The sequence below is a fragment of the Phascolarctos cinereus genome, unplaced genomic scaffold (genome assembly GCF_003287225.1).
Source record: "Phascolarctos cinereus isolate Bilbo 61053 unplaced genomic scaffold, phaCin_HiC Scaffold_2;HRSCAF=192, whole genome shotgun sequence".
Classification (NCBI taxonomy): domain Eukaryota; kingdom Metazoa; phylum Chordata; class Mammalia; order Diprotodontia; family Phascolarctidae; genus Phascolarctos; species Phascolarctos cinereus.
Genome location: NW_027555625.1, coordinates 222,124,287 through 222,267,684, shown reverse-complemented (window position 1 = coordinate 222,267,684; position 143,398 = coordinate 222,124,287). Strand labels below are relative to the sequence as shown.

General features: G+C 38.8%; 1 protein-coding gene across 1 annotated transcript; it reads left to right on the top strand.

Annotated features, from left to right (window-relative positions):
* The first annotated feature begins 52,569 nt into the window (after positions 1–52,569).
* Positions 52,570–142,946, top strand: RAB10 (RAB10, member RAS oncogene family). The gene is made up of 6 exons (XM_020983924.2): positions 52,570–53,268; positions 114,787–114,847; positions 127,048–127,186; positions 136,195–136,284; positions 138,022–138,123; positions 140,351–142,946. The coding sequence occupies exons 1-6, from the start codon at positions 53,142–53,144 to the stop codon at positions 140,432–140,434; spliced, it is 603 nt and encodes a 200-aa protein (XP_020839583.1). The 5' UTR covers positions 52,570–53,141; the 3' UTR covers positions 140,435–142,946.
* The last annotated feature ends 452 nt before the right edge of the window (positions 142,947–143,398 follow it).

Below are 143,398 nucleotides of genomic sequence, written 5' to 3'. Positions count from 1 at the left end.
CTGCATTTTGGCTAGAGGAAAAAATCTCGCTATCATTCAAGATTAAAGAGAGCAGGTGTCTAAAAGATTTGGTGTAGTTGAATGAAAAAACTATACGAAAACAAAAAAGCAACAACAAGTCTTTTTAAAAAGGAAATAAACTTGTATAACATCTTCACTACTGCCTCTGAATTTCATCATTCTGTTTTGTGATTGAAGTGATTTCCTTCTTCCACTCTGCTTTTTTCAGGCTCGTTAACTCACAGCATCCCAAAATAATAGTACTTACATTCATTGATGAGGACAATACATAGGTAGAAAATGAAAGATTTTTCAGTCTTTCTATAATGATTTGTTTTGATCATGAGTGACAGTGTAACAACTATATTTAGACCAAGAACACCTCAGCCCCTGATGACCTATACAAGGAAATTGAAGATGTATTCCTTTAAAGATTAACCCCTTGGTCTCCCAATGGGAATAGAATGTTATCAATTGTCCATAGTAGATGCTGGGATATTGATGTCATATATGACAAATATATCCCTCTGGCCCAGGTCTCATCTGATAGATTCCTCAAGTAACTCCATGCTGCCTGGGTTGGAAAATATCTGCATCCAGGAACTAGGTATCAGGCACCAAGAACCCTCATTCTCCAAGGTGCTCTCCAATGAGCAGTGCTGTGTCTGTGTTGTACTGTAGGCAAAATGAAACTGTACTGAAAGCATCCATTAAGGGGAGAAGGTGATCCCCTATCCCGTAGGCAATAGGGAGCCACTGAAGGTTTTTGAGCAGGGATGCTATGATCAGACCTCTGGCACAATCAGATTATTTTGGCAGCTGTGTATTAGATTTATTGGAGAGAGGAATCAACATTCCACATTAAAGGTGACATAGGCTTGAACTAGGGTGGTAGCAATAATAATGAAGAGGACAGGACAGATGGGAAAGAAATTATGGAAATAGAAACAACAGGACTTTCCAACTATATTAGTACGTGGTAGATGAGGGAAAGTGAAGAGTCAAAGATAACTGAGGTTTTGACTCTGGGTGACTAGAAAAATGGTGGTATCACTAACAGAAATAAGGAGATTAGGAGAAGGGGAAGATTTAAGGGCAAAGATGATATATTATATTTTTGACCTGCTGAGTTTGAGGTACAAATGGGACATTCAGGCAGAAACATTCCTCTACCAGTAAGAAATGTGAAACTGGAGCTCAGGAGAGAGATCAGAGCTGAATATATATAGACTTCAAAGACATCTGCATAGAGATGATAAATAAAACCACGAGTACGTGAGCTTGACTAAGAACAGAGTGTAGGAAAAAAAGCACTGAGGGTGGCGTCTTGGGGAATACTCATGCTTAGTGAGTAGGAAGTAGAAGATAAGCTGCAATGTAGAATCATGGAAAGAACATCAGATTAAAAAGAGAGAGAGAGAGAGAGAGAGAGAGAGAGAGAGAGAGAGAGAGAGAGAGAGAGAGAGAGGAGAGAGAGAGAGAGGACTTCAGTTCAGATTCCTGCTCTGGCACATACCAGCTGTGGATCTTGACCAATTTATGCACCCTTCTGGGCTTCTATCACCTAATCTATAAAATGAGAGATTGAACTAGTGATCCCAATTTCACCTGTAAAGTCTATTATTGATGAAACAGGGAAAGATGCTGAGGAAAAAAAAGGGACAGACAGGAGAAGAATAAGAACAAAGTAGTATCTTGAAAGATATTACAAGGAATACAATGTGCTTAAGAATGTCAAATGCTGCTAAGAGATCAAGGAGGATGACTCTGAAAGGGCTAGGGATTTAGCTGTTAAGTCACTGAGCTCAGAGACAAGAGACTCAGTAGAACACCCAGGGCAGAAACAAGATTGCAAAGCCATGACAAAGAGAGTAGTAAGTAATGAGTAGGTAATGGGAGAAACGAGTTTAAAATGATCTTTCTCAAAGTTCAGCAGGGGGGAAATATCCAATCTTCTTCATATTCATCTAGTTTCAAGATCAGAAAGCTCTTTGAAGCTGCTCTCCTTCTTCAGCTGTCCTCAGCCTGTACCCTGCGTTCCATGCCTTCCTGGCTGTCTGAGAAAAACCTGATCTCTCATCCTCTGACTGAAGTGCCCCTCCTAGTTACTGTTACAAGGTCATAGGATCATAGATTTAGAGCTAGAAAAGACCTTGGAGATTATCTAGTCCAGGCCTCTGATTTCACAGATGAGGACACTGAGGCCCAGAGAAGTCAAGTGACTTAACCAAAGTTACACAGATAGTAAGTGGGAGATCAGAGATTGGAACCCACCTTCCTTCATCTATAAAATGAGATGATTGGACAAGGTAATCTCTGAAGTCTCTTGTAGGGGTAAATCTGTGATCTATGACCTGAATTCAGGTCCCAGATAAACCAACTATTTGTTAGCTATGTGACCTTTAGCAAGCACCTCAACCTCTCTGAATCTCTGGTTCCTCATATGTAAACTAGACACTACCTTGGGATGGGGAGAGGGGAAATTGTTGGGAAGCTCAAAAGAGATGATGAATATGAAAGTGCTTGGTAACTGTAAGGTACAAAATAATAGCAAAGCCTTAGTATTACTAAGATCCCAGTGTAGGAGAGGCTGGGGTAGAGTTTCCCTTTCAGGTTTACCCAGTCCTGCCTCATTGCTCTCCTTCCTTAATTCCTGCAGTTCTCATAGCTCATATCACATTCTTCAGCACTTAACCCTAAACTATCTTTCAAAAGCTCCACCAAGGTAGGAACTTGTGGGAAAACTTTGTTGCTTTGTTTGACCCTGGCCCCACAAAGCTGAGAGAGCGGACTTGTGGCTCGGATAGAGAGCGGATTTGTTCAATGCTCAGCTCAGTATATCTAGGTTATACTGACTCAAAAAGAACCTTCCAGGGAGTAGATCGATGCAAGGAACACAAGGAGTTTCTCTCATCATACATCTCAAATAACCTACAGGCTTTACCAGGCAACTGCCTGTGTGCCGGCCATTCAGCTCTTGTTCCCTTGCTCCTTTGTTTGAATTCTATATAATGTATTAATAGTGGCTTGGGGGAGCAAGTCACCTATTTCAGATCTCCCCTCTGCCAGATAATTTAAAAAACTTTTCTCTAAAACATTTTTCAGTTCTGGGTTTGCTCTCAAAGGACAAATTGCATTGAAGACTTCTTCTGCATCCTCCATAGCACTTCTTAAACGTGGGTCATGACCCCATATGGGGTCAAATCAGATTTGTTCTGTGAAGTTTGAATTCAATCGAAAGGCCACACTTGAAGACCTAGAGGGCCACATGTGACCTCGAGGCTGAAGGTCCTCCACCCCTGCCCCAGAACCTTGTACAATTACATGGTTAGGTGATCAATAAATACTTATTTGAAAGATAAATTTGGTGACACAATATTTCAACCCAAAGGACTACATTTCTTTTTTTTTTTTTGGTGAGGCAATTGGAGTTAAGTGACTTGCCAGAGTCACACAGCTAGTGAGTATTATGTGTCTGAGGCCATATTTGAACTCAGGTCTTCCTGAATCCAGAGCCGGTGCTCTTTCCACTTCACCACCTAGCTGCCCCAGGACTATATTTCTAATGGTGGAATTTCAGGCACAATGGCAGAAAGGGGATCAAGATGTTTTTGAGGTAAAGGGAACTCTTCCCTTTGGAACCTCATTTCCACAATAATCACAGAATTTCAATGAATCAAAGAACAAGAAATTATTAAGTGTCTTCTCTGTATTAAGCACTGGGCTAGACACTAGGGAGACAAATCAAATAGTCCCTGACCTCAAGGAGTTTACATTCTTTTGGGGATACAACATAGAAGTTGATACAAAATATAGCCAAAGTTGGAAAGATCTTTATGACTATTAATACAACACATCCCCAAAAAGGAGTCCTCTCCACTACATACCAGACAACTAGCCATCTAACTTTTGCTTGAAAAATATCCAGTGAGAGGGATCCTATCACGTCTTGGAGCAGCCCTTTCCACTTTTAAGAAGTCCTTTCCTGATAGCTAGACTAAATGCACCTCTATTACTTCCACCCATTGCTTCTGGTTTTGTCCTCTGTGGCCAAACAAAACAAATATAATTCTTCTTCCACAGTCCCTTCCCTGGAGACAGCTATTATGATCCTCTCTAAGCCTTTTCTGCTCTGGGTTAAATATCCCCAGTTTATTTAACTGATCCTCAGATGACATGGATTCAAGTCTTTTGACCATCCTGCTTGTCCAACTTCCAGACATGCTATGCTCCAGCTTATCAATCATCTTTTTAAATGGTAACACTGGGAACTGAACTTTTTTTTGGGGGGGGGACAGTTGGGGTTACATGACTTGCCCAGGGTCACACAGTTATTAAGTGTCAAGTGTTTGGTCTGAGGCCGGATTTGAACTCAGATCCTCCCGACTTCAGGGCCGGTGCTTTATCCACTGCACCACTTACCTGGTCTAGAACTGAAATTTTGATCTCATTTTTTTAGCCTCCTCTCCTTTGAACAGGCAGTTAGGTGGTGCAGTGGATAGAGTGCCAGGACTAGAGTCAGGAAGACTCGTCTTCGTGAATTAAGAGCTGGCCTCAGACACTTAATAGGTATGTGTTCCTGGGCAAGTCACTTAACCCTGTTGGTATCAGTTTCCTCATCTGTAAAATGAGCTAGAGAAGGAAATGGCAAAGCACTTCGGCATCCTTGCCAAGAAAACCCCAAATGGGGTCATGAAGGGTCAGACGTGACTGAAGACTCCTAAACAACAATAACAAAAGTAAAAACGGTCGAAAAAAAGTAGAAATGAGAGGTAGAAAGTTCCCAATCACTAGTTGGATGACTAAATGTTATGGAATGTTGTAAGATTTCTGTTCAGATATGGGTTGGAGTAGCTACCCTTTGAAGTCCCTCAGAACTCTGAAATTCTGATCTTTAGAGCTGGCCTTGAAGGTATACAGATAGGGACTGGACCAGAGTTTCCCAAAGTGGGTGATACCACCCCTGGGGGATGCTGGAGCAATTGGGGGGGTGGTAGTAGCCTCAGGGGCAATTGGGGGGTGTTGAATAAAAATAAGGGGGCAATGGAAGCATAGGGAAAGAAGAGAACAGAAGAAAATTTTGAAAAACCATTCATACATTTTTCATCTGTTGTGTAAAAGTTAGTTGTAGTGATTACATTATTTTCAAAATAAACACACAAAATGCAAGTTGTAACCCATCAGAGGTCAGGTCCGCCAATAGGTCTTAACAAGCAAGTGTTGGCATTGTTGGGAAGTCCAGCATGCAGCAGCAGGAATGTGTGCATGTAATGACTTTTGTTTACAATATAATACTACATGGTCACATGATGTGATATTGCATCATCAAAATTTTAATGCAGGAAAACCCCCACAAATCCACAATAAATTATTAAATTTTAGATGCCTCATTTTTAAAAAATATATTTTGTTTTTTTGAAATGATGCAAATTTCAAAAAAAACGTTAAAGGGTTAAAGAAAGTAGATTTCCAGGGGGGCACTAAGGCGGTACAGGGGCAGCGAGGTGGTGCAGTGGATAGAGCTCACGCCTTGGAGTCAGGAGGACCTGAGTTCAAATTTGACTTTAGATACTTGACACTTACTAGCTGTGTGACCCTGGACAAATCACTAAACCCCATTGCCTAGCCCCCCCCCCCAAAAAAAAATAAAGGAAGAAAAAAGAAAAGGAGGCGGTAGGCTAAATAAGTTTGGGAACCTGTGGACTGGACCATTATTATAGAGAACTCTCAGGTGAGGAAATTCTACTAATGCAAGTCAGTACCCTCCCTTCAACTTTGAGTCTCAGAGAGTTGCTAGAGGACTGAGAGAGTGAGACCATGTCTCTATCCACTCTGCTTCAGCAACCTTAAATCAACATGAAATAATAGAAAGAACCCTGGCCTTGGATTCAGAAGACTTGGGTTCAAATTCCACATCTAAGTAAGTAGTCCCTTGTCCTCTCTCAATCTCAATTTCTCTACCTGTAAATACTTGCATTTCCTACTTCACAGGGGATTAAATATGAAAATGCTTTGTAACTGTAAGGAGCCATATGTAAGGGATTAGAATCACAATGATTCCTCTTCCAGGAAATATGGGGTAGGGTTTTCCTTTCAGGTTTGCCCAGTCCTGCCTGTTGTGAGGAAATAAGCTGAGGTTGCAACAAGAGTGCCTTTCATAGGATCGTAGGGATAGAGCTGAAAGGTGTCTTAGAGGTTAGTTAGTCTAACCCAGGGGTGGGGAACCTGAGGCCTGGAGGCCCCATGTGGCCCTCTAGGTCCTCAAGAGCAGCCCTTTGACTGAATCCAAACTTCACAGAACAAATCCTCTTAATAAAAGGATTTGTTCTGTAAAACTCGGACTCAGTGAAAAGGCCACACCTCTACACCTTCAGCCTCCATTTCCAGATCTTCTATTTCAACCTTAATCCACTATAATCTGGCCTCTATCTCTATTCATTTGAGTATCAGATTCAGTCAAAGGGCCGCACTTGAGGACCTAGAAGGCCACTTAGGCCTGGAGGCCTCAAGTTCCCCACCCCTGCTCTAACCCCTTCATTTTACAGATGAGGAAACTGCGTACCCCAGTCTTGCTTATGACTATTCAGGGAGGACTAGCACCCCTGGCATGAGGACATGCCAAACCCTTTTCAGGGCTGCTCAGCCACCTTTCGTATCCACCTACCACCCTGCTCTCACCTGTGCTCCAAGAAGCTATAGCATGATCAGCGACCACACCCTGGTAAACTGTCTCCGCAGATGGGCTAAACCAGGGTGAGGGTAATCGACAGCCCTCAGACCCGTCAGTGAGTGTCTACCCCAAGCATGTGAAGACTTCCCCCTGCAAAATGGGTGGATGAGAACAATTTGTTCCAATGGCCAAGAATGTGTCTGAAGCAGGTTCTGTGGAAAGCTTAGAGCTTGGTCAGACATGAAAGATGCCAAGGTCATTCACTGCATTCTGGGCCATTACCAGTCATCTTGACTTTTGTCCTGCCACTGGACTTTGATGACTCTGGAACAGAGTGAGGCTGATGACTCTGTACAACTCTGTCTCACTTCAATCCAATTCACAGGAAAGTTAAGATATCACTGATCCTCTTCAAAAATGAAGGATCACCAATAACACGGTCACTCAAGTAGTAAGTCACCAAGGCAGAATCTGTTGTTAATTTTAGAAGAAAACTGATTTTTTACTTCTGTTGTTGTACGAACAGATTAGATTCTAAGGTTTAAAGGGACAAAGGGTCTTTATGTCTCTGAGAGTTGATGTACAAAAGGCGAGGGTGGGGGGAAGGGAAGGAAGAGTGAGCACAAGGAACTGGAGTTATTGTCCAAGCTCATAGGAGTATAACTCCAATTAAGCCTGGACAACACATGGGAAAAGAAACCCCGTGTTAAAAAAGAAAAAAGGACTTGAGATGCATCAGTGCATACCCCATCCTATGAGGTACCAACTAGTAACCTAATGTCCCCTCCTGCTGTCTGCAATAAGAGGAGGTAACATTTAGAGAACGTTTACATTGCTGCTGAGCTAGCAGCTAGGTGGTACAGTGAAAAGAGTGCTGGCCCTGGAGTTAGGAAGACCTGAGTTCAAATCCAGCCTCAGACACTTACTAGCTGTGTGACTCTGGGCAAGGTATTTAACCTCTATCTGCTTCCATTATAAAATGGGGATCATAACAGAGTTGTTATGAAGATCGAGATAATATCTGTACAGCACTTAGCACAGTACCTGGCACATGGCAGGTACATAATAAATGCTTATTCCCCTTTTCTTCTCCCTTTAACCACTAATTCTCCCAGCCCTATGCCAAAAACGAAAACAAAGAAACCTGTCAGGTCCAAATGTGTGGAAGAGACAGAATTTGAACCAAAATTTGACTCAAAAATTAGTGATCCTTTCATTGTACCATGCTGCCTCCAGGTACAGGAAGCTGAAAGTAGACTGAAATGGGGGTGATGGTCATTGGGACTAAAGTTACATAATTGAGATAACCAGAAGTTTGCTCACCAATTCTGCATCCTGACTAGGGTTCCACCTTGTCCTCAATTTGGCAGATGCCCTGTTGGCCTTGGAGTAGGGAGAGACAAAGGAATATGAAGCTCTTGCTTTCTTAAGTCTAAGAGGTGGCAAGTAGGCCTCTGAGGACATCTGAGTCAAACTGTCTGCTCAACAATGAGTCCCACCCACCATCTTTCTTGTTTTTCTACGTCTTTGTCTGGATATCACAGATCTAAGGATAGAAACACTCATAGTTTCTGTGCACCATCTTTTTCCACTGAGTGTAAGCAGAAATATTACACCTGGGGCAATTTAATTGGGGGCAGGGTCAGTGGTGCTGAAGAGGACATTTCCACAACAAGTACCATAACTCTGGCAATACCTCCCTTTTACCTCCCTGACTCATGTCTGAGAGTCTGACTCATGACCATGATATGTTTGTTGAAGGAAGGTAGACCTTGAAGGAGGGGCATTATGCTGATGGGACCTTGGAGGTGCCCTCCCAGGGGTCATCAGGTCACTGAATGTGATGAGTTAATAAAGGATCATAGAGGTAGAAATGGCTTCTTAGTCCAACCCTCTGATTTTATAGAGGAAAAAACTGAGGCCAGATAACTGAAGAGACTTCCCCAGTATCACACAGGGAGCCATTGTTGGCAGTATAAATTGAATCCAGAGCCTCCATTTTCTTTTGTACTATTCTGGCTCTCCCCATTGGGTTGTCCCCTTAGGTCTTTGAGATGAAATGTGGGGACTGAGACACCCTTACTCTAGAGGAGAAATGCACTCCTTCCCAATTTGATGCCCTAAGGCAACGGCCAGGTTATATCCTGTTATTTACAGTTTTGCTCATCCAGCATGCATGCCAAAGGGAATCAGAATCACAGAATGGCAGAGCTGGAAGGAACCTCAGAGATCTAGTCGAATCCCCCAGCCCCTTTTCTGACGGATAAGAAAGGTCACACCAGCATTAAGAGACAGAACAGGGACTCAAATCCAAGACTTAGGTCTGTACTCCCCCTCTTTACCACATAGTTTCTTCACACTCAGGCAAGAGAGTGTGGATTGATCTTGCCCATTCCTGGTAAAACAGCTCATAGCATCTGGTCTTTTTGATGATGGGTCAATAGAGTCATATTTCTTCAGAAAGAGAGCACATTACTGATGATGGTAAGTGTTTGCCTGCATTTTGATGACTAAAGATTTTCTTCCAGCATCGAATATTAAAACTGCTTTTGAAAAGCCAAATATTAAGTCCCTTGACAATAAGACAGCAAGTTTTTGGGATCATGACCTGGAAATAGTTATGTTTTGTCTTGATGAAAAAGTAAATGTGTTTGTTTTGGAGAAGTGGAGAGTGTTGATTGGCATGGGTGGCTGAGTGTAGTGGCATAAACCTGTAATCCCTACTATTGGGGAAGATGAGGAGGGGGGGATGTCTTGAGCTAGGGAGTTCTGAGCTGCAGCTGGCCTGAAACTGATCAGGTGTCCTCATTAAGTCTGGCATCACTATGGTGAGCGATAGTGGGGAGGAGAAAAAGAGGAGAGAACTGGCCACAACAGGAAGAACAAAAAAAAATTGGCATGAGTGGAACTGCTCCCATGCTGCAGTGGACCAGTTTGCAGGGCATTGGCCAATTAAGGGGTGGTAGAGATTTTTAAATTGCTCTTTTTTTTTTTTTGTCAGGCAGCATCATCCATGAAACTCTGTCCAGAAGGAAAACTGGAAGACAGATTTGGAGTATACAGAGAGCTACAGAGAATATGATAGTAACTAAGTAGAGGCAAGGTTCAGGGAAACCTCAGATGGAGCTCCACACTTGGGCTTTAGTTATTTTAGTGGCTTAATTCTCACACCAAGTATCTCATTGTTTGTGGGCTGTTCTTATATGTAAGCAGCATAGTTGTTGTTTTAGTTATTTTTCAGTCATGTCCAACTCTTTGTGACCCCATTTGGGGTTTTCTTGGTAGAGATATAGAATGGCTTGCCATTTCCTTCTTCAGGTCATTTTAGAGATGAGGACACTGAGGCAAACAGGGTTAAGTGACCTGCCCAGGGTCATAAGTGCCCGAGGCCAGATTTGAACGCAGGAAAATGAGTCTTCCTGACTGTAGGCCTGGCACTGGATCCACAGCACCATGTAGCTGCCCAAGTAACACTGCCAGTTACCAACAATGCAGCCAAGTCCTCTACACTTGTCCTAGTGATGGGCTCATACAATGATCCCCACAGGATGTTTTTCCCAAGCCACAGGTCCAGGGCTTATATGGGAGTATGGAGGTTAATTCCCATGTATACTTATTCCTTTGACCCATAGCTTTCCCAAGAATTAAAATCGTCTTCAGTAATATTGGGAGTCAAAATCATAGATCTAGAGGCCTCAGCTGCCATGTAGTCCAACACCCTAATTTTACAGATGAGGAAATTGAGGCCGAGGAAGTTTAAGTGACTTGCTCATGGTAAGGATCAGTGGTAGAATTTGATTTCAGGTCCTCTGACTCCAAAGTCAATGCTGTTTTCACTGAATTACAATGCCTCCTTTGCCATAATCTTCTCTTGACAGCCATCACTGGAGGGTATCACGGAATCTGGAGTGAGCCCAGGATCCTTGCCATTGGACTTACTGAATGATTCCTTTTCAGAGTGTTGACTGGTATGAAGGTTCTGAACTGAAAGCCAAATCCAGTTGCCTGGTCACCAGCCTTCAGGAAATCACTTGGGGTCCAGTAGCAATCAGTGGTGCAGTTATATGTAGGCTTGGCAGTCTCTGGAGTGGATTAAATGCTCCTTAGCATCTTCTAACTCTCCCAAGTGGCAGTGGACTGCTGAAATGGTTGGTGGTATGAGGTATTAGCATCGGAAATAAACAAGAGGAGAGCCCATAATTGAAAGCAAACAAAGCTGTCTGTGAATGTAGGAATGAATGGGATTTTAAAACTAGGATTCAGTAGCAATAAGTGTGTCAGTTAGACTGATAATAAGGAAGCAATGGGTGTTCGGTTAGTTCCCCCATCTGACTTCCCCTACTTTAATCTGTGGCCTCCAGGTAATTTCAGAATGGGACAGATGCTGGCGCTCTCATTAAGATTATCTGAAGCAGTAATGTATAAGTCATTTCACCTTGCCATTTGAGGACTTTTCTAATCTGGCATTACTTTCTATTCCTTTTGTTGTTGTTCAGTCTTGTTCAACTCTTCGTGACCCCCTTTAGGGTTTTCTTGGCAAATATAGTGGAGCGGCTTGCCATTTCCTTCTCCAGCTCATTTTACAGATGAGAAAACTGAGGCAAACAGGATTAAGTGACTTGCCCAGGGTCACATAGCTAGTAAGTGTCTGAGCCCAGATTTGAACTCAGGAAGATGAGTCTTTCTGATTTCAGGCCCAGTGCTCTATTCGCTTCTCCATCTAACGGCTCTTTCTATTCCTACATCTATCTAAAAGTAATCCCTTCTACCTATTCTATGCTTCAGTAATATCGGACAATTTGCTGTCCCATCTCCATGTTTTTGCTCATCATTCATTATGCCTAGAATTTCCCCATTCCAAGCCTATTCCTTTAACCATAGGGTCCTTTATATATTAGGTGCCTAATTTATAATTGTTTAATGCATTGAATTAAATTGAATTCATTTAATTTAAGAAGGTAGCATGGTACTCCAGAAAAATCATAGACTTGGAAGTCAGAGGTCCTGGCTTTAAATACTGGGCAGCAAGCAGTAAGCCGAGTGGACAGGGCAAGAGATCACATCTGGGGAAGCAGGGATATACACCCAAGGTTTAAATATCAGTGAGTCAGAAGCTGGCAACAAGCTGGCAAGAATCAATTAACCAATAAGTGCAGGTACTATGTTGTTATTGTTCGTTCTTACAGTTTGAAGAGGGCCATTGACATCTTGGGGTAATGTCTTGACTTGAGCCTCACCCTATCTTTCTGATTCATCAAAGTCCAGTGGCAAGACAAAAGTCAAGACAACTGGCAATGACCCCAGGATGCAATGGATGATTTGGTTGTGTTCCATGTCTGACCAAGCTCTGCAGAGCCCGCTTCAGCCGCCTTCAAGGCCTTTGGAACAAATTGTTCTCAACTGCCCATTCTACCAGAGGGAGTCTTCACATACTTGGGGTAGACATCTCCCTAACTCACTGATCGGTTTGAGGCCTTTTGGTTACCCCCAAACTTAGCCTGTAGTAAAAGGTGGTTTTACTGGGGTATGAACTACAGCTTCTTGGAGTCACAGGTGAGAGCCAGGTGACAGGTGAACGCCAAAGGTGGATGCAGCCCTGAGAAGGGCTTAGTGAGTCTTCACACCAGAGGTGTAGAGATGGACATAGCTCAGTGGTAGAGCATTTGACTGCAGATCAAGAGGTTTCCGGTTCATATCCAGGTGATATGAACAGAGAGACTGCTTATATGCTGCTAGGCAAGACAACACATGCACAGATAAGTAAATACACACTATGTAAAAAGTAAAAACAAGGTAATTTAGGATGGTAGTGGTGGGGGGGCACTAGCAGCTGGGAGCATCAAGAAAGGCCTCATGAAGGAATTGATGCTTGGGCTGGACTTGGTAGGGAGTTAGGACTGCTAGGTGGCGAAGTGGTTAGAATGGCTGGCCTGGAGTCAGAAAGACCTGAGTTGAAATCTAACCTCAGACACTTAGTAGCTGTGTGATCCTAAGCGAGTCACACAACTCTCAGTTTCCTTATCTGTAAAATGGGCTAGAGAAGGAAATGGCAAACCACTCTAGTATCTTTGCCAAGAAAACCCCAAAATGGGGTCACAAAGAATCAAACACACCTGAATAACAACAATAACAACGGATTCTAGGGGATGGAGGCAAGGAGAGGGTGCATCTTTGGCTTGGGGGGCGGGGGGAACAGCCATTTCAAAGGAACAGAGATGGGAATGGAATATTTTGTATGAGTAGTAATAAGTCCATTTGGCTACAGCATACAGTACATGAAGAGTCCTGGAAAGGTAGGCTGGAGCCTTTGTGGAGAGTTTAAATGCCAAGCAGAGGAATTTGGATTTTATCCTAGAGGCAATAGGTGGCCACTGGAGTTTTTCAGGGGGGTGGGGGCGGGGGTGGAGTTTTACATGATAAGACCTAGTGCTTTAGGAACATCACTTTGGCAACTAATTGGAGTATACAAATCAGAAGTATATAACACTTGTGGGTGAAAATTCTATTTAACTGTGAGAAAAATTATATACTTAGAGTTTTAGGTACAAGCCTATCAGAAACAATTTTTATTAGTATAGATTCAATCAATTCTAAATATTTCTGCTGAGAGAGAGAGGGAGAGGGAGAGAGGTCCAAATGTAGGCAGTTTCCCTTACATTGCTAAAACCTCTCTAACAAACGATTTTGAAGTTATAATTTAAAATATTTTCAAACAGATAAAATTTCATAGTCAAGATTAAGCAAAGGTTCAGAGCTAAAATAACAGACTCAATAACAGTTAAATACTGATAAGGCTGCTCATTCAGATTAATGCAAGGGCTTGAGACCAGGGTACTGAGAAAGAAGTTTTCATATTTCTAAAAAAGGAGTGTGGAGGAGCACTTAGTTTGCTTCTACATGTGAGAGGGCCGACTCCGGGATATCCAAAGTCCATGCAACTAGTAGCTGGGAAATCCGTAGGAATTCTAGGAGAAGAGTAAATCATTCATTCATTCAATAAATGTTTATCAAGTGTCTACTGTATGCTAAGGGCCATAGGCAATGAAAAAATGAATGACGCGGTTAGGCAAAATAATCAACACACTGACACTGTCAGAGAATACAAGGGTTTGTTATCGTCATGAATGCATGGGTTTGTTGTTGTTGTTTTACTTCTAATCCATCACCTTTTCCCTGCCCTCACAGAGCTTCTGTTCAAATTGAGGGCATTAGATACATTAATCAATGCTTTTTAGTCCGTGCATATGACACAGTCCATATATCTCTGCTTTTTTTTTTTTTGTATGTGTAACACAGACCACCCCGGTGCCGGCTACCTGAATGCTAGGTAGGTTATATTTCACCCCACCCCCAGGCCTCTCCATTACCCTTAAGGGTATTTGAGGAGTCGAGGCTCTCACACATGGCTTCAGCCCCCACCTGTATAGCACAGTCCTAGTTCCAAATACCTCCTCTGATTCATGCTTTGGTGAAGGGCTGACTGGCTGCATCATCCTGTTTGCAGTCATAGCTCTAAGGTCATCGTGGCTCCAACTTCCGGGTACTAAGAAGAACACCTCTAGTACCTGAAACTGAAGAGGACTAACAACACAGAACAGAAACAAACATTCCCAGCCCGTTTACTGGAATCAGGGTAAAAGAGAGGGTTTTAGGAAAAGAAACTGAACCTCTCTCCAATTCAGTTCACTGTAAGTGAATTAGTATTTTCACCCTCTAGACAAAACAGAAAAGATAATGTGATTGGGGAAAAAGTGAATGGCTCTCAATCTTGAATTTTTTTTTTTAGGTGAGGCAATTGGGGTTAAGTAATTTGCTCAGGGGTCACACAGCCAGCGTCAAGTGTCTTGAGGCCGAATTTGAAACTCAGGGTCTCCCAACTCCAGGGCTGGTGCTCTTTCTACTTCACCACCTAGCTGCCCCAGTCTTGACTGTTTTAAGGACAAAGTCAGCCAATTTTTAAAGGAAGCTACTCACCCACGTGGTAGGTTACATAGCTGGCTCCATGTTAGGGAAACTGAACTTGTTCAAAGGGCTCCTCAAGCATATCTCCATGTTAGGAGAACTGGGCATGCCTACAGAAGCCTGGGTTACATATGTTTGTCCTTATTATCATTACCTTATTTCTTTAATACTTTGATAAAGCTATAATCTCATCAATGTAGGTATTCCTTCCACTGATGCAATTTGCAATCCATCCACGCCTTCTCTGGCTGTGGGAATCTTGTTTATGTCCTCCCAGGGTCCATCCAAAGTGCTGGGGGCCTGCCTCTATATTTCTTGTCCACTGGTGATTTCTCACTCTCCACACATGGCTGGCCCACCTTCTTTTCCGATCATTTATGTCTCATGTGTTTTCACTTCATGAGTGATTTCCAGAGTGGGTGTCTTGGCCCCTCACCCCCATAAATGGTCAACCAATCAAAAGATGGGAAAATAGGTCATCTCCTTCTTTCCCCATTATAGTTGATTATGGGGCACATCTCCAACACAATCATACTACCTCCTTCACCCATGTGACCCAATACTTCCCAAATCTGACACTTTCTGTCTCTGGCCTCCAGTAGCTGTACAAGTTCCCGAACTTTCTCTTTTCCCATCGGCCCTCAATTGCACGGCAATTATAACCTACTCTGAACTTGGACACCCACACTAGCAACTGCACTGAAAAATAACTTCCCTACACAAATGTAGCCACACTCTATCCCCCTCCTCCATCACCTCCTAGTTGTGTCAGACTTCCCTTGGTTGTATGGATTCTGCATTCAGGGGCAGTGGCCAAAAATAAACACTCTATCCTGCTTTCCTCTTTTCACTTATGGTAGGACAGAATAACATATGGAATGAGAAGGCACAAATTGGTTGTGAGCTGCATCACAGATCTCATCATATTACTTTTCACTCTAAACTGAACCCTCCTTAGAACTTTCCTATTTCTTCTGAGGACATCATCATCCTTCTAGACACCGAGATCTGAAATCTTAGTGTCATCCTTTACTCCTCACTCTCATTTACTCACTCACCCCACATATCAAATTAGTTGCCAGCAGCTGGTAATAGAGGTAGCTAGGTTGCATAGTGAACAGAGCACTGGTCTGTAGTCCAGAAGACCTGAGTTTAAATCTAGCCTTAGATACTTAATAGCTATGTGACCCTGGAGAAGTTACTTAACCTCTGTCTGCCTCTGTTTTCTAAACTCTAAAATGGGAGTAATAATAGACCCTAACTCCCAGTGTTGTTGTGAGGTTCAAATGAGATAACATTTCTTAGCACAGTGCTGGCACATAGTAGGTTCTTGTTCTCTTCCTTTCTTGAAATCTCATCATTGCCACCTTCACAATATCTCTCATATATGTTCCATTCTCTCTACTCATATAGCCACCATGAAAGTTAAGGCCTCTGCCATCTCTCCTTTGGACTAATGAAATAGTCTCCTAATCATCTCTTTGCCTCAGATCTTTCCCCTCTCCAACCTCTGCTTCACACAGCTACCAAAGCAATTTTCCTAAAACAGGTCTGACCATGTTACCCTCCCCCCCCATTTCAGTTAACCCCAGTGGTGTTCTAGTAATTCTAAGATCAAATATTATTTCTTCTTTATCTCATCCTTTTTAAAAATGTATTTTTGTCTACATTTTATAATTTTCATAAGTATTAGCATAGCAGTAGTACAATTAGTGCAGTAGTACATATTTAGTGTATAAATAAATATGCAAATATTGGTGGAGGTGCTCAAACATTTTTATCAATCAGTATTTGGAGACCATGGCTCTACACTGCTTCTCTTGCACAACTGTCAGCTGGTCACTTGTTGTAGCTTACTCATGCCTTTCATACATAGAACCATTGACTTCTGGATAACTTCAGTTCTTCACAGATTGTGGCATGCCATGACTCAGAATCATATGGCATCCCTGGAAGAATACTGTTTAAAAAAAAAAAGATGGGCCTTTGTTTCAGGGAAAAATTGGGGCTCATTAGGTAAGGAAATTCCCCAAAGATAATCCAGCATTGTTATTGCTGTTGTTATCATTATTATTTAAAAATGTCAACCAGTTCAAACATATATTCTTTCTCTAAATTTTTTATTATTACTAACTGAATAACATAAATAAATGCAAATGAGTAAAATAGGAAATAAAACCACAAATTTCACTACAAAGTGAGAGCTATTTTTACATTTTGGTGAAAGAGAAAAAGAGGTTAACAAAATGAGAAATTTCACGCCTGTATGTTTTCTTTTGGCTGTATGTAATGAGGACTGCACAACATCACAAAACTGAAATTGATTATATTTTAACAAGAAATGACTTATCAATGTGGCAATTCTTTCTAAATCAGCCGTCCCTGTGCAGTTATATTGACTGGCTAGAGTAAAGGTAAAAATTAGCATGAAATTAGAAGAAAGGATGGAGGTGAAGAAAAAAAAAGACACTAAATACAATTTTTTAAACTCCAATCTGACTTAAACGACTGTTGACTCTGAAAATAGGAGATGGATAAAAGTAAAGATATTGACTCTAACCATCACCATTTCCTAGAAAATTTAACCACTGTAAAACAACCATAACAAGGAAGACTGAAGAGCCCAGGTTGAGCCCAGCTTAACCAGGAAGCACTTAATCTTTCTGCCAAAGGGCTGTTTGCAAAACATTTTGGAAGAGGATAAGTCACAAAGCAGTGAAAAGCAGCAGGGGAAGCCAAAGGTTTATTATGAGACACCAAATCCAGATTAGCTCCAGATATGCAATGCCTAAGCCCAGACATTGTCCTGGGATCTTAATGTTACCTTTGTTCTAGCACTGAAGATGTCTCCTTACTAAAGTGTGAATTCTTTGCCTTGTCTTAAATTCTTTTTGTCCCATTGATACATCTTTAGTGATGATTGGTTGTTGATAATTAATTTACAGGGAGCTCCCAAATTACCACTGGAGTTGGCTTTTAAAAAGGGGCACTGAGTTGGCAAAGAGTTGGACATTGAGGGGATGCCCATCAATTGGGGAATGGCAGAACAAGTTGTTATGATGGTGATGGAATACTGTTGTGATGTAAGAAATGAAGAGATGGGTGGCTTCAGAAAAACCTGGGAAAACATGAAATGATGCAATGAGGAGTAAGCAGACCTAGGAGAACACCGTACACAATAACAACAATATTGTAATAATGATCAACTATGAATGACTTAGCTACTCTGATCAACACAGTGATCCACGAATATCCCAAGGACTTGTGATGAAACAAATGCTACCTACCTCCAGAGAGAGAACTGATGAATTCTGAGGGCAGATTGAAGCATATTTTCTTTCACATTTTTTTTGCTTTTTAATTTTTGCAACATGGCTAATAGAGAAATATGACTTGGTATGTATAACGAGTATTATATTTCTTGCCTTCTCACTGGGTGAGGGAGGGATCAGAGAGAGAATTTGGAACTGAAAATAATTTTAAATTAAATTAAATTAAAAATACAAGGAGGCACAGAGAAAAGCTGAACACTGGAGAGCTGTAAAGAAACGAAAGAGAAGGATTGTACAGAGACTTAGTTCCCTAAAGAGAGGTCTGCACATCTTCATGGCCTCCCAGCAGAGGTGGTACTTAGCATGAATCCAGATGCCAAAAGACATAGGAGGCAGTGGAGAGGACAAGAGTTTTCTTGGTCTATCCATGTGCTTCAGGTATGTCAGCCAGCCATAGAAAAATAGCAGTAGCAAAATGATGGAGCAATTCTTAGGCCCATTTTGTTCATGGGCTAAGTCGCTGCTAAAGTCAAGAAACAGAAATGAACAGAGCCATGGTGTGTAGAAGCTAACTCTGACATTGACTGAGGACTTTCTCCTTGTTGGGGAAGGGGACCAACCTAGGGTATTACTATCAATTTGGAAGACTAAGGTGGCCCAAGTTAATAGAGTGATAGATATGGAGTCAAGAAGACTTATTAGCTGTGTGACCTTGGGCAAATCCCTTAACCTCTCTCAGTTTCAGTTTCCTCATTGATGGCCTCTAAGATGTCTTCCAACTCTAAAACTATGATCCTATGATCCTATATTATAGGTCTCTGAGAAGTGAAACTCATCAGAGGGGCAAGTTCTTTGACTCTAAACATCCCAAGTTCTTTCTCCTCATGGGGGCTCCACTCAGGGCAACGATAGAAGACTAGAAGACTGCATGGGAGGGGAAAGCCCACTAAAGGAAAGGAGAGTTGTCCTGTTTATAGGTTTGGATATGAATCCTTTGCATTTTTTTGTTGGGTTAAATAAAGCCTTTCCTGTATTACTGATATCTTGTTAATCAAAGACAGAATTGAGAGCCATTTTCCTTTTTTAAGAGTTCTAGACATGAGTCAAAATTCTGATACATCTTAGGGAAGCCTCAGGAGCTTGTGCCTGGGAGAATTTTTTTAGGACCCCTACTCCCCCAGATCAAAACCAGTCTATGTAAACCCCGAGTGTCAGTTCTGTGCCATGGATTATGGTTGAGATCATGACGATAACTAAACATGATATGAAACATATCTGTCAGCATTTCCATAGTGATGTTTGCATATTGATGACAGTGCACCACATTTGGACTCTACTACCTCAGTATCTGATATACTATGTGAAGAAATATAAATAATAATTTAAAAAAGAAAGTTGGGAAGAACAGATAGATTTGACCAAGTATACATGGAAGGAATCCATGCAGGAGGTGACACAATTTTGAAGGCACATACGTACAGAGTGATTTTCAGGATATTTCAAAAAGGATAAGATTACAAAGTAGTGGGAGGAAAATCACTAAAGGAATTATTGCCCCCTCCTTCACTTACCCCAAAAAGTGGCAAATGGGAAGAAGCAGGAAAGAATGAGCAATTACTGACAATATATATCCACTTTCACATCTCTATAAAGTTTATGAGGATGATCTATGCATTACTGTACTTATTTCTTATTTTGCTGATATATATTCATTTGACTATGTGCTGTGTTATATTTATGACATAGTAATTTCTTTTTGTCAATTGTCTTGTGCATATGCTAATGCTTATAGGTAAGCTGTATTTTTTATTATGGGTCAAAGAGTATACACATCTTTATAGCCCTTTGGGAATAGTTCTAAAATTTTCTCCAGAATGTTTGGACCAGTTCACAACTTCACCAGCAGTGCATTAGTGTCTCAATTTTTTGACATCCCACCAGCATTTGTCATTTTCCTTTTCTGTCATGTCAACCAATCTGATAGGTGTAAGGTGATACCTTAGAATTATTTTAATTCGCATTTTCCTGATCAATAGTGATTTAGAGTGTTTCTTTTCATATGGCTATCGATTACTTTGATTTCTTCTCTTGAAAACTGCCTGTTCATATCCTTTGGCCATTTATCAACTGGGGAATGGCTCTTATTTTTATAAATTTGACTCAGTTCCCTATATATTTGAGAAATAGGCCTTTATTAGAGAAAGTTTTATGCAAAATTTTTTCCCAGTTTCCTGCTTTCCTTCTAAATTTGGCTGCATTAGTTTTGTTTGTACAAAAATTTTTTAGTTTCATGTAATCCAAATTTTTAATTTTACTTCCCATGATCCCCTCTATCTTTCGTTTGGTCAAAAACTCTTACCTTATCCATAGATCTGACAAGTAACATTTTTCTAAGCTTCCCTAATTTGTTTATGATATTACCCTTTATGTCAAAATCATTTATCAATTTTGACCTTATTTTTGGTACATGGTGTGAGATGTTGCTCTATGCCTAATTTCTGCCAAACTTATTGCATTTACTGTTGTGAGCCCCTCCCAAAACCATTTTGAATCTCTAAGACCTGAGAAAGGCCTAAAACTGGATTGGCCAGTCAGGAGAGACATTTTGGCCACTCTGAGCTTAGCCTACCATAATGCCTTGCATTCTCTGGCATAACAGACATGCTTTGCTTTGCTCTCTGAGTGAACCCAAAATGCCCCTTCCTATGTCAGCAACTACAAGGCCAGATGAAGCTAATCAGAGGCATTCTTTTGTTTATGACTATCCAGGGCAGGATGCTCTGAACTGTATACTATCTTGAATAATGGGATTTTTTTTCTTATCTTGGTATTTTCTGGACACATGTTATGCTATGTTATGAGGTAGATAGATAGATAGTCACATTAATGATAAAAGAAACACAGACATCCTGGAACTATAATTTCTATTTTTTACATTTAAAAAAAAATTTTCACATTAGTCATGTTGTAAAGAAGTATTAGAACCAATGAGAGGAGCCACGAGAAAGAAGAAACCAAACAAAACAAAAGAAAAGAGCAAATAGCATGCTTCAATCTGCATTCAGATTCCATGGTTCTTTCTCTGGATGTGGAGAGCATTTTCCATCATGAGACCTTTGGAAATCTCTTAGATCCTTACATTGCTGAGAAGAGCCAAGTCTATCAATATTAGTCATCACGCAACGTGGCTGTTACTGTGTACAACGTTCTCCTGGTTCTGCTCACTTCACCTCACATCAGTTCATATAAGTCTTTCCAGATTTTTCTGAAGCCTGCTTGCTCATCATTTCTTATAGCACAATAGCATTCTATTACATTCATATACCACAACTTACTCAGCCATTCCCCAGTTGATGGGCATCCCTCAATTTCCAATTCTTGGCCACCACAAAAAGAGCTGCTATAAATATTTTTGTACATGTGGGTCCTTTTCCTATTTTCTTTGGGGAACAGACCTAGAAGTGGTATTGCTGGGTCAAATACTCACAGTTTTATAGCCCTTTGGACAAAGATGGAACTATAATTTCAATAGACACTTTGACACTTCTATCTTTCTGTATTTACAATCTATCCAATTAACAAATTCCTTTGTCATATTGTGGTTAACACATACGGAGACCATAATTTTGGCTGACATAGGAATTCTGAACCAGGAAGGGAGGGAGAGGTGAGAGGGAATTACTCCAAAGATATAAGGTCCCCTTTGTCTATCTGTCTTTGGGCTCGTTTCCACAATGAGCTCCCATGCTATGTCTATATGCATGTTCCTCCAGCTTTGGGAGAAATAAACATGCACATGCAGCCTAATTTTGTTTGGCTTTCTTAGAATGAACTCAGTAATTGTTGACACTGTTAAGACACATTTGTTTTATTTTGTTTTCAAGGGTACTATAGATTGATTACTCAGGATGCCAGGAAAGTCACTCTTGTTATTTTTAAATGCTGATGTTTGTGTTTATGCTACATAGTTCTAAGTCTCCAGCTTGTACTAGCTGATTTTTGCAAGAGACTTTTAAAAGTTTGCCCCAAGGAAGAAATGTAACCTGGCTCTTATTGAAGTGGAGTCAGGGAGAGGCAGCCTGGTGCTATGGAGACTCCTAAATGGTAGATAATGATGAAGCAATGCTGTGGACCATTGTGACAGGAAGAGTTGGTGCCAGAGCTTCTTGGAAGAACAACATATGTAGTCCAAACACTCTTCCAGAGAAACATGTAGAAAGACTTTGAAAGCTGCAGACCTGGAAGGGATGCCAATTCCTCAACATGTCCCTGACTTTCTGTTTGCCTCTCTTTCTGTTTACAGAGAGACAGAGACACAGAGAGAGAGAGACAGACAGAGAGAGACAGAGAGACAGAGAGAGAGACAAAGAGAGACGGAGACAGAGAGAGACAGAGAGAGAAAGGAAAGAAGGAAGGATGCAAGGAAGGTTTATTTTAGATGAGATTGGGACCTTTCTCTTGGTTGAAACTAAGATATCTTGCTCTCAGAATAAGAGATTATTCACTCCAATGAGTTTTCTGGTATATTAAAATTTGTAGAACTTCTCTCACTTCTATTTATTGTTTTGCTTGAATAAATTGGTTTACTCATTACATGTCATTTGTGATAGTCTTTTGTGCAACTAGCATTTGGTGGGAAGGAGTCAAATTGGTGAGTTGAAGCTAAAGGTTAGCAACCAAATAAGAGGCTTTTGTATCAAATCTGTTGAAAGCTAGACTACCAAGATTTAGCAGGACAGACATAGTTCTAGTCTGGTAACCCCTCTAGGAGACAGGTGAGAGAAAGAGCAAGCACCCAACTATGACTCCTCACCAGTTTCTCTCAAAATGGAAATTGCAATCTCCCTATGAGAGGAAAGGGCAGATTCCAGGTACATCTGTACATGCTACCTGACTGTGAACCACATTTAGAGCACTCGTGTGGATGTGTAAATTACACACACAAAAAGCATTTAACTCAGTAGAACAAAATATAGCCTCAAATGCATCCCCAAAAAGGTAACTCCCATTTAGTTGTTATGAACAAACAAAAGTCCATGACAGATACAACCACTGATACAAATTTATCCAGCTATTCTCTGGTTATTCATATCAAGCCAGGCATAAAACAAGGAGCAAAAATTGGGTTATATCTTGGCTCTGCTACTGGCTAGATGTATGACCTAGAGCAAATTACTTCACCTTTCTAAATCTTAGTTAACTTCTCTGTAAAATGGGAAAATATGACAGCCCACAGGGTTATTGTGGTGATCAAGTTGCTAATCCTTAAGGTATTGCAATAAACTGTAGAATAACAGAGGATCAAGCTTCATGTTGGTGACTGCAAAGATAATAAAGAAATTCATGTTGGGCACAAGTAGGCAGCCAATCTGGAAGTAGCTAAGGAGCTAGACATGCTCACATTTATCTAGCCTTTATCAAACCAAGTCAACAAGCATTTTTACATTTTTACCATGTACCAGGAACTACGCTAAGTACTGTGGATACAAAAAAAGGCAAATACAATTACTATCCTCAAGGAGCTCATATTCTTTTTTTTTTTTTGGCTAGGCAACAGGGTTAAGTGACTTGCCCAAGGTCACATAGCTAATGCGTGTTATGTGCCTGAGGCTGGATTTGAATTTGGGTCTTCCTGACTCCAGGGCCAGTGCCCTATCCACTGCGCCAGCTAGCTGCCCCATTGAGCTCATATTCTAATGGGGAAGATGATACGCAAAGAAAATGACATCTCAACTCCTAGTCTCAGAGCCAGGTTGATTACATCTCCTCCTCAAGGTGCTAGGACACCCTGAAGGTTTCAGGGACCTCTTTAACCACTTAGCATCAACTGACTTTTACAAAGGGATATTTAATTTGAATACATGCAAAGAACAAATGTACAAATATTTTTCCCACTACCTTGGGGGTATAATGCTCTTCACCATCCTGGTCTCTGGGTGGGGGTTAGATTGGTAACTTCAGTCGCCACTCAGCACTAGTCCTACCAAATTCATGTCCCAAAGGAAGTGTGGCTTCTGGGGAAGTCCTCTGTGTAGTTTGTGCCGGCATGAGTCTTGAAGGTCCTCCAAAAGCCATCCCTTGTTCCTCAGGACACTGGGCTAGTGCCAATACCCAGCCTGGATTGTAACTCCAGGATTCTAGTGGTTTGCTCTCTTGACCAAGTCATAGACTTCACTCATCATAACTAGAGTAGAAAAGAACAAGTAAATAAGGCCATATGGCCTTAATAGGGAAGACCTACTGGGATTTTACCTTTAAAGTATAGTTTCTCACTGGATAATATGGGTGAAGCAGTGACTGTGCTCTCCAGACCTTAATGCAACCAAGGGAGAGCCAAAGCTAATTCATGCCTTTTTGAAGATATCTTTATATTTGATCCTAGAGGTAATAGGGAGTCATCAAAAATTTGTTGAGTAGAAGGGTGACATGGTCAAATCTGTACTTTAGGAAGATCATTTTGTCTTTTTTTTTTTAATTTTTAGGCAAGTGGGGCTAAGTGACTTGCCCAAGGTTACACGGCTAGTAAGTGTCAAGTGTTTGGTCTGAGGCAGGATTTGAACTCAGGTCCTCCTGACTTCAGGGCCGGTGCTCTATCCACTGTGCCACCTAGCTGCCCCTAGGAAGATCATTTTGGCAGCAGAGTGGAGCATGGCCTAGAGTGGGGAGAAACCTGAGGTATAGCAGACCAACCAGAAGGCTATTGCAGTACTCCAGGTGTGAGTTAAGGGGTAACCTGTACCAGGTTGGTGGCTGTGTCAGAGGAAATAATGGGGCATATATACATATATACATACATACATACATACATACATACATACATACATATATATATACATATATATACATATACATATATACATACATATACATATATATGAAATTCTGTGAAAGAAGAGTTGACAGAACCTGGCAACAGATTGGATATGGAGGGGAGTGAAAGAGTGAAAAGTTGAAAGCCTGATTTGAAAGCCTGGTGACTGGGAGGACGATGGTGCCCTTGTAATAAGGAAGTTTAGAAGAAGGAAAAGTTTTGGTGAAAAGATAATGAATTTAAGATATCTACAAGACATCCAGTTTGAGATGTCCAATAAGTAATTGGAAATGCTATACTGGAGGTCAGAAGAGACATTAGGACTGGATAAAAAGATCTGAGAATTATTAGCAGAGAGATGAAAATTGTATCTATGAGGGCTAATGAGTTCATCAAGTGAAAGAGTATAGAGGGAGAACAGAAGGCCTAGGACAGAGCCTTAGGGGACACTCAAAGTTAGCTGGCTTCATCTGGATTAAGATTAAGAAAAGGAGCCAGAAAAGGAACTGTTTGCCATGTAGGAAGAGAATTCAGAGAGTGTAATGTCATTAAAACCTTGAGAGAAGAGAACATCAAGGAGGAGATGGTGGCTGATGGTATCAAATGCTGTAGAGAGGTCAAGAAGGATGAGAACTGAGAAAGCTCTATTAGATTTGGCAATTAAGAGATCATTCATAACTTTGGAGAAAGCAATTTCAGTGGAATGATGAAGTCAGAAGCCATATTGTTGTAAGTTTAAAAGACAGTGAGAGGAAAATAAGTGGAGGAAGTGATTGTAGACAGTTTTTTCAAGGAGTTTTGCCATTAACAGGAGAAGAAATATAGGATGAGAGCTAATGAGGATGATCAGATTAAGTGAGGATTTTTTAAGAATGAGGGAGACATGTTTGAAGGAGGCAGGGAGGTAGCCAACCAGCAGACAGCAGGGACTGAAGATTCACGAGAGAGGGGATGAAAGAAGCAGCAATCTGCTAGAGAAGATGGGATTGAATAAGATCACTTGTGCATATTGGTTCTTGTCCTTTGTTCTCAAAGAGGACCAAAATGACATCACTATGTTGGGATTAAGGCTGGTGGTCAAGCCTTGCAAGGAGAAAGGCCACATCTTCATGTAAAACATGGGTGAGGTAAGAAATAATGGGGAAAGACACTTGTGAGGGATGTGAGAGGAAAAGGAGGGAAGAAGAGGGAGCTCTCAGTGAATGTCCTCAATTTTTTCAATGAAGTATGAGGAAAGGTTTTTTTCAATGAAGTATGAGGAAAGGTTGTCAGCTGAGAGGATAGTATTAGGGAGTTTGAGGAGGGATGAAAATGTTTGGGAAAGTCATTTGTGGTAAATGAGATAGTTGATTAGGGTGGTGGAAAAGGCTTTTTTTTTTTTTCTGCAGTGAGGCTCAAGTTGAGATTATCCAACATTTGTAGTGGACCTGGTCAGCATGGTTTCATGATTTTCTCCAGATCCATTTGGTAGTATGTGAATAGGAACAAAGGCAGAAGAGGGTGGAAGTGATCCAAGTTTCTTGGCAAGGCATGCTAGGTAATGGAATAAGGTGGGAAGGGACTCAAGGATAGATGATAGCATATAATTGAATTGGTTCCCCAAGGAGTCAAGATAGGGAAGAGAGGACAGTGTAGCTAGATGATCTAGAAAAGACTTGAGGGTTGGAGGAATTGAAGGTAACAGTGAGGATGAAGAATAGGGCTAGGGATCAAAAGGCAGAGAGAAAGATGAAATGATACAAGATTATGATCAGACAAAAGAATTTCAGAGTTCATGAACATGCAGGTGGAATACTCATGAATGATGGTAATATTAAGAGTATGTCTATCTCTATGTGTAATTAAAGTGAAGTGGGGGAGCAGGTCATAGGAAATGAGTAAATCGAAGAAGTTAGAAGTTATTTGTATTTGAAGGAGTATCATTATCTATACTGAAGTCACCTAGCATAAAAGCAGGAGTTGGAAAGAAAAGACTATGAGTCAGGCACTGAACTCATGGAGGAAGGAAGAAGAAGGTTCTGGGGGATCTATAGATAATAGCTACCAAAATATTGATTGGATAACAAATGGATTGTATGAACCTCAAAAGAGAAAAGGTTACCAAGTGATGGTAGTAGAGAGAGAATCTGGAATTAGCAATGGGGTGCAAGGAGCATTCCATCTCTTCCACCATGACCAGTGAAAATACAATCAATACTGGAAAAGGTGGCCACGGATGCCACATGATCAGAAGGAAGCCAGATCTCAGTGAGTATCATCAGAACATGGAAGGAGTAGGAAAAGGATTAAGAAGAAAACAAGTTTGTTAGCTATGGAACAGGCATTCCATAGAGCACAGTGGAAGAGGTATGTAAATCTAGAGTAGGGTATGGAAGAGGTAAGTTTGCTGCCTTTGCTGCAACTTTCCTGTGCCTGTCTATACATCTTATACCCACAATTGTGAAATTATCTGAAGATTTCCTGGGAGTTACTCAGGGTAGAGGAGGATACATTCCTTTATCACAGGCTTCTTCTCCCAGCTCAAAGCTGTCGTGCCTCAACAGAATCCTGCCTGGCTGGCTTTCTTCCTGGCTTCTCTCTCTTTCAGGTTGAGTCTTTGCCCTTTTGCCTACTAGGACTCCTTCCTTACTATATTTGAGATGCCTAAGATCCAGAGTCCAATCCAGAGTCCCCCATCTGGATCCCAGTCAGACCTAGATTTTCTACTGTCCAGAGCCAATTATAGTGGGATAATAATAGAAGCTGACATTTACATAGGCTTCAAGGTTTACAAAGGGCTTTACCTCTATTATCTCATTTTCATTCTCACAACAGATTCTTAAATATAAAGTAGTAAGCATTAATACCACTTTACACACATAGAAACGGAGGTTCAGAAAGACTGTGACTTTATCTCCTTAACCTCTTAGTGAGGAACAAAGGTAGAAGTTAAATCCAGTTCATTGCTTTTCTCTTTCTACTTCATCAGGCTTCCTGTGTTCCTTTGGGCCCAGGGACATCAGGATCATTCTCACCCCCACTCCCATTTTTTGATCTAGACTATTATTTCATCTTTGTAGAAGACTGTCTGTGGAAACTAATTCCACTGATGTATATTAGCAATTCAGCCAAAACTTAGAACCTTAGAGCACTGCCTGGAGCACCAAGACAGTGATTAATCTGCCCTTCCTTATACAGCTAATGCTCAATTAGAAATAGGATTTGAACCTACATATTCCTAAATCTATTACAACATGTTGCTTCTCATCTTATAATCACAATTTTATTTTATTATGAAATTAACAATCATCAATAAACATTTCAACATACAAAGTACAAGAAAAAGGGGATGGCACATGAAATTGTGAGATTCTGTTGACAGTTGTTTTTAAAGTCTATATTAAATTTGATAGGCCGAAACAATTTTTTTCTGAGTCCTCTTCTGCATAATGTATAGGGACATAGACCAGACTTGTACTGGGTGAGGAAACTCTCTTTACCAATGTAGGTCAGCACATTTTCTGCAACTCCAAGTCTTACAGAGTTTGTTTAGAGCACTTAGAGTCACATAGCAGAATTTGAATCCAGCTCTTCTTGGGTTTAAAGTCAATTCTATTCCTTTAATAATAATAACAGTTGTCTCTGGTTCATGACAATAACTAAGGTAAATGATTAGCAAAAGTCATCTAACTGATATTAATACTTTCTACCCTATAGGGTGGGGCAATGTCTTGATTCACTTTGCTTGTTTCCAGAATGTAATTAGCTTTGGAATGGGACGTAAAAACAGGACTGGAGAATGGAAGTTCGGGAGCCAAAGCCTTCTAAAAACACCCAGAGAACAGCTGTCTTTGCGTAACCTGATTCTCTTGTGCCCTGAGTCAGCTTCCCTTTCCTCCTCCACCCTATATCAAGCTTGCCCTTTTAGAAATGGGATGAATTTGAGACACTGGATGAGCTCTGCTCATTCCTATTCCTTTTTCTGATCTTTCCCAGATGGAAATGGTCTCTCCCTCATATGATCTCATAGCACCTTCTACTCCTCTTGTGTTCTTGATATATTCTGTTTTAAGTGGGAGGAGAATTGGACCTGAGATTTCATTAGTAAAGGGAACTCCTAGTGAGAAAACTCCTAATAATAACAATAGGTAACATTTATATAGTGCCTATTATATGCCAGGAACTGTGACAAGCACTTCGTGATTATTTTCTCATTTGATGCCCACAACAACCCTGGGAGGTAGTTGTTGCTATTATCCTCATTTTACAAATGAAAAAACTGAGGTTAAGTGACTTGCCCAGAAGGACACTGCTAGTAAGTGTCGGAGGCTAGATTTGAACTTGGGTTTTCCTGACTCTAGTCAGGGTGGCTCTATCCTAGCTGCCCCAGCAAATTCTACCAAGGCAGATCAACATTTACTCTGCATTTTACAATGTTAATGAGTTACCTGGGGCACTGAGAGGTTAAGTGACTTACTTACAAGCCATTACATAGAATGTGTCAGAGAAAGGACTGGAACATAGGCCCTCTGATTCTCAATAAGCAATCAGCAGCAGGGCTTAACATATTTTTAAGTCTTCATACCTTATCATGCCTACTAAGTACAACATGGGATAGTGGTAAGAAGTGCTGTACTTGGAGACAGAAGAGACCTCCAAAATATCTTTGACATTTTGTACCTGTTTGATCTCAGGCAAGTCATATAACTTCCCTAAACCCATTTTCTCTATGAAATGAGAATAACAACACTTTCAATATCTACCTCCAAAGACAGTTATAAAGAAAGTGCTTTGTAAACATTAAAGTGTCATATAAACTGTTGAGTGATTTCTAGTAGATTTTAAACTCCTCAAGGGCAATGACTGTGTGTAATTCATCATCTTATCCCTGGGCTGAGCACAGTGCTCTGTACACAGCAGGTGCTTAATAAGTTTAATGAATGCAGTGTTTGCTGTCGGGGCTGACAAACACTTGTTACCTGTTCTTGAAGGGGTTCCAACCTTTGCTTTCTCAAACCTTGGTCTCTGAGTCTGGGGTTAGAGGAAGGGAAGCAACAAGCTGCTTTTGGATGGACCCTAGAATAGATAGTGATAGATTGTGTACCAATCATCTTTTTGAAAAGTCTCCAGAATAAAAAAAAGTCCCCCTCTTTCAACTGGTTCCAGACTGTGTTATGTAAAATGCAGAAACAAATATGAGTCTTTGTGTCTCCTAAGATTGTTATCTACAGCTGGAAGGGACCTCTGTCTTAGACCATCTAGTTCTATGTCTTCATTTTATAGAGGAGGAAATTGAGGCCCAGGAAAGTTAAGTGGAATACCCAAGGTCACACAGGTAGTGAGGGAGAGAGTCAGACTCTCTTTTGTTATAGTATCTAACACAGGAGCAGCTGGGAGACTGCAAGCCTGTCAGCCTGTTAGACTTTACCCAGAGCAGCCTGAAGTTGCTGGCCACTTCTGCTGCCATTTTTGGTGTTCCTAGCAGTGTGGCTTAGTGACTGGAGGGCCAGCATCAGGGTCAGAGAGACTTAGCTTTAGGCTCTTCCCCTGACACATGCTGACTCTCCAAGGCTGTAAGTTCCAGAGGAGTTGCTGATCTACTTCAGCTGAGGGAATTTCCACATGGGAAGTTCTTTATACTGATAAAATCACAAGTTTGGCGAAAAAAATTATAGGTGTCCCAGGGTGTAGCAAGGATGGGAATTTAGGGAGGTGTAGGAATGAAACTTTCCTTGCCAGAAGTTGGAAGCAAGCAGCCTAGCTATTGTGGAGTGTTTCTGTTTGGCTTGGGGAGGTGGCTGAGACCTTTGTAAACCTCTAGGGTCTGGGGAAGATCATGGTCAGATCCTGGGGTTTCCCTGAAAGCTTCTTCTCTGGGTGCGTCACCATCTGTCTCCCCAGGGAAGACAACACTCCAACAGTGTCAGTGTTCCCCCCAGCCCTTGGGCATCTTGTATGCTGTGGCTAAGCTTGGTACTGCCCCCACTGGGTGTGGTCAGCCTGAGCCCAAGCTGATACAGCTTTTCTGAGACAGCTGAGGGAGGGCTGCTTCACTGGCTTGGCATTCTTCTGAGACTCTGCCCAACTAGCTTTGGGAAGGGTTGGGGAACCTCACTATCTACCTATGGATTTCTCTCCTCTTCCTACCCCTGAAGTTGCCCTGCTTTAATCTCTCTGGATCAGGTGTTTTTATCCTGGGGACTGGGAACTTGCTTTTCTGGTAATACTTTGATAACTGTATTTCAACATAATTGGTTTCTTAGAAATCCTACGTATTTTATTTTATGCTTTTAAAAACATTATTCTGAGAAGTGGTCCATAGTCTTTACCAGACTCCAAAAGGGATCCATGACTCAGAAAGGTTTAAGAATCCCTGGGTTAGAAGGCCTGGCATTAATTTTATTCATGGAGCAGCTGCAGGAGTTTCAGGGGTCACTTCACAGGATCATAGGTTCATAGGCTTGGCTGGAAGGGACTTTAGAAACCATCTGGTCCACCCCCTCATTTCCCAATGAGAACACTGAGGCCAAGAGAGCTGATGTGACTTGTCCAAGGTCACACAACAGCAGAACTATCATCTGAACCCAGGTCCTCTGACTCCCAAGCCTGGTATTCATTTCACTGAGATGCCTCCCCTCTGAAGGTCCAAACGCCACTGTGATCATCCTTTCAGGGATGGAAGGGCTGCTCCTCCCTCTTTTTTTCCAGTATATTTGCAGGATGTACAATCCCTTGAGGTTCTTTTAGACCTCCATTAAAATTGCCTCCTCCCAACCAAGGATCATCCATTTGCCTTTTCCCATAGGTCCAACATTCCTACCTATGATTGGGGTAGGGGTGGAGGAGATGGGAGGGGGCAGTGTTAAACATCTCTAGAAATTCATCCTTAAAGAAAAACTGTTTGATTGAGATGGGCCCTTCTCAACCTCCCCATCATGGAAGCCAACTGACGTAGGTAAAGAGACAATGCAGTAATGAAATGGTAGCTGCTTGAAATTAAGACTGCCTTGGAGACCTGGAAGCACCAGTAGAAAGAAGTGAATTATCCTCATTAACGTGAATGACCATCAGGTTCATAACAGACAATAAGCATTTGGTATACCAGAAGCCTGGATCCTTCCAGGTTGATATGTCCAACTGGTAATATTCCTTTCACAATTTTTCCTCTTGGTAAAATATGTACCCAAGATAAAGAACTCCATCACAGATGCACTATCCTAAGTTTATTTTTTAAATTACATTTTTTCCCATCAGAAAGAAAAACAAACTTCCTGTTACTCTTCAGAAATGTAGAACCTAATGAATCAGTCTGAAAGTATTTGTTACCTACCATGTTCCTGTCACTGTGCTAGGCTCTGGAGAAGCAAAACAAACCAAGAAAAGGAAATAGTCTGGAACCTAGAGGAGATTATATTCTATTAGGGGGAAAATATACACATATGAGTAAGTGCAAAATATAAACAGACTAATGCCAGCCAGCTGGGTGTATGTGATAGGGCCTGGCAAGGGGAGGCACTAGCGCTGGGAAAGTGGGGAAGGTATCAGAACAGGCTTCAATGGGAGGCAGCACTTGGGCTGAGCTTTGAAGATGGTTCTGGGAACTAGCTGATGATGTCATTGCTCCCCCTTGCCCTTGGGCATTTTGTGTGACTGTACTGCTCCACTGGGTGGGGCCAGTCTGTTATTAGGCAGAATCTAGGATGATAAAGCCTTTCTGAGAGAGCCAAGGGCTACATCTCTGACACAGCATTATTCTGGGACTCTGCCCTACCAATTTAAGTTAATTCAACAAGCATTCGTTAAGGGCCTACTGCCTAACAAGTACTATGGATATGAAGACAAAACAAAATAATTTGATCCTCAAGGAGCTTATATACTATTGGGGAGATGTGACATCTATGCAGAGAAGGAATTGCAAAGTACAACCAAGTAGGTTAGAGGTTGGGTCTGGACCTATGATTTCATTGGTAAAGGAAACTCCCAAATGAGGAGACTCCCTCCCTTTACCAATGCAGATCAATGCCATCTCTGCAACTTACAGTCTAGGACAGTTACTGAGAATGCTAATGGGTTAAGTCGCCACCTCCTTCCCCTGGGAGGACATGAACCCAGGGACAAAGTATTTCTGAGAGGGAGAGAGAACTAACAACTATAGATGTTGACACTTGAACTGTGTTCTGAAGGGAGCTTGAGCATCTATAAAACAAAGAGGATAAAGGACTCGGTTCTAGAAATGGGGGGGCCATTTGGATAAAAGCAGGGAGACAGGAGACAGTCAGGTGTTTTAGAGGGAATAGTTAGGCCAGTTTGATGAGAATAGAGAGCATATGAATGAGAAACATATGAAAGAAGATAGAAAAGATAGATGGGAGTCATATTTTGGAGGACTGAGGATTTGGTGTTATCCTAGAAGTCTGAATAGAAGAATGACAGGATTATGCACATGGCAGCTGTGTGGAGGATGAAATTGAGAGGGACTTGAGAAGGACTTGAGAACCTGGGATGGAGCATCTCAGACAACAGTCCCACACAACGGCTCTAAATCCAGAGGTAATTTAGGGTTTGGGAAATCTGGGTCCCATGAAAAGTTCTGCATGGTAGCTCTACCCTTTACTCTTTTAAGCATGAGAATTCATTAAGACTCAAGACTGACATAAGCCCAGCCTGATAAAGTGACTTGAGGATAGATATGCTGGCCTCATTACTAAATCATTGTATGAGCAGTTAGGTAACTTGGAGAGAGGATTAACTCACATTTACATAGTGTTACTTTGTAGTTTACAAAGTGCTGTCCTTACAATAGTACTATGAGATTGGTAGAGGAAGTAGCATCATCCCTGTTTTATAGATGAGGTAACTGAGAGGCAGAGAGCCAATAGAGCTTGGACTTGAACCCAGATCTTCTATCCCACAATTCAGTGCTTTGCCAATTACAACTTGTTGTCTCTCACTAAAGGAACTGTGGGAGAATCCTAATGACACTGTCACATCATATGACCTCTTACAAGGAGGCTTTGAGGGCATTGAAATATACCTATAGAAGTCAACAATCCAATTTAATTCAGCAAATAGTTCCTAAGCACTGGCTAGCACTCAACCTAGCTGGACCTCTAGAACTCATGCCCCACATCCCTAGAGAAGTGAGTCCACTCACTTTTGGAACTCCTGCTCTAGGGTCCAACCCAGGTGATTGGTGACCAAGGGAGGACAAACTAGTAGTCTTAGTCTTCTAAACCTATCGATTGGTGCTATTTACCAGACCATACTTCGTTCACTTTCACCTCCCATCCAACCATCCGCCCAGACCACCTAAACCAGCTTGCCATCTGCCTGTCATAGCATGTAACCTCTCCCCTCTTTGCCCCATTTTTATCTATCTTTCTTTCCCTAGCCACCACTCCCCTATATATGTCGTCTTCTACTATTTGAATGTAAGCTCCTGGAGGGCAAATGCTGCCTCTCTTTTTATATTTATATCTCTCATGCTTAGCATCTTGCCTGGCACATAGGCACATAGACTACTAAATGCTTTTTCATTCACTCATTCATACATTCATTCACTAGAGGCAAAGCACTGGGATAGGTCCTAGAGAAGATTAAAAAAAATGTACGAGGTATCCTTTCCCATTCAATTATAACTTTTCACTCAATTATAAGATGTTGTGTTGTATAGTGGATAGAGAGATGGCATCAAAGCCAGACAGACCTAGGTTCAAGTCCAATCTCTGACACATACTGTCGTGACCCTCAAGAAGTTAATTAAACTCTAAATATTCTAAGCAATTCTCTAAAGACTATTTTTTTTTACATCATTCCATTTATTTTAGTAAAGCACTTGATAAAGCCTCTCGTGCTATTCTTTTTTTTTTTAATTTTTTTTTTCCATATGCTTTTGAGTTGAAAATTTTTTCTCCCTTTTTCTCCCCCCCCCACCCTCCCCAAGACGGCACACAATCTGACATAGGTTTTACATTTACATACCCATTAAACATATTTTCACATTAGTGAAGTTGTAAGTAAAAATTAAAACCAATAGGAGGAACCATCAGAAAGATGAAACAAAACTCAACAGAAGGTAAAAATAAGTGATAGCGATTCGACTTCCATAGTTCTTTCTTTGGATGTGGACAGCATTTTCCATCCTGAGGCCTCTGGAGATGTCTTAGATCCTCATAATGCTGAAAAGGGTTCAGTTTAACATTCTTAGTCATTGTATAACGTGGCTGTTATTGTGTACAAAGTCCTCTTGGTTCTGCTCACTTCACTCAGCATCAGACCATATAAGTCTTTCCAGGTTTTTCTGAAGTCAGCCTGTTCATCATTTCTTATAGCACAATAGTATTCCATTACATTCATATACCACAACTTGCTCAGCCATTCCCCAATTGATGGGCATCCTCTCAATTTCCAATTCTTTGCCACCACAAAAAGAGCTGCTATGAATATTTTTGTACATGTGGGTCCTTTTCCCATTTGTTTGATCTCTTTGGGATATAGCCCTAGAAGTGCTATTGCTGGATCAAAGGGTATGCACATTTTTGTAGCCCTTTGGGCATAGTTCCAAATTGTTCTCCAAAATGGTTGGATCATTTCACAACTCCACCAACAATGTATTAGTGTTCCAATTTTCCCACATCTCTCCAACATTTATCATTTTCCTGTTTTGTCATGTTGGCCAATCTGATAGGTGTGATGTGGTACCTCAGAGTTGTTTTGATTTGCATTTCTCTAATCAATAATGATTTAGAGCATTTTTTCATATGACTATAGATGGCTTTAATTTCTTCATCTGAGAACTGTCTGTTCATATCCTTTGACCATTTATCAATTGGGGAATGGCTTGTGTTCTTATAAATTTGTCTTAATTCTCTATATATTTTAGAAATGAGGCCTTTATCAGAAGACTGGTTGTAAAAATTCTTTCCCAATTTTCTACCTTCCTTCTAATCTTAGTTGCATTGGCTTTGTTTGTGCAAAAACTTTTCAATTTAATGTAATCAAAATTATCCATTTTGCTTTTCATAATGTTCTCTATCTCCTGTTTGGTCATGAATTCTTCTGTTCTCCATAGATCTGATAGGTAAACTATTCCTTGTTCTCCCAGTTTACTTATGGTATCAGCCTTTATATCTAAGTCATGAACCCATTTTGACTTTATTTTGGTATATGGTGTGAGATTTGGGTCTATGCCTAGTTTCTGCCATACTCTTTTCCAGTTTTCCCAGCAGTTTTTTTCAAAGAGTGGGTTCTTATCCCAGAAGCTGGGGTCTTTGGGTTTATCAAATAATAGATTACTATAGTCATTGACTACTGTGTCTTGCATATTTAACCTATTCCACTGATCCACCTCCCTATTTCTTAGCCAGTACCAAGCAGTTTTGATGATTGCTGCTTTATAATACAATTTAAGATCTGGAATTGCTAGGCCACCTTCCCCTGCATTTCTTTTCATTAGTTCCTTTGATATTCTGGACCTTTTGTTTTTCCAAATGAATCTTGTTATTATTTTTTCTAACTCTATAAAATAATTTTTTGGTAGTTTGATTGGTATGGCACTGAATAAGTAAATTAGCTTAGGTAGGATTGTCATTTTTATTATATTAGCTCGGCCTACCCATGAGCAACTGATGTTTTTCCAATTATTTAGATCTGATTTTATTTGTGTGAAAAGTGTTTTGTAATTGTGTTCATAGAGTTCCTGGGTTTGTTTCGGGAGGTAGACTCCTAAATATTTTATAATGTCTACAGTAAGTTTAAATGGGATTTCTCTTTCTATCTCTTGCTGTTGGGCTTTGTTGGTAATATATAGAAATGCTGATGATTTATGTGGGTTTATTTTATAGCCTGCAACTTTGCTAAAGTTGTTTATTATTTCAAGTAGTTTTTTACTTGATTCTCTAGGATTCTCTAAGTATATCATCATGTCATCTGCAAAGAGTGATAGCTTTGTTTCTTCTTTGCCTATTCTAATGCCTTCAATTTCTTTTTCTTCTCTTATTGCTAAAGCTAAGTTTCCAGTACAATATTGAATAACAGTGGTGATAATGGACATCCTTGTTTCACCCCATCTTATTGGAAATGCTTCTAGCCTGTCCCCATTACATATAATGCTTGCTGAAGGTTTTAGATATATGCTATTTATTATTTTAAGGAAGACTCCATTTATACCTATGCTTTCTAGTGTTTTTAATAGGAATGGGTGTTGTATTTTATCAAAAGCTTTTTCTGCATCTATTGAGATGATCATGTGGTTTCTGTTGGTTTTGTTGTTGATATGCTCAATGATGCTGATAGTTTTCCTAATATTGAACCAACCCTGCATTCCTGGTATAAATCCTACCTGGTCATAGTGTATTATTCTTGTGATAAGTTGCTGAATCTACTTTGCTAATTTTGTTTAAAATTTTTGCATCTATATTCATTAGAGAAATTGGTCTATAATTTTCTTTCTCTATTTTGACTCTTCCTGGTTTAGGTATCAACACCATATTTGTATCATAAAAAGAATTTGGTAAGACTCCTTCTTCACCTATTTTCCCAAATAGTCTATATAGTATTGGAATTAATTGTTCTTTAAATGTTTGATAGAATTCATGTAAATCCATCTGGCCCTGGAGATTTTTTCCTAGGGAGTTCATCAATGGCTTGTTCAATTTCTTTTTCTGAGATGGGGTTATTTAAGTATTTTACTTCCTCTTGGTTAATCTGGGCAATTTATATTTTTGTAAATATGTATCCATTTCACTAAGATTGTCAAATTTGTTGGCATATAGTTGGGCAAAATAATTCCTAATTATTGTTTTAATTTCCTTTTCCTTGGCGGTAGCTTTCCTTTCATTCTTGATACTAGTAATTTGGTTTTCTTCTTTCTTTTTTTAATTAAATTAACCAAAGGTTATCTATTTTATTGTTTTTTCATAAAACCAGCTCTTAGTTTTATTTATTAGTTCAATAGTTTTCTTAATTTCAATTTTATTAATTTTTCCTTTGGTTTTCAATATTTCTAATTTGGTGTTTAGTTGAGGATTTTTAATTTGTTCTTTTTCTAGTTTTTTTAGTTGTATGCCCAATTCATTAATCTCCTCTTTTTCTATTTTATTTATGTAAGCATTTAGAGATATAAAACTTCCCCTAAGAACTGCTTTCGCTGCATCCCATAGGTTTTGGTATGTTGTCTCATTATTGTCATTCTCTTGAATGAAATTATTGATTGTTTCTATGATTTGTTGTTTGACCCAATCATTTTTTAGGATTAGATTATTTAGTTTCCAATTATTTTTTAGTCTATCTTTCCATGGCCCTTTATTACATATAATTTTTATTGCATCATGATCTGAAAAGGATGCATTTAATATTTCTGCCTTTCTGCATTGGATTGTGAGGTTTTTATGCCCTAGTACATGGTCAATTTTTGTGTATGTGCCATGTACTGACGAGAAAAAAGTATATTCCTTTCTATCCCCATTCACTTTTCTCCAGAGGTCTATCATACCTAACTTTTCTAATGTTCTATTCACCTCCTTAACTTCTTTCTTGTTTATTTTGTGGTTAGACTTATCTAGTGCCGAGAGGGGAGGTTCAGGTCCCCACTAGTATAGTTTTGCTGTCTATTTCTTCCTGTAACTCCCTGCACTTCTCCTGTAAGAATTTGGGTGCTATACCATTTGGTGCATATATATTTAGTAATGATATTACTTCATTGTCTATGGTGCCTTTTAGCAGGATGTAGTTTCCTTCCTTATCTCTTTTGATTAGATCTATTTTGCTTTTGCTTTGTCTGAGATCAGGATTGCTACCCCTGCTTTTTTTACTTCAGCTGACGCATAATATATTCTGCTCCAGCCTTTTACCTTTACCCTGTATGTGTCACTCTTTTTCAAATGTGTTTCCTGTAAACAACATATTGTAGGATTATGGTTTTTAATCCATTCTGCAATATGTTTCCATTTTATGGGAGAGTTCATCCCATTCACATTCACAGTTATGATTACTATCTGGGTCTTTTTCTCCATCCTTTTTTCCCCCTATTTATTCTTTTCTTTCTCCTTTTTCCTTTCTCCCCTTCACTAGTGTTTTGCTTTTGACCACCGCCTCCTTCAATCCCTTCCCCCTTTTATTATCCCTTTCCCTTTTCTTCCCCTTTATTCTTATTGCTGCTTCCCTCCCTTCTTTCCCCCCTCCCTTTTCTTTCCCCTTTTCCCTCCCACTGCCTATAGGGCAAGTTAGATTTCTATACTTAACTGATTATATTATGCCCTTCTTGAGCCTAATCTGATGAGAGTAAGGTTCAAACAATGCTCCCCCCCCTTCCCTCTGCTGTGATAGGATTTTGTGTCTTTTCCTATAATGTAGCCATTTTTTACGAGTATTTGGAGGGGTTTGGAGGAGAGCTCAAGCAAGTCACTGCTTTTACTCTGCCATCTTGGCTCCGCCCCCCTCTAAAGACTATTAATTGTAGAGAAAGTGTGGACCTATATTAGAAGAGAGAATTTCCTCATTCAGGTAGTTACCTATTCCAGTGAAATCACAGGTCCAGTCCCTATGTCTATTTTGTAATTTTCCCATTAAAATGATTTTTTTCATTATAAAAGCACAGACAGCTAGGTGGCACAGTAGACACAGCACTGGGCTTGGAATCAGGAAGTCTCATCTTCCTGAGTTCAAATCTGACCTCAGACACTTACTGGCTGTGTGACCCTAGGCAATTCACTTAATCCTGTTTGCCTCAGTTTTCTCATCCATAAAATAAGCTGGAGAAGGAAATGGCAGACCACTCCAGCATCTTGGCCAAGAAAGCCCCAAATGGGGTCATGAAGAGTCAGATGCTACTGAAACAACTGAACAATAACAACAATATAAAAGCATAAGTACTATATAAATAGATTATATACCTTAGAGCAAGATTTAAAGAAATATAGTCACCTAGGTACTTGAAACTCTCTCCTCCCTTGGCTTCTATTACACTGCAATCTTTGGTTTTCTTCTTACTGACTCCTTTGTTCCCCTTTCTATAGCCTTTTTTTCCCCTTCTTACTTCTAATATGCAGGCATTCTCTGAAGTTCTGTCCTTGGACTTCCTCTCTTTTCTCTCTTTTCTTGCTTTAAAATTTCACCTACTTTGTAGTTTGAACTATTACATTCATGCAGCTGAGTCCCAGATCCGTATGGCCATCCCTGGTCTTTCTCTAAAATCAACCTCTCTCCCAAACTCCAGTCACATCTCCGACTGCCTGTTACATATCTAAAACTAGATATCCTTAAGACATCTTAAACTCAACAAGTCTAAAAGTGAAGTCATTATTTTCCCCCATATCCTTTCCATCTTCCATTCTCCCAGTCACCCAAGCTTGCAACCTATGTGTCATCCTAGACTCAACTCTCTCACCCCCCACATCCAACCCATTGTCAAGTCCTGTAGTTTCTACATACATAACATCTTTTGCAGATGCCCCCTTCTCTCTTCTGTCATTTCTATCACCCCGGGGCAGGCCCCATTACCACATGGCTGAACTACTACAATGGGCTAGTTGTTCTCAAGTCTCTCCCTACTCCAATCTATCATCTGTTAAACTGATCTTCCTAAGACACATATCTGACTAGGTCACTCTTCCCCCGTGTTTGACAAAATCCAGTAGTTCCCTATATTACAGGATTAAATATAAAATCCTCTCTTTGGCTTATATAGCCCTCCATAACCAGGTCCCTTCCTCCCTTCCAAGTTGAGTACATTTTTGTATCTTACAGGGGTAGACTGAATGTAAATAGCAATTGTTTTCAGTTCTGGCCAAAAACTTTGAGGGTCTTTCCTTCTCAGACTGATATTTTTGTGATGATAAATTAGGCCATTTTTTGGTCTCAACTCTTACCTAGCTCTTATTGAATGGGCATTGCCTCAGACAAACTGGGACCTGGGAAAAGCCTCAATTTAGAAAGGCTAAGGTCACTCACAACATTGCCGGCCATCACTAGTTGTCCTGAATTTTGTCTTGCTACTGGACTAAAATGACTCTGGAAAAGAAAGTGAGGCTGACAAATCCAATTCATGCACAAGTCAAGCCATCACCTCGTGATGTCCTCGGTCCTCAAAAAAGGGCAAACAATGATAAAAACAATCTTGTCCCCAAATGGAACATAAGGTTTTGAAGAAGAAAGTTCAGCTTCTAGCTTAATAAATAATTTTGAAACAGTCCCTTTCTACTCCATACCTCAGTTATTCATCTGCCAGATATGATCTCCTTGTTCACAGAATGTTTTGTGGCTTCATTGATGGTAAAGATTTTTAACATAATTATTAGAGGTAGGTTGAAAAGAGGTAGCAAGCTCTAGGTATTAGGAAGCCACTTTGTAAACAGTAAAAAGATATACATGTAAACTCTTATGATGGTTGTGAAGAGGAACCATCAAATATGTACTGAGCACTCAAACTATGCTAGCCAGTGAAGGAAATATTAACTTATCACAGACCTTCTAAGAACTAGCACACTAAAGGAACGTACTATACCTAGTATGCAAATGGAATATAGTCAGTTTTTATTATTTTCCACAGCAAATCTTTAATCCCATACTGACTCTTCCATGTTATGATGCATGCTTTCAAGAATACCACCCGTTTGCTGTAATTGGTGTGTGTTGGTAAGAAAATGAACTTTGCACTAGCCTAATCAAAAAGTAATTAGGAAAGCAAATATGCTACACGTCAACATTATTTCAATATCCCAACACAAAGCAAAGAGGATTTGGGATTTTACAATATTTTGGATTACTGACTGCATTTTCTCCAGTTTGTTCATCCTTCATTTTGGAAGAGGACCAATGACATCGTGAGGTGCATCACCTGTGAACTGGATTTAAGTTGTCAGGTTTGAGGTCTATCCCTTCCCCTCAACTTGGTTTAGCCCACCTGCTGAGACGGGGTGTGGCAGCTGTGCATTCTACAGCTTCTTGGAGCCAGGGATGAGAGTTGGATAAGAGGTGGACGCCAAAGGTGGATGAGCAGCCCCGAAAAGGGCTTGGCAAGTCCTCACACCAGAGATGCTAGTGCTCCCTGAACACCCCATACAGACAGGCATAAAGATAGCATGTACACACACACACACACACACCCCATACACACTCCATATATTCCCTTTTCCAAGGGTAACATTTTTTTTTTTTTGGAGTGGAGGATTTGGCTGCCTTTCTAATCTTATTCTTTTCTTGTAATTCATTTGGCACATTTACAGCATGCAAGATGAGGAGAGATGGCTGTCTGACAGAACTGTAAGAGACAGCTAAATCTCCTTCCCTCTCAGCACCAGATTTAGGGCCAAAGGACTTATGTTTGAATAATGGCTCTGCTACTTCCTACTTTGTAATCTTGAGCAAAACATTTAGTTCTCTCTGTACCTCAATTGCCTCATCTGTAAAATGAGGGTATTGATCTAGGCCAGTGTTGCTACAGTCAAATAGAAACAGGGGCTACTAAACCACATCCTTGTGGGTGCATATTGACTATGAAAACACACATTAACATTATCTATATTCTATCGTATTTTTATTTATTTTGTTCAGTATTTCCCAATTACACTTTAATCTGGTTCTGGCAACATTTGGGAATATCCTGTTTGATATCTCTGATCTACATTGTTTTAGATCCCTCATTCATCCCCTAGCTAGACTCCATCCTCCAAGGCTGCTTTCCTCTCAAATGGAGAATAGAGCTAACTCAGAAAACTGCTTTTATGATAAAAGTCTCTAACTAGGCTTTTCATCATCACTGCCCAACGACTAAGACATGAAAACACAATACAACTCCCTCTTGTTAGTGGTCACAATTCAATCTTTTCTCTCACATCTAAACTTCCGGGGCTCCAAACTCTTGGACACTTAACATGAACCTCATTTTCCATCTATACTCACTGCATCTTTCTTTCTCCTATGCAGACCCACTCTTCTTAATCTCTCTTTTCTCTCATTAATATACTCTGCTAACCAAAACAGCGTATATCTTTCTGGTAATTCTGGTATACCTTTAACAATAGCAATTAGAGTGCATTCTGATGCTTTCTAAATAGGTCTGGGGCATGATTGGTAGTCATGCATTCATTTTTCTAGAAACCTTGGGCTCTAACCTATAAATGATCTGTGTTTTCTTACAGCTCTAATTCCTATAATGAATGAACATTATCTCTTAGCCGGGCTTTGGGCAGCATATGAAAGATAGGAGAGCCAATCTAAACCAATAAGCATTTATTACATACCTACTGTGTGCAAAGTGTTATGATATGTGCTGTTCCTGCCCTTAAGGAACTTACATTCTGTCAGGCAGATACAACATGTAAAAAGTTAAGAACATGGAGTATCCTGTGGGCTTCTCTGAAATCAAAAGGAAGGCTCCCTCAGGTTCAAGGTTCTTGTAAGTCTATATTCCTAAAACTATACTTCTTTAGCCCTTACTAATGTGTTTTCCTTTTAATTATGACAAAATTTACTCAAAGAAAAGGTATTTACTGGGCTGGCATTTAAAATTTACAATTGTAAGATAGCTGTATTCCCCCTTCCATAAATTTAGGTTGCATTTTCTTTCAAAACCACCAGTAAGGAAGTACAGAGATTGCACACGAAGGATCTATATGTAGTGACCATACGTGAATTGAAACTTATACCTTCAACACCGTAAGGCTGTTTTTGTCCTCTTGTGATGACTAAGACTCTTGTCTCTGGGCAAGATGCTTTGATTGGCCATATGTTGTGGCTATCTCAGGCTTGTCAGGTGGTTCAGGTTCAAGACTGGAAAGAAATGAAACACTTGTAGATTAACCAACACTTAATGAAAAAGGAGTTTACTTAAAGGTAGTATAGAAAGGCTACTCAATAAGGATACACTACTGGTTCAGATATATGTAGACCCCTAGAGTCCAAATGGAAATGTGTCTAGTCAATAGGGTGTGTTGGGTCAGATGGATATGGTGACCTTAGCAACAGGACATCCATCAAACAGGAGAGAGACCAACTCCTCATGGGCTGTCCTTTTTATGCTTTAGTGTCCATACTGTCAACAATTCCAGTTCCTTAGGCCAATCAAATAGCAGGGATAGCTTCCCAGCTTTTTTTTTTTTAGAGCAAACAATTAGCCTACTCTTTATGACAGGGACCCTGATAGATATTCCCCCTACCACATTATATTAGCTTGCTGGGCCTATTGGGTTTATTTTCTGCTAAATATGTTGTTCAGCTGGGCTTACTGATCTATCTGTTGGTTATACTCTCTGACCATCTCAGCTTCTAGCTGACCTGCGATCTTTGCCCAAGATACAACTATACCCTTTTCAAAAGAACCAGAATCCACACTAGGATCATCTGGAAGCCTCCCCATTTTTGTTTCTTCAGAATCTTGGATCTCAGGCCTGGCATCTCTTGAGCAAGTTTCCCAGCTCCACATGCCAAATTTTCTCTCTTCTTAACATTCTCTAAACAGAAATCTAGGGCTCAGGAAGCAATTATCTTGAATCTCCCTCTCAAACTGCATGTAAGCACATCTCCTATAACCATGTGCTTCTGCCGCAGGATGCTACTGATAATGATGGAGGAAAGAGGAGTTAGTAAAATACTCTTCAGTCTCTTATACTCTGTAAAAGGCACAAGTATGTCCTCAGAAGCTTAGAGCTGACTCCTAAAAGTTGATTGGTCAAGCTGACTGACTTCTAAATGGGACCAGTTTGCTTTTTAAAGACACAAGAGGTAGGCTTATTCTCAGTCAATTACTAGAATGTCCTTGGTTTCCATCAGTTGCCTTCATCCAATGGCCAATGCCTTATAATGTTGTCAGGTTTTTGAAGAAATGCTTTTAACCTTTGTTATCAAGTTGCTTAACTAACTCTTTTATATACTATTTTCAGTTGCTTAGGCAAACTCCCTAGTTTAAACAGGAACTTTCCAGATCCACATTCTCTACATACATATGGTTATCAGATATGACTATCTGAGAGAGAATAGAGAAGCAGGGTGAACAGGGAAGGTTTCCCATAGGAGATGGCTGAGATAAGCTGAGCCTTAAAGGAAGTTGGTTAGCTGGTTGAATAACCATACTCAAAAAACATTGATTCATGGATTAACATCAATCTGAAGGCAGTTCTCTAATGCAGTACCACAGTTCCTGGTTCTGTGTTATACAATATGTTTATCAATGCTTTGAATGAAAAAGTAAAAAAGATACGTATCAAATGTTTGGATGACACAAAACTGAAAAGCACAACTAAGTGGGTCCAGAGGTTGCTACAGCTGCACAGCATTTCCAGAGAACAGGCAGGTACATAAAAGCAGACAATGGCTTTGTCTGAAGGGATAAATATCTTGCCAGCTGTGCTCACATCCCCTGCCTCCTTTTCCCACTGAGTTTCTGACTATTTCATACCTTAGATCCTCATTCAGGATAATTTTTAAATTTCTCCCATCACAAGTCATGTTTCAGGTCCCTCTTCTCTTCTCCCAGCAGCACACACACAGACACACACACACACACACACACACACACACACACACACACACACACACACACACACCCTCCCTGGTAATGAGCTAGCTCTGAACCAAACCCTATCCACTCTGCCTGACAGCTTCAGTCTGAGGCTCTCAACTTTTACCCTATCTCTAACAAAATCAGGGCTCAAAATAATCTTGACAGAATGGAGTGATGAAGTGAAACAACAGTCTTCTTGAAATTTAGTCTCTTTTGAGGTGGCTTTTATCCACTAGCTCCTAGTTCATTTCCCTCCTTTCTCAAGGAGTTTGGCTCGTTTTAGAACACCTCCCCCCTCAACTCCTACTGTGATTCTGGAGTGACTCCAAAATACATGTTGATGTTGCCTCAAACACCCAAGCTCCAACTTTCCCAACCTCAATTCCCATGACCTATTCTTCTGTTCTCTCCCAGCTACATAGACACAGGAATGGTCACACTCTTGATCTGATTTTTATGTACAATTGCTCCACTTCCTCATGCAAAAACTCTGAAATTTGCTTCTTTAATCAAAACCTTTCCTTCTCTTGCAATGCCTCCTATCACTTTTCTCCATTCTCACTTTGATCTCCAATCTTTATATTCCTCACTACTTTCTCAGGTCATCATGCCTGCTCTGACTTCACTCTCCTCCCTTCCCAACCTCAACCCCATAGTTAATCAACTCAGCTCCCTTGAATCCCTTGCTGCTTATGTGGTGCCAAACTTAATTTAATTCAATAAACATTTATTAAGCACCTACTATGTGCCAGGCATTGTGCTAAGTGCTGGGGATACACAAAGAGGCAAACGACATACTCTGCCCTCAAGGAGCTTACAATTTAATGGAGGAGACAAAATGCAAACAAATATATACAAAACAAGCTATAGACAGAATAAATAAATGATTTGCAGAGTGAAAGCACTGGAATTAAGAGGGGTTGGGGAAGGCATCCTGTAAAAGGTGAGATTTTAGCTGGGACTTAAAGGGAGCAGGGAGGTCAGTAGGCAGAGGGGAGGAGGGACAGCATTTCAAGCATGGAACTCCAATTCTGCAAAGTCCATCCATCTTGGCTCTACTTCTACTTAGGTGCTGCTGAAAGGAGTTGGATGGGGTCTACTACAAATTTATATTATCTGATCACCACTGAGCTCTTACAGCACCAAAGGAATCCTTTTACTCTCCTGATTGATTTTCTGGAGGCAGCTAGGTGGCTCAGCCGACAGAGTGCTGGACCTGGAGTCAGGAAGACCCGAGTTCAACTCCAGCCTCACACATTCACTAGCTGTGTAACTCTGAGCAAGTCACTTAACCTCTATTTGCCTTAATCCGCTGAAGAAGGAAGCGGTAAACCATTTCGCTATCTTTGCCAAGAAAACCCCGTGGACAGTAATGGCATAATGTGGTCCATAGAGTTAGGAAGAACTGAAAAACAACAAATTAATTCTCTAACTCATTCCCCAGAGGCTATTCCAAACTTTCACTTTTCTAGTTAATCTTTCCACGCCTACCTCCCCCACCCTCTTATCTTGCCTTCTACTTCTTCTCCCTCTGCCCTGACTTCCAGACCCAAGTTTTCATCTTTGTATGGAGCTCCCGGGTGAGGAAAGACCCTCCTCAATGCAGATCAAATACCTTTCTGCAATTTACCGTCCTGGCTAATTAACTGAGACACTGAGGGATTGCCTTGAGTAACTCCGCCGGGTATGTATGTGTCAGTGTTTGAACTTAAACCAGGTCATTCTGACTTCTAGTTGAGCTCTCTATATAACGTCATGCTTCCTCTCTCATGATTGTTTAATTGCCAAACCTGATGGCTTTTTCTCAGTCCTCATTCTTCTTATCTCTAAAGAGATGCTACCAGTATTTGACACTGTTGACCAGTGTCACTGACCACTTTTTCCTATTTTGGCTTTCAAGACATTGTTCTCTCTTGTTCTCTTCCTCCCAGTCTCTTTTGCTGATTTGTCATCCATGTCATGTACACTAACAAAGTCTCCCCAAAGGTTCTATCTTTGGCCTTTTTTTCTCTCTGCACTATCTATCTCTTGGTAACCTCCTCAGTGACCACGGATTTAATTTTCTTTTTTTTTCTTAAAATAACAAAGAATCTATATTATTATTTCCCAAGAAATATAAACAAAACATAGTTATGTACCCGTCCCCTTAAACACATAATTTCTGACTACTAGATGACAAATACTGTATCTCTCCAAATATTGCTCAAATTCCAAAAGCTTTTTTAAAATCAATTTATTTTGAATTATCAACAATCACTTCCATAAGCTTTTGAGTTTTAAATTTTTCTCCCTCTCCCTCCCCACCTCCCTTCCCAAGATAGTATGCAATCTGATATAGGCTATAAGTATACATTCTTATTAAACATATTTTCACATTAGCGATGTTGTAAGTAAGGATTAGAACTAATAGGACGAACCACCGGAAAGAGGAAACAAAACACAACAGAAGAAAAAAAATAGCAAGTAGTATGCTTCGATCTGCATTCAAACTCCATAGTTCTTTTTTTGGATGTGGATAGCATTTTCCATCATGAGGCCTTTGGGGATGTCTTAGATCCTCATATTGCTGGGAAGGGTTAAGTTTATCAATATTAGTCATTGCAAAATGTAGCTATTATTGCCTACAATGTTCTCTTGGTTCTGCTCACTTCTCTCAGCATCAGACCATACAAGTCTTTCCAGGTTTTTCTGAAGTCAGCCTGTTCGTCATTTCTTACAGCACAATAGTATTCCATTACATTCTTATGCCACAAGTTGTTCAGCCATTCCCCAGTTAATGGGAATCCTCTCAATTTCCAATTCTTTGCCACCACAAAAAGAGCTGCTATAAATATTTTTGTACATGTGGGTCCTTTCCACTTGTTAATGATTTCTTTGGGATAAAGACCTAGTAGTGGTATTGCTGGGTCAAAAAGTATGCAAGAGCTTTATAGCCTTTTGTACATAGATTCAAATTGCTCTCCAGAATGGTTGGATCAGTTGACAACTCTGCTAACAGCACATTAGTGTTCTAATTTTCCTACATCTTCTTCAACATTAATAATTTTCTTTTTTTTGTCATATTAGCCAATCTGATAGGCTGAGGGGATTGTACTCCCTATTAAAGATGAAAGGAAATTAATTCTAGAGTTTATCATGCATATGCATGTAAGAAATAAGATTATAACAAATTAAATTCATTTTTATAAAAAATTTTATTCAATACATAACATTTTAGTACCATAAAGTTATTTAATGTTTATCAGAACACAAATAAATTAGTGAGACTCCTGATTGTGTTTCTTGTCAACGAACAGTTTTATTATCAATATAGTTTTGAAAAGATACCTACATATCATGTATACCTACAGTTTGTTTCTTGTTTTAGATTTAATCAAGAACAGGATTTAGAATTCTGAGTCACAGAGACGTTATAATACACAGAATTAAAGCCTTATGAGAATGTTTAACAAGAATGGGATACACCAAGAATAAACCAAAAGTTCTATAACTTTTATGGACTAAAAATCAATTTTGAGTTTCTGGTTATTCAGAGATAAATTAGTTCACCTTTTACTGGGTCATTGTAACTATTTCTTTTTTAGCTCAGTATGAAAAGGATTTCATATCCAAAGCTCATTCATTTGGTTTTAGTCAGCAGGAATTATTCCTTCAACTGTCTCAAATTTTTGAAATGCCCTATAAAACTCCCTCCATCTCCTACTCTATTCTCACCTTCTCCCTCCAAACCACAATGTATTTTTTAAACTAACATTAACACTTTTGGAATATTTCAATAGAATATAATTATTTAAAATATGCCCTGAATACCTTTGGCAAGTTTCTCAAGTATGCAGTACCCCAAGTTGGGAACCCTTGCCTTAGGACCTCCTGCAGGGCAGATGTTATTTCAATTTTGTCATTGCATCCTCATACGTGCCACAATGAAGCACTTAATAAGGCGTCACTGATTCCTCACCTTCGTTCTCCTATATCTAAGAGTTGCCAATTTTGGTTCATTCTACTTCCCTATCTTTTGTATCCATCTTTCTACTCATGCTACAACCAACCTAGTTCAGACTCTCATCACCTCTCACCTAGTCTATTACAATAGCCTTCGACCTAAACTCCTCACCTCAGGTTTCCCTTCTGTAATCCATCATCATTCAGCTGTCAAAATGACATTCCTACAGCAGTAGTTTTGACCACTTCACTCTCTTGTTCAAGAAGCTCCAGTGGCTCCCTATTGTCTGAATGATACAATTTAAACTCCTCTGCTTTGCATTGAAAGTCTTTCACAATTTGCCTCCACCCTAACTTTATAGGCTACTAACATATTATCCCACTTTGCGCATTCTATATGCTACACACATAGGCTTTTCTCCACGCCTAGACTGTTCTTTCTCTTTGCCTCTTCCTCTTGGAATTTCTTGAAGCCTTTATTGATTCCTCCACTTAATAATAATAATAGCTAACATTTATATAGCATGTTCTATGCGCCAGGCATTGCTCTAAGCACTTTACAAATATTTTCTGATTTGAACCTCAAAACAACCCTGAGGTAGATTTGATTATTATTCCCATTTTTAAATTGAGGTAAATAGAGGTTAAGTGACTTGCCCAAGGTCACACAGCTAGTAAGTGTCTGAAGTTGGATTTGAATTCAGTTCAGAAGTCCTCCTGATTCCAGGCCTAGTGCCCTATCCACTGCATCTCTTAGCTGTCCCAGTCCTTAGTTTACCCTTTCAGAAAATACTTTTTATGTATCTTACGTTTATTTACCTATGTTCATGTCCTACTGTATTACAAAAAATAAGCTCCTTGAGGGTAAGGACCCTCTCATTTTTGTTTGTATAGTCTCAACCTAGTACAGCGGCTGGCACATAGTAAGTGCTTATTGAATTGAGTGAATCAAGGAGATCAATTTGGAGGCTATTAAAATAGGCTGGGTGAGAGGTGAGGAGGAACTGAATTAGGGTGGTGGCCTTGTGAATGGAGAAAACGATATGACGCTGTTGGAGGTAAAGTTGACAAGACTTGTCATGAGCATACTTCAAGGATTAGTGATTTCTCCCGTGTGAAAACACATGATTTCTCAACCCTTTAAGATTCTTTCAGAGTTGCTATAGCTAAAAAAAAAAAAATCATCATCCTCCAGGCAGCAACCTGATAAGTAGCCTCTCCTAAGTTACCAGTCCCTGGAGTATACACCTTCAGTTGCTGGGCCTGTATTTAAAGTCTTTCCAGCCTGGTAAGATCTGTCAGGGCTTGTGCTCTGCTGGCACAGTCTTACAGAATTTAGGGTCATTTCTATGCCAGGAGGCACTGAAATAAGACTTTAGTGGTGGGTTGATCCCTTGCACACAGTAGGCACGTAAACTGGATGGTGGCTGAGTGAATGAGAAAATGATCATGATGATACTAATAAACTCCAAATTGAAGCAGGATCGAATCAAAGAAGACTATAGAAGAAGGAAGGAAGAACAAGGATCTGAGATGAGAATAGAAGGGAGAGGTGGGTAGAGAAGGATGGGACTCTTCTAGAATGAAGTAGATCTTTTATTAAGTATTACTGTTTCCAAGGCACTGAACTCAAGAAATGGGGATGCAAATAAAAGCAAGTGAGATAGTTCCAGTCTTTAAGGAATTTACTTTCTTTTTTTTTTTTAGCCAGTTGGGGTTAAGTGACTTGCCCAGGGTCACACAGCTAGTAAGAGAAGTTTACTTTCTAATAGAGGGAAATGTGACTAGTATTCTCAAAGTTAGAGCTGGAAGGTGAATGAGGGTTGGGGATGGTAAGTGAGAGGAGTCAGAAGAGGAAAAGAGAATAATAATCCTATTACCAAGGTTTCCAGAACTATTAACTTCAGTCGACTACTAACTAGATACAGATTCTATTCAGAATATTTAAGTTCGCTTCATTAATTCCCGTTTTGCTCCTTCCCCAATATTTCACAGTTCCTGCTATATCAAGCTGAACTGGTCTTCCCCAGCTTCCTGTTCCCGTTCAAACCACTCTCTCCTCTGGCTCATCTTGGGTGTACCTAGGCTACAATGAAGCAAGGGCTGAGAAGGTTCCTACAGAGCCACTGGCGGTATTTTTTATTGTAAGAAGGAAAGTGTGTGTGGACAGGATGGAGAGGCAGCTAGGAGTTCAGGTGCCAGGAGAGGTGAGGGGTGGAGGTCAAATATGGAGGTATGAAAAATGAATGAAGACCGCAGCTGTAGAGAAAATATATATATATATATATATATATATATACACACATATATATAGGAAAGGGCTGTGAGATGAAGGCATGAATGAAAAAACATGTTAAGCGTTATGTGCTAAATGTGAAACAAGAAAGAAGAGGGCAAGAGACGGACAACGTCATGTCTTTGAGCCTCCTCTAGGGCCGGGCATAGAGCCCGACACACAGTTGGTGCTTCATAAACAGGGTGTGAATGAGAGAGTTAAAAAGAAACGAAGGAGGTAGGAAGAAAGATAGACGAGAGCGCGGGCGTGGGCAGCCGTAGGGCCGGCTCCGCCCCCTGGGACGCGGGGAGGTCTGCGGAGCGGCTGGCTCTCTAGGAATGCGGCGGCTGGAGGAGGGGAGGGGGAGAGTGGGAGGTGGGGGCGGAGGTCCCCTCCCCCCTCCTCCCACCGGCTGCTGTGCGCCGCGGACGCCCCTCCCCTCTAGCGCCCGGCTGGCGGCCCTCTGTCCTCCTTTCCTCGCCCTGACAAGCAGACGGGCAGATGACATCATCTCTTCCTGAACCAGCGTGGCCAGTTTTTCACTTTCATATTCCAGCTCCCTTTTACCTATTACCTAAAGCAAACTCGGGGGCGGGGCGGGATTCTCGCTCCTTCCTCCACCGCCCCGGCCGTTCCGTGCGCTCCGGGGCTGTCTCGGAGTTTAGCAAAAGCTCGAAATCAATTAAGTGAGCGTGCCTTGCGCGCCGTGGACGCCGACACCGAATGGTCTATTCCTGGGGATGACAGTCCTGAGAGTCCTGAGTTCTCGCGTATTTATTAGGCACACAAAGGCTTGACTGTCCGGTCGCTACGCCCGGGCCGCCTGGGTCAAGTCCTCCTAAGTCCCGCTCATCTCTCCTTTCTACAACTCTAGTTCTAATAGGAGGGTCCAGGGTGGAGGGGAAGGATGTCTAGCGAGAACATCTGCGCTTGCCCAGTCCCCATCGGGCTACTCCACCCACTCCGGCACTCCTAAACCTCGGCCTGCCTTTTTTCTCCGCACCAATCAGAAGCCGGCGGAGGAGCGCCTGCGCGCATCTCCTTGTCAGGTCTAGGCATTTTAGATAGGCGCGCCAGCCTTCCCGACTTCTCGGGCTTTAGACTGCGCCCCGGGTGCGCCGAGGAGGAGGAGGGGCAAGCTTACGCTCGTACGTGCGTGCGTGCGCGGGCACGCCGGCGTGAGAGGGCACGGGGGAAAAAGGTGGTTTGGGCCGGGGCGGTTCAGCTTCCTGTGGCTATGTAGCTGAGGGCTGCTAGGCTCTGGGGTCCCCTGCCGCCGTCGCGTCCTCGCCAGCAATCGCCCCGCAGCTGCCGCCCCGCGCCAGCAGAGACTCCTCTTCCTCCCCGCTCGCTCACCCACGCTCCAAACCCGCCTGCCCGCCGTGGGAGCGTCCCGGCCGAACAGCCCTGAGGGGGGAGGGGAAGCCATTTTGTCCCGACCGACTCCCCGGAACCGAGTCAGGCGAACGGGAGAGGCCGCAGAGCCGCCGCTGCTGCCCCCCGGAGGCGCCGGAGCGAGCCGCCCGTAGGAGCCTCCCGTGCCAGGGCGCTCGGCCGTCGTCTCCGCCCCTGGAGCCCCTCCCTCGAGCGCGCCCCTTCCCCTCCACCCTGCCCCGCGCCTGCCGGGGCCGAGTAGCCCGGAACCCTAGTGAGGAAGGAGCCCGTGGGGGTGAGAGGAGAGATCGATCCCGCGGGGCCGCCGGCGGCGAGAGCCGGAGCTGCTGCTCCTCCCGATGGCGAAGAAGACGTATGACCTGCTTTTCAAGCTGCTCCTGATCGGGGACTCGGGAGTGGGGAAGACCTGCGTCCTCTTTCGCTTCTCGGACGATGCCTTCAACACCACCTTTATCTCCACCATAGGTGGGTAAGCCTCGGGCGGGGACTCCCGGGGGCCTTCCGACCCGGACCCCCAGCTCGCCCCTCGGGTGCCGTGGCCTTTGTTTCCGGGACTCCCGAGCCCGGCCCAGCCCCAGTCGAAGTTGCTCTTTGAATTTTTTGGGGGCGGTGTCTGCCCTTATCTCCCATCCGGTCTTTCGCCTCCCAGTCTTCTGCTCCTCTTGAGGCATTTAAGGAAAAGTTAGAATACTATCTTAGTGAGAGAGGATGCTGGCATCTTTTTTTTTCTTCTCTCCCCCGGTTTTAGTTTGGTTTTGGGATGTGGATCTGCAGTTACGACCGCAAGGATGTACGTGGTGACTGCGTTTTGGTGGTTGGATCCCATTGAGTCTGTCAGGGCCTCGGTATATAAACCATGGGACAAAAGAAGAGATCCCAGCTGCTGTTTTTTTAGGCGAATGATTTTGAGTAATTTTAGGGTTGAAACGAAGAGTAATTTGAGCTAGTGGTGGAAAAAGCAAAGCCTGCAGCACAGAGAAAGCCTTTGAGTTATTATTCCAAGTCTCTGGGACTTGTTTGGGACTGGACTGTAACCAGACTTTAAAGTGCTCTGATGACATTAATCCCTTCTTCCATTTATTCTTTTCCTTTTAAAGCTTTGACGGTGAAGCAGTTTTCTTACTCTTTGTGCTTTGACTTATTGTGCTTAAAGTGTCTTTATAAAAACGTTTTCTTTTAAAAGTGTCTCTTCACCTCATGTTTCAGAATTGACTGGTATCCTTGTCAGGATGGTGAAAACATTATCAAAGTATAATTGTCTCCAAAACAGGAGACTCCCTACTTCTGGTAAAGTATCTTCTGATTTGGTTGGAAGAATTAGTGGTGTTTGTGGCCCAACTTGGCACAAATTGTTTGAGAAACTCGTGTTTAGATGTAAATAGTTGGCACCCTAGGTTTCCTTAAATTTAGCTTTGATGTGCTTCTAGAGAAAAAAAAGTCACCCTGGACGTTGTCAAAAATGTAAACTGACTTTAAACGATTTTTAACACATACTAAAATTCCTGGTGATTGAGAAATAATTTATCCTGTGAACCCCACTTTACCTGGACTGTGATATAAACTAAATTAAGCTATGTTATCATTTTATTCATAATTTATTTTTTACCATCATGATCATTGTTTCTTGATTATTGATACAGTATTAGGCATGTTATATAGATGTATGGACATTTACACACCCATCCTTGCCCTTAAAATCATTGCTTGCTTGTGTACGAAGTAATTGGCATTAAACTTGTGCCAAATGTGTTCCATTTCCAGCTGTAGCTGGTTAGCTTAATTGGTTAGAGAAATAAGGGTAACAAGATGAGATTTGGTTCCTTCCTGGGCCAGTTAGCTTGTTTACATGTGTTCCTTGGGTCACATCTTACTTGGATCCTGCCATGTCATTGGTAAGAAGGAAAACTAGTGAAGGGTTAAAGAATATCAACATTCTGAGGATCTGTTGTTACTACTGAAAGAACACTTCAAAACATATGCCCTTTTTAATAATTATAATAAAAGGATACATTTATGTTTTACATTAAGGTTTAGAAAGTACTTTCTAAGCAACTCTCAGTTTTATAAATGAGGGAGCTAAGGTTCAGATATGTCAGATACTTTCTCCAGGGTCGTATTAGGTAAGATTCAAACCCAGCACTCCTTGGTCTTAAAGCCAGTGGTTTTTTTTACTATGTTGTTTCTCTTAATGCAGTACTTTCAGATATGTTCTTACGTCTTCATGGAAATGTGTCAGTGTTATCTTCCATTTAGAAGAATAGCATTAAATAATGTATTCTACAACTTAAGTTTGCCTTTCCCTAAAATATCTTTAAATCCAGAATATTACATGTTTATTTTCATTAAAGGTTAAATAATGCCTTAGCCTGCTTTTTAGAAGGTATGGATTAGAATAGAGAAATTGATTTTTAATTTCATTTATGAAACCTTTCTGCTATTGGAAATAGCAGAACATATGATGTATTATACATTGGATGACATGCACACAAGCACATATCTATTTGATTACTGCTTTTGAACAATATTTAATTTTTACGAGGTAATTGCCATTTTGAGATATAAAATGGACACTGACCACCATATACACTTAGCTATACTCATTTTACTTAGTTTAAGCTTGAAATTTTGCACACATTTGGAAGATTTGCATGTATAACTCATCTAAAAAGTTGCATTTTCGGAGCTTAAGTCATAAATAAGAATTTTAAGAGGTAGATTGCAGATTTTTATTTCATCAGTAGCCCAGGTTTTACTCATTTTCTAAGTGTAGTAATAATCGTGAAATTTGGAGGGTTGATTACTTGGTAGATGAAGTGATAAGGGTAGAGTAAGATTATCTAGAAATGTCTCTATTGTAGGAGTTCCAGAGTGCTCAAGTAAGGCAGAGAATCTCTTTTATTTGGGAGAATGTAAACTACTTTTTTGATTTTACCTCTGCATTTGAAAATAGTGAAAATATTTAGAGTAAATATATATAATGCACACAAAACCACCAAATTAGGCATTTTATTCATCACTTTTCTATTCTGTACCTGCATCTTTGAATATAAATTTTGTGTGATATTAATGGTTTTTCAGTCAATTAAAAACAGACTTGCAGATATATAAAAAGACATACTATACTAACTAGTATCAAAGTGATGGCAAGCCTGATGTAGTAACAGTAGACTGAAGAAATATGTAAGTTCTAGATTATGTTCTTCAGGTTTTTTGAAATTATTTTTAGTAGAATTAGAACAACATTGATCTTGGTTAAAAGTCTTTGGAAAAAAAATAATTGACAGTAGTATAGAGTGACATCTGTTGAGTAAAAAATTCAGGGTTAGTGTGGAATTGTGAAAAGTATGCTGAGACCAGAGAAGTTTGGGATGGAATTCTGCCTCTAGCAGGTACTGGTTGTGTGACCATGGACAAATCACCTCTCTGAACCTTAGTTTTCTTGTTTGTAAAGTGAAGAAAATAACTGGTGTGCCAATCTTGTTGGGTTGTTGTAAGGGGCTTTATAAACTTTAAAGCTTTATGGAAGTGTCAGCTATTTATTATTATTCAATGCCTCAGTATTTCAAGGATTTGTTATTTCTTGAGTGTGGTCATTCCCTCAATAGATTCAGATCACCAAAGTCCAACTCTGCTGTTTCATCTTGGAGGTGACCCTGGGTTCTCAAAGTCCATGCCAGGCAGCAGACCACAAGCCCTGACACCTTCTGCCAGACTGGAAAGGCTTTGAATGTGAGTACAGGCCTGGACAGGTGGCAGTGTCTGTTGTCAGAGATTTGAAGTTGGCTACAGGGTGAGAATTTTTCTCTTAAGCACTCCATGAAGACCATCTACTAACTTGTAGAAGGTGGTGGTGGTAGTTGCTGCTTTTTTTTTTAAACTAGCAACAGGAACTTACAAGATCATTGGCAATTAGTAATGGGAATTCAGAAGATTGGTTTAGGGATGAACTAATTTAATTTAGATCCGCACCTGAAACTCCAAGAGTTGTCTGGAGCACTGAGAAGTTGTGACTTACCTAGGGTCATATAGCTGGTGGGAATCTCATGTGGCACTTGAACTCAAGTCTTTCTGATTTCAAGACTAGTTTTCTGGCTACTACATCAAGCTGCCTGATTTACTAGTCCAAAAAACCTTGCAAGTTTTCAGGGGTATATTGGGCAGTAGTAAGGTCTTAAGGTAGAATGCTTTCTATTCCCTTAGGATACATATTTTGTCAAGGCAAGAGTTAGTTACTCCCAAGTATTGCATTTAGCTAAGTACTGACAAAAATACTCTGGAGGCTTCCAGAATCCACGTACTTTTCACTCAATAAGAGAAGGGAGGAAAGAACTGGAAATGATCTCTCTCCACCTATGAATATGGCTTTTTTTTTTAAATAAAGGAAGGGAGCTAAATCAATAGTTCTCTTTAGTGTACGATCCAGAGATGTTACTGATTAGGGAAGTCAGTATTTGAAGCATTTTTCTTTTCCCATTCCTTAGTCTTTCTGACCCTGCACTTTCTTCTGGGAGCTCCATGTGGATGTGTGTAAATTTTAGTTTTGTGTATGCCTGCTGGATCACAGCCATTATCTGCAGGGGCTTTAGAGATTATGTACTATCATCTCACATCTCTCTTAAGAAGGTAAGCAGACAGGTCGAAGAGGTGAGGTGACTTCCCTAGAATCAGACAGAATCAAAAGAAACCCTATGTTACCTGATTTTTTATTCCAGTTTTTTTTGCTATGATACCCCTAATGTAAAGGAATGAGGTGATAACTTGGTCTCATTCTTCTGTAATTCCACTCACAGTCAAATGAGAAGCTATCTGTAATGATTCTCATGGTAATTTTTACCTTTAAAAATGTAAGAATCTTATGTCATTCCTTCAATGGACGTGTCCTATCTTAGTGCAGAATATTAAATATTTCTCTACTGACTTGCAAATGCACATCTGGATTCTAGAGGGAAGTTTATGAAATTAGGAATCTTTTCCGTTTAGGGATCATGTTGGTAAGGATTGTGAAACGTGTTTCTATGAAGTAATTATTGCCTTTTTTTTTTCTTTGTGGTAGCAGGAATGTACTGATATCAGGAACAATTTTGTAAAATGTTTCATCCTGTGGTTGTTGACCAGGTTGTAGACTGGTTTGCCGGTCTGTTTGGAAATGTGTTATTTCGTATTGGCATAAAAATGAATTGCTCTTAGATTGATGAATAAATGTCAAATTTTGGGTGACTTTTATCACTTGAGCCTGAGACTAGGAGAGGGTGGGGAGAGTCATTTTTTAAAAAAAAGTGATGGAACTATCATCAAGCCACTTTTTGATTAGCATTACACATTAAGAGAGAGGGCTATAATGTGTGAAAGTTGTCGATTATTAAATAGCTTGTTTAAATAGACAGTTGTGAAGATACTTAAACACTTCAGCAAAGAATGTACCATACAATTTAAGTAACAAGTAAAATTGAAGATATTTGTTTAGGGCTAACATGTGGACAAACAACATGATTTTCAAGAAAAGTGACTAGTGATAAAACACTTATTTTCTAGTATGATTCAGAAGTAAAGTGCGAAGAGTCTGCAGTGGAAAATGTTGACTTCTCAAGACCTTATAAAACAATGAATCATGAATGTAAAAGATGATTTCTTTTTGTGGTATCCGTGCATTTGTGTATGGAGAGTTCATCCTACAAGGTTAAGCAGTCAGTCAGAAAGAAATTCAGCCAAGATTATGAGAGATTCTGTGTCAGGAGGAATGAACTTTTGGCACAGTGATTGTCATGGTGAAGAAGTCAGTGTTCTGGCTTACAATATGCTTTTTTGTCACGTTGCCTGTGACCTAAAATGGCATTACCCAGATTATTTACCTGCTTTATTCACTAAACTTTTAAGTCTTTTTATGTCTTTCCTCTCATAATTTAGACTTTCCCGTGTCCCTCCCCTGAATGCTATCTGTTATGACAAAGAAGTTTTTTTTTTTAAGATGAAGACCAAAAATTAGTAAAACCAACAAAAAGTATTGGAAAAGTCTGGCATTTTATGCAATGTTTATTCATTCAACTTCATTGTGAATGTCTTTATTTTTCATTTTTTTAAAAACAAAACCAAATCTATGCATCCTTAAGGGAAAAGTATTTGCTATTATCTAGGATGTAGTTATATTTTTAAAGTTAAAAACCATCTTATATACACTATTTCTTTGGAATCTTACAACAACTCTAGGAGGTAGAAATATTACACTTATCCACACTTTTGGATGTGGATGAAAAAACTGAGGTTAAGTAATTTGGCCCTAGGTTTTTTCAGCTAGTATTTTTTAAAAAATTTAATTTATTTTTAATTTTCAACAATCACTTCCATAAGCTTTTGAGTTTTAAAATTTCTTCCCCTCCCTCCCCACCTCCCTTCCCAAGATAGTGTGCAATCTGATATAGGCTCTACATATACATTCCTATTAAACATATTTTCACATTAGTCATGTTGTAAAGAACAATTGGAACCCATAGGAGGAACCATAAGAAAGAAGAAACAAAACAGGAAAAAAAAAAAAGAGCAAATAGTATGCTTCTATCTGCATTCAAACTCCATAGTTCTTTCTCTGGGTGTGGATAGCATTTTCCATCATGAGACTTTTGGAAATGTCTTAGGTTCTTGCATTGCTGAGAAGGGCTAAGTCTGAAGTCAGTCATTGCACAATATGGCTGTTACTATGTACAGTGTTCTTTCTACTGCTTGTGTTCACTTCATTCAGCATCAGTCCATACAAGTCTTTCTGGGTTTTCTGAAGTCAGCCTGCTCATCATTTCTTATAGGACAATAGTATTCCATTCCATTTCATATCCACAACTTAATTCCCCAATTGATGGACATTCCCTCAATTTCCAATTCTTTGCTACCACAGAAAGAGCTGGTATGAATATTTTTGTACATGTGGGTCCTTTTCCCATTTTTTATGATCTCTTTGGGATATAACCCTAGAAGTGTTCTTGCTGGGTCCAAGGGTATGCACATCTTTATAGCCCTTTGGGCATAGTTCCAAATTGCTCTCCAAAATGGTTGGATCAGTTCACAATTCCATCAGCAGTGCATTAATGTTCCAATTTTCCACATCTTCTTCAGCATTTCTCATTTTCCTGTTTTGTCATGTTAGCCAGTTTGATAGGTGTGATGTGGTACCTCAGAGTTATTTTGATTTGCATTTCTTTAATCAATAGGGATTTAGAGCATTTTTTCATGCGACTATAGATAACTTTAATTTCTTAATCTGAAAACTGCCTGTTCATGTACTTTGACCATTTATCAATTGGGGAATGACTTATATTCTTATAAATTTGACTTAGTTCTCTCTCTATATAGTTTAGAAATGAGGCCCTTATCAGAGACACTGGTTGTAAAAGTTCTTTCCCAGTTTTCTGCTTTCCTTCTTAATCTTGGTTGCATTGGCTTTGTTTGTGCAAAACCTTTTCAATTTAATGTAATCAAAATTACCCGTTTTGCATTTCATAATGTTCTCTATCTCTTGTTTGGTCGTAAATTCTTCTGTTCTCCATAAATCTGACAGGTAAACTGCTCTCCCTCTTTGCTTATAGTATCAGCCTTTATATCTAAATCATGAACCCATTTTGACTTTATTTTGATATATGGTGTAAGATTTTGATCTATGCCTCAGCTATTAATTTTCAGTGGAGGAATTTGAAATCAAGTCTTTCTGTCTTCAAGCCCAGTTACTCTGTCGACTGTTTTAGGTTGCCTCTTATTCAAAATAATGGATAGTAGATTCTGAAAGCAGATCCAAAAATGCATCAAACAATGATGGTATTATTGAAATAAGTCTATAACCTAAGATGATTTCTTTGAAAGTAGCAACATTTGTGTAAGTTTTTATATGTTTATTAATACTAGAAGGATAAAGCACACAAATTGACACAAACATTTGCTTTGAAATAATATTTTTCATCCTACTTTATTTTCTTTGCTTTATGGATAAAAAATTGTACAATGTGTCAATTGATGCATCTTAATCTTTTGAAGCATTCTCAAACTCAAGTCCTTCTGTTGTTAAATCAGTCTCTTTTGTGTGATATGGGACTGTATTAAGCTACAGTCTTTGGCGTATAATATATACAACAAACTTAAGCAGATTCATAATCTATATATAAAGGGATGAGTGAAGTTTTACATTGAGTTAGCCGTATATTGCATTACTCTGTAGAATATTATGTTGTAGTGCCCAGCACAATTTTGATTTTTGCTAGTTGTGGAAACCTCTTAATTGGGAGTGTTTATTACGTGCTTCCAATTGGGTATTAAGTTACCCCATACATAGCACTAATTTTGCTCCAGAATTTGCTCCAGACTTCTCATTACCATACAGCTAAGTCGTCTTTTTTTTTTTTTAATGTAGTCTTACAAATAGTAAATTGTTATTCATGATTTGGGCAGGCTTAAATAAGATATAATTTTAATGATGTCTTATTGGAGTAAGTATTAGGATGTGTAGATGGATATTTATGGCTTAGTATATGGTTGTGGTTGTGAAATTCAGAGAAAAGCATCCAAGTTGGTGTAAAATTCACCTTTATGACATACACGATTTATGTGAGTCGTTGAGTTGGATTATTTTCCATAAGATGTAGCTATTCATAAGCTATATTTTTAAAAACTTCAAAAAAAGAATAATTTAATAAAGTAGAAAATATAGCTCTGTCTCTGGGTTGTCTTTTTTCCCCCCAATTTTTGTTCTAAACATTAGTGTTAAACTTTTAAGTTGCCATTCAAATTAACATTTTCATACTCAACAAATATTCATTAAATCCTCACCATTGCTAAACCACTTCAAAGAAACAAGATATAAAGAAAAGCAAAAACTAGATTAAAAACTGCAGGATAAATAGAATATAAATACCCAGCGATTGGGGGAGGTAGGGCTAACAATTGGAGGAATCACCAAAGGTCCTTGAAGAGAAAGACACTTGAGCCAAACCTTAAAATGAGCTAGGGAATCCCAAAGTAGTAGTATTCTATCTGGGAAACTATGTTCAGTTTTGGTTCGTGTAAGTACGTTTAGAAAAGTCGTGGAACTGGACAAGTACAACTGCAGTGCTGCTCTTCCAGATCATTTCTAAAACATGTGCCTGCCCCCCACCCCCCACCCCCCTACTGGAACTGAGACTGACTGGGGTCCTGGGCTCTGGTAGAGGAGCTTGCCTTTCCTGTCCTGGAACCAGGTTACCAGGTCCTTTCAGCCTGCTTCCAAACCGTGCTACTGTTAGTTCCCCTCTGTCCTCACTCCCCTCACTACTTGTTAGCTTTCTCCATTAAACTATATACTCCTTGAAAGCAGAGACTGTCTATTTTTATCCCTTGTACTTAACACTGCCTGGCACATAGTAAACACTTAGTACTCTTTCTTTTATCCAGAGCCTGGTCTTCTTGCAACTTTAGCTTCCATTAAAATAGCTCTAGGACTGAAGTAAACAATGAACCTGTGAAATAGCTGTCACAAAACCACTGTATTAAAACTATGTATTGTCATTACTGTTTAGCTAAGAGTATTTAAACACTTTTAAGGATTTATTTATTTGTTTGTTTTAGGCAGTTGGGGTTAAATGACTTGCCCAGGGTCACACAGCTAGTAAATGTCAAGTGTTTGGTCTGAGGCCGAATTTGAACTCAGGTCCTCCTGACTTCAGAGTCGGTGCTCTATCCACTGCGCCACCTAGCTCCCCCCCATCTTTAAGAATTTTAAAAAGCTAAATAGAGGAGTTTATATTTTATCCTAGAGACAATGAGAAGACATTGAAATTATTTCTGTAGCAGGATCACATCTTTGCCTGGTCAGAGTTATGCCTAATGAAAATTACTTTGCCAGCAGTGTATAGAATGGACTGGCATAGACTTGAGGCAGGGGGACCAATTAGGAGGTTGTTGTAATAATGTAGGTGAGAGCTGACAAGAGCCTGAGCTAAATGTGGTAGCTGTATGAGTGGAGAGAAGGAGTCAGATGTGAGAGAGTTGTAAAGGTAGAAATGGCAAGATTTAGCAACTTGAGGTGAAGGAGAATGAATGAGTATAATGCTGATGTTATGAACCTTAGACACTGGAAGGACAGTGAATACTTCAGAAGAAATAAGGAAGTTTGGAAGAGGGTGGGGAAGGTCTGGTGAGTATGAGTTTAATTTTAGATAGATTGAGTTTTGGATGTCTCTGGAACTTCTAGTTGGAAGTGTCCAATAGACGGTTGGTAGGACTGAAGCTTGGAGGAGACGTTAGGATGAATATGTAGATCTGCATAGAGAGGATAGTTAAACCCAAGGGATTTGATAACGTTACCAGGAAAGGCAAATTAGAAGAGAGGAGAGCCCAGGATATAACCTTAGGGAACCCCTACACTTAAGGGGGTGTGGTGTGAATGAAAATTCAGCAAAAGAGAGTAAGGGGTGATTAGACAGAATGTTAACAAAGTGGAGAGAGTATTCAGGAGAACAGAGGGGTTAATAGTGTGAAATACAATAGATAGGTTGAGAAGAATTAGAACATAGAAGAGACTATCAGATCTGACAATTTGGAGGGAAAAGATCATATGATTGAATTCTATAAAGTAATGAATGAAATGGATAAGGTGAAAAGACTTGTTCACCAAATCCTTAAATAAGATGGACAGATAACCTTTGAAAACTTGATATAGACAAGTTTAGGGCAAATAAAAGAAATACTACTTCCTGTAGGTGTGTGTCAAGTTTGTGGAACTCATTATCCCAAGAGATATTACCAGAAGAAATAAATAGATTTAGAAAGTGTTTAGCCAAACTTATGAGAGAGAAATTGATACATAAATTAAACTTTTGAGGTCAGTGTGAGGAGAAGAAAGCACGTCCTTTTTTGTCATTTCCCTTGGGACCACTCTTGGCCAACAGAAGACTGAGCTGGGGGGCTCCTGGGTCAGACCTAGTTTGGAGTTTTTATACTTTTAAATAATAGGGGGTGGGGAGAAAATAAGCATTTATATACTGCCTACTGTGTGCTAGGCATTGTGCTAATAAGCACTTTACAGATATCTCATTTGATCCTTACAACAGTGCTGAGGTAGGTGCCCGTTATTATCATATTTTTTAGTTGAGGGAACTGAGGCAGACAACCTTGCCTGGAATCACACAACTAGTGTCAATAATAAGTTCCAAAGAGGACTTTTAAAGGTGATGATTTCTTTTGTTATGCTACTATTTTATGATTTATGAATTGGATTATTTGCTTTGGTTCGTGTATTGCAATTTTTAAATTACAGGTTGATGGCAGTAAGTGTATGTTTAGAGTGCAAAAAGTATAAAGGAAAAAAATGAAGCATTTCAAAGTATAGTGTACGTGATCATTAATTTTGTTATCAGTTTCATAATTGCAAGTTGATTGGACATTCAACACTCCTGAGCGCTGCCTGATTTAGTTTAAAATGTAATTGGGAAATATTAAAAAGATACATTAAAAATACAGTAAAACGTAACATATTACATTTTTAAACATGCAGTCCTCAGGGACCCTTGTGTATGATTTAGTAGTCCCATTTCTGTTGAGTTTGACACCACGGTCAGCTCTTCTTAAACTGTGGGTGAAGACCCATATTTGGCAACAATAAAATGTTTCTGGACACGAAACAACCAAAAATTAATTAAAAATCAAATGCTTGTGTTGCATTGCAACTTTACTGAGCCTTGGTTCTGAATACATGACATACACACTTTGCACTGTGCATGCCATTGTGCACACTCAGCCCCAACAAACTCAAGTGGAAAAAAGATTAAGAAGCCTGGGTAACTCTCGAAGACTTCAAGTCACAGAGAAGGTACTGATCTTCCTTAGTAGAGAAGGTTTTCTCATCCTTCACTTCCATATGTGTAATAGTGAAATCACAGGTCCAATACCTATCCCTAGCTTAATAACTATTTTAAAATTAACAAGTTTATTATATTACCTAGTTTGTGATTTGAAGTAATTTTAAAATGCCCTTGTAGTCTTGATCTAGGGACAAATGTGTCACTTGGAATCTTTCTTAGATGGCTGTTCTGAGCAAATAGCCTTATTAGATTCAAGTAAGAGAAGAAGTATCTGATTATGAATGTTGATTTTCAGTTTGCCTCAGGAACCAGCATGAAGTACAGTGTCTCTCTCCCCACTTCCCCCCATTCACCCCCAATAAACTGGCTGTTCTAGGTCTATCATCAACTTTGACAATACAGTTTATTGAACCCTCTTGCTAAGCAGTAGTTACGGTGGACAATGGTGACTTTGATGCTTATACATTTGTATTCTTCCCACAAGAACACGTCTTTCTATGTACCCATAAGACCAGAACTCCATGGATTCTCAAGAATGTAGTATTCTTTTCAACCATGGTATTCTCCCCTTTGTTTAAGATATGCCCATTTGTTTGATTGTGACTCCCTTTTCCCTTTTTGCTTTACATGAATATTAGTGAATAAAAGCTATTTTACAGATCTGTCATTTGATGAGCTTAAAATTTCATAATTCAGTGAGAGTTTCAAATGGAGATATTTTACAAAATATAAAATGCTTTTAAAATCTCTTCAGTTTCTATGAATTTTTTTTAAACAGATGGGGACAAGTGAGATGAATTTAATTTATTTTCCCTCTGGTGTTGAAAGGTCTTGTTTGCTAATTGAACTTTGGCCTTAGTTTGAATAATTATTGACTTAACAATTTGAACATTATGTGAAGTTTACCATTAAGTCTTTCTCCTTTAATGTACCTTTCTCAAATGACATTATTTCTGTTACAGCATCATCATGTACTTACTTATTCACAGATTTTAACACCCACTGTGGCATAGTTTTGCAGTTTGACTCATTTCTTGGTATAGATTGAATTAGTTAATTTACTTATAAACATAACAAAGTAACTTTGTCTATTTAAATAGCATTTGGTTCCCTTTAAAAATATCCTTGTAATTTGCTTGTATAATTAGCAAATATGTGTCTCTTTTTTTTGTTTGTTCATTTTGTTTTGTTTTTAGGCAGTTGGGGTTAAGTGACTTGCCCAGAGTTACACAGCTAGTAAGTGTCAAGTGTTTGGTTGGAGACCGAATTTGAACTCAGGTCTTCCTGACTTCAGGGCCGGTGCTCTATCCACTGCACCACCTAGCTGCCCCTCAAATATGTGTCTTTGGAAGTTTACTTTATATGATGGTATATGTGTTTTTGTTTCTAATGAAGTAAGGAACCACAAATACAAGTTTAGGGAAAATCTTTTCATTAATCATTTAATTGATCAGTTGAATCTCCTTTTATTTTATGAGTTCTCATCATCAAAAGAATATGAAATATGATAATAGCTGACCTTTATGTGATACTTTATAACTACTAACTGCTTTGCATATTTTATCTGAGCATCACAATAATCTTGTGTATAAGGTAGATAGTTTTAAGTATTCTCATCCCTATTTTTTAGGTAAAGAAACTGAAACTCAGATAACTTATTGAAGGTTGTATAGATAACATGTGGCAGACAGAACTTAAAACCAATACTTAAGTGGCATTTTTTTCCATTTAGAATATAAAAGATTGAAATTAGCTAGTAAAAAGAATTCTAACAAGTATTTTTTAAAATTCTTCATTAATTTACCTTTATTTCCAAATATGTCTACCATCCCCACCTACCCACCTAGAGAGCCTTAACACAGAATAAAAGAGAAAACAGCAATTCAGTAAAACCAACAACAAGTAAAGCAACTGAGGCCACTGTATAAGCAGCATTCCATACTTATCTGTTTTTAACTGAAGGACCTAAAGAGAAATTGAAGACTTCTTCATCTTTATGTGCCTAAAACCACTTGTTTTATTCATTCTGAGAGATTCTCTTCTCGACTTGCTCTTACTGTTTCTTTAGGGACCTTAGATGGGTTCTTTCTCCTTTCATCTTCTGATTCTGAGTGTTACCAATGGGACTTTGCTGGGTATATTTTTCTGTCTTTGTGGTTTCAAGTAAAGGCTGTATAAACAGGCAGTATTGTTGGGAAATCCAAAAGGTGATGTTCTCTAAAAAAGCAAATGATAAAGAGAAAAGCTAACATGACATAATAAACCAGTCATCTGTAGATGGGATAGCATCTTTTGGATTTCCCACCATTATTGAAAGTTAATAATAAAGTAGCTTTTTTTTTCATTTCTTATAAACCCTTTCATGAATTCTACTTTGCTCAAATTGCACATCTCAAATAAACCTGCCTAAATGGAAGTTAGAATGTGTCATTTTTTTCTGTCTTAACGTCTTTTGCTTTATCTGTTTTGTCTGCTAGTTGCTATCACTACCTTACCAGTATTTCTTCTTCGTTCCTATTATGTTCACATGTTGACATAATGTCCCCTTTTTTTTTCCTGATTGTATTCTGCCTGGATTGTTGCACATTATCTTAGGACTAGACATTCTTCTCTTGTTTCTCAAATGTTACCACAAAGTCTTCAACTCTGCTACTACTTCTTTTAGACATTGAATAATTCTGTTTACTCTTTTGATGCACCCTAAGAACCACTTTGCCGTTTGCTGCTGGGTCTTCAAAGGATTTGCCATCCACTTGGTATCTGAATTTTCCTAATATGTACTCACTCCCCATATGTTAGACTGTAAGTTCATTGAGAGCAGAAACTGTTTATAATTCAACAAAACACAGCAGGAGCAGCGGTGGTTGAGACAGATTACCGTGTAGCCAACCTGGTGATGAGTCTCTTTGAACTGGTCTTCTGATGACAGACATACTGATGGAGTGAGTAACTGTACTTGAAGCCTTTTCTAGCTTGGTTTAGGACCTGCCAGACTGTATTGTGTTTGAGAAGCCTAGGTCACTACTATGATGAGGCATTGAAATGACACAAAAGAAGTATAGTATCCAGGACAAGTGAGGGGATAGTCTCTTTACTCTGTTTTGGCTAGACCACATCTGGAATATTGTGTTCATTTTTTAGGTTCTGTGTTTTAAGAGAATTGACTTTAATTGCAGTGCCTCTAGAGGAAAGTGTGTGTGTGTGTGTGTGTGTGTGTGTGTGTGTGTGTGTGTGTGTGTGTGAGAGAGAGAGAGAGAGAGAGAGAGAATGAGAACATATAGTATGTATATATAGTGTATAGTCATGCTATACAAACATTTGAAAGAACTGGGGGTGATTTGTACAGAGATGAGAAGGGGGGTAGAGCAAGATTTCTGGATCCCAAAGGCTGTCATATGGAAGAAATTAGACTTCTGTTTATCTCTAGAGGGCAGAAATAGGAGCAGTTAGTGAAAGTTGTAAACCAGGCATGTTTTGGCTCTATGGAAAGACAAACTTCCTAACTATTGGAATGAGCTGTCTCAGGAGACAAAATGGGTTTTCCATGACTGGAATTTTTCAAATGAAAATTAAATGGGCCTTGTGTCACCCTGTCATCCAGCCTCTACCCTCTGTTTTTGTGCCAAAGCCTTTGCATTGAGCCCTAAATCAACCTTAAATCTGACCACCCACCTCCTAGCCTCTCGTTTTCCCTTGCCTAGCAAGCCCTGTATCAGTTTAAGAACCAGTCATCTGTCTCATAACCTCTGTCTCTAAGAGCCTTTCTGTTGTGTTCCAAAGGCCAGACCCACCTCCTGCCACCCTATCTCCTACCTACTGCTACCTGCTCTGAGGTAGATCTCCTGATGCCACAAAGTTGGATCTTGAGGGTGGAACTTGAAAAGTCAAATCACCTGCCTATTTCAGTGGTTAGCATACTCCCATCCCCTTATAGTCACTCATTCCAGATGCTGATGAACAACCCTCATTCCCCAGCCCTGGTTGTTCTCCTCCATATCTGCCACTCCAGTGACTCACTGCAGATCTACCCTTGATCCCTTGTCCTATTGCCAGTTACTCCATGACAAACCTCAATTTCACTCCATGACAAACCTCAATTTCGGATTATTCCCACAGTCCTCTTCCCTTGTTTCTATTCACGTGTTGTTAAATAGAGCTGGAGAAAATCTTGAAATTATGTTTAGACTACAGATTATATATATATATGTATGTGATGCATGTGTTTGTTATATGTGTGTAAAGGCTCTACTGGCCCTCACTGAAAAAGGGTAATTCTTTTTTACCTCCCTAATAGATTTACTGCTTCACCATAGTGTCTCTTTCAAACATTCTCACGTTTCCTTAAGCCTCCCACAGCACCCCCCCTCTCTGTTAAGGTCTGCCTCATACTTCAACCCCAAAATTGAGGCCATTTGCCATGAGCTTCCTGATCTCACATCACTTAGACACCTGTCGCCACTATCTCCTCCTTCCTCTGTCTCACATGAATATGTGGCCTTCTCTTTACCAAGGCCAGACCGTCTATGTATAACCTTGATCCCATCCCCTCTCATCTTTTCCAGCAGAGTATCCCCTATATCTTTCACAGCTTCTCTCTAATCTCGAATCTCTGTCTGCTGGTTGCTTTGTTGGTGCTTACAAACATACTAATATTTTCCATATCTTTAAAAACTCTCACTTGTTCTGACCATCCCTTCTAGTTATTGTCCTGTAACTCAACTCCCCTTGACTAAACTCCTTGAGAAAGTGATCTACAGCTGTGCCTCCACTTGCTGTCCTCTAACTTCTAAACCTTTGGCAGTTTGACTTTTGACCTCATCATCATTCAAATGCAACTCTTTTCCAAAGTCACCAGTGAGCTCTTTTTTTTTAGGCAATTGGGATTAAGTGACTTGCCCAGGGTCACATAGCTAGTAAGTGTCAAGTGTTTGGTCTGAGGCTGGATTTGAACTGGGGTCCTCCTGACTTCAGGGCCAGTGCTCAATCTATTGCGCCACCTAGCTGCCTCACCAGTGATCTCTTAATTGCCAAATCTAGTGGGCTTCTGATACCACTCTCAAATACTTATCTTGTAGATACTTTCCTTTCTAGGTTTTTGTGACATTGGCTTACTTATTGTTCTCTTCTTGTCTTTGTAATTGTTCTTTCTCCTCTTTGGGGAGAGGAAAAGAATCTTCAATTTAGGTTATGCTTACTGACTGTGAATGTCCCCTAATATTCTTATCTTGGGCCTTATTTTCTTCTTACTCTATACAGTCTCGTTTGGTGATCTCATCTGCTCTTACAGATTCCTTTATCATCTCTGTAGAGATGCTTCACAGATCTCTGTATCCTATCTCTTTTCTCAGCACCATCCTGCATCACCTAATTAGCTTTTGGACATTTCAAACTGTTCCATAGGCTTCTTCAAACTAAGGATGTCCAAAACAGAATTCTTATCTCCTTCCAAAACTCCTTCCCCTTCCTGACTTTCCTGTTACTGCCAAGGTCATCCCCATTTTCTTAGTCATTCAGCTTCCAACTTTGGTGTCATTCTCAACTCTTTATGCTCAAGTGACATATTCAATCTGTTGTCAAGTCTTGTTGCTTTGACCTTCACATTTTTCGGGTATGTTTCCTCTACACTTACAACCACCATCCCTGGTCAAAACCCTCAGTGCCTTAGCCTGGACTACTGAAATTGTCTTCTAATTGGTTTCAGTGCTTCAGAGCTCTCCTCTCTAATCTGTCCTTCCTCCATTCAACTACCAAAATGATATTTCTAAAGTATAAGTCTGTCACTTTTCTTCACTCCTGCAAAAAGCTACAGTGGTTCCCTTTTTTACCTCAGGATCATCTATAAAATCTTAATAGATGCTTGTTTATTGACTGATTACTTGTCAAGATATTATGGAGGCAACTAGTGTTGAAATACAGGTTGGATTAGGGGACCTTTGAGGTTCTTAGAAGCATGTCCTTGTATCTATTTATTTGTGTACATTAATCCCTGTATATTTGTATGTCTTATCCCTGACTTTTAAACTCCTTTAGGCAAAATTTGTTTTTAACTTTGTGTTCCAAGTTAAGTTGCATTTAATTAGATGGTTTATTAAAGTATATTTCATTTTTAATATATTAGAAATGCACATGAGACTTAGGTTGTGAGTTGTCAGAGCTGGTAAGTAGCAGAGTTAGGGTTTGAACCCAGATATCTGTATTTTGGGACCTACATGGGAAGATGGGGAGGAGAACTCGGGCTGTGTGCTACTTACGAGAGATAGCAATTCACAGCATTTATTCTAAACAGGAAGACTTACCATTTTCTTACTCTTCAGTCCAAATACTTGTAAGTACCATTTCATGTCCACCTAACATTTATTTTTTCTTCTCCCAAATTGCCTCTCACGCCATATAAATTACTTCATACTTTTAAGTATTCTCCAGCATAGCGTAGATACATCATGAATACCAGCATGAAAGATTAGCTTCCTTTGTTTACTTATTTGAAGGTAAATTCCTATTATGAGAAGTGACATTTCAAATAAAGATTCTGTGTGAGTTATTTTCCACATGCCTCCATGGCTTATACAAACAGAGCTTTGTTCGTCTGGGTACAGTGACATCTATTTAAACAATAATCCTGTAATTCAATTCAGTTTAACATACACTTATTAGAACAAATACTTTTTCTAATAATATGTAACAATTACTATATAGTGAAAGACTTGGTGGCTACTATTTGCCTGGTGGGCTGGGAAAGGAGAGCAAAGCTGAGCTTTGAATGGGTTTATTGCATTCCTTTAGTTAACCTTCAACTCCCCTCACTTCCCCTCACTCTTCCTTATTTGGAATTTATGCTAATAACTGAATTTTAAAACCACTAGAACTTCCAAATTACTTATTACAACAGAACATACAAAAACTAAAAGAAAAAAAGGGATGGGGAACAGAGTACCTGGCATCAGAGCACTCTTATTTTTTTCTTGTTGATATGAATAACATCTAGGTTCTCATCTCTAGGTCCTACAGACTAGGAGTCACGGTGGAATTATCTATTTTTAGAGTTGGAGGGGCCCTACACAGAAATTAGAAGCAAGGGCTAGTAACAAAGTTTGATAAAATAACATGGCATAGCTCTGTAACAATAGTGTTAGGAATGCTACAGCTGAGAAAAAAGCAGCGTTTAGAGAAGAAAACTAAGAACATTTTGTTAAGGAGTATGTTTTTAAAGCCCTTTTGGGGCATCTTTTTTTCGTCCTTTGTTCACATGATAATCTTTCAAATACTTGTTCAGCCGTGAGATAAAGTGGCAGTACTGAAAGTAATCAGACGAAGTTAAAAGGTAGATTTAGGCTTTTTGGAAAGAAAAACTTCTTAACAAGTACAGCCATTCCAGAGGTAGAATACCTCAACAATAGTTTGTTCTCTCTAGAATTGTTTGATCAAAAGCTGGATGACCACTTGGTGGGGATTTGTTGTAGAAGATGTTCTGGTTCAAGTGGAAATTAAACTAAATACCCTCTGAATTTCTGAAACTTAATGAATGAATATGCATTAAAACAAACTGTTGTGCATTGTTACCACTTCTGTTTCCCTTTCCCAAAGAATGATTTCTAATGTTCTATGAAGGCAGCTGTGCCCATCATACTATATTTGAAAGTCCGATATGTGAAAGGATAAGACTTGAAGACGGCTATTATGATGCTCCTAAATCTCTTCTCCAGCTAAATATCCCAGGTTTCTTTAACTGAGTCCCATATGGAAGTTCTCTTCCAAAGCCAGCTTCCTGACAACCATGGCTTTATTATTTTTACTTCTTTCTGATTGATATTAATTTTCACAGTGTTTGCTTTGAGCCTTTGTGGTGCAGTTAGATGTTTACAATGCAAGAATTGAGTTGTGTAGTAATCTCAAGAAACAATCATGAACAGGTAAGTTGTTATTGAATTTAGCACATGCTATTTAGACTTTTCCTTTCATCTGTCATCTTTTTGACTTTCACTTGCTGAATGTAAGCTACTTAAAAACAAGGATTATTTCACTTTTGTATTTGTATCTCTAATGCCTAGTATAGTGCTTGGCAGATAGTAGGCATTTAATAAATTCTGCTTGTTTCCCCGTGCCCAAACTTCTGTAGACCAGTTTAGAATATTTTCTTTAGGATGGTTGGCTCTGCTTGGTCTTGCCATGGGTCCCCTGGGTTCTTGTTCTGACCTCTGCCTTCTTGGATCTTTGAGATTCTAAACACCAGATCTTAAGGGCCCCCCCTCTCTGGCATCCTAGGAGAGAATGTTAGGGATGATAGAACTGGACTGTCCAGATCTGAGTTCTACATCACCTCCCTGGTCAACTGGTTGAGAGCTTTGATATGGGGGGGGGGGTTGGTTCGTAGTGGATGGAGAACTAGGTTTAGAGTCAGGAAGACCTGAGTTTTTCTGACAAAATACTAGCAGTGTGACCCTTGGCAAATTACTTAACTTGTCTGTTACCTAGGCAACTTGCTAAGAGTGTTGGTTAGAGAGGAGACTATAATCTGCTTAGTAGAATGAGTTTTCCACACCAGAAATTCCTTCTTTGAGTGGGGTTATTGGAGACAGCCACTTAAAACTAAGAATAAATCATGATAGGTCAGAGTTAGGAAAAGGTGGTAAGATATCACAGGTCAGAAGTGACATGGTATATTTGTGCACTAGGTTTTTTTCCCCCATTGAAGTTTTTACAGTAGAATACAGCCTTTAGAGTTAAAAATGAATTTAAAAACATGCCTCTCTTTATGAGAACAGTATTAGGAAAGGAATAGAGTGAGCTTTTGTTAAGTGACTTCTCTGTTCCAGGCACTGTATTACATGCTTTACTGATGTCCCAACTTGATTCACTAGTGATTGTAGAGTGATGGAACGTGAATTTTTGGTAGAGACTCAGACAGAGCCTAAATTGTTGTGCTTGATATGCTGCCTAAAAGAAACATCAATAAACAAACATCTGGTGGCAGTGACCAATGGTAAAGGCAAAGTACTAGCTAGAACAGAACTTCCTTTTTAGGAAATGGTCAGAAGACTAGCACGGATAAAGATATATATGAGGAAGACATCAGAAATTCCTATTATAGAGAACATGTTAAATAAATGCAGGCAATATAGCCCAAGTTGTGTAAGTCAATGCTGAAGAGAATTGGCTATTATAATAGCCTCCTGATTTGTCTCCCTGAATCCACCCTCTTCTATTCCCAGTCTGCCATCCACAGTGTGCTAAAGTGATTTTACAAAAGCACAGGTTTGATAGACCCTTGCTCAAGAAGCTTCAGTGCCTCACTGCTACATTCATGAATAAGTACCAAAACTCCTTTGTCATTTAGAGCCTTTCTCAATCTTGCTCTAGCCCGTTTCCAGACTTACTGCCTATTATTCCCCCTCACAGACTCTGTGTTTCAGCCTACCTGCTGTTTTTTCCCCCACTCTGTACAAGAAATTTCATTTCCCAAGTCCCCAGCTTTTTACAGGCTGTCTTCTGTGCCTGGAATACTCTCCTTCCTCATCTCTATCAGTAGAGGTACCCTTAGCTTTCTTTCAAGGAACAATTCAAATGCCACCTTCTACAAGAAGTCTTTTCTTGGTTCTCATAGTAGTTGGGACTTTCCCTTGAAATTATTTTGCATTTACTCATATGAGTTGAATCTCCCCCATAGAATGTAAGCTCCTTTAGGGTGGGGACTGCCTTTTTTTTTTTTTGGTATCCCAAGTGTCTGGCTTTTGTAGGTGCTTGGGGTTGTATTCTGATTTTATCAGTGTTGGTATTCCTTCAGATGGTACATATTGAAACCCAGTTGGAATCTATGCAGTCTAAAATGATCTAGAGGAGGTCCCCTAGTACATTGGGAGGATCCTCCGTGGAAGACTTATTAGACATGAACAAGAATAGATTAATCCTTTTCTATGGCTACTTTTTCATTGAAATCATGGAGTATTAAAATTTATGTTTATATAACTTGGGGAGTCTTGAGTTCTTGGTAGAATTTCTGTAACTCTCCCATTCTGCAGTTATCTTTATGGTGGTCTTTTTAAAAGTTCTTCTCCTATGTGACTCTGGGCAACACTTAACCCCAATTGCCTCACCAAAAAAAAATTCTTCTCATAAGCATCTTGAGTAGGACTTCTCTGAAAATGAAATATAAATGCATTTCAAGGCATTATTGGATTCATGGTAACTTTATCATTATGTATTTTTGTGTTTTTAGTCAGTGGATACTGATGGTATCGTTACTATCCTGGGAGTCCAAAATTTGTGTTAATTTTTTTTTTGATGAGGTAATTGGGGTTAAGTGACTTGCCCAGGGTCACACAGCTAGTAAGTGTCAAGTGTCTGAGGACTAATTTAAACTCAGGTCCTCCTCACTCCAGGGCTGGTGCTCTGTCCACTGTGCCACTTAGCTGCCCCTTAAAAAACTTTTTTTTAAGTTAATTTTTTTTTGAATTATCAATGATCACTTCTATAAGCTTTTGAGTTTAAAATTTTTCTCCCCTTCCCCCCCACTTCCTTCCTCAAGACAGCATGCAATCTGATATAGGCTATACATATACATTCTTATTAAACATATTTTCACATTAGCATTGCTGCAAGTAAGAATTAGAACCAATAGGAGGAACCGCCAGAAAGAGGAAACAAAATGCAACAGAAGAAGAAAATAGCAAATAGTATGCTTCGATCTACATTCAAATTCCATAGTTCTGTCTTTGGATGTGGATTCATGAGGCATTTGGAGATGTCTTAGATCTTTGTATTGCTGAGAAGGGTTAAGTCTTATCAAATATTAGTCATCGCACAATATGGGTGTTACTGTGTACAATGTTCTCCTGGTTCTGCTCACTTCACTCAGCATCAGACCATACAAGTCTTCCCAGGTTTTAAAAAAACTTTTTAAAAGAGCTCTTCACATTCAGTGTTTGATTGTGCCTCTAAAACTTCTGTCTGTACTTATCTGTCAAAGACTATCTTGCCTATAAGCAGACAGGGCTATTGAAAAAGGGTCATGATTAGTAGTTTGCACCATCTGTGGTATCTGTTGGCGTACTCTTAACTAATGTAGAGATTCGGGTAGGATCATAGGAGCGTTGATCTAGAGTTGGAGGGGACCTCAGAAGCCATGTAGGCAAGATTTGAATGTAGGTCTTCTGACTCCAGTGCTTGAAAAGTGTCAGTTTATAAGAACAGAACTTGCAGACATCACTGATGTGTCATTGGCAGAGGCTGTTTGTTCCTTGCTCTTTTTTGTATCACCCAATGAGTGTATAGATAGCTTTAGATCTGCAGGTATTTATTGGAGCCAGAAGGAACAGAGATTATGATGATTGATGCAGTTTATTTTATTGGATGGTGATTAAGTCCCCACTCTGTCAGGTCCTCTGTTAGGCTCTGGAGATAAAGAAAACAAAGGTCTTTAACCTCAGTGAACTTACATGTTATTGAGGTAAGGGGAGACAAAGTTGGGAATGGATACTAAGAACTTGGGATCAGGATTGCCCTTTTATTGGAAGTGGCAAATGAACAGAGTTTTGAAGGAAATTATAAATTCTACTGCAGAAGGGAGAGGGCATTTCCAGGGGTTTTTTTTGGGGGGGGTGCAGCTTTTGCAAAGGCATCAAGGTAGGAGATGGAATGTTGTGCACTCAGAACATCAAACAGGAAAGTTTAGTTGGAATGTAGAGTTCCTAAAAGTCAGTAATGTGCATTAAAATTCGGAAAGGTAGGAGCCAGATTGTAAAGGGCTTTAAAAGCTAAATATGGGAGTTTGTATTTACCTTTCGGGCAAGTGGTAGCTACTGGTACTTCAGTTAGGGTGGGAAGGCTGGCTAGAAGCATGTTAAGAAGCTGCTTTAGGATTATCGTTTGGCAGCTGTATGTAGAATGGATTAAAGGAAGGCTGGAGATAGGGAGACCAATTAATTAAGTAGGCTCTTGCAATAGTCAAGAAAAGAGCTGATAAGGGTCTGAGTTTGGGCAGTAGTTTTGTAAGTGGAGATGTATGTTACGGAAGTAGAATTGATACCAAGAGGCAGCTGTTTGGGTATGGGGAGTTAAGGGGAGAAGGAAGAGTTGAAAATGATTCCATGGTTATGAACTTGGTTGACTAGAAGGATGGTGAGTACCCTTGACAGAAAAAGGGAAGTTAGGAGAATGGGGCAGGGTAGGGAGTGGATTTAGAGGGGGAGAGAATGAGATGAGTTTTGGACATGTTGACTTTGAAATGCTTGTGGCAGGCACATCTAGTAGGAGATGTGTAGGGGGCAGGTAGTTGGTGATGTGGTACTGGAATTTAGAAGAGAGAATAGGGCTAAATATTTAGTTTTTAGAGTAATTTGTGTAGAAGTAACCATTAAGCCTCATGGAAGTTGATGAGATCAGTAAGAAAGATTGAAGGATAAAGGTACCAGGATGACCATGGAATCCTTGTACCCTACCTATTCTCTTTGATTCTTTACACTCCAGCATCAGGGGAAGAAGAACTTTCTAGTCTGAGTTGTATATGTAGCCATATTTATGGTAGAACATGAATGTTCTGGTGACAACTAGATATGGCTTGTCATGTTTTAAATTGGCATTTTTTCCCCAGAGTTAACATAAAAATTTCTTGGAATGATTTTGGGGGGGGGGGCAGGGCGGAGCTCGTATTGTAAAATGTAAAGTTCAACAACTTCTAAGTTAGAAAGAAAATTATATAGTATCTGAAAAAGTCTTCCTCCGTTTTGCAAAATTTCCATTTTGAGAATTCCATGTCTATTCTTAGAAAGTGTTCTAGTGTTACTTGAAATTTGGCATCAGCCAGATTTTATAATTTGGCATACAGAGGGCTATGAATGATAATCCCTTTCTGGGCAGGTTGAATTTTGAAAAATTACAAATGGCTTTGTCTGTTGTATTGTCTCAGAAAAATTAGTTATAAGTTAAAACAATCTATATATAATAAATCTATTAGAGAAACCTATATCTATATAGAGAGATTCCTGTTATTTTAAATCTCACAATCTAAGCCAACCTTAATTTAAGTTAAACAGTTTGAACCAAAAGATGCAATGAGGAAGGGGGAAGGAACATTTTCCACTGTGGGTTTTTTCCCCCTTCTCCATTCCTTTCAGCTGGAGTAGTGTAGAAAGTTGTTGACTCTTAGATCTATCTGATTTCTTCAGGATTTCCCTCCAACAGTAGATATCAAAACCCATCTGTATCTGCCCATCCAATGCAACTTTAGTCAATATCCTCTCACTTCACATGCTGGAAACTTTCATTTTGTCCACACGTTGGCAGGACATCATTGTTAACTATGGCTATCCACCTGTCATCCATCACCCTTGCCAATAACAATAGAACAGATGAGAATGTTATTTGCTCTTCAAAATTAAAAAATTCTACAGCATACTTGCAATGTGTCTTGAAATTGCAGGGGATGAGAGGAGAGGTTGGATCTTTTTCTGACAGTTTTGGCAAATTATTTAACTTTCAATCTTGTTTTGACTATTGGGGGAGGGAGGAAAGGCGAGATAGGAGACATTATAGTTTTCTTTCTTTTTTTTTGTATTATTCTACTCTTAGTAACCAGAAACAAAACCATTTAAATATACAAAACTCAGTGACTTTAAAAAGTGAATTTAACTTTGGTAAGAAAGTAACCCTTCTCCTCCCACCCATAATTTTGGAAATCTTTATCTAAATGAAGACAAAGTTGCCCCTAGGGACCTGATGGTCCTCAGCTTCCCTGACACAAACTTCCTAGTCATCTAGGAACATAAGAAGTCCCAGCTATATGGAGTTCAGGCATTTTAGAGTTGGGTGCCTAAGACTCCTTTTCACTATACCTTGAACAAACTCATTTCAGGTTGGAACACTCGTGCAGAGAAGCTAAGAGCTCTCATAAGTAGTGTAGGATGTATTTTCACGGAAAATGTACTAAACTAGAAATTTGGGTTCTGGTCCTAGTCTGTGGCCTGTGCCATGGTCACACAGTAACAAAGTAGGTTCTAAACCCAATTCTGAATCAAAAAAAATGCTATTTATGCGCATCATGTATCTATCCTCTTTGTACCTGTTTTTCCCATCAATGAAATGGGACATGTTAAGACATCTATTTGTTTTATGTCTAATTGTGCTAACCCTGTTTAATTTTAGTTAGCTGTGTCTGCTGTGAGTCATTCCCCCAAGAGGGTGGTGGTAGTAATTAGAACCTGCTGAAGCAAACACTGAGCAAACACCATTACAACATGCAGTCATTTTGTAAAAGGCAAAGAAGAGGGGAGGATGTTGTGTTGTTGCTTGTGAGTTTTCACTCCATGGAACTACAAAGAAGTCCTTGCTGCAGAAAGGACAGAATCTAGCAAGGAACTGGCTGCTCTGGGGATGGAGAGGGATTCATACCAAATGAATTCAAGGTGTTGTTACTAACTATAAAAACCATACAATAATGTGATGTGGATGTTTGATTAGTATGATGTGGTGATTAGTATAATGTGGCTTTTTAGTTTTCATCTTAGCTACTGTAAGTGTTTCATTTTAAGAAGAGCTTATGCATTGTAAATAGAACTTTTGTTTTTATTTGGTATTTAGTTTGTATTTCATGAACAAATTGGCTGATATTAATATATTATCTATAAATAACTGTAATCTCCAAAGTTTGAGAGAGTGAATGGGGTCTTAATTTAAGGTATATTTGGAGACAGGAAGAAAGGTTTAAATCTTACCTCTAAGGCATGAGACCATTGACAAGTCATTTAACTTCTCTGGGCCTCAGTTTCCTAATCTATAAAATGAGGAGGATTGGATGAAGTGGCCTTTAAGGTCCCTCTAGCTTTAAGTCTATGGGCTAAAGTCTAGCCCAAGTGCTACCTCCTTCATAAAAAATAGACAAGATTGGAATAAGCAGAGGAGGGCCTCCCTAGTAAGGTGGACAGTATATGTTCCATGTCACTCCCTTTCACAAAAAGCTTCAATAGCTCCCTATTTTCTCTAGGATAAAATACAGACTCATCTGGTTGACATTTAATGTCTTTAACCATTTGGTGTTCTGCCTTTTCAGACTGATTACTCATTAACTCCTACCCATTAATTCCCTCTACACATTCTGCATTCCAGGCAAACTGTAAAATTGCTATTCTCATCTTTTGCCTTTCTTACCTGGCATACTCGCCCTACTCATCTCTACTTTTTGGAATCCCTACCTCCCTTCAGGGAACTCAGGTTCCACCCCCTGCATGACTTTTCCTGATCCCTCTAGTTGGTGGTCTCTACTTCCCTAATCCCTTCTCCCTGTCCAAAAAAAAAAAAGGGAAAAAAATTACTTGGTCTGCAGTTGGTATTTTTGTTTTCCCCACAGTCAGTTGGGGTCCTTGAAGTCAGGCACTATTCTGTTCTGTTTTTGTTTTTGTATTGCCAATTCCTAGGACTGTGCTTGGGATTAAATTGAATCTGTAAGGGACAGGAGGTCAGAGTAGAGGGTTAATATTTCCAAACAAAGAAAAGAGTTTAGGTAGGTAGGATGGGAACAGCTTATGCAGTGCCTTACTTTAAAACTTAATGTCCTTGGGTAGTTTTGATGGAAGCAGTATTTTAGGAAAGATGTGGTAGTGTGGAGAATGGATAACTGTAGGAGAGGGAACCTCCTAGGTATTTCTTGTAATGTTCTAGGCCTGAGATGATGAGGACCTGATAGTGTGGGAATATTGAAGTGATAGTTGTAAAAGACATTTCCAGTTGGTGGACATCTTAGATTCCAGCTCTCTTCTTTTTTCTTTCCCCCTTTTCTTTTTGATTCCCTTAAAGATTAGAAAATTTGTTTTGCTTGTGACTATTTCCACCTATATTTTTTGCCCTCTTAACATTCCTTCTCCCTGTCTCTGCTTGTCTACCATTGAGTTTGACGTGTTGTTACACTGAATTCTGTGTGTGTTCAGCCTTCCTTTGCCCTTTATGAATTAGTGGGATTCATCTGATACCTGTTCTACCCACCCCTTTCTCCATGTTTTGTATGTTCTTTTCACGGACTCTAATTATGAGAAATAATCAAGTTCTACTCCCTTCTTCCACTTCTCTACACTGGTGTATTCCTTTTACCCTCCCTTATTTTTCCCCTTTTTAAAAACCTCAGAAGAGAATCAGTCTGCCCCCAGGTCTAATTACTACCCCCTCTTTTTCTTCATTAACTCCCTCAATACTCTTTGAAGACTTCAAGATTCTTATAGAACACTTGATTTTTCTCCCTCTGTTACAATGTTGATTCTACATCATCACACAGTACCTTTCTAGATTACTCATGATTCTTGTTTTTGTCTCAGAGTTCCTATACCATCCTCATCCTCAGAAATGGTTTAAAGTTATGTTCAGTTTTACAGGATAAATTATTTTTTGAGTGTAAGCCTGTGTCTTTTGCCTTTTGGAATATTGTACTCTAAGATCTCATTTATAGTAGAAACTGCCTGGTTGTGTGTGAGCCTATGTTTCCTTGGTACTTGAACTCCTATCTATTTTTGCTAAGGAAATTAATATACATTTTATAAAAAGTAACTTAAAATTTGATGAAAGTGGGAAAAAACATTTCATTTCTTTGCAGTTCAATTTTTTATGGAGTTCTACTTCCTTTAATAATGTACACTGCATTGCTTCTGCTGTTATTTATCTTTTTCATCACTTCTATTTCTCTCTATAACTCCTGTTCTTTCTTATTCTTTCTGTTGCACGAACACGCCGTTATTTATCCATTCATTCCATTTTTCCTTTTAATGATTGCTTTAGTGAAAGGTTCTAGCTGTTGTAAGATCACTTGGTGAAAGAGTTTGGTCAGCTTGACAGCTTTGTGTGTTGCTATATTGTCCTCCAAAAAGCTTTTCAGCATATAGTCCTACTAACAATGTAACAGAGATCTTGTTTTTCCTCGGCCCACCTGTGATGAGTTTCTTGATTTCTTAATGATTTTTTATTTTCTTCTCCAAAAAAGATTGCCCCTCATCTTTGGAGGAGGATATGCTACTTACTACAGCTAGGTGGTAGATTGGAAAGTGTTGGTCCTGGAGTTAGGAAGACCTGAATTCAAATACTGTTTCAGCTACTTCTCCTAACTGTATGATCCCGGCTGAGTCATTTAACATCTGTCTCCTTCAGTTTCCTCTTCTATAAAATGGGGATTGTAATAATACCTACTTCCCAGGGTTCTTGTGAAGATTAAATTTAATAGTATTTGTAAATCACTTTGAAAACTTTGTGAACTATACTAGTGCTTTGCAAAGCACTAAAAATAAATTTAAGCTATACCACTTCTAGGTCTGTATCCCAAAAAGATCATAAAAATGGGTAAAGGACCCACATGTACAAAAATTTTTATAGCAACTCTTTTTGTGATGGCAAAGAATTAGAAATTGAGGGGATACCTGTCAATTGGGGAATGGCTGAACAAGTTGTGGTATATGAATGTAATGGAATACTATTGTGCTATAAGAAATGATGAAGAGGCTGACTTCAGAAAAACCTGGAAAGACTTGTATGGTCTGATGCTGAGTGAAGTAAATGACTAATATTGATAGACTTAGATCCTTGTATTGCTGAGAAGGGTTAAGACATCTCCAAAGGCCTCATGATGGAAAATGCTGTCCACATCCAAAGAAAGAACTGTGGAGTTTGAATGCAGATCAAAGCACACTATTTGCTATTTTTTTTCTTCTGTTGTGTTTTGTTCCCTCTTTCTGGTAGTTCCTCCTATTCTAATTCTTACTTACAACATCACTAATATGAAAATATGTTTAATAAGAATGTATATGTATAGCCTATATCAGATTGCACGCTTGTCTTGGGGAGGAAGACGGGGACAGAGGGAGAAAATGATTTAAAACTCAAAAGCTTATGGAAGTGATTGTTGATAATTCAAAATAAATTAATTAAAAAAAAAAAGAAATGATGAGCAGACAGACTTCAGAAAAACCTGGAAAAACTTGTATAGACTGATGCTGAGTGAAGTAAACAGAACCAGAAGAACATTGTACACAGTAACAGCCACATTGTGTGATGCAGATTGAAGCATACTATTTGCTCTTTTTTTCCCCTTCTCTTTTGTTTCTTCTTTCTTGTGGTTCCAGTTCTTCTTTACAACATGACTAATGTGAAAATTTGTTTAATAGGAATATACATGTAGAGCTTATATTAGATTTCATGCCGTCTTGGAGACAGAGAAGGAGGGGGTGAAAATTTAAAACTCAAAAACTTTTGGAAGTCATTGTTGAAAACTAAAAATAAATAAAATTAAAAAAAAAAGGAATATAGAATGAGACTATAATTATAATGACCAAGCAGGGCCCAAAGGAACTGAGAAAAAATGTTTCTCTTGATTTCAGAGGTGTGGAGGTTTGGCTGTGGAATAATTCATGTGCTGTATGGATGGTCATTGTCTTGGTTGGTTTTGCTGACCTGCTTTTTTCTTTTTTAATCTTTGTAATGAGGGAAAGGTCAAGAGTAGGGAAGTGGGGAGGGATAGAATTATCAGTGAAGATGATATATAAGCAAAGGGGATCAATAAATTTGTTTTGCAAGAAAAAAAGGAAAACAAAACTGTACAAATAAAGTTTAATTACTTCTTTTAAAAAAAATGTTTATTGACAGAATATGGGAGAAGGGAAAGATAGCTAGCCAGTGGTTAGGAACTTGCATGGAACGCTGAAAAGATTGCTGTGTAATCGGGAAACTTGCTGATTTTTTTAAGAGTTACATGTGGGTTGTAGAATAGATCAGTAAGTTTGATGCCTGACAAATTCCAAATCAGTATGCACATATGTCTTGCCAAATAAGATACCATTTACTTTTGAGAAACTAAGAGAAGCTGAACATCTGAAAGCTAGGAAGACTTTTGGCCCAAAGAACTTTCAAGTTAGAAAAGCTTAGGTACCACATCACACCTATCAGATTGACCAACGTGACAAAACAGGAAAATGATAAATGTTGGAGAAGATGTGGGAAAATTGGAATATTAATGCATTGTTGGTGGAGTTGTGAACTGATCCAGCCATTCTGGAGAGCAAACTGTTCATACCCTTTGACCCAGCAATAGCACTCCTAGGACTACATCCCAGAGACATCATACAAATGGGAAAAGAACCCACATGTACAAAAATATTTATAGCAGCTCTTTTTGTGGTGGCAAAGAATTGGAAATTGAGGGGATGCCCATCAGTTGGGGAAAGATTGAACAAGTTGTGGTATGTGAATACCACTTTTTTTCAGAAAAACCTGGAAAGACTTACATGTACTGATGCTGAGTGAAGTGAGCAGAATCAGGAGAACAGTAACAGCAACATTGTGCGATGACTACCTTTGATAGGCAAGGATCTAAGACATGTCCAAAAGTCTCATGATGGAAAATGCTATCCACGTCCAGAGAAAGAACTATGAAGTTTGAATGCAGATCAAAGCATACTATTTGCTCTTTTTTTTCCTTCTTTTTTGTGGTTCCTCTTATGGGTTCTAATTCTTCTTTACCACGTGATTAATGTGGAAATGTTTAATATGATTATACATGGATCAGATTGCACACGGTCTCAGGGAGGGGAGAGTGGAGAGAGAGGGAGAAAATTTAGTACTCAAAATTTTATGGAAGTGAATGTTGAAAACTTAAAAAACAAACAAATATATAAAAATTTTTTAAAATTGCTTAAGTACCATGCCATCTTCAGTGGTATAATTTTGTTTTATGTATATACTCCTAATAACTTTACTATATTTTGTTATGAATTTATTTATTCCCTTCCCCCTTATAACTAAACCCTAGAAATTCTACCCCAATAAGCAGTATATGGAATAATATAAGATCTTTGAGTGCAGGCATTGTTTTTGTTTTGTTTTTGTAACTCTCTTTTTGTCATTGTTATCCTCATTTTACACATGAGGAAGCTAAGCCTCAGAGAGGTTAGATAACTTTCCCAGGGTTACATACGTCAAGATTTGGAACTAAGTCCTTCCTGACTCCCAAGTCTAGCACTTTTTCTACTAAACTACACTGACTCTGGGCAAGTCACTTAACCTCTATTTGCTTTAGTCTCCTTATCTGTAAAATGATGGTTTAAAAAAAAGCCTTACCTTCTAGGTTTTTGTGAGGATCAAATGATGTAATATTTGTAAAGCCATTGCAAACCTTAAAGCATTATACAAATGCTGTCATCATAATCACTGCTGCTGCTGCTGCTGCTGCTGCTGCTGCTGCTACTTCTTCCCCTTTTCTTCTTCCCTCCCACTGAATGTAGGGAGTTAAAAAGACCCAGAGGACCAGGAAGGTTCCAGGAAGCTTGGTACCTACAATTAGGGATTAATAGAGTGAAGGTTTATAAAGTGGTGAAAGCCCTGGATTGGATCCAAGGATGAACCTGATACCTTCAACTGGTAACTGATCTCAGTGAGTTTAGATGCTTTAGGCAGTTGGATCTTTCATAATGGGAAAGGTGAATTCGGTTTGGAATATGCTGTTTGAAGTGTAATGCATGGAGATGCTCTAGTAGGTCCTTGAAATATAGGACATGGATCCTGAGGAGAAAAATATAAATTTGAAAATTGTATAGAACTGATTGTTGAAACTAGTATGTTAAAAATCTCCAAGAGAAAAAGTAGAGAGAACAGCACGTAGCCAAGAATAGAGTCTTTGAGGATGCCCAAATTGAAAAAGAGAATCTGCTTTGGAAGGTGCTTCTTAGAGACCATGTACTGCAACTCATATTGATCAAGAATCTCCTCTATAACATTCCTGACAAGTGGGGTCATTTAGGTCTTTCCTTGAAGACTTCTAGTGAGGAGAAACCAGCCATTCCTCCAAATAGCTCATAATTGTAACAGTAAGGAAAAAATTATTAACATCAAATCTAAATTTTTCTCTTTGCAACTTAATACCTGTTCCTTACAGTTCTGTCTTATGTTGCCAAGTAGAACAAGTCTATCCCTAATGCATTCTAAGCCTGTCATATACTTAACTGTCATATTCCTCCTGGGTTTTCTCCAGGCAGTTTCCCAGTTCTTTTTGTTTCATGGGGGGGGGGGGAAGGCCTATACCATTAGTGGCCTATCAGTGTCTTGCCAAAAATATGACTAGGCCAAAGTACAGTGGGATTATCACCTCAGTCTTAGAAACTAACTTTTTTTTTTTAGTTCCCATATCATATTGTTCACTCGTATTATTCTTCCAGTCTACTAAAATCCCTGGTTTGTTTTTCAGGTGAACTGTTATAAACTGTTATCCAACCCTCCTTCCCTATCTACTTCTTGTGAAATTGATTGTTTGATTTCACTTGTAAGACTTTACATTCATCCCTGTTAAATCTCATACTGTGTATTAGCTATCCCTCCCAATTTCATGGTACCTGTAGATTTGATGGATGTGAACACTGCATTTGCCTTTATCCAGGTCCTTGATAAAATTATTGAACAGGTCAGAGCTGTTCGTGATGGACTGTTCTATGGGGCCACAGTGGGTAGAGTGCCAGGCCTAGAGTTAGGAAGGACCTGAATTCAAGTCCAGCCTCAGATACTTAATAGCAGTGTGATCCTGGGCAAGTCACTTAACCCTGTTTGCCTCAGTTTCCTCATCTGTAAAGTGAGCTAGAGAAGGAAATGGAAAACCACTCCAGTATCTTTGCCAAGAAAACAACAAAATGGGGTCATGAAGAGTCAGACTCGACTGAAATGACTGAATAACAGCATTGTATGAATATGGCCATTTAGCCATTTCAGCAAGTTCTAAATCTTTCTAGTTCTGCTGTTATTGTCTAACCCCCTCTCTCCCTGTTCATGCACAAGAATAGTATGAGAGACTTTGTCGTTTAGTTTGTTGAAATCTAAGTTAACTGAATCTATAGCATTTCCCTTATCTACCAATCTGTTAACCACTGTCCGGAAAGGAAACGTGGTTTATGTTGCAGTTTCATGGTGTGTTGTGGCGGCACTGTCTCAAAGAATTCAGACCGACCACCTCTGGTCGAAGTTCTGGCATTTATTGAGGATTGACGCCCCTGAGAAGTGGGCTAAGTTCCAGAGGAACCAGCAGCTTAGTAAGACAACACAGGCAAATTTATAGTGTAATGATGCTGATTACACAACAGAAATTAGGAATATTAAAAAGGCAGGAGGGGTTTGTTAAGGGATTAGATAATGGGGAGGGGTCCCTTCTATAGTTTGATGGCCAGACATTCTGATTGGTTAGATATTGTGATCCTGTGTGGTCAAGATGGATAGGTAGGTATTGTGGTTCAGTTGTGGGCTAAATAGATGGTGTGGTTGTGGTTTAGTACAAGGACACACCTGTTCAAATATATGAATTGGATCTGGAGGCGCAGTGGCTATATTGAGTCTGGGGGCTGCTTTATTAGGATTCCATCCGTTTGTGTGGCATGACCTCCTCTTGATGAATGAATGCTCTTAGTGATCAGCGTTGGTTTTAGTCTTCCACTAGGCCTTATTTATTTTTAAGTAGTGCCTAGCTCAGTGCTCTCTATATTGTTGTTCAGTCATTTTAGTTGTGTCCGAGTCTCTGAGACCCATTTGGTGTTTTCTTGGCAAAGATGATTGGGTGGTTTGCCGTTTCCTTCTCCAGCTCATTTTATGTGTGAGGAAACTGAGGCAAACAAAAAATTGCTCATGATAAGCAAATTCTTGGCAGCTAGGTGGCGAAGTGGATAGAGTGCCAGGCCTGGAGTCAGGAAGACTCATCTTCCTGAGTTCAGATGCACTGTGCACTGCGCCATCTAGCTGCCCACTCTTCATACGGTAGGCTCTTTTAAAAAAGCTTAGTCAGCAAACATAGAGGCTTTGCTATGTGCCAGGTGCTTTGCTAAGCCCTAAATGTACAAAGAAAAGCAAGTAACTGTCTGTTTAGGAGCTCATATCCTAATGGGAGAGACAAAATAACTACTAACATATCAGATCTATAGATAGTAGAAGTAGGGTAATGAGAGGGTAGGAACACTGGGGAAAAGCCTTTTGTAGAAGATTAGATTTGAGCTGAAGGGTGCCAAGCCAAACAAGCTAAGGCCAAAGTGAGGGGAGAAAGCATTCCAATTTGGTGAGGTTGGGGAGGTGGGTATGGTAACTTTTGCAAAGATGGATTCAGGAGATGGAATATCCTATACAAGGGACTATGAGTAGAGCAGTGTGGCTAGGTCATAGTGTGTATGGGATAAGGTGTAAGAATCCTGGATAGAAGAAGGTTACTGAGAGCTTTAAAGGAATACAGCTTTATAATTTAATCTTGGAAATAATGGAGAAACCCTGGAGTTTAGTGAATAGGGGAGGGCCTTTGAGTCTTGAGTGGGCAGAGCTTCTCCACTCTAGGAAAAATTGCCTTTAATTGCTGGCTAGAGGATACTTTGCTTGTGGAGCGACTTGAGTAAGGCTATTTCAGTAAGTATTGTTTTGAATTTAATTTTAAAAGAGCTAATGAAAGAGACAAAGAAACAGAAAGGTAGAAGTAGACTAGAATATATCATAAGGTCATAGAGTCCAGGCAAGGCAAGAGACTCGAAACAATTTTAAAGGTATTTTAAATTTAATATATTTCATAATAATAGTATTTAATATTTTAAATTTAAACAATTTACAAAGATAAGGAGGATAGAGATAAAGACTAGACTTGTGGTTTCATTAGTATAGAGAGCTCCCAGGTAAGGAAACTCCCTCACTCAATGCAGGTTGGCACCTTAAGTTGGATAGACCACTGAGAGGTTGAGAGACTTGCCCAGGGTTACACAGATAGTTTGTGTCAGAAGTGAGACTTGAACTCAGGTCTGCCAGGTTTCAAGGCTGGCTCTCTATTCATTACTTTACAAAGACTGAAAAGGGGCCACTAAATTTGGTGATGAAGTTGTCGTTAATTATCTCTTGGCAGTTTTGGGAACAAAAGCTAGATTGTAAGATACTGAGTTTTAGTGGGCAAAGAGAAAATGGAGGCATTGAACATAGTCTACTCTTTTGTTGACCATTAAGGGAATGAAGAGAGAATACTATCTTTCGGGTTTGTTAGGGCTAAAAGAAGGAAGATGCTTGATTTTTCCCCCCTCACTTTTTAAGAGAAAGGAACACATTTGTGGACTTGGGAAGAAAGGAGGGTTTGAAGATTGTGTAGAGTAAGGTCAGAAGGGAATAGGACCAAGGACAGAGCAGTAATGAAAGATGATGTCTAGCTTAAATCACAGTGTAATGTAATACTCATTAAATAATCTTCATTAATCCAGATTGACTTTTATCCATGTTTGGATTTAGCATTTTTCTCAGTACATCTTTCTCCTCATATCTTTTTTTGGCTGTTACGCTTCTCTTAATCCTTTTAATAAAACTTGGTTGTCAACCTGGTAGGTTGTGATTAAAATCACTAATATAGTTTGACATTGCTTTTATGCATTATGTTATATTTCTCATTAGTAGTCATTATTTTGAAAATATGCTTGGGTAGAGTAAGTACCATAGAATGTTAAAGTTAGAAGGGACCAAAAGGGATCGATCATCTAGCCAAGGGTTCTTGACCTTCTTTGTGTTATGAGCCCCTTTGGCAGTCTGGTGAAGCTTATCTACCCCTTCTCAGACCAGTGTTTTTAAATAACTGAAGGAAATGCTAAATTTCAGTTAGAGGTTAGTGAAAATAAAGATGTAATTTTTTTCCCAGGTCCATTCTTTGAGGGTCTATGGATCCCAGGTTAAAAACCTCTGATTAGCCTGTTCCCAGTCCTTTTGAGTGGAAAGATTAATTTGTAACATCAGATTTTTCAGACCTCCAAATGATATTGATTGTATTTGTTATCATCTGTTAAAAGTTATGAATTCAGTAAGACTTACAAGTCACTTCATATTTTATTGAGCACAACAGAATCTACATGTATATTTTAAAAAGTAGTGCATATGTGTATGACACTTAATTTGTAGAGTTTTATTTATTATACTCAGTTCACTTAATGAGATGAACCCCTTGGACATCAAGTTGGGAAATAAGTTCACCCAGCTTATTTTACATGTGAGAAGACTGAGGCCCAGAGAAGGGAAAGTAGCTTTTCCTGGGGAAACTAGGTTGTCCTCCAAGCATAATAAAAATGGTAGGTAAGAATCCTAATACTGACTTGAAGGAAGATTTTGCTTTTTATATTCTATGTTCTGTGTGTTTGTATTCTCCCTACACATACCTTACTTTTTATGAACTAGCTAATCAAATGATTCATATGATCTTTTGCATACATTAATAGAAATCAGGCATACACATTAATATATACTTAGTAGCTATTTCCCATTTGATATGGTAATTCTGTCTTTTTGGAACCAGAATTTATTATCAAGTTGTTACATTGATAATCATCACTTCTCTAAATAAGTAGACTAACCACTATTTGGAGATTGTTTTTTTAGACAAAAATCAGTTAAATGTAGACACCAAAATTTTTCCTTAAAGCCTGGAGAAAGCCCAGGTGTCCTATATCTTTTTTGTGGTTAGGTTTTTGCTTTTTGTTTTTGGTGGTGGTCTGTTGTTTTTTGTTTTGTTTTCTTGTGTTGTTTTTTTTTGCTCCCCCCCAAATAAATCTTTATTCATTGATTAGTAAATTCTTAATAAAAAGAAATTACTGAACTGATTGAAAGAATGATTTGAGTTAGTTAATAAACTTTTATTAAGCACCAGAGACTATGTTAACTGCTAGGGATACGAAGAAAGGCAAAAGACAGTCCCTGCTCTTAAGGAACTAACTCACAGTCTAAATGGGGGAGACACCAAATATGCAAACAACTGTCTACATATAAGATATATGCAGGAAAAATTGAAAGTAATCAAGAGAAGGAAGGCAGGGGGGATTAGGAAAGGCCTTCCTGTAGAAGGTAAGATTTTTAGCTGAGACTTGAAAGAAGTCGAGGGAAGCCAAGAGATGGAGATGAGGAGGAAGAGCATTCCAGCATTGGGAATGGCCAGTGAAAATGCTCATTCAGAAGGTAGAGTGGCATATTCAACGAACATCAAGGCACCCAATGTCACTTGGATCGCAAAAGTATTTGGAGAGGCGGGGAGGTATAAGGTGTACGAAGCCAAATTATGATGGAATTTGAATGTCCCACAGAGGATTTTATATTTGTCCTGGAGGTGGTGGGGTGCCATTGGAATTGAGAGAGAGAGAGAGAGAGAGAGAGAGAGAGAGAGAGAGAGAGAGTGACAGAGACAAGGTCATTTCCCCTCCAGTTCCCTCTCTCAGAGAGCCATCCCATATGACAAATTGTGTTTTTTGGAGAGGGGGAAAATCAGCATAGCTGATAGATAAATTGGAAAAATATGAAAGTATGTGTAATGTCTAACACTGGTAAGCGTCCCACCTGCTGAAGGGTGGGTTGGGGATATGTGTCTTCTCATCTGTCTTCATTTAATTCTCACTTGATCTTTATAATTTTATTACATTTACTTTTGATTTTTCATTGTGTTCTTTCCATTTACATTGTAATAGTTCCTGTATGTATTGTTTTCTTGACTGCCTACTTCACTCTCTATCAGTTTGTAGAAATTTCTCCATGCTTCTCTGTATTCATCACACACATCATTTCTTTATAGCACAGTAATATTCTATTACCTTCATGTACTACAGTTTGTTTAGCTATTCTTCATTTGATGGACATCCACTTTGTTTCCAGTTCTTAGCTATCTCAAAAAAGTACTGCTATAATTATTTTAGAGTGTATGGGGACTTTTTCCTTATTGATGACTTCCTTGGGGTACAAGCTCAGTAATGGAGTTTCTGGCTCACTTTTTTAGTCACTTTATTTGCATAATTCCAGATTGTTTTCCAAAATGGTTGTATGATTTCACAGCTCCACCAACAATGTATTAGTATAACTGTGTTTCCATAATCCCTTCAACATTGACTGTTGACATTTTGTTATTTTTGCCAGTTTGTAGGGTGTGAAGTGAAACCAGTGTTGTTTTGTTTTGCGTTTCTCTTATTAGTGATTTGGAGAATTTTTTCATGTGGTTGTGAATGTTTTACAGTTCTTTTGAGAACTATTTGTTCATATTTTTTGACCATTTCTTTCTCGCTCACTCTCCCTCTCTTTTTTCCCCCTTTCTCTCTGTACATCTTTTAGATACTAAACTCTTATCAATTTGATAATTTTTCATCCCATTCAGCCACTTCCCTTCTTAATCTAGCTGCATTAATGTTGTCTGCAGAAACTTGTTTCTCCCCCCCACTTAATAGTATTTTATTTCTTCCAATTACATGTAAAGATAGTTTTCAACATTCACTTTTATAAGATTTTGAGTTCCAATTTTTTTTCTTCCTCCCTTTAAAAAAAACAAACCCAAAACTAAGAAGCAACAACAGAAAGGGAAATCTCATTCCAAATAACTACAAAATGGGGGCAGCTGGGTGGCACAGTGAATAGAGCTCTGTCCGTGGAGTCAGGAGGATCTGAGTTCAAATCCAGCCTCAGACACTTAACACTTACCAGTTGTGTGACCCTGGGCAAGTCATTTAACCCTGATTGCCTTACCCCCCCCAAAAAAAAGAAAAAGAAAACTACAAAATGCATAAAATATCTGGAGATCAGCTTCCCAGAGCACACAAAAGACATATATATGTAGATTCAGTTACAAAGTTCTCCTTAAAGAAAAACTTAAACAGGTAGAGGAATATTCAGTGCTTATAGTGAGGCTGTATTAATAATGAAAACAATTGTGATTTTACCGAAATTGATTTATACTTTTAATGTTACACCAAATTTACAGAACTTGACAAAATAATAACAAAATTCATTTGGAAAAACAAAAGATCTAGGATATCAAGGGAAATGATGGAAAGAAGTAAGGACAAAAGGGGACTAGCACTTCCACACCTCAAAAGCAGTAGTCATCACAACCAGGTGGATTAGTTAAAGAACAGAAATAGAGTAATGTAATAGAGTGCACAAGAGAGATTCAGAAATCAGTTTTAGATAAAGTAGAAAACATCAATTACTGAGGACAGAACTTCCTATTTGATAAAAAACTGCCAGGAGAACTGAAAAGCAGCCCAGCAGAAATTGGCCTTTGCCCAGCAACTTATATTATACTCCACATACATTCCAAATGGATGTGTGACCTCAGTATTAAAGCTCATATTATGACAAATTAGAAGAGAAGCAGATCACAAAGGTGTGAGTATTGTCATATTTTGCTAATAAAGCCTTGGGGGAAGCTAGGTGACACAGTGGATATAGTGCCCGTCTTGGAGTCAGGAGAACTTAACTTTCTGAGTTCAAATCTGGCTTTACACATGAGGTGGGTGACCCTGGGCAAGTCACTTAACCCTGTTTACCTCAGTGTCCTCATCTGTAAAATGAGCTGGAGAAGTAAATGGCAAACTACTCCAGTATCTTTGCCAAGGAAACTCCAAATGAGGTCACAGAGAGTCAGATATGACTGAAACAACTGAACAACAAAATTCAACCTTGGTGTCAGTAGCATGGGAAGTGAGAGAGGGATGCTGAGTGAGTTTCAGGGTCAGTAAACTTCAGTTCATGGGTTTTTGTTTTGGGGTAAATTTTTTTCCCTTTTGGATTTGGGTGTTTGAGAACATGGAGATGAAATTGCTTTATCTTTGGTGCATAATTTCTTTTTTGGAGAGTTTGTGGAGATCAGAGAAAATGTCTAGTCCTCTATCTTGTTGCTCATGTGACTTAGAAGATGTCCTAGACCCGAACTTTAGGAAGGTCTCTTTGACAGCTGAGTAGAGGGTGGCAGAGAGAGAATAGTGACTAGCCAAGTACCAGCCAGCCATTGCTGTAATCCAGGTTTGAGGTGATAAGGACCAGCACCAAGGAGCTTGACAGGATCCGAGGAGAGAGGTTATAAAGGTAAAGTTGACAAGCCTTGGCAATGATTGGATATGGGAGTCTAGAGAAAGTGAGGCGTCTAGCAAGGATGATACTTAGGTTGTGAACCTGGCTGACTTGAAGGATGATTGTGATATCCTCAACAGTAATAGGGAAGTTAGAAGAGAGGGTTGGGGGAGAATGATAATGAGTAATTTTGGGACATGTTGAGTTTAAGATGTCTACTAGGAATTCTTGATGTCCATCTCTATTTGGAGATAATGAGACTGGAGGTCAGCAGAAAAGTTGGAGGTCAGCAGAAAAGTTAGAGCTGCATACATACATTTGAAAATCATCAGCATAGAAGTGATAATTGAATCCATGGGAGTCGATGACCAAGTGAAATAAATATAGGGGGAGAGAAGAGAAGAGGGCCAGGACAGAACTCTTTGGGTGCACTTGACCTGGATGAAGATCTATCAAAAGGGACTGATGTGGTGTTATAGGTAGTAGGAGAACCAGGAGAGATTAGTGCAGTGAAAAACTAGGAAGAAGAGACTACCAAGAAAAAGAGGAATGTCAAAGCCTGTAGAGTGGTCAAGAAGGATGAGAACTGAGAAAAGCTATTAGATTTAACAGTTGAGAAATGATTGGTAACTTTGATGAAAGCATTTTATGATGAATAATGAGGTCAGGAAGCCATGCTGTAGGGCTTGCTGTTGGACTCAAATAGAAATGTATTCCCTACTTGCTGTGGATTGTTTTAAAGAGCAACAAATTAACATTATCTATGTTGCATTATGTTTTCATTTATTTTGTTAAACATTTCCTGATTACACTTTAATGTGGTTTGTGCTACACTTGGGGGTTTTACGGGGATCAGTTTGACATCTGTGCTGTTAAAGATTCGGGAAGAGAGTGAGAAGAAAGAGAGTAGAGTCATTTATTGTGGACAGCAGAGTTCTTTTCAGGTTTTCTGCTTGTGTGGCAGATCAGAAAACCAGACTCTGTGTTTAAGATAATCAATTACAAATCCAGATCCAAACCCTTGTTTTATTGAATCAGAAAATTACTCATGTGATCTCTGGATGATTTCTCCCCTTCTCTTCCACGCCCCACCCCCCACACCCCACCCCCAACAGTTTACTTACCCTTGTAACCCCAGGGCCTGGTTTTCTCTGAACTGTTGCTGCTACTAACATAAAAAATGACCAAGATTAAAGAAGTTCTTTGGCAGTTCTCACTAATAATCATAATTGACTTTTGATTTAAGATCTACAAAGCATTTTACATATTTATTACAATTGTTCTTCATAATCCTGTGACATACAATACTAAAGCTAATATCTCTACTTTATTGGTGGGAAGCTGAGGCTCAGAGGTTAAATACCTTACACATGTTCACACACACACTGGTATAGGTTGGATTTGAGCTGGCTCTCTCTTGACTATAGTCTAGCATTCTTTACACTTCACTTGCATTGTCTTTTTTCAGAGCTGTCATGGCAAGGAGAGATAGTATGCACTGTGTTTAAATCAAAGAAACTCATTTGTCTTCAGACCAGTGTAGGAACAATTTGATATGAATTCCTAAAAAAGCAAAAAAAATTTTTTTCCCCTTTAAATTTTATTTGTCTTAATTGAGTATACATTTATAGCTTTTGAGCAGATTATAGGGGGGAAATTATTTTCTTCCTTCCTTTGTTGGATAGGTAGTAACCAAATACTTCAGTAGTGACTCATAACTGAAGTACCTGTAAACAAGCTTGCTGTAAGAAAAAAAGTGGGATGGAATTTCTGTGCACTGACTAAACGTAATATAGCCCTTCATAACCTGGCCCCTTCCACTTTTCCAGTCTTCTTATACTTTACTCCCTTCCGTGTATTCAGCAGTCCACCGACACTGGCCTTCTTACTGTTTCTCTAATGCCTGGAGCTCTCTCTTTCTCTCTCCTCATCTCTACCCCTTGGCTTCCTTGACTTCTTTGAAGGCTCAGCCACTACAAGAAGCATTTTTTGTGTCCCTTTAATCTTAGTGTCTTCCCTCTGAGATTATCTCTAATTTATCCTGTAATAATCTTGTCTGTATGTAGCTGTTGGTATGTTTGCTCTGTCTCCCATTAGACTGAGCTTATTGAGAGGTAGGGATTGTTTTTGACTTTCTTTATATTTCCATCACTTTAACACAGTGGCTGGAACATAGTAGGTACCTAATATAGGTTTGTTAACTTGATTCCCTAGACCCATATTGTAATCAAACTATAAGTGAGATGATAAATGTAAAAATAGTTGCACTAAAAATAAGAGTATATTGTTTAGGGGAAGTAATAGTAAACTTAAATAAGATTAGCAACACAAAAGTCATTAGATTGGCGGTGATTGTTAAACATTCATCTTTATTTAGCTAGTCTTACTTTTTTCTTTCTGCCTTGCAACGACAGTGTCACTAGGCTGACCAGCCCTTGGAACTGTGATCCACATCTTTGACACTTAAATGTTTCTCAGCTAGTTCTGGTTCAGTGCTTACTCAGGGAAGAAACCAAATGTCAAAGATACTTGGTTTCAGTGCCTTCGGTTTTTCATATTAGGAAATAACAATCAATTCCAGTGTTTAACTGAAGGTAGAAGAGATTTACCATGACTATATTGATCACTTGAAAATAAAGATGTTAAAGCACAATTTACACAAGCAGTGATCTTGCTCAATTACAGGCAAACTGTGTAAATACACAGCCTGAGGGCTTGTATGTGAATAGGAAAAGAATGAATGTGTTAAATGTCATTTGATATAGCTTTACAAAGTTTATTTGTGCAGCAGGGTTACGTAGCATGCTGGAGTACAGATTGTCATAGATTTGGAGCTGGAAGGGCCCTCATAACCAGAATTTTAACACCAAGTCATCTGGAACCAGTTCTAGCTTAGCTCTTACAAGATCAGACTTAAAAAGGTTCCCCAAGCTCAGACGGATATATACGAGGCTATTAACAGACATTTCAAAGTTAGATAAAAACAGTTTCTATAGTTTTACTTGCTGTTTTGAATTATGCACACACCAACAGTTAACCATGCTTTTCAAATTGATTTTCTGTGTGCTTAATTGTTTGCCTAGACTATTACTGTCAATTTAATACTTTAATCTTCTAGGGTGAAATTTTCTGAGAAAATGAGATATATGCTGCCTTTCTCAAATGACAAATAGAATTGTTAATCTGAATTTTGTTGAATCTCTTGATTCTAAATTCCAGAAGCTGGTCATTGAATAATAGGAAGTAATGCGTAAACAACTAACTTCCAATTTTCTTTGATGTGAAGGAGTCAGTAGCACAGTTTTCTTTTTATTAACTTCTTTGTAGTGTATAATGTTACAGCTATGATAACTGTATAGCCCTAATTTAGATTGTTGTTACCTTTTATGCTGTTCCACTAAGCAACGTGAATACAAATTCCAGACTGCTGTCTACATCAATTTCATGGAAGTTCATAGGATAAAATAGAATTAGAGGCATTTAAAAATTGTTTTTAAAAATTTATTTTCAATTCCAAATTCTCCCCCTCACATTGAAAAGGCAAGAAATACAGTACCCATTATATATATATGTGGAGTTATGCAAAACATATTTCATGTTAGCCATGTTATTGGGGGGAAGCAAGAAAAATAAAGAAAATGAAAAACATGTGTCAGTCTGCATTCAAGAGTGCATCTGTTCTCTGGAGGCAGATAGCATTTTTCATCATGAGTTCCTCTGAAATTGTTGTAGAGTTGTTGTCTAAGCAAAGACTTATTGAGAACTCAGTGCCTTGAAGCAGAGAGTGTACATTTTGGCATATGGATTGTTCATGGAAGGGACTAATAGATATAATTGAAAAGGTAGAGTAGTATCAGAATCATAGGTGGAAGGGTCTTTAGAATCATCTAGTCCAATTCTCATTTTACACCTGAGGTAACTGCCTCATACAGAGTGACTTAGTTCAGTCAGTCCTCAGCGTTTGCAGAGATAACATACCTAGAAAATGGTGCAAAAGTCAAAAATGCAAATGGTGATGATGAACCTAGGAAAATAGGGGGTTAAGTTCCCAAGACCACCAAAAACTGTAATTTTTTGCTAGGGATTGCTGAAAATACACTCTTATGCCTACAGTTTTTATAACAAAACATTAATTCTGATAATATGCACTTTTCTTAACAGTAACCATGAAATAACCCATAAAATGCAGTACACACAATAAAATTAGTAAAATAAAAAATATTTTTTCTCATTGTGCTAACATCTCAATTAAAAAAAACATTTATTTCTGATAATGTTTTCTATTTGTAACACATGAAATCCATAAATACTGTAATAGCAAATAAAATTCTTATAACTAAAATATTTTTTAACCCGAGTCATGCTGGGTCAGATGATAGTGTGAGGGCATTGTAAGGTATAGAGTACTGCTTTGGACCTCTCCACCTTGGCAACCCTCTAAAAACCAAGGAAGAAGTTGCTGGGACTTTATTCACTGCACAGACAGCTCTTTACAACAGGGAAGCATCTAGTAGATACCAGCCACTCTACAGACTTGAGTACATCATGCCTGTACTGCACATAGCTATGAATGTGCACAATTGCAATGCAGAAGTGAAAATAAGGTTACGAAAATCACAGGAATGCTTGAAAGTTGCGAAAGTTAAGTGTGAATGTTAAGGATTGACTATTAGCAGACCCAAGGCCATAATCAGAATCTGTAAATTTTAAAGTTCTTAATGCTGCATTCACTTCTGTTGAGGTTAGCACACTCTTGAATGACTAGAAAAGGACAAATGTTCACATTTCATCCTTAAGATGTACTTATAGTCCTAATTTGCCAAGCAGGATGTTTTCTAGTTTTAGAGGTTAGTACATTTGTTGAAACTGTTTTCAAATTGTATTACTCTATCCTTGCAGATTGGGGTAGAGTAAATTGGGAATTAGATGATGATCACTGTGTATTTTTCTTAATCTTATTAATGCTTTTTATTAAAAGGAAGGGAGAATTTCAGTAAAAACAACCATCAGTTGTATCTTGACAATATTAAATATTCCACTTACATAGTCTTCCACTTCTGCGAAGGAAGGAAGGAAGGAAGGTAAATTTTCTCAGTTCTTCACGGGGGCCAAGTTTGATAATTTTGTTTATATGGACTTTTGGGCTATGATTCTTTCTATTTATGTTCTTGTCATTGGGTATACTCTTTTTTTGGTTCTGCTTTATTCTGTATCAGTTCATCGTAAGTCTTCCCATGTTTCTCTGAATTCTTCTTGTCTTTATTTTTTGAGGGGAAGGGTGGCTAGGCAGTGGGGTTAAGTGACTTGCCCAGGGTCACACAGCTAGTAAGTGGCAAGTATGTGAGGCTAGATTTGAACTCAGGTCCTCCTGACCCCAAGGCTGGTGCTCTATCCACTATGCCACAATTCATTTTGCCATCCCTCTGTCAATGTGTATTTATTTAGTTAAAGTGTTGCTATGAATCAGTTGGGAGTGTGGGGTGGGATGTACACACACACACACACACCCACCCCCTACCCCTTTTGTCATTGGTTTCTTTGGTTTATGTGCAGCAGTAGAATCTGTTCTAGGTCCTGTACTAAGGTTTGCAGGGATGGGGAACCTGAGGCTACATGTGGCCTTCTGTTATTCTTTGATGTTTGGATTCAGTCAGAGGGCACACTTGAGGATCTAGAAGGCTACATATGGCCTCAGGGCCGCAGGTTCCCCCTCTCCCCCCAAGGGATACAAAGAAAGGCCAAAACAGTTCCTGCCCTCAAGATGTTCACAGTCTAATTGGGGAAGACAACATACAGATAACTCTGTACATAAAAGAGGTATGGTAAATTGGAGGTAATCTAAAGGGAAGGTACTATTTTTTTTTAAATTAAAGGTCTGTAGCAGAATTTAATATGCTTCATCTGAACTAAAAAAAAAAGGCAGGGGTAGTAGTCATGATCTCAGACAAATCAAACGCAAAAATAGACCCAGTTAAAAGGGATAATCAGGGAAACAACATTTTGTTAAAAGGATATTGAAGTTATATCAAAAACTTTACAGCAAGTTGCTCTGATAAAGGCCTCATTTCTCAAATATACATTGAGTATAGAACTAAGGCCAATTTACAAAAATAAGTCATTTCTCAATTTATAAATGGTCAAAAGGATGGGGCAAGGGCAGGAGAGAGGGGTTTAGAGTAGGGGGACAAGAACTCGCTATTTGACAAACATTGCTGGGAAAACTGGAAAACACTATAGCAGACATTAGGTATAGACCAATCTTCCACCGTTCACCAAAATAAGGTCAAAATGAGAACAGGATTTAGACATAACAAATGATAGCATGAACAGATTAGGAGAGCAAGGAAAGAATCTGCAACCAAACAAGATAGAGACCAGGGTCACAGTATCTCAAGGGGTGAATGGGGGCCCAGAGGCTGACCCACACACAGCTTCTGGGTATACCTCTCCTTATCTCCCCCCCCCAACAAATGACCTCAGTGTTTGGTCAGGGGAGGACTCCTGGCTCCCCCCATCCATGTACCCATACTCCTTTCCTCCTGCTGCAGGGAGAGCTGGGGTCCCCTCTTTCTCATTTAGATAATCATGTGGGAAGGCACTATCTTTAAGAGGGCTTGGGAAAGACTTCTGTAGAACAGAGGTTCCCAAACTTACTTGGCCTACCTCCCCTTTTAAAAAAAATTACTCAGCACCCCTTTAACAGTTTTGTTTTTAATTTACATCATTTCAAACTAATAGTGCTCTCCAGGGGGCAGTATTGCCCACGTTGGGACTTGAAGGAAGCCAGGGAAACTAGTTGGCAGAGTTAAGGAGAGAGAATATTCCAGGCATGGAGTACAGCCAGAGAAAATGCCATAAGCCAAGAGATGGAGTGTCTTCTACATGGATCAGCCAGGAAGCCAGTGTCACTGGATTAAAGAGTATATTGCAAAGAGGAAGATGTAAAAAAAACTAGAAAGGGAGCAGACCCAAGATGGCAGAGTACAGGCGGCGACCCAGCTGAAATCTCCCAACATTATGCTCTAAACAACTATAAAATAATGCCTCAAATCAAATTTTGGAGCTACAGTGCCAATAAATGTTCAAGGTGAGACATTTTTCCCACCTAAGACAACTTAGGCTGACAAGAGAGGTTAGTGACACTGCAGTGAGTGCCAGTGGACACCAGTCTGGCGTGGAGTGCATACTGCAGCAGCACCAGCTGTGAAAGGCCTTGGAGGCAGCAATGGCAGCAGCAGCTTCGGGAGCTCTCTGCCCAGAGACCATAAGGCAGTTGGGCAGTTGGTCACAAAGAGAATACAGGAAGGGGACAGCTAGGTGGCACAGTAGATAGAGCACCGGCCCTGGAGTCAGGAGGGACCTGAGTTCAAATATGGCCTCATACACTTGACACTTACAAGCTGCATGACCCTGGGCAAGCCACTTAACTCCATTGCCTAGCACCTCCCTCCCCCCAAAAAAAAAGATTACAGGAGGACCCTTTGCTGTCACCAAGTGCAACTGTCACTGATTGGCAACTCTGTTGCCCATATATAATTCTGTATTGAAGTTACAGGGCAGAGAGGAGCACTTACGGTTGGTCACAAGGTAGCAGGGGCCTTGGTTGCAGTTCCAAGGCAGAAGGAAGCACTAGTGCTTGCTGCAGGAGAGCAGGTGACCTGATCACAGTTACAGGGCCAAGAGAAGCAATAGCACTTGTAGCTGCAGGAGAGCAGGGGATCTGGTCACGGTTCTAGGGCTGAGAGGAGTGCTAGTGCTTGAGGCCGCAGGAGAAAACAAGGTTCCGTCCTAGGTGAAGACCAGAGTGCAGACCAGGAAAGCAGTAACCACACCTTTCCCCACATCACTTCACCTTGGAAGCAGCTCAGAACCAGCTCTGAAAACAGCAGCATGTAAAAGCCTGAAGCTTGCTTCAGTGCCTCCCTACCACCACGTGCGCAGAGCCCAACTGACATAAAATTCAAAGTGAAGAAATAGGCTGGAAAAATAAGCAAATAACAAAAAAAAGAACTTGATCATAAAAGGCTACTAATGTGGCAAGAAAGATCAAGAGGTACTAAGAAGAAAACAATGTGAAAACACCAACCAAAGCCTCAAAGGAAAAAATGCTAATCAGACACAAGCCCAGCAAGAATTCCAAAAGAGTTAGAGATAAGAATGGTAGAGGAAAATTGGAAAAATCAGTGATGCAAGAAAATTTTAAAAAAGTCAATAGCTTGTAAAAGAGGCACAAAAAATACTGAAGAAAGTAACAACTTAAAAAAAACAACAAACAAACAGGATTGGCCAAGTAGTAAAAGAGGTATAGAAATTCACTGAAGAAAAAAACTCCATAAAAAGCAGAATTGGCCAAATGGAAAAAGAAACACAAAAGCTCACTGAGGAAAGTCATTCCTTAAAAATTAGAATTGGGGGGCAGCTAGGTGGCACAGTGGATAGAGCTCTGGCCTTGGAGTCAGGAGTACCTGAGTTCAAATCTGGCCTCAGATACTTGACACTAGCTATGTGACCCTGGGCAAGTCACTTAACCCTGGTTGCCTCACCAAAAAAAAAAAAAAAGCTTTGAAAATTAGAATTGGGCAAGTAGAAGCTTATGATTCTGTGATGAGACTTCAAGAAACAAAACAAAGTCAGAAGGATGAAAAGATAGAACTCCTTTTGTTCTTGGACTACCAGAGTTTAACAGAATCAGGATTACAGTTTTTTTAATAGTATTTTTTTCAATTAATGTAAAGAAAGTTTTCATCATTCACTTTTATAAGATTTTTGAGTTCCAGACTTTTTTCTCCCTCCCTCTTCTCCCCTCTCCCCAAGATTGGAAGCAATCTGGTATAGGTTATACGTGTACAATCACAGTTTCTTAACAGTTTGTATCCAATTAAAAACTTAATGCCATATTAGAATAATCTGTGGTGTCCTTTTCAGTAGGGCTGTTTTACAAATAAAATTTCACCCTAGTGTATACCATTGTAGATAATGTTTTTTTTGCCAGAGTTGTCATGTTTTCACAGCTGGCCATAGAATGGGCTTATTGATTTTGTTAAAATAAATTTTATATACACCAAAAGCAACCACCAACAAAAAAAAAAACCCCATCCAAATGAGTATTTTCCCTGGTCCTTGTTCATGTAGCAAAATCATGGCGAGGTTTCCTGTTTTTGAACTGAAAAGCAACTTTTGATTTTTTTCAATATCAGAGATTTCTTAAGTGGGAATAGATAGAGCATGGGCCCCTTCCTGATCCTTGCTCCCCTCCCTGTTATGAGTTCAGCATATTGCAAAGAAGGGCATTATTAATGCAGCTGCAATCATGCAAGTCTACCAAGTAATACTTGGTCTCTGCTCAGTTAACTTGGAGTGCTGTTTCTGTTTTTAGGTGTGGAGAGGTGGGTTAGTATTTATTACTCTTCATCTCTTCACAGTATTTAGCATATTAGACACCTCAACCAAACAAGGGCCAAATAAGAAACAGAATACCTTTCTCCTTGCTTTGCTGGGTTCAGAGCAACCACCCCATTCCAAACCCACTTTTGATAGCTAGAGAAAAGCTTTTGACATTCTGGACTTGGGGATATGGTTTCTAGTACTGTGTTCATTTTAACCATTTTCTCCTAGTCCACTGTTCCTTTGTGTAGTATATAACATGCTTGCTTCTCAAGTCCATAGCCAGTGGTGTGGATATTTCTTCCATCAGTGGAAGTCATAACTTATCCATGCCTTCTCATCCTGTACAATCCTTGTCCATGCCCTCAAGGCTCTACAGGCTTTCCTTTCAAGCCCAAGTGTTGAATTGCTTTCTTTCTATTATCTCTTACTGTTCACATGCTCTCCTCCAGTCTCATGTCCATGATGTACTTTATGCCACTTATTGGTAACCATGAAACTAAATTCCATTTCAACCAAATAATTTGGTTGATCCGTGAAATTAATTTTGTAGGTAGCCCCCATTTTTCACTGTGTATGTTCAGGGAAACTGTTGGAATATGAATTTTCTCCTTTTCCTTTAAGGGGTGTATAATTTCATTGATATAATTAGCTTTTCCAACAATAAATAAATAATAAAAATAATAATAGCTTGCATTTATATGGTGCCCTAAAGTTTGCCAATATTTCATGTGACTAATGTAAGCAACATGATCTCATTTGATCCTCACAAAAACCCTGGGAGGTAAGTGCTATTATTATCTTCATTTTACATATGGAGAAACTAAGGCAGACAGATCAAAAGGTTCCTATACAGCTAGAGTCTGAAGCTAGATTTGAACTGAGATTTTCCTGACTCCAAGTCCAGTGCTTTACCAACTATACCACCTAGCTGCCTCTATACCTTAGATAAGGGTTCTAAACTTTTTTGTGTTATGTGTCTCCTTTGGCAGTTTCATTAAGCCCATGGACTTTCTTTTGGAATAGTGTTTAGGATTAGGAAGGAAATCAGTTATATTGCAGTGAGAATAATTTTTTCCTAGAGTGCATAAACTTCTTGAAATCTGTTTGCAGATTCCCCAATTTAAGAATCTGTGCCTTAGATGATTCCATGAGTTGCTCCTGCTATTAAAAATCCAGTATCCTGGGGTTTCACAAATCTCTGGTGATGAGCCTCAGATGACATTCTATTTATCTGGCCCATTAGGAAAAGCCTTTTGAGCCCGGTAGGACCTTCTGGCACTTTTGTTGTGCTGGCATAAACTTTAGGAATCCAGGGGCATCATTTCACACCACTAAAAATTTAGTAAGATTTCAGGGGGAGTTTTGTTCCACATCTTCCTTGCTGTCCTGCTCTGTTTGTTAGATTTGTACAGGTTTGCCTGCATTTATTTCAGCCAGTAGATGGAGCTCTTGCATTTTTGGAGGAAAAAAAATTACTGAGCTTCAGGAAAGATTACTCTGAAATTGTTTTGGGTTAGTTATTGTTGGATGAGAGGAATCAATGAAACACAAAGTGGTGAAAAGGGAACACTGAATGTGATGAGATTTTACGTGGTTTTAATCTTTATCCAGATGAAGTCTGATTGGAGCATAGGATGGTGGGACTAATATCACCTCATCATTCCTGATAAAAGAAAAAGAGGGAAACAAAATCATCAAAGTGTAATAAATCTGTATTACACCAGAGAACGAGAAAGAGACAGAAAATCCAAAGATAGAACATCACATGGAGGACATTTCTAGTTCCTCAGTGATATGAGCTTCTAACCCATCAGTTTTTTAAATAGATTATTATTGATATCTTTTATTTTTATATCACTTGAATTTCTCCCATTTCCTTCCCAGAGAACCTCCCTTATGACAAAAATTTGGAGAAAAGAAAGGAAAACAAAGAAAAGTTAAAAAAAATCACAGCAAAACTAATTAAAATATTACATTATATAGTATGCCCATGATGCCATGCCTCCTCTGCCCCCACACCTCTCTGCAAAGGAATCGAGGGACGTGTATATCTCTTCTGTGGGTCCAAATCTGTTCTTTTTAATTTCACAATGTTCAGTTTTTGTTTTGTGGTGGTTTTTTCATTTGCTTTATTATAATTGTGTATATTATTTTCCTGGTTAGTACAGTTTATTTAGCAGTTTCCTAAATGATGGGCCTCTGTTTTGTTTCTAGTTTGCTACCTCAAAAAAATGCATCTATAAATAATTTAATGTATATGGAGCCTTTCTTTTTGTCAATACCCTCCTAAAAATACATACCTAGGAATGTCTAGGCCAAAGGGTAAGCAGTTTTTAGCCACTATTTGCGTAATTCCAAATTGCTTTCCAGGTTTGTGGCATTAATTTATAGCTCCACTAATAATGCATTAGCATGCCTATCTTTGCACAACATTCCCTATTCCCTCTGTTGTCACCTTTGCCAGTTTTCTGAAGTAAAAATTCAGGATTATGTTGATTTTCCATTTCTTTTCTGTTAGTAACTTGGAATATTCTTTCATGTGGTTTATAGTTTGAAATTCTTTTGAGAAATGCCTGTTCATAACTTTTGGCCACTGTTCTTATTGGGGAATATTTTTTAGTCTTAGATACTTCTTTAGTCGTCTTATATCTTGGACATAAAGATAATCAAAATTATCTATTTTATCTTTTGTAATTGCCTCATTGCTGTCCCTTGTTTGGTTAAGAGTTCATCTATCCGTGGCTGTTACAAAGGCATCTGACTTTCTAATTTTTTAGGTTATGATTTGTAATATTCAGGTCACATACACATTTTTAATACACTATGGACTATGGTACGGTGTAAGAATATAAGATGTTGGTTTAAACCTAATATCTGCCAGACTGTTTTCCAGTTTTCTCAGCAAGTCTTATCAAGTAAGGAGTTATGACCTAGGTAATTTATGTTTTAGGGTTTATCAAACACTAGGCTATTGAGTTTATTAGTCTCTTTGGCTATTCTGTTTCATTGACAAACTTTTGTATTTCTAACCAATACCAAATAGTTTTTAATGATTGTTACTTTATAATATAATTTGGAATCTGCAGTGCTAGTGCCCCTTCATGCCTATCTTTTTTCATAATTTCTTTTATTTCTCCAAATGAATTTTGTTACTATTTTATCTAACTTTCTATTTGGCTTAGCACTAAATATGTAAGTTCTTTCATAGTATTATTATATTGACATGACCTAACCATGAGCATTATCCTGGCCAGTTTAAGTTCTTTATTTCTTAAAGTAACACTCTAATTGAATCTACCCAAATATTAAATGTGTTTTGGTAGATCGCTTCCCATTTTTTTTATGAGTTTTGGACTAATTTGAATGCTATTACCCTTTCCATTATTGTCTCAGATTTCATTGTTATTGTATGGGAGCGCTGTTGGGTTTTGCAGGCTTATTTTATAGCATGCAGCTTTGATGAATTTATTGTTTCTTGCTAGTTCTCTCAGTTTTTTAATTAAAAGCATCTTGTCCTCAGCTAATAGGGATAGTTTGTCCCTTTGGCTGTCTTTACAGCTTTAATTTCTTTCTTTTGTCTTATCACTATTGCTAGCATTTCTAGGACTATTAAATAATAGTGAGAAGGGGGCATCTTTTGTTTACTCTTGTTTTTATCGGGAACACTTCTAGCGCTTCCATTGCATATGTAATGCTTACTTTTGATTTTTAGTTATTTTTAATGATATATGAAAGACATCTCCCTACACTTATACTTTGTAGAGGTTTAGCAGTTTTGTGTCATCTGTAAATTAGAACATGTAGTTGTTAAGTTAAAGAACAAATTAATAAAATAATAATAATGTAAATGTTATTTGACTTGCTTTTTGAGTAACTATTTGTAGTCATTGAAATATTTTTATTAGCTGGAAAAGAAATGTTGTGTATATTACCTAATGAGAGACTGTCTGGACACTTGTACCGATTCATCCACTGAGTTGTTAGGTGAACTAATGCAAGTCACTTTCATCCTAGTCCTTAGGAGGCTGTGAACTACAAAATCTGAACTAACATCTTGGCTCTGCTGTTACATACATACATGCTATAATCTTGGGGGCAAATCATTTAACTTCTGGGCTTAATTCCCTTATCTTTAAAACAAAGAGATTGAAATTAGATGACTTCTGCTTATCTTCCTTCCATATCAAAATTTATGATCCTATGAACAGAGATCTCTAAGATCCCTTCTAGTCCTCAAATTCCATGCGTTTGTGGACTTTAACTCTGGCAAAAATGTTTGTAACAGACTTTGTGTGGGGGGGGCTTTTTCTCCTTACTGTGAAAAATTTTTTGCCTCGTACCTCAAGGTTTGTTGCTTGAAACTAACAGGACTTCCCAGAAAATCAGACAAACTAGTTAATGCTGAAACTAATAGGTCCTTTGATATGTTTGAGGGAAGGCTCATTCCCTTAATTGGAGACACACAAGGAAAAGAGTACAAGTCCAATACAGTGAGCCTCTCACACTGGTACCAGGATTGACACTTTTGTAAGGGTTCTGGGAAAGAGTGAGGAGGAAATATATAACCAGAGATGGTTATCTGGCAGCCTCTGACAGAGTGGTCTTTTGGCAGTGAGTGAATATAATTATTTATCAAACTCTTGATTATATGCCAAACACTGTGGTAAGTGGTGAGGATACTAATACAAAAGCCCTCAAGGAGCTTATGTTGTAATGAGGAAGGTAACACATAAGGGAGTGGTCTGTACAGAGATGCTTTCAGGACTTGGCATGTGGTCACATCACACTCACACTGGGATTTTAAGGTCCATGCCTTCAGGGAAGCTCAGAAAACTTTGGGGTCAGCTCTCTAAGTCATGGCAGCCCTGTTATTCGAGACAGGGTAAAAAAAACAGGAAGAATGTACTAAGTAGGAGAGAGCATGACTAGGTAATTTGTTGGATAGAGAAAAAGTGAGGGGGGGGGATAAGTTTTCCAGACTGTAACAAATCTTTACACAGTATCTACTACTTTTTATTCTCATCTCATCTTTCCATTTTTTTTTCCAGTAGTATTTTTAGCCTTCTCTGGAAAAGGGGGACAACTGTCACATAGATATATGGTCAAACGATGTGAAGAAGCAGTTTTCAAAGGGAAAAATCTGAACAAATGTGAAGCAGTGTTCCAAATCAGTAATAACTAGAGAAATACAAAATAAAGCAACTCTGAGGTTCTATCTCTCACCCATCAGATTGGCAAACATAACCAAAAACAATAATAGGCAAATGATGGAGGGGGCCATGAGAAAACAAGCATACCAGTGCACTGATGGTGTAGCTGGTCTCGCTGTTCTTGAAAGCAATTTGCAACTGTTCCTCCCAAATCACAATTGTACCACTAAATACCAAGGAGATGAAAAACAGGAAGAGAATCCGTATGTACAAAATTATTTATAGCAATTTTTGTTGAAGAGGCAAAGAACCGAAAACTCAGGTGGGATCCACTTCTATTGGGGAATGACTAATTATGATTTATGATTGTGATGGAATGCTATTTCCCAGTAACAAATAAGCTTCACGCTGAGATTCTTCTAATCTAGCCACTGCTTACCCATGTTCAGACTCCTTAAGAGTCTGACCAATATGATAGATGTTCTAATAAACCTTGTCTTTGGCTGAAAGAAGTCTTGGGTTGAATTCTTTCAGATAGGACCTGCATGTTGTGATTTTGGGGTCCCAGGACCCCTAAACCACATCATTTTGGTGGCCCGTATGGGGAAGCTGCCTAACCCCAAGTTCTTCTCCAGCCAAGACTGGAAGGAGAAGAGAGTTTCACCCTTTACCCCTCACCTTTGATTTTGCCCTCCCCCACCTGGGAAAAGAAGAAGGGGAGAGAGGCAGCAGCTACATTGTGGGCCCCCCTGGCAATGGCCTTGGGCCCTAGGGCAACCTTTGCCTGGAAGCATCACCCAGATTCAGCACATCCTGCTCAAGATTTATGTCTTCCAGACTACGGGCCATTTACCTACAGTTGGTAGCAAACAGCGAGTACCAGCCAATGTCTGTTGTTCCCTGGATGCAGCCTGTGCTCAGTTATAGTCAACCTCCTCTTTGGGACCCCCTCGAGGCAGGGACAGCTCTAAGCCTCTTGCCAGCAGGAAGCAGTTTCATAAGATGAGAACTTTGCCCCTTACACCAAAAGAATTTGGGTCACATTTGTTTGAGGGGGGCATGATGAGGATGGGATCTAGACCCCAAAAAGGAAAAACCCTGGACTTCCCACATGGCCAAATCTCTGTCAGTCTCCTGAGGCTGTAATGCCATACCTCCCTATGACCCCAGGCCACTTCCCACCCTTAATCCTATCTAAGCTCCATTCTTCCTTGGCCACCCCTGGAGTTCTATTACCTCATAGACTACTTGGCCACTCCTAGATCTTCCCACAGTCTTTCTGTATATAAGGTCCATCATGTCTCCATTAAGATGCTTAGATTCTATAATCTAGCCACTGCTCAGATTCTTAAAATCTAGCCAATAGCTTACTAATGTTCAGACTCCTTAAGAGTCGGCCCAATATGATGGATATTCTAATAAACCTTGTCTTCGGCTGGAAAAAAAAAAAGAACGAAATGAAGCTTCAGATAAATTGGGGGGGGGAAGCCTCTGTGAACCGATGTAGAGTAAAATTAGTAGATTCAGGAGAACAATTGATACAATAACAGCATTTTAAAAAAAAATTTTGAAAGACTTGAGAACTTTGAGCAATGCACAGGTTAATTATAATTTCAGAAGACACACTTTGGGGAGGTAATGCATTTAAGATACCAAAAAAAAAAAAGACATACATTTTCAGACTCTGCCAATGTGGGAATTTATTTTGCTTGACAAAATATATTTGTTACATTTTTTCCTGCAGTGAGGAAGTAGGAAGATAAAGATGTGGATAGGGTGCCAAAAAGAAGAAGGGTTGTTGAGGCACCTTAAAAAGCAGAGAGAGAGTCAGGCAGAGCCAAGATGGTGGAGTAAAAGCAATGACTTGCTTGAGCTCTCCCCCAAACCCCTCTACCTGTAAAATATGGCTCTAAACAAATTCTAAAGCATCAGAACCCACAAAAAGACAAAGTGAAACAAATTTCCAGCCCAGGACAACCTGGATGGTTGATAGGGAAGGTCTGTTGCACCAGGCAGGGAGAGGAGCACAGTTTGGCTTGGGCCTACAGGCAAAACAGGCCTCAAAGGACTGAATCGTGGGCAGCTATGGCAGTTTCCAGACTTCTCAACCCATGAATGCCAAAGACAACTTAGAAGGTCACTAGGAAAAGTCTGTGACTGTGGTGAGAGAGAAGCTCGGTCCAAGCCCCAGTCCCTGAGTGCAGCCTTGGGGTGGTGGCTGCTTCTGGAGCTTCCAGCCCGGAGACTGAGGGGGAATCGAGTGGCTGATCAGAGGGGAATTGTAGGGATCTCTTTGCTGGTGCTGAGACAGGAATCTCTTGCTTTGCCCATGCTTAGATCTGGGTCACAGTTCTGGGTGGCAGTCCTGGGGTGAGGAGGAACGCTGGTGTGGTAGTGAAGAGTAAATTCTCCTCACAGTTCCAAGGCAGAAAGGAGTGCTTGTGGTCACTCCTAGACCAGAGCACAGGCCAGGAAAGGAGTAAACACCTCACTTCTTAGCATACCACCTTGGAAGAGTTGAAAATTTACAGGTCCCTAGAAGTATCTCTGAAAACAGCTGTACAAACCCCTAAACCTTGGGATGATACATTTTCCACACTGGAAGTAGACAGCTATCTTAACAAAGAGTTTAAAATTCAAGTAATTGGCTCTTAACAAAGAGTTTAAAATTCAAGTAATTGGCTGGGATCATGAGCAAACAAAGGTGCAAAAAAAGACCATAGAATCTTTCTTTGGTGACAAAGAAGATCAAAACATACAACCAGAAGAAAACAGAGTCAAAGCTCCTATATCCAAAGCCTCCAAGAAAAATATGAATTGGTCCCAGGCCATGGAAGTGCTCAAAAAGGATTTTGAGAAGCAAGTAAGAGAAGTAGAGGAAAAACTGGCAAGAGAAATGAGAGTGATACAAGAAAATCATGAAAAACAAGGAGACCCCAAAAAATACTGAAGGAAAATAACACCTTAAAAAATAGTCCAAAAAGCCAATAAGGAGAAGAATGCCTTAAAAAGCAAAATTGGCCAAATGGAAAAGGAAGTCCAAAAGCTCACCGAAGAAAATACTTCCTTAAAAATTAGAATGGAGCAATTGGAAGCGAGTGACTTTATGAGAAATCAAGACATTGTGAAAACAAAACCAAAAGAATGAAAAAATAGAAAACAGTGTGAAAGATCTCCTTGGAAAAACAACTGACCTGGAAAATAGATCCAGGAGAGATAATTTAAAATTTATTGGACTACTTGAAAGTCATGATCAAAAAAAGAGCCTAGACATCATCTTTCAAGAAATTATCAAGGAAAACTACCCTGATATTTTAGAATTGGAGGGCAAAATAGAAATGCAAAGAATCCACCGATCTCCTCCTGAAAGAGATCCCCAAAGGAAAACTCCTAGGAATATTGTAGCCAAATTCTAGAGTTCCCAGGTCAAGGAGAAAATATTACAAGCAGCCAAAAAGAAACAATTCAAGTATTGTGGAAACACAATCAGGATAACACAAGATTTAGCAGCTTCTACATTGAGGAACTGGAGGGCTTGGAATAGAATATTCTGGAGGGCAAAGGAGATGGGATTACAACCAAGAATCACCTACCCAGCAAAACTGAGTATAATCCTTCAGGGGAAAAAAATAGGCATTCAGTGAAATAGAGGACTTTCAAGCATTCTTGATAAAAAGACCAGAGCTGAATAGAAAATTTGATTTTCAAATACAAGACTCAAGTGAAATATAAAGAGGTAAACAGGAAAGAGAAATCATAAGAGACTTATTAAGGTTGAACTGTTTACATTCCTGTGTGTAAAGATGATGTTTGTAACTCATGAGACCTACGTCAGTATTGGGGTAGTTAGAGGGAAAAAATTATATGTATGTGTATATGGATAGATAGATAGATAGACAAATAGAGGGCACAGGGTGAGTTGAAGGTGAAGGGGTGATACCTGGAGAATAAAATTAAGTGGTGAGAGAGGATTGTATTGGGAGGAGAAAGGGAGAGGTAGACTAGGGTAAATGATCTCACATAAAACAGACAAGAAAAGGCTTTTGCAATGGAGGGGAAACAAGGGAAGGTGAGAGGGAATGAGTGAATCTTATTCTCATCAGATTTGGCTTAAGGAGGGAATAACATACACACTCAATTGGATATGAAAATCTGTCTTGCCATACAGGAAAATAGGAGGGGAAGGGGACAGGAGAGCAGGGGGTTGATGGGGAGGGCAGATTGGGGGAGGGGTAATCAGAAGCAAACACTTCTAAGGAGGGACAAGGTCTAAAGAGAGAATAGACTAAATGGGGGGTGGCAGGATAGGATGAAGGGAGATATATTCAGTTTTTCACAGTGTGGGAAAAAAAGAGCTACTTTGACTTGATGAATTAGATATATTTTTAAAAATAAAATAAAACTTTTTTAAAAATTCTCTTATTTGATCCTCACAAGAACCCTGGAGAATATGTGCTATTATTATTCTAATTTATTTATTTTTAACAAATGAGGAAATTGAGGCAAATAGAGGTTAACTAACTCTTTGCATTTGTATCCCCAACACCTAGCATGGTGCCTGAAATATAGCAGGTGCTTAGGAAGTACTTGTTGGTTGATTGATTATGTGAAAATCATTATAATAGTGCTTAAACTATGTGCATCAAGAAGCCATATTAATATGAGTAATTATACTAATGCTTCTGGTGGGGAAATCACTTTAGCTTTCTAAGCCTCAGTTTCCTCATTTATAACATGGGGTTATTTTACCTGTAGTACTTATGTCAGTGTGTTGTTGGGAGGTTGAAATGAGACTATGCATTTTGTGTTTTGCAAAATGCTAAAGTTTCATAAAAAATTAAAGTACTGTATAAATGAATAATCAATCAGTGAGAATTTATTAATGACAGTAGCTAGATTGATAGAGTTGCAACTCAGGAAGATTGTGAGTTCAAATCCTGTCTTCTGATGTTTACTAGCTATGTCACACTAGGCCAGTGATGTAAACTCTTGCAGCGTCAGTTTCCTCATCTGTCAAATGGGAATAGTAATGGCAGGGAGCTCACAGTGTTGTTGTGAGGATCAAATGAGGAAACATAAGTAATATTGCACAACTTAAATTGCTATATAAATATTTATTATAATTGTTATAAGGGGAGCTGGGAAAAAAATTACTTGTGAGACCTGTCATGGATATAAGAATCCACGGTTCTAAGAATAGCTGGAGCTCTTATGCTGATTGACCATTTCGTCTCAGTATTATCCCTAGAAGCCTCTATTACTTTCCTTGTGGTCTCACCAGGTGAGATTTTTTTTGGCAGTTACTACAATTAAATCTGAATTATGCATTCAATTATATGGACATTTTTTAACAGGCCTTTCTCAAACTAGCTTTCATGAAACAGTATGGGTTCATCTTTTCTGTTTATGCTCCAGAGCCCAATGAGATTGATGTCCTCATATTAATTCCACAACACAGGATATATGGTTTTAAAATACTACAATTCTGTAATTCTATGGAGTTAAGCTTAAATTAAAATATTTATGGAGAAGAAGCTTAAAATACTAAGATAAAGATAAACATTTAGTTGCTTTTGTCTTGTGCCTTAGATACTGTCAGATATTTAACCCTAAAGTTTAGTCCCATCTCTCTTTACCCCAGAATGCCACCTCCACCTTGACTTTCAGTGAGTGAATGAAATATCAATTGTATGAATATTTGAAAAAGTTAACTTTTTGTTATGTTCTTTCTCCATTCTTTGGGGATTTTTTTCTTCACAGTCAACTGGAGAGGTACACAGATACATACATGTTGTATATATACACATATATGTCTATATGTATACATACACACACATATAGAGAGAGAAATATAGATATAGGACTATTTACGCATCTATCTATCTGTTTATCTGTCTATCTGTCTGTCTGTCTGTCTGTCTATTGTTAACCACAAAGAGGTGAATGGCTCTTTCTCTGAATACTAAGTTGAATGGGATAGAACACTGGACTTGGGAGTCAGGAAATCAGTTTCCCTTCTCTGGCTTTTATCGGGTACATGTCCATGTTAAAGTCGTTTAAGTTCTCTGAACTTCAAATTCCTCTGCTGAAAATAAGTACTATTCCACTTGTACTGCTTTTCTCACCTAGGTATTGGTAGGAAAGTAATTTGTAAAATAAGACTAACTCATATTTATATGATACTTTGCAGAGTTATATAGTAGAAAAGTCTGGTAAGAGAAGAGTTGAAGTGACATAGTGGATTCCTTTGCTTGTATGTTTATTTCCAAATAATGTTTTGGTGCCAACAAAATATTAGCTTTTTGTGTTTTAAGGAGAAAACTATTTATTTCAATATTTTAATTAACATTTAGCCATCATTTTAAGGCAGTGCAATACTTAAATAAAATGTATGGTAGCCTGTTTTTAATTTTTTTTTAAAAAAGGCAGAGAGAGAAACATGAAGACTAGAAAGGAACGCAGACAAACAGGACAGCTTTGAAAATTATAAGTTGAACATATATGCTTGATAAGAAAAGCCAGTTGCACATAATAGAGACCTATAGTTACATGTACAATCTACTTTTTCTGTTCTGTGCATATAGAAATGTCCATTTTAAGTTCAGACTTTTTTAAAAGTGGGTAACTATCCTCTGTCATTAAATACTTCTTATCTGAAACCATCTTCTAATTTTAGCCTTATTGTTGCTTATTAAAAATTGGGTGTATTTTCTCAGAGAGATGATTCTGTAGCCAGAAACTTGAAAAAAAATTGTATGCAAATTTAATTGTAATTACATATTATGAAATCACTATTAAAAGTTTCCTTGTTTTCTCTGTTGTAGGAATTGACTTTAAGATCAAAACAGTTGAATTACAAGGAAAAAAGATCAAGCTACAAATTTGGTAAGTGATGCTGATATTTTTTCCCTGTGAATGTTAGTGATCTATATTTGAAAAGAGTTAGTGAAAATGCTACTTCATATGTAGATACCATCAGTTTTGGTGAATTATTGACCCCAGTATTCAATGTGAGTGATAGTTTTTGATGGTTTTCAAAGAATAGAATTAAAGTATCTTCTATATATAAAATGACAAGGGAATCTTTTACAGGAAACTATAAATCAACTGATTATTAGAAATAAATATTAACATGACTTTTTTGGAAGAACATTTTATCCCTGTGTTTTCAGCTTTAGTAGAAGCTTGATCACTCATAAAAGAAAGCTTGGGGGCAGGTAGGTGGCACAATGCGTGGAGCTCTGGCCTTAGAGTCAGGAGGATCTGAGTTCAAATCTGGACTCAGACCCATGATACTTGCTAGCTGTGTGACCCTGGGCAAGTCACTTAACCCCATTGCCTAGCCAAAAAGAAAAAAGAAAAGAAAAGAAAGCTTGGTCTCTCTCTGTAGTCTTCTTAAGGACTAAATACAATTCAACCTTTCTGTTTATCACAGAAGGAATAAAAAATACACTTATATACTATAAAGAAAACTATTGGGAAAAAACCAGTAAGCTCTCCACAGATGTTACACAATCATCCTCTTTTTCCTTTTCTCCAGATATTAACTTTATTTCTTATTTGGCTATTGTCTAGTTTCCGACTCCAAAGCCTTGTTAATAATAAGCTTACGGTGTGGTTGTGGTTCTGAACAAATCACAGTTTATAAATTAAGGTCACTTTGAAAATAAGACAACCAATTTAGTAATCATTTTTTATTATTTAACATGCAAAAGAAAGTTCACACTTAAGAGCTTTCATCCCCAATTATCCTATATCACAAATTACTGAAAAGATGCCTTTACATTACTGATCAATTTTAGCCTTTCTTGGTTTTTCCCTTTTGATAAAATCTCTTTAAAATAATAATAATATAATTATTATAATAATATCATGATTTGTATAATTTGTAAACCCAGGTTTTCAACATATCAACGTTTTATGTTAGCTTTTCAGTCCTTTCTAATTTCTTGAAGTTGAGGCAAGTTTCTGCTTTTACTTCAAATTTGCATTCCCCAATAGACAAATAAGTTTAGCTGGAAAAATTTCTAAAATTGTCAAGAGGTTAGATAGTATTTCATTCCTTGAAGCTCTAAGTGGAAGTAAACAATGCTCATACCCTGGCACAGAAAGTAATTATCTCCAGTTTGGCACTGTATTTTAAGAAAGATAACTACAAACTCAGATTTTTTGGGGGGGTGGTTTGATACAATTCCATGTCTGAAAGAAAGAGAGAACAGTTATCCGTCAACCTTAGATAAAGTAGTTTTTCAATTATCTTGTGTGTTGCAAAGAAATATTTGTTGTACAGTAATATGGATTAACTGGCAAGAGAAAAATAGCTAGAATTTGTGAAAAATCCAAATTAAAGAATATACATATGTATGTGTGTATTTTAAATGCAGTTATTGCTTAACCCTTTTGCCCTTTCTGTCTACCCATCTGTTTCCCTCCTTTTGCTGCCATACTTGTTGAACACAGCTCCTGTTTTCTCTATCACTTACATTTAGAATCTGGATTCTGTCCTAGCCATTCTTCTCAAAGTACATTTTTAAATGACTTTGTTGTTTACCTTCTTGCCAAATGCAGTGACTTCTTTAAGGCTTCTCCATTCTTGACCATCTCTTTAAAATTCTATTTGTGAGTAGTAATTGTTTTACTTTTTGTGTTCGTATCCTCAGTGCCTAAAACGTAGGAGGCACTTAATAAATAACTGTTGCTTATTTGACTTATTAGGTAGTATATTTACCTTATTTTGCTTCCACCTTACTGTTTCTTCTCACTTAACATTTTTAGCCTCTTTTTTCTCCTCCTTAGTACTTTATATTGCTCATCATACCCCAAAGCTCAGTCAAATATTTTCACTAACTAGTTCTTTAATTAACTCAAAGCCCTTTGAGGCTCTTTTTTTGGTATGCTTTTCTGAACTAAGCCCATATCGTGGCTTCAGCATTGTGTGTACAAGTTGGCGGGGGAAATGTCTTATACGGTAGTATGTTGGTAAATGTTTAACAGCCAGCTCTATTGGGAGAGGTTTACACATGACATACTTTTAAGTTTAATCTGCATTACTAACATTTTTCCCCATCCACACTGAAAATATGACAGTAGGCTCTCAATAGTCTCCAGCATACCCCTGCTTATGATTTTTAAATCTTCTATATTATTTGTCTTTGTCTTTCTCACCTATATCCAAATCATATATATTTAGCTGCTTCTTAAGGTAGTTCAACTTGGGGGCAGCTAGGTGGCACAGTGGATAGAGCACTGGCCCTAGATGCAGGAGGACCTGAGTTCAAATCCGGCCTTAGACACATAACACTTACTAGCTGTGTGACCCTGGGCAAGTCACCTAAAAGTCACATAAAGATAGTTCAACTTGGAAATACCATCACATCATAGCATGTCTCATTCTACTTCCCCTTTCCCAACTTTTCCATTTCTTTTTAGTGACACCAACATTTTTTTCAGTCAGCCAAATGTGAAAACTCATTCATCGTTTTCTTTTTTCCTTCCTTCATAACATCTAGTCATTTCTAACCCTAACCCTAACTGCGCTCTTTGCCCTATATTCAGCACCTAACACAGTGCCTGGGACATGCTTAACAATGCTTAATAAATATTTGATTGATTTCTGACTTCAAGAGAGTCTGACTGTCTCAACACTAGGTCATGCTACCTCTCATAAAAGCTTGTATAAACTTAGGTTGTGAGCTCCTTGGGTCTAGGGATTGTTATTTACGGTTTTTGGTTTTGGTTTTTTGTTTTCTGTTTTTTGTTTTTGGTATCCCCAGTGTTTCAGAGTGTGCTTGGCATATAGTAGGTGCTTAATAAATGCTTATTGACTGACTGATATAAGCTTTGAATAATTCAAGAACTGTCAGTCTGAGAAAGAAGGCATGATCCATAGTGATAAATATAAATCTGGTACAAGATGAAGGCTATGCCTATATGGATCTAGCTTTAGATGATAATTCTCTAATTTACAGCTTTATCTAATTTGCTGACTCATTTCCTAATGCATTCAAACCTGCCCAGCTTTCTCCCATCCTTAAACAAAAACCTTCACTCAGACCTCCCATCACCCATTCCAGTTTACCATGCTATATCTTTCCTCTTTCACTAACAAAGCCTAGTTGTCCATGGTTTCACCTCCCACTTATTTCTCAAGATCTTACATTGTGTCTTCCAACAACTCTTCAAAGTCATCAGTGATAGCAATCACTTTGTTACTAAACCAAATGATCTTTAGTCCTGTTCTCATCTTTCTTGACCTATATGACACATTTGATATTGTCAATCATCTTCTCTTCCTGGATACCCTCTTTTACTTTGATGATGTTGCTTTTTTCCTGTTTCTCTTATTTATCTGACTGTTCCTTGCTCAGTTTCCTTTGTAGGATTGTCATTTCTGCCCTTCCCTATTGTGTGTCTATATCCCATGGCTTTATCCTTGTCCTCTCTTCTTTCTTTCATCTCATTTTGTCAGCTTCTTGGATTCAATTCTCCTCTCATTGAAGTTGCTTTACACATTTACAAATCCAGCCATTGTTTCTCTCTTAAGCTCCATTTTTGTCTCTCCAATTGCCTGCTAGACAACTCCCCTTGGATGTTAGGTGTTTCAAACTAAGCATGTCCAGAAAAACTTTATCCTTGCCCTTAAACCCACCCCTCCTCCTGATTACCCTGTTTCCCTTGAGGGTACCAACATTATTCTAGTCACCCATTGTTACAACCTAATGTTGTTCTCAAGTCTTTACTCTTAACCTATGTATCTAATCATTTGTTGATTCTACCTTTTACCTTTTCTCTACTTACACCACAACCAAAATACTCCAAGTCCTCTTTACCTCTTGTCTGGACTATTGCAGAAGCCTCCTGAGTAGTCTGCTGGTAGTGTAACCTCTCCAGTTCAGTCTCTGTACAGCTACTAAATTAATATTCCTCAAGTACAAATATGAACACTTCACTTCTCAGCTCAGGAAGCTTTAGTGGTTCCCTATTGCCGTTAGAATAAAATACAGGCTCCTCACTGACAGTTAAATTCCTTCATGATCTGATTCCTTTACTTTTTAGGCTGATTATACATTGCTCCCTTCATGAAGTCTGTTGTAAGACATTCCAACCCTCTCCCCTCTTCCACTTCAGTGCTTAACTCCAGTAATCATTAACTTAGAAATTATTTTTATCCTAGGCAGTGAATGGTTCCTAGTATTTTTTAGTAGTAAGACCTCTTTTTAATATCAGGCAATTCACAGACTCATCACCTTGCCCCCTCCCTCTGCCTCTGACCTCCAACACACACAAAGTAGTAGTTAAAGTGGTGCTATCTTTGGAGAAGTTGACCTGGGTTCCAGTCTTGACGTTGTTGTTTACCTTTGGAACCTAGGGCAAGTTACAGTCATACTAGATACACTGTGATTATGCTATTGGTGTCCATTGATTTGAGAAAACATGTATGCTTCCACTTCTAAATCTTGATAATCGGATCCTTCCATTGTGTCATAATACCTTACTATAGTTTAATGTATATCTCCTTTTAAAGGACCTCAAAATGTAGGAGTAAACAACTGAGAACTTGGCCCACCACTGCCACCTGTTCCCCCAAGAGAGAAGTCTTAGCAAAAGGAGAGTCTGTGTTGCATTATAAAAATTAAAAACAAAAAAATCCCCTATTCATTGACGCTTTGGAGATAAATTACGCATTATTAATATAAAACAATGTGTATTTTGTTAGAGCCAAATAAATATTGAAAGGATGTGCTTAGCTTCTGTATGAATTTTAGGACATGACTTGTTCCTTTTATGAATTATTAACCAAATTTCATCTGTAAATTTCAGCAAATTTCAACACTAATTTTATCATGTCACAATTTTTAGCTGTTGTATTAAACTCTACTTGACCAGTGATTACTGTTAACTTGTCCAATCTGTATTTTAACTGATAATTAGATTCCTGTGTTTTTATAAGTATTGTTGATAACCATTTAATGCAAGAATGGGTATTCTTTTTCTAATGGGAGCCCTCTAATCCACAAGGGAAAATTTTTAAATAAAGTCTGGGTACAAGCACAGAACAATGTGTTGGTTTTTTTGTTTGTTTTTAAGAGAACATTATAGGGAATGTCCGATGCACTTTTTAAAATTATGTATAGAACTTTTGGTCAATATGTTGACATAAAAGGCCTAGAGGAATTCAGCTCTCTTGAACACCCAATAAAGAACTGAAAAGGCACCAGACGGAATAGCATTCAAGAAGATCAAAATCCAGGACTGCAAAGAAGGCAGAAAGAACCTGCAGGCTCTCAGGGGAAGGAGAAGGTAGTAGCAATTAGCCAGCATGACCTCTTGTAAACTTTGTATGAGATAGGCCTGGGAACAGGATCAACCCTTAGTAGGTCCCTGCATAGGGAGGCAGAAATCAAGGCCAAGTGATGGCTGTCCTCCAGTGCTTCTCCCAGTTCAGTAATCAGATGCAGGAACTAGAGAGATTTCAATGAGGCTTGAGACCAGTTGGGGCCTGTCAGGGCCACAGCAGGTCACAGAGTTAACTTCAGATTGAGGATTGTGCAAGGAGAATCCAAAGATAGGCTAAAACCAATACCCACACTGGGACAAGAGGCAAAAGAAACCTATGACTTTACCAGAGGGTGTGGCCTATTCCTAGCCCTACTATCTAAAATAGCAGTGGCATCCAGACCACAGAGGGCATGGATGGGTCCAAATAGGACCTGCTCATTCAAGATTGATTTACCAGTTAGAGGCTGGAGTGTTCTTTATTGCCACCTGCTGCTGAAAAGAAATAAAATATTTCTCTCTCTGTACTATCTCTATACTATTCTCTCTGTACTATATACTAACAACCCCTGTGTCCCCACCTCCCAGTAAACTCCACTGGCTTCCTTTTACTTCTAGGATCTGGCCCCTTCCTACCTGGCTTCTGCCTTCATGTACTCTAGTGTCCACAACATTGGCCTAGCTGTTCTCTCTTATGGCATTCTGTCACGTACCTTTTCACTGGCTTTCCCCCATGCCTGGAATGGTCTCCCTGCTCACCTCTGCATCCTTACTTCCCTGTTTTCCTTCAATATTCTACCCAAATCCCAGCTTCTGTAGGAGGACTTTTCCAGCCCATCTACTACCCCTCCAACCTCCCATCAAGCTAATGACAAATCATTTTCCATTCCGTTTACATTGTATATGTAATTTTTTGCATGTTGTGCATCTAGCTCACCCACCTGTAAAGTACTGTGTATGAAAGCCACTTGGCCAGAGACTAAGGGTTGAGTTCAGTTTTGAGAAACAGTTTTGAGATACAGACTTCTCTCTCTCTCTCTCTCTCTCTCTCTCTCTCTCTCTCTCTCTCTCTCTCTCTCTCTCTCTCTCTCTCTCTCTCTCTCTCTCTCTCTCTCTCTCCCTCTCCCCCCCCTCCAACCCCCCCCTTCCCCAATTGAGAACGCAAGAAAAATAAAGTACATTACAGATATGTATGGTCAGTCAAAACCAATTTCCACATCGGCTGTGTCCAAAAAGTTTTTGTTGCATTCTGAGAGTCCTTCACCTCTCAGAGGGTGGTACATCTTTCATCATCAGTACTTTGGGATCCTGGTTGGTCATTATACTGGTAAGAGTCTAGCACAATAATATTCCATCACATTTATATGTACTATAACCTCTTCTTCTGTTCTCCAACTTACGGGCACTCCCTCAGATTCCCATTCTTTCTCATCTCAAAACCAGTTATAAATATTTTTGTTTTGCTTAGCACACTTTGTTTTGCTTAGGATTCATCCATTCCTTATTCTATTCTTCCTTTAATACCACTCCTACTTTCCCTCCTGTTTTTCTGGTGAGAGAGAGTGTGTGTTTGTGTTTCTGTGTAGTCTTCTTTCTTTTGACTAATTCTGATGAGAGTGAGATTCAAGTTTCAGCTGCTTCCTCCTTCCTCCCACCTTCTCCACCTTTTTGTTTGTAAAAATATCAACTTGTACACTTAGATTAAGTGAGATAAGTTTCCCTAACCTTCCTTTTTCTTTGTCTTCCCCCTCCCCCATTGTATTCCCCATCTCTTTCCAATCTTAAGTTCATCAAGACATAATAGAACCACTCCCAGGCCTTGTCTAAATTGGACTCCCTCTATGACCCATGATGTAAGCAGTTTATCCTTTTATAAGATATTGATTTCCAATTCTTTTCTCCCTCCTCAAGGTGGCAAGCCGTCTGTTATAGGTTATACATGTATAATCATATTAGACAAGTTTGCACGTTAGGCTTGTTGTGAAAGAAGAATCAGAACAAAAGGAAAAAACCATGAGAGGAAAAAAAAAGTACAAATAGTGTGCTTTGATCTACATTCAGACTCCATAGTTCTTTCTCTGGATGTGGATAGCATTTTCTGTCATGAGGCCTTTGGAGATGTCTTATATCATTGTCTTGCTAAGAAGAGCCAAGTCTATCAAAATTGGTCATTGCACAATGTTGCTGTTACTGTGTACCATGTTCTCCTGGTTCTGCTCACTTCACTCAGCATCAGTTCATGTAAGTCTTTCCAGGTTTTTCTGAAATCTGCATTTCTTATAGCACAGTAGTATAGCATTACATTTATATACCACAGCTTGTTCAGCCATTCCCCAATTGATGGGCATCTCCTCCATTTCCAATTCTTGGCCACCACAAAAACAGCCTCCAGGCTACTTTTAATCATTCATCTTCATCCCTCTGCCCCTCTTCCCTGAACTAGACTGGGGTCTTAACCTTTTTTGTGTCATGGACACCTTTTGGCAATCTTGCAAAAGCCTGTAGACTCTTCACAGAATAATGTTTTTTACATGAATAAAATAAGATACATAGGATTAGAAAGGAAATGCAATTGTGTTGAAATATACTTATTGAAATATTAAAAAATAAGCTTGTGGACCGCAGTTTAAGAACACCCAATTTAAATGAATTTTAGCAGTAAAGGGGAGGAGAAGGGAAATAAAGGTGGTTAGCTTGAGAAGAGTGCACTTTGAAGTGTAGGTATTAACAGATAGAGGTGACTTTATGGCTTCTACATATTTCTGTCTTCAGAGATAACTCAGAAGAAATCTACCTCCTCTTCTAGAGAACAGCCCATAAAATTTTTTTTTTTAATTTAAAAAAAAATTTTTTTTTGGCTTTTTGGTGAGACAGTCGAGGTTAAGTGACTTGCCTAGGGTCACACTGCTAGTAAGTGTCAAGTGCCTGAGGACAGGTTTGAACTCAGGTCCTCCTTGACTCACAGGCTGGAGCTCTGACCATTGTATCACCTAGCTGCCCCATGTCCCATTAAATTTAAGATATCTGTCATGCCTTTCCATTAATCTCTGTCATCTTTAGGCTAAACATCCCTAGCCTTTTTAATTTTCTTCTGTGACATGCTTCCTAGTAGGCCTCTTCATGCTCTGGACTCAAGTTGTCAGTAGATGACAGTTTGTCAGTGAATAACATAGTTGCCCACTTTGTAGAGGTTTACTTCTTTGAAAATGAGATATCCATTTACTCTATATTATTAGCCAGGAATCCCTGTTACCTGATCACGTGATTTATAATTGTAATATCTTTTCCATGCTATCTGAGATCTAATCAGATTTAAGCCAGTGTTATAGCATTTTTTTTTCTAAAAAGCTTTAACCAAAACCCCACTTAAAAACAAACATATAAACCCTGACTAGAATTTGATTCAAGCTGTCCTGTTAATGATTTGCATTCCATTTCATAGTGAAATTCTCTTGCCCTACTGAATGAAATAATTATTTGACTTTACTGGCATAAAACATAACGATAGCTAAGAAGGCCCAGTTCTTTGGCTAGAAGTTCAGTATAATTATATAAGTGTCAAGACCTTGCATTTAAGATATTTGTCGTCTGTGAATAAGATGTCTTAAACCCAAGCAATGCTAACTAAGCACCACAGGTAAAATTGTTCATTCGTTTGGTTGAAATGTTGTTATCAGTCAGTAGGCATTTATTAAGTGCCTGCTATTTGCCAAGCACTGTGCTAAGCATTGGAAATATGAAGACAAAAGTGATATAGTCCTTGCCCTCAAGGAGCTTATATTCTAACGGGCTAAGTAACATGTACACATAAGTGCGATCATTTCCCAAATGAATGTTGTCAGTGAACAAGATATCAACTTTTTATATTTTTCAAGTAGTGTCTTTTCCTAAAACAGTAATCTCAAATTATGCAATAACTTTGATTTAACTCTGCATCAAGTGAAGTATGTCTTTCTGTAGTCTACTACTCAAATGGATGAGACTTCACTCCATCAGTTAGAAATTACTGGATAGGAAGGCCTACTTCAGGTCATTTTTAAAAGCTTCTACTACACTTTCTTTAGCTTCTCACGTCCTCCTTCAAAGTTGAGTAGGCTAAGGCCTGCTGGATGCAATGCAGAAAGATCAAACTTGTTATATATCATAATTTAGTCCAACCTACAGCTTTCCTTTCATGCAAAAAAAAAATCTAGTCTTGTTGCTGGGGTGAATAGGAAGACAAAGTAGACTAAATTGGTGGAAAAAATAGGACAAAGTGGACAATATAGGAAGCAAAGTAGACTAAGGGATTGGTAGCAAATTTACAAGTACAGGGTAGTATAGCTAGCCAAGTCTCCTTGTAAACTTTATGTCTTGAAACCAACTATGAGACATTACGCTTATACCTACTGAAGTCAGTCTTACTAGATTTGGCCCATAATAGTCTACTCTGTCCAGGTATTTTTGTGTACTGATTCTCTCATCTAGCATGTCAATTATCTTTCCCAGCTTGGTGTCATTTTCAAATCTGATAAAGCAGATAATCTATAGATGTTTTTATCAAGTCAGTACTGTGATCAGGAATCGCCTGAAAGCTAATGTTTTCTTAAACTGGATTAGGAAAAGACTAGTCCCAATATGTGCTATCTTGCTCAAACAGTATCGGAAGTATTGTGTTCATTTGTGGGCCCTGCATTTTCAGAATGATGTAGATAAAATGGAAAGAATCTGGAGAAGGGCAGCCAGGTATTCATGGAGGTCCTTGAGTTTATGCCAAGTTAGGATCAGTTGAGCAATAATGAGTTTAGCTTGGAGAAGAAAATGCTTAAGGGAGAACATGGTAATTCTATTGAAATATTTGAGTGAACATCATCTGGGACAAAGGTGAGATTTGTTCTCTTTGGTCCAAGAGGGCAGAGATAGGGTGAATGGGTGGAAGTTTAAAAGAGAGACATGTAGGCTTATTATAAGGAAAAACTTCCTAACAATTAGAACTGTGTATTCCAAAGTGAAAAGGACTGCTTTAAGTAGTATTTGGTTTGCTCCCTTGGAGGTCTATAGACAGGGACTTCATATCAGATAGGTTGTAGAGACAATTCTTATTTAGCTGTGAATTGGACTTAGGGTACATAGCGAACTTGGAGTAGAAAAAAATATATAATTTAGTAGAATTTCATTTTCTAGGTAACTTATCAAAAATAATCTTGTTTAATGAAACATTTTATATATTTGAAATATCTGATCTTAATTCTTTCCATTTCAGAAACTTGCTTATATTGCATAGGTTCACAGTTCAGTCTGTCTCTTTCATAACTGATGTAGTCAGATTAGCCACCTTGAAATATATGTTATCTTATATCTCTAATACAGTGTCTTGAACATAGTAAACACTTAATGTTTCTAATTGCATTGAAGCCTTGAATTATGGTGAATCTAAGAGCTGTTCGGAATTTATTGTAGGGCTTGATCACAATTCAAATATCTGCCTTTCACTCAAAAGAAGCATTTGATTTCACAGAATCTTTTGGTTGGAGAGGACCTCAGAGATCACCTAGTCCACACTCCTCATTTTATAAAAGAAAAAAACCAGCTTCAGCAGCATTAAATAACTTGTTCAGGATCATAAGAGGAAGTGTCCAAGCTGGGATTTATACTGGAGTCTTCAGACTCCAGTCTGCACTCTTAGTATGGTACAATGCTATGCAGTTCTATTTCTCTTTTGACAGATCCTACTGTTCTTCTTTATCGGAATCATATTGTGATTGCCTTCAGAATTTCATTCTTGAACATACCATTCTTCTGAGCCAGCTTCCCCTATAGAAACTTAGGTCATGGGATCCTACCCTTCCTTTCTATAAGCTGTGTGAGATACTGTCTCCTAAAATCTGGAATAGATACTACTTGCCTTTAGCCAAAAACTAGTTGTGTCTTCAGGCTTGATCACAGTGCTGTGCGTAAGACCTAAAAACATAATTTATCTGGCTTGGAGGCAGTAGAGAGGGAGGATTCGCTTTTTTAAGCTTTAATAGGTTATAGGTAAACAATTCTTTTCCCAACAGTTTGCAGATGGCCACCAAAAAAAGATTCACAGAACAGTATATGGATCATAGGGATAGGATCATTTGGAAATGGAGGGTTATTTAGAAATGAAGAGTCCTTTGGAGGGTTAATGGGAACCATATCTGGAAGGTTGAGGTAGACAAGAGAAAGATAGTTTACAGGTACTTTAGATTCACGTTTAGCTTCATGATACATATTGGCCGTGTTTTCTTGGTGAAGAATTTAGTCACAGATAGGCATAGAATTGTGTGTATAATTTGCTAATTGTGTATAATATGCAGAAAGTGGTTTGTGGGTGTGTACATGTAGGGCATTTTAGAAGATGTTTTTCCTAAATAGTTATTACTTTAAAGATAATTGAATTGTGGATCCTCTAATCCTCCTACACTACAGCTGTTGTACTCTGCTATAGTTGAGCTTTTTAAAGTTTTTATTTGCATTGAATAAGTACATTGCAGATGACTTTAAGCAGGTTGACTATTAGATTATAAGGTAGTTCTGTGCTGTAGGTACCTCATCCTAGTCAGATGACAAAAACACCTGTACCAGGACTCTGTCAATGAACAAACTCTAAGGAGTTGACTTGGAGATAATCCTAAACTCTTCCCTACCTTCCTTCCCCGTGATGGCCAAAGTAAAGTACTGAGAGTGGTGATTTCTGCATTGCTACTTACATATTAGCTTAGGAATGCCCAATTTATATATATTGTGTAAAATTCTCTGTTACTCCTTAAATGCATAATATATTAATTATGAGTGTTTATTCCCAGGGATACAGCAGGACAAGAGCGATTTCACACCATCACTACCTCCTACTACAGAGGAGCTATGGGAATCATGCTAGTGTACGACATCACCAATGGTAAAAGTTTTGAAAACATCAGCAAATGGCTTAGAAACATAGATGAGGTAAGACTAAAACAGTAGTATTTGATTCCTTCATGAATTCATGTTTTTGGTTGGGAAGAATTCTGATCAGGCTGATCTTTTCTAGGCCTTATGTGGTATTGATGGGGTGCTTGTACTCAGACCCCACTTCCAAGATCATATTTCTCCCTAGCCTCAAGACACTATCCCTGACAGTTTCTCTCCAGTCCAAGGACCCTACCTCTGATTCATGAGTGGGCCCAGTGAGGCAAACTATCTCTCCCTGTTATAAGAACAAACTGACCTCTGTAGAATTTCCCTTGTATGAACAGGACTATCTTGTACCAGCAGAACTATCAAGTACCCATGCCTGCAGTTATTATATACAATCCACAGGTCAAGCTGTAGACACCAATTCCTGAAACTATCATATTACAGACATAAGAGACCAAAAATATACCCCTTAGGAAACCCCCGTCCCCAGTTTCCAGTAGTGAATGATGTAGTTGTCATGTTATCACCTAATTCGCATACATGGCACATAATTCACTACTTTTTCTATATAAGTTTTAGCATCATTCCTGTTAGGTTGCAAGTTCCCTAAGGAGCTCTGGCCACCATGGCAGAATTCCTTAAGGACCTCTGCCCTGCTGTATAGCATAACAATAAATCTTTGCCACCTTGACTTAAAGAGTGCTCGAGTCTGTGAATTCATTCCAGATGACCCTGTCCTATACTCCAGTCTTGGAGGGGTCTCTGAATCTCTTAGACCACAATAATATTGTCCAGCTATGTTATGAGAGTATTCCATCTTTTTAAAAACTTATTTAATCATTGAGGTTTTGTGAGTATGTCGATAGATCATTAGAATAATGCGTGGACAGTAAGGTGAATTTGTCTTGATCCTCATTGAAGAGAAACTTAGTTACTGTGAAGTTCCATGCTCTTTTATAATAAAGCTCAATTGTATGTTTTACTAAAGTATAGCAACAAGGAAAAAGAGATGTTATTGCCTTACTGCTTTGAAACGCCAGCTTTACCTATTTGTTAATACTTATTGTCTACCACTACTGTTTGTGACAAGTGAAAGATGAAATGATTGAAGAAACAAAGGTTCGGGGAAAATAAATAAATAAATATTTTGAAGAATTTAAAAAAAAGAAACAAAGGTTCAATCTTACAAGCAATTTATTAAGCGATGCATGCCAATTGCCTGACCAATCCCCTTCCTCTGCTTAGAGCTGGAACCCAAATACAGGGAGAGAGAAATTTTATATATCAAAAACACTTAATCAAATAAGACCAATTAATTAAATGGAAACAGTACAACATTAGGTAATCTGATTTCTAATTGGATGGAAGATTGGGAACTTTCCAGGTTGGAAGGGGGAGAGTGAACAAGGGAAATTCCCTGAAATCAGAAAAGGAGGTGTCCCACTCCCCTAAGCGTCTATAAACAATCATGGAAACAATAATTGATCAGTATGGGGCCAGTTTTCAAATAAGACCTATGGATTGTTCGGTTCTGACTGGATTTCTGGTCTTCATAACCTAGGTCCTTGGATAAGTGTCTCTAAACAGTAGATAGAGATAGTCCAGTTTCTCAGCCATTCAGGGCTAAGTTCAAACAATGCAATAAGGTTTTCTCCCAATTCCCACAATTGAATAAACTTTTCTCGCAAGACAGAATTTGGACTAGCCCCATAATTGAATAGAAAAGGAACTGAACTAGCTCCAGAATTCAGTCAGAAGATGGAGTCAGTGTGGTTCACTCAATTCCTACAGTTAACCACTTGCTGTCCTAATCCCCTTGATTCCCTCATATTAGTTATGAATAGTTGTATTATAACTTTGATGAACTCTGACAGTCTTGTCATTTCAACTCTCCCTCTGCCTTGCTCACTGTGACCTCCAGTCCTATAACCCCTCAGGCTATCATCCTCCCCCCCAATCCTTCTTTCACCATTTTGACCTCTTAATGAACCAGTTCAGCTGTATACTATTAGTCTTCACTTGAGTCCCTTGCTCCCTTTTCATATTGCTGAACTTGCCCTGCAATACCTCACACTTGGATCGCTCCTGCTGTCCACTGCCTTTGCTTCTACACATGTAATACTGAAAAAGCTAGAGAAAAATCATGAAACCATAGTGATTGGGTCCACTATGAATTTATGTTGTGTAATCGTATCTGAGCCCCATTGCTACAAGGCAATCCTTTTATACCTCCCTAATTGATTCACTCTCCTACTCACCACAGCAATTCCTCCAAACCTTTTTATCCCTCCTCAGGCTTCCCATGATTCCTCTTGTATCTCTTCCAGTCTCCTCCTTTCTTATCTAAAAATCTTGCTTTGTATTTTACTAAAAAATAACTTATACAATTCTCTGAGAGCTTCCTCGTCTTCATCTCACATCACCCAGGTAGATACCTTGTGCCATTATCTTTTGCTTCATCCCTGCCTTACTTGATGTAGCCCTTCTCCTTGTCAAGTTAAACCCCTCTGCATGGACAAGATTCCCATTCCATCCATATTTTCATACAGATTATGTCCTCTGTCATTGCCACTCTCACTTACCTTCAATCTCTTCCCTTTCTACTGGCTGCTTCCCTGCTTTCTACAAACAAGCTCGTGTCTTCCCCATCCTCAAAAAAGCCTCACTTGATTCATCTGTCCCTGCTAGCTGTTGTCCTTTATCTCTCCACCCTTCTCTGGCTAAACTCCTTGAGAAGGCCATCTACAATGGTGTCTCCACTTTTCTTCTCACTCTGCATAACTCTGGATAGTCTGTCTTCTGACTTCATCATTCAACAGAAAATTCTCTCTCCAAAGTTAATACAAATTTTGTAATTATCAGTAACCCACTTCTCCTAGATACTCTCTTCTCTCTAGGTTTTCATGACATATCTCTTTCCTGGTTCTACTCCTCAGTCTCCTTTGCTGGATCTTCATTCCCACTTAACAGTGGATGTCCCTCAGGGTTCTCTTCTGTATACTATTTCACTTTGTGTTTTCATCAGCTCCTATGGATTCAGTGATTACCTCTACACTTACTTTGTGCTTAATGATTGTCAAAGTGCTTATCCATCCCTAAATTTTCTGCTGACCTAGATCGAGTTTTATATCTCTAACTGGAGGTAGACATGTTGCACTAGATGTTGTAATTGAACATAATTGAATTAGATGTCCTGTAGACAACTTAAACTAAACATGTCCAAAATTGAACTCATTATCTTTTTCCCCAAACCCTCTTCTCTTCTTAACTTTCTCATTAGTATTTGAGAGTACTGTCATCCTCTTAATCACACAAGCTCACAACCTACATGTTATCCTCAAGTCCTCACTTTCTCTCAGTCCTCATATCTAATCTCTTGCCAAGACCTGTCAGTTTTACCTTTGTAACCTTTCTCAAATACGCTCTCTTCTCTCCTTTGATATTGCCCTGCATGGTGGTACAGGCCCTTCTCACCTCAAACCTGGACTATTGCAACAGTCTGCTGATTCTTTTGCCTGACAGAAGTCTCTCCCCTAGGCATCCTCCTATAGCATAGGTCTGACTTTGTCAACCTCCCCTACTCAGTTAACTCAATAGCTTCCTTTCACCTCTAGAATCAAAATATAAAATCTTCTATGTGGCACTCAAAGTCTTTCATAACTTGCCTGTCTCTCCCATCTTCTTAACACTCCCCACAGGTGTTCTTCAAATCAGTGACACTGACCTCCTTGCTGTTTGTTGAATAAAATACTTTTCTGATTTGGGGTGTTTTCACTGGCTGTCTCCCATTTGATAGTGTTCTCCCTCCTCATCTTTGTCCGCTGGCTTGCTTCAAGTCCAGTTAAAATTCTTCCTTCTCTAGAAAGCTTTTCTTGATCCCCTTTAATTTTCATGCCTCCCCTCTCTTCCAGTTTATCCTGTATGTATCTTGTTTGTACTTAAATTTTTTACATGTTGGTGCCATCTGTTATTAGACTTTCTTCCATTAGAGTCTCCTACATTAGACTGTGAGCTCCTTCAGAACAGGGACTGTTTTTTGCTTTTCTTTGTATGTGCAGTTCTTAGTACACAGTAGGCACTTATTAAATGTTTATTGACTAACTAGGCATCTTTACATACTTTTAAAGTATTCTCTCTAAACAGATTCTTACTGAATGAAGAAGTATATAGTACAAAAAATATAAGCTTGAGTGCACTGCACAGTAAGTTCACATTTTGATGAGATAAGAATATTCCCATTTTCTCAAAGTGTTTAGAAAACTTAGAAGTCAAGTAGTCTACTCAGTTAGAGAAATATAACAGTAATATGTATTGGGCATAAAATGTTTTATAAAATAATCTGTGTGTTAAAGACAAGAATTCATTATGTTTCCATTTAATTTCTACATAGGCTGTGGAGCATCAGGCCACAAATTTTTCATAACATCTTTGTTACCATCTAAGATTTAAATGCTGTCTAGACTGAATCAGTGATGCAGATTTTAGGCTGAAAGATTGATTGAAGGGAGTAAAAGCAGACTAAAGGAGCTGGGTCTAGTGTTTCCAGAGGTATTAGCCTGGAAGTTGAGAGAACCCAAGTATATTGTTTTTTGAAAAAATAGATTTTTTTCAATGTAATTAATCTTCTTGGAGATGTTAATTTTTGCAATTTAACTTAATTTATTCAGCATAGAGTACATGGAACCAAGAAATTATTCCTTTTGACTCTTTGTATTCTTTGCTGGGTTTGACTCTGTTGGGTTTTCTAAACAGATATATATCAAAGACACATAGAAAATAGCTTATTTAGTGGCCTCCACACTTAATTTTACCTAGGTCAACCAAACTTCTTCCAGTGTGTACAGTAAACATTTAAAAATTCAGCCAACACAAATTATGTTTTCTAGCTTATGAGAGTTTGAGTCATGCCTGTTTTTTTGTTTTTGTTTTTGTTTTAGTTAACTGGTTAACTTTGAAAATAAAAGGCAAATGGAAATCTGGGCCTTTAGCATTCTCATTTTCACACAGGTATAAGAGACAAGCATGAGATTATGTTGGTTCCTGCCCTGTGATCATGCCATTTACATCACAGGTGCTTTCTAAAATTTCTCTTAAAAAATAATTTTTTTCCCCTAAAATGCTAAGAGCCCAATTTCAAAGGTTCAGCTAATTTGCCTTGAAAAACAGTTGCCTTTGTTTTAGTTTTACTGATTGGAAGAATCAAATCAAACAAGTCATACCACGGTTTTAAGAACAGGCCTAGCAATGGACTTTGTCTATTAGGTGAAGATTAGGGTAGTTTTATTTCAGAGAAGCTCAGCAATGGTGATTTGATAGAGAGTGTCTCAACAGCAACTCCTGAAGACTACCTACTAAGTGGGAAGAGAACTGTGATTTCCTAGTGGAAGGAAAGTGTATACACCAGTGAAGTCATAGATTTCTGAAATATAAACATATACTATCTTGAATTCCATATTAGTGGAGTTAATCTTCCCATAATTACACACATCCTAAAACTGAATTTGAAGACTCCGGTTAATCAGATGTATTTGTTTTTTAAAGATGCCAATTGGCAAATAAACTATCACTAAAAAAATTCTGTTGGAACTAGAAGCCTATGGTTACTTTGATCCTTTTTTTATTCATCTACTGGTTGTACGTTTAATTGTGTTCTTCCATCTAGCCCCCACCTTCTCATCCTTTTACTTTCTCCCATCCACTATCACCTACGTACTCTTATAAGTCTGTGTATACCTATATCCATAGATACTTACCCTTTGAGAAATAGGAACAATGTCCCAGGGAACAAGTGAATGATCATTTAGCAATAGGGGAAGACCAGAGTCTCAAGAAGTACCTTGCAGTCATAGTTCCAGTGCCTGTGCTTGTAAACTAACTCAAAGTCACCCTTAGTAGGAAATTTTAAATTTTGACTGTTTGAGGAACTAGACATCCCCTTGCAGTGGCTGAGAACCCCCAGGACATATGCAAAAAGGCCCCATAATATAGTAAAAACTTGGGAGTTGAGGTCGTATTACAATGGCATCCAAATCTAGTCCTTGTGGCTTTGTGCCCTAAACTTCAGAATAAAATTGTGTCACTGGAAACCCACTGGTGGTAGGCCCGTGGTACTTACTTGCATTGAGGAGAGGAAGTGATAGCTGGATATTGGAATATGACGCTTAAGATTCCTATGTTGTAAACAATTAAAACCAAGCCAAGAAAAATTTAAGATTTTGGCTGTGGGAACAAATAGGTCATGGATATGGAAAATAAATTAACACAATTGGCAATTCATATCTTTTGCTCGTACCAATAGGCAAGGTTCATGCTCCAAGGACAGGTTAGGACATACTCATAAGCTGAATAACTACCATACTGGCCATTTGGAGAATGCCTTAATCAGTGAGATAAAAGGAAGCTCTGTGTTATTCAGTAGAAACATTACAAAGCACTACTGTCTTGATGTGGAATTTAAACAAGAATCATAATTTATTTCCTCACAGTGTCACAACACATTTTATCTAGCTGAGTACCTTGTGAATAGTATCGTGCATGACTTGTGATGTTGCGTTGTGCTACTATAAAGAAAATGCAGTAATGGCTACAGCTTTCTGATTGAATAATGCTGGGCTGTCAGTTTTACAAAGCAAAATATGAAAGAAATATAGTACTTCCAACTCTGGTAGTGTAGTTATGTGTTTCATTTGTCTTAATTAGTTTTCCCCTAAAAATGAGACTTTAGCAATTTAGCTATTTGTTTTTCTCCCATCAGCCAAAGATTGCCTTTAACATTTACAACTCAACATCCAGTGTAATTCTTTTACTTTTTTGCACCTTTCTCATCACTTGAATTTGCTTTGATTCATTTGAATGTCTTTAGTTACACACAACAGTCAGTCCATGTCCCTGTATACTTTCCAGTGCTGTCTGTGAAAAGGAGATGACACATTATTGAGTTAAGGACTGAAGTAGTCATCTTTGTTTAACAGTGAAGGCTCATCTCTGTCTGCTGGAATATAGTTGTTAAGTAACTTCTCAATATTCCTCAATCATCAGCATTTTACTGGCTTGTCTCTGTGTTCCTCATGGTGTCACATCCACAGTATTAGTTCACCTCAAGGTTAGCTATACTATGTTAGGAATAGATTGGCATATTCCATTTAATGATGTTAGCAGGAATAAGATTATAGTATGGAACTCCCAAATTCTGTAAGGAGAGAGAAGGCATTTTTCCTTAATATAAATGTGGCTTAATTATTTAATCCTTTCACATCAGAATTCTGTTAAGTAAAGGATACTTGTACTTGCCTGTGACAAGAGGGCGGTCCCCCCTCCCCCCCCAATCTTGTTCCTTTCACATCCTGCTTGTTTTGCCAGTGTTTTGTGGTGATAGACTACATCTCTGCCAAAATTGGGAACACCTCTTGGTAGCCTTTCCTTTCGGCTCATCTACCTTGTTGTCTTCCCTTTTTTCTATTTAATGATTTGAAAATGTTTCCAAGGAAAGGTTGATTGAAGCTACATTAATTCTAAGTAGCGCTTGAAGCATTCAAATTCTGAATCTTCTAAGGATAGGCATAATTCTTGAATTCTGAGCATTATATTCCTCATCTTTAAAATGGGAGCAATATTTGCATTATCTACCACTTGGGAGGATATTGTGAAAAAAGCCTTTGTAAATGTAAAACACACAAAACGAAAGCAAACTGTGTATAAAGGAGATTTGCAGTTTCATATACAATAATCCTTTTATGTTTTACTTGTATACAGAAATATTTGTGTGTGTGTGTGTTATATGTGGAATGGGAAAATTAACACTCCCTAAATATGGGTTTTGATGTTTTTGTATGGGGTTTTTACTTCTGTCCAGAACACTAGATTTGGAGTCAAAGGACTGGCTTTGCCAACTCTCTGCCTCTGTTGACAAGCAAGTGAGTCATTTAAATCACTCTGGACCTCAGTTTTCTAATCTGCAAAATTAAAAGCTTGAGATTAAGACAGTCTTCAAGATGGCAGCTGAATTCAGCCCTAGTTTCTGCACTGTGGCATGTTTTGGTAGTAATATCTAGAAAGTAATAGAGATTCCCATTTATAGTATCATAGATCTAGAGCTGAAAGAAGGGGTGAGTAATAGCTTTACAAATTAAAGGTTATCTAGTCTGACCCCCTCATTTTACAGATGTGGAAACTGAGGTCCAGGGAGTTTAAGAGACTTGACCAACAGGATCCAGATAGTTCAAATTCTGGCTGTCATTTATTATCTTCTGACTGGAAATTCAGCTTTCTACTCTATCATGATTTATGTATAATACTTTAAGATTTACAAAGTACTTTGCATGTATTTTTTCACTTTATCCTTACAATAGCCCGGTGAGATAGGTAGTACAGATATTGGCAATACAGGGAATAGGGAAACATGTAGGTTTTCTGACACCAGGTTCAACCTTTTTTCTACTTCATCAGTCAGTATATCAGTCAGTAAATATTAAGTGCCTACTGTGTTTACCAGGGATATTCTTATAGGTTTTTTGTTTGTTTTTAGATAAGAGGAATTTTGACAACTTAAAATTATAGCCTTATAGCTTCTATTATTTAAGTGCAACCAGTTCCAGGACGACCTCTTCTAATTGAAAGAAAATGACATGCAAAAGAGGTCATCACATGTGACCTCAAATAAGTCATTTAACTTCTGAGAGTTTGTTTGTTCATCTGTCTGGTGGGCAGGCATGATAATATTTGTACACCTATTTCAGGTTTGTTGTGAGGCTCCAGTGAGGTAAGTGCTGTATAAATTAAATATTAGCATATTAACAAACACATTAAACTTAAGCTGTTATAATTATTTTGAAAAAGATTAATGTGTGTGTGTCAAAACTTGGAAAATATTGGGGGCAGCTAGATGGCACAGTAGATAGAGCATCGGCCCTGAAGTCAGGAGTCAAATCCAGTCTCAAACCAAATACTTGATATGCACTAGCTGTGTGACCCTGGGCAAGTCACTTAACCCCAATTGCCTTTAAAAAAGAAAACTTGGAAAATATATTTCAGAAAAGTAAAGTTTTGTTCTCTTGTAGCATGCCAATGAAGATGTGGAAAGGATGCTGTTAGGAAACAAGTGTGACATGGAAGATAAAAGAGTTGTACCTAAATCAAAAGGAGAACAGGTAATGACTCCTGAATGAAATTAATGTTATCTCATTTTTCTTTCAGAGTTTTTTCAGCAAATTTTAGCACATACTACAAAGGTAGACTCATTTAATGCAGATAGTCAAGAGAATTTCTTCACATCAGCCACATAGCTAAGTGAAACATGTTTGTTTCACTGAGTGTCCCACATCTTGTCTAGCCAGAGAACAGGACAGAGGTAGCTTGTTTCCTTTTGTTTCCGCTGCCACCCTTTTTTAGTATCATGTAGCTATGAAGGACCAGGATGAGCTAAATCAGATTTTTTTTGGAGTGGCAGTTGGTCAGTCTGCAAGTGGATCTCAGTCCTGACCTACGGGTCTTTGTGTTAACTCCATTTTATATCTTATGTTTACAGGTGATCTCTAGTCCAATAGGAAGGGTAGATTTCTTCCTCTCCATCCTCTTGTCAGCTTGATGGATGCATAAAAAACTATTATACTAGTGCAAGGTAATAAGACATATAAAAAGGATACTGGAATATAGGGGCCAACTATATAGAAGATATTTAATTATGTACAAGATGGAAAAATATAGATGCTAATTTCAGAATGCTAAGAACAGGATTATGTACAAAAGCTGTTGATACCAGACTAGATTCAGGGGAAAGAACAAATATGCCATAGTCATTTCGATCAAAAACTCACTGATCACTGCTCAGTTAGTCATGGTTGCCTGTACTTGGCTAAGTACTTGCCTTAACTCTCAAGTCTTCTGTTTTCCCAATATATCTTCCAGACTTTAAGGAATACAATATCATCCCCCACTATCTTGTATGGAGAAGATGTTACTGGCACAGTGTCAGAAAATGTGCTTTCATTTGTTATTACAATAGTTGCAATAGATGATGCCAAGCTGTTGACATATACATATGATATCTTTGTGACTGAAGATGTGTTTGAGACTACTCATCCCACTCAATGCTTTGGTTTGTGCCATAGGGCAGCAATTATTAATATAAAGTTAACTGGAGTTTGAGATGATCAACTTTACTCTGCTTTATAACGTAAATTAGAGTAGAAAAAATGCCACTCACTTCAAAATAGCCATTCCTCACTCAATATCCAAGTCATATATGAAAAGAAATTATGGGCCAATTTTAAGTCATTGTATAAAATAGGCATTTAATATTCATTTGTTGAATGAAGGAATATTTAATGCTCATTAAAATTTAGTTTCAAACTCTTATTCTACATTAGAAGGGTGTATTCTAGTTTGGGTCTGTATTGTTGGAATCTGATACCAAATATAACTTAATTTTGGATTCATAGAATGTAAAAGGGTCAGAAATATTTAATAGTTGTGCACTCACTAAACTAATGACTTGAGAAACCGGGCAATCAATCAACAAGCATTTATTAAGCCCCTACCATGTATCAGACACTTGTGCAAACTAGTAGTTTAGTAGGCACCTTAATTTTTTCCACATAATTCTATCTAATCATGGCTAGGAACACTAGAAGCATATGACAGCAAAACCAAAAAAGGAAAAATGTCACTCTGGTCCTTTCATAAGTTCACTTCTCAGTAGAGCTGAAATATAGTTATGTCATTCTGTCTTTGGCCTTTTTATAATGTTATCCTAAAAGAGCAATTTCCCCTTGGTCCAACCCTAAATATTATCACCTTTATAAAATTGCTCATTGTAGACCTGTCAGTGGAAAGTTTATGCTAGATTGTTCTTTCTATGATGGTCATTTTGCTTTTTTCTGTTTTAGATTGCAAGGGAGCATGGTATTAGATTTTTTGAGACTAGTGCAAAAGCAAATATAAACATTGAGAAGGCATTCCTCACATTAGCAGAAGACATACTTCGAAAGGTGAGTTTTGAGGTGTTTTTTTTTCTTAATATGAAAAAGTAACTCATTTGAATATTTGGCCCCTTTAAAAAATATTCTGTTATTCGAAATACTTCCAATAAAGTGACTTTTGTGAGGTTTACCTTTATTATATTGAGACTGACCAAAATATAAAGTGAAGGGTTTTTTGGTGATTTATGCATACAAAATGTTGATACTTTTTTTTTTCTGAGGGTTATGGAATTGGTGTCATAATCAGTGTTAGAGGTGGAAGTTACCTAGTTCAGACTTATATCTTATTAAAGAAACTGAGGCCCATAGAGTGACTTGTTGCCCTATGATCTTGGGAATCTTCTGAAGTTCTGTCCCAGGCCACTTTCTCTTCTCCCCTTTCCATTCTCTCCTTTCCTTTTCTCTCCTCTCCATGTCACTTCCATGTTTCATTTATCTCTATACATATATGGCTTTTGCTGCTTCAGCTGTATTTTCATTTAGCGGAGGGCAGGAAGGAGCTAGCCTCTTATTTTAGGGGGTGGGAGAAGAGTGACACCTCTAGGTACCACTATCCATTCTCCATGCTGCTGTCGGTCTTCCTAAAGGAGGACTCTTAACTTTGTCCCTCCCCTGCTCAGTGACCCTCAGATGGCTCTACAGACAACTCACATTGGTGTTTAAAGCCCTTCACAGTCTAGCCTCAGCCCTCCAGGCTTATAAAAATTAATCCCTTTCAAACACATATCCTTTTCAAATCCCCAAATCACAGACTCACCTTGCTGCTCCCAGCACTTGGCATTCCCTGCGTTTGCATAAACTGGGTCTCATGCTTCAGCTGCTCTCCATGCTCACCTCCATCTTTCAGCATCTCTAGGTTACTTTAAGTTTGGCCTTGGTACCTGCCACCTCCCGAAAGAAGCCTATCCTGAGTCCTGCCCCCCTCTCCTTTATTAGTCTTTTTTCCTTCCTCAAATTCACATGGATGTGAATTTATCTGTGTGCTGTGTATAGGTCATAGATCCCCTCTCCTTAGGAGAATGTAAACCTCCCAAGGGCAGAGTCTTTTGTTATTTAATGAAAATTTTTAAAAATAAATTTCATTATATGTATGAGAATATTCTATACAGTTGGCCCCACTTCATGTGTAGCAGCAACTGCTTAGGGTCCCTGCAGCCTCAGTATTGCCTGGCTGCTGTCAGCCATTGACAGACCGGCTGCTTTGTCTTGGGATCTTAGAGGAGTGGGGCATTAGAATGGTGCAGTGAAATCAGGGTAAATGTCTGACCTTTGTCACAACTCATTTTAAAACTTTTGTTCCAGTCAAGATGCACTTTTCCTTTTAGAAAACAAGTGCTCAGGAGCTCTGTGATAGAAAGCAAATAAAAGAAAAGGCAGGCCATGAGGATTAAGAATTTCAAACTTTAAAATACCTATACATAGAACAGGGATAGTTTCTCGTTGGTGATAGGAAGAAGGTATTTCCTATATCCATCATGGGTGAAGAGATGGCATTAGGCAGGTTATTTCGAGGAAGAAGTAGAAAGTGAATTTTAGCTGCTTTAGACTAAGATTTTTCTATTTTAATTGGGGGCCTAACCACCAGTGACTGTTGTTTAGCACTCTAAATGCACATTCACGTAGGAACAATTGATTCATAACTTTTTGGGATGTAACCTATTTAACCTGTTTTGAGGTTATCGTTCAGGACTGTCAGGTATTGGGGGATCATAGGCCACTACACTGATGTGATTCCTGTCTCTTAAGGAGCTTATAATTGAAGATATAGCACAGACTGGGACAGATACAGGAAAGGATATGAAGGTAGTAAAAAATACTGATCAGCACAAAATCACATTTCTATAACTAAAGTTCACAAAATTTTCCTCACAACAGTCCTGGGTAGAAAATAACAATAGGTATTCAGTGGGATGGCTAAAAAATGCCATTCCTTTGTCTACTAATCAGTTCAAGTATTCTTCATAGAGGAGGGGGATTTCAAAGACTTTTGGTAGAGTCAGCTAGGTGAGTGATCTAGTCTTTAGTCTTCCAGACCTTTCTTAAAATAAAGTACCCAAGCTGCCTGATTCAGTGCTTTACCCCACTAGGTTTGCATTTGCTGTTATATATACTTATTTAAACTATGGTGTCATCTTACTGAAAAAGTTTACGTTTTCGGAAATAGTTCTGTTGACATTAATTTTGCTTCTGTTGGCATTTTTGTCATCAGTTAATTTCTCGTGTATGTTTATTCCAGACCCCTGTAAAAGAGCCCAACAGTGAAAATGTAGATATCAACAGCGGAGGAGGAGTGACAGGCTGGAAGAGCAAATGTTGCTGAGCGTTCTCCTATTTCATCAATTGCCATCCACCAACCGTTTCTCTTCTTGCTGCAAAATAAACCACTCTGTCCGTTTTTAACCTAAACAAACATTTTTTTTCCACATCTTAACAACTATCTGCCCTCTCTTTGTTCTCCCATCTTATGACTGCTTGCTGACTATATAATTTTCTCCAAACAAAGTGTATAGAAGAATCATGTCCGTGACTTCATTTTTAAATGTACTTGCTCAGCTCACCACTATGTTTTGGTTGTATTATAGTCCAGTTCTTATCAACATTAAAACCTATAGCAATCATTTCGATCTATTCAGCAAATTGTATAAGAATAAAAGTTAGAATTAACAGTTTTATTTTGTACAACAGTGAAATTTCTGTTATGGATAATGTGCTTGAGTCCCTATAATCTGTAGACATGCATTAGCAAAAGAAAAGAAAAAAACAGGAAAACACTCTCATTTCCACCTTGAACGTTTAAATGGGGTTAATTTTGTCCTGTGCCTTATGTGGAAAGAAACTTTTTTGTTTTTTGTTTCTTTTTTCCTTTTGTTCTGGTGGACGCATGTGCAGGAGACATATCCAAATGTAACCATTTTTAAATATGAAATTTTTGTGGTTTGCTTGGCTGTGATTGTCAATGTAGTGAATTGAAGACAACAGATAATACAGAAACGGTAACTTTCATTTGCTGAGTCTCCTTATAAAGTGGCCTTTCGATTCAAAACTGCTCCTGATATCTTTACTTCTCCTTGGCCACTTACCCCATCCCACCTCATTGCCTGCATAGTGCTTTATTTGCTTTTTTTTTTCCCTTCATGGTATGAATTTTTTTTTTAATTAAAAAAAGGAGGGGGGGGCAAGCCAATGTTTGCTAAGTTTAACACAAAGCACTGATTTAACTTGCAAGATAAACTCTCAAATATACCTACTAACTACTTCCCACTAGCAAATGTCAGTTCACTGGTGTCTTTCCCTTATCTGCTCTCTCCCAACTCTCCTTATTTCCCTCTCCTTCCCCTACCTTACTTTCCCTAACTTCTTCCTCTCCTTGTTCTCCTATGTATCCGTTGAGAACGGAAGAGTTATTTGCATGCACTAGTGTTTCAATGGAGGGTGATGTGGTTTGTCTTTCTAATTATGTGTATAGAGTATTCAGTTCCCCAATGTATCAGTTAGCCTAAATTTACACAGTCTCCATTTTGGCAACTCCTCTAGCAGGTTGGTAGCCCAGAAAAAGGTTTGTGAGCTTTTTTTTTTTTTAAATAGGGCAAGGGTCAAATTGAACATCACAAATTGCCAATTGTATTAAGCTTTGGCCTCCCCAAAACATTTTTTCCAGTGTTAAGATTATTTACCTTAAGATTCAGAAACTCAATTGCAATTAGTTTTATCTCTTTTAATTGTAAAATCTTTTGGAAAATTAACATGGATTGGAAAACTGACAGCAAAAAGTACTTCATGTAAATATAAGGTCATTAGCCATCTTTAGCCCTGCTCCTATTTTTTCTTATGTTTCCAGTTGGTTTGCTGCTTTGCTTATTAGAATAGCACAAGTTAAGTTCCTTCTGCTGCTGGCATCCTAAGATGATACCTTTGTTGAAATTATTGAATAGCATGATTCATTTCTAGCAGAGGCTGAGTTTAGGACAGCAGCTCCCATTGAAATGAGTCTTGCCTTTTCGTGAACAGCATGTTAATGCCTTCTTGGCTCATGCAAACAAGGGAGGATTTCTGCCACGAAAATTCATGGATTTTTTAAGTAGCACCCTAAAATGTACCTTTCTGAGCCTCATAGGTCTTTGTGTCTTTTTTTCCTCTCAATTTAATCATACTTCCTACTAAAAACAGCCTTGCCAAATATTCTTTATTATTTTTTTTAAATTATAATACTGAATGAGCAGTATAAAGCCCTTCTCCAAGCTCTAGGTTTGACCTGCTGTCAGCATAGTAATTTCATTTGAATTTTTTGTTTCCCTTTTCTCTGGCATGTAAAGTTGTTTTATGGTTTTTTGTTTTTTGCTTTGTGGGAAGTGGGGGTAGGGAGGTTGCTTTTCTTTCTTTTTTTGCCATCTTTACTTGGTTAAACCTGCTTAATTGGGTGACTTAAGGTGAGAAATAAAACACTGGGATTTTGGGTGATAGACTGACAGTTTTGTTGTTTGCATAATAATTATAATCGGCATTGTAAATAGGCAGGATGTGGCTACCTTTTGTTAAATCTGCACTTTCTAAATATCGAAAAAGGGAAAATGGAGTATAAATCAATTTTTGTATAATCTTTGTTTAAAACATGAGCTTTTATTTGCTTAATATTAGGGCTTAGCCCCTTTTCTGTAAGTCTATTGGGCTCCTGTGTAGATGCTGTTTTCATCAAACACCAACCCATTTGTCCATCCTCTAGTACAGCACTAGCTACAGATTCGGTTTCATATTCTACTTAACAATTTAAATAAACTGAAATATTTCTAGATGGTCTACTTCTGTTCATATAAAAACAAAAACTTGATTTTGAACTCTGGTTTGGCCTTCATTTATTTATAGAGAACATGGTATAGATTCCTTAAGAAATGGAAAACCTTCATCTTAAAACTAATAAATTAGTTTGAAACAAGTTGAATGTAAAAGATTAGGTGATTTTCTGTTGGTTCTTACAAAACTACTAGAGGAGATATCAAAGCTCCTGAATGATATGTCCAACCTCATAAAATTCATAGCATCTCAGAAAGAACCTTGATCTAGTCTTATCTATATCTGTAGTAGTCCAAAGAAATGGTCATCCAGAAAACCTTTAGTGATGCATTGATTGTGTTGTAGTGGGAAAAAGCACCAGGTTTAGAGTTGAAACCAAAACTCTGGTCCTTTCCTTTTTGATCTTTGGAAAGTCAGAACCTTTCAGGGCTTGTTTCCTCATCAGGATGAGCTGTCTCAGGGCCTTTCGGGCTCGAAAAACTATCATAAGAATTCA

Excerpts from the sequence above, each read along its gene's own strand:
- RAB10 (XM_020983924.2), top strand. The coding sequence starts at position 53,142 with ATGGCGAAGAAGACGTATGACCTGCTTTTCAAGCTGCTCCTGATCGGG. Across the intron at positions 136,285-138,021 it reads CTAAATCAAAAGGAGAACAG|ATTGCAAGGGAGCATGGTAT; the intron begins GTAATGACTCCT and ends TTTCTGTTTTAG. Across the intron at positions 138,124-140,350 it reads CAGAAGACATACTTCGAAAG|ACCCCTGTAAAAGAGCCCAA; the intron begins GTGAGTTTTGAG and ends TGTTTATTCCAG.